We start from the raw sequence: 125,431 nt of genomic DNA, 5'->3' as shown, positions 1-125,431 counted from the left end.
CCACATATTGACGCTCATAACAACGGACTCACCACACATTGACGCTCATATCAACGGACTCACCACATATTGACGCTCAGATCAACGGACTCTCCACACTAAGATGCTCAGATCAACGGACTCACCACACATTGACGCTCAGATCAACGGACTCACCACACATAGACGCTCAGATCAACGGACTCACCACACATTGACGCTCAGATCAACGGACTCTCCACACATTGACGCTCATATCAACGGACTCTCCACACAAAGATGCTCAGATCAACGGACTCACCACACATTGACGCTCATATCAACGGACTCACCACACATTGACGCTCATATCAACGGACTCTCCACACAAAGATGCTCAGATCAACGGACTCACCACACATTGACGCTCATATCAACGGACTCACCACACATTGACGCTCATATCAACGGACTCACCACACAAAGATGCTCAGATCAACGGACTCATCACACAAAGATGCTCAGATCAACGGACTCACCACACATTGACGCTCATATCAACGGACTCACCACACATTGACGCTCATATCAACGGACTCTCCACACATTGGCGCTCATATCAACGGACTCACCACACATTGACGCTCATATCAACGGACTCACCACACATTGACGCTCATAACAACGGACTCACCACACATTGACGCTCATATCAACGGACTCACCACACATTGACGCTCTTATCAACGGACTCACCACACGAACACGCGCAGATCAACGGACTCACCACATATTGACGCTCAGATCAACGGACTCACGCCAAAATAAGGTTCAGATCAATTCATTTCAACAAAGGCACTCAGATCAACGGAATTCACAAAACATAAGCAGTAATGTTCTTTGATATCGACATAATAAGCGTGAGTGAATGTTGTTTTAAGCCACAGTCCTCAATATAGTCACAGCCTGACCACACGAACCCAGTTTAAATCTTACAAGCATGGGTGATGGGGGACGTAGTATGATCCAGGGCCTGTATTACATCGTCTTGATTGGACAAACAAGTGTTTGATAGCATGAGCCCCGCTTCACGTCGTCGGGGTCCAAAGACACAATGAGCCGAGTTACCCACTGTTAGCACCACCTCGTTACTTTAGACGTTTATTTACGTCAAACATGGAACACAGGGGGTGTTTCTGCCTGAACTCCCCGAGGGAAGATTATGAGAGATCACTGCTGAAGTTTGGTGGATTCAAAGACAATTGAGGAACACGCTTACACTCGAGAGGACAAACGATTATAAAAGTAAATTACTTGATGTTGTAATCTAATCTGGAGACAAAGGGGATGAGCCAAGGGAAACACCCATAAATTATCATCACAAGAGACCTACATAATACCAAAACTCAAAATGCCTGAGAGATATATTGTGCCCATAAGAGAGGCATTCGCCATCATTCTAACCACAAGACGCGTCTAGCCCACGTAGTCTACACCTCAACAATATAATCGTCGTGGAGCTGCAAACACTCATGCGTTCAAACGTAGTTAATTGTATCATGAGACGCGTCAAGTTTACGTCGAATACATATAACATCATTAATTATATGAATTGTACGGTACCGGTTCTTTTATTGCTGGGCCGCTTACATCTTCACTTTGTCCCAGAGCTCAACACAACCCTCTGAAGTAGATTAGATCATTCTTGACTCCATCATGAGATTGCCGGGAGCGTGAAGGTCACTGGACTAAAACGTCGATAGTCACCGTGTAGAGACTTATCGCCTTGTACCTGGATCCGCTAATGAGTGGTTCGAATCCCAGATTTAACCCGATGAGGATCCTTGTTTTTTTATTACGGATACCATAATATGTGGTTTGTTTATTTGTTTATTTGTTTGTTGTTTAACGCCGCATTCAGCAATATTCCAGCTATATGATGGCGGTCTGTAAATAATCGAGCCAGGACCAAACGATCCTTTGATTGACATCATAAGTCTCGATCTACGCAAATGGGATACGATGACATACATCAGCCAAGACCACCCGATCCCGTTAGTCGCCACTTACGACAAGCATTGTCTGGACCAGAAAATCCAGTGATTGATATTATGAGCATCGATTTACGTAATTGGGATATGATGACATGCACCAACCTTGTCAGCGAGCCTGACCACCCGATCCCGTTAGTCGCCTCTTACGGCAAGCATAGTGTCCTGTTAAGACAAGCATGGGTTGCTGAATACCTATTCTAACATATATAAATGTGGCTGGAGGGACACGTTTATTGATTCGTGTATGCGAATAGTTTAATATGACCGATGCCGTGGTCTTGTGGCAGAGTGTCCGCCCGGAGAGCGGAAGGTCTGGGGTTCGATCAACGGCCGCGTCATACCAAACGAGGTGAAAAGATGGTACTTGTTGTTACCCTCGGGATTAAGGGGATAAAAGAAGGACTAGTCGGCTGATCAGTATACCGTGTCTGAGTGGGTTATACATGTTAAACTGCGGCATTGTATCTCAGTGGGTTGGCCCTATAAATCGGCATCATTCCGGACTAGTACAAGCAGCAACACACACAAACACGCGCGCGCGCGCACGCACGCACGCACGCACGCACGCACGCACGCACACACACACGTGCATGCACGTTGCTATTTTAGTGCAATAATCGTTGACGCGATGTTCAACCCCATTTCACCTTACCTCACCGAATATTGAATATACTTGTCTATTAGTCTCTGGTATACTGATATTTATAAGTATGGAACATCACTTGACTGCACATCATACACGTGTCAACTATGTCCCTTAATGCGGGTGCATTGTTTAAGAGATAGAGGTCTGATTTAGTTTCGACCTTCACCAAACATATATTCATGACAGCCCTCCTGGAAATGTCTGCATATTATGTGAAATTCGCTCCTTGTCTCAATAAACATACGAAATAAAGCGTACAATTCGCTGGTGACAGAATACAGATAATTAATCGTCAAATATTCCGTATTCCAGAGTTAAGAAACAACGATAACGGTTAATTGCTGCCAAAAGAAGGATGCAAGACGCATCTTGCATTGGAACCTTCAAAGACGATTGGAAGAAGAGGCTCTTTGGAACCTTGACATTCTCGCTGCCCTTTGCTGTGTTATGGCTGAAGAGTTGCTACGAATACCTTGATACTGTACTAGATCTACTAGATCTATACGTACTATAGTACTTGGAATGAACGTTTCATTCGACGCGACCCATAATACCAATGTGTTCAAAAGCAGTCCAATGACGTCCATGAATACTGACGTTGACCTTCTTGTGACGAAGAAAAGGGGTTTGCAACATTTATCTATCTGATGCATTTAATGGCGTTTGTTTTCGGATTCGTTGCCTTGTATTAGACTGCGTTCGATCGTACTGGGTTGATTTGGATTGCGTTTGCATGATTTTAACTTGCGTTCGATTGCTTTGTATTGTGTCGGATTGCGTTAGAAGGCATTGGATTGTATTGCGTTAGAATGCATTGGATTGTATTGCGTTAGAATGCATTGGATTATATTGCGTTAGAATGCATTGGATTATATTGCGTCAGAATGCAATGGATTGCGTTTGTTTGGGTTGGATATATCGAGTATTGTTGCAGTTGCCTTCACTGGCTTGTGTTGATTATTTTGTATTACGTTTGATTGAACTGTATTGAGTTTGATTGCGTTAGACTGCATGTAATTGCGTTTGATTACATGAGAGTTGCGCTTGATAGCATTTGTTGGATTTGGATTGCGTTTCATTGTATTAGATTGAGATTTATTACATTTCATCGCATTGGATTGTATGTTTTTTGGTCTGATTTACAATATGTTGGCTGTTGACATTAAAAATATCACCAAAAGTCCAGGGATGGAAATGTTGGTATAAAAACGTCTTTGTCCTGAAAGCGGATCCTGGCTGTAAAAGCACCAGCTTGACACAACGGTATTCAACGTAAACAGTACAAACACCAAATATATATATAAAGTCGTCTTGACACTGATAGCCATTGGACATTGTCTTGACCTTCCGACGCTCCTTGTGATCACTGTCATAGTCTGGCTTATCAAAGCCAAGCAGGCCAGACACCACTATGGCCGGGGGAAGCCGCTCCTTACAGCGTTAGGGGGTGTAAACGTCCATTCTGTAGTATCTCCATGGTTGTTATGAGCTAATATATCACCTGCGCGCGATAACAATGATCTATAGCATGTACCGTCGGCATGTAACTGGAGTGAGGACGCGAAGCTCTACATAAAATGTCCCATGAAAACACAATTTGCTGAAACGCAACTAAACCTACACGACTGGACTGTGAAATCTGCGTCAACTAAACAGGTCGAGGAAGCTGGATAAAAACAATAACAAATCAATACAAAACAGGAATTATTCTTGTCTACTGGTGATAGCGAAATCGATTGCTTTTATATTTCGCCAATTCCATTGTGCCGCCCATTTTAATTCGATTTCCAAGAGATAGTTGTCAGTGGAATAAGAAACAGTGTGCTTCCGATTGTCGCTAACCCAGTTACCCTCTAAGTGAAATTGGACTCGTCCAAGGGAGGCGGATTGCCTCCACAAACATCGCAGAGAGACGGGTTATGCCTTCGGTATGGGGAGGCGAGCTTTTGTGATCTTGGTATGCCTGGTGGTACTGATTCGGTCACAAGGTAGGTGTATATATATATATTTACACAGCAGCACATTTACACCGACAACACGTGGCTCCTTATCGATCTGAGGTAACGAAGAGAGTTTTTCGTGTAATGTAAATATGCTATATACTGTTTCGTCCATGTGCTTTGTGAAGTTATTTCTGTGAGAAATACAACACGAACTGCCCCTTATATAACGTGTCGTAGGCAGCAGTAAGCAATTACTATTTTATCAAATTAAGCTCGGTGTGAACATTGCTGCACAATGTGTAGAGAATGCACACACGCACGCACGCACGCACACACACACACACACACACACACACACACACACACACACACACACACACACACACACACACACACACACGCACACACACACGAAGGTGACCTTTCATATATGTAGGATGGCACTCGTATTTAATATTACCAATAACACGGATTAAAATCATTTAAATTATCAATATTAATATTCAAATATAATTTCTCATATGCATATGCATTTTTCATATGCTTTGTTGTAGGTCTTAACGCTTGGTTTCTATCTGGCATGGAATAGGTTATGGCAACGATATGAGGTCATATACTTCAAGCAAAGGTTAAATCTGTATGTCAGCCAATCCCAGATAGATATAATATGGTTGTGTATTGCATTCCTAAGGTACATCGTAATTATTCCTGTGTGTTGATTTTTAGGCACGTACAGCAGATATACACGTAAATCGCTACGATGAAAACCATATGTTATGAATTATTCTCAACTAAATTATTTTTTTCTTTCCTTATTGCCGTATTTTTAATTATGCGCCTTTATAGGTGCCAACGTAAAAATTCCACATTTTCAAATGATGGTTCTGATAAGCACTTAATGAAACATTGAACAGTGTTTAAATTTCAACGGATTGAAATTGTACAGTTTTACAGTTCGCTGTGATGTACAGCTGGTGATCGCTGACGCCTGGTATTACGCTGACAGTAAATATGTTTAAACTGAGCTGGAAACGATGTGTTATGATAACATAATGTCAGAGGAGAGTTGTTAATTCGAGATGCAACAAGTCAGTGCTGCGACAGCACTTGAAGGTTATTCGGTAGAATATGAAATTAGTGAGTTAAAATTACACCGTGTCTGCAGTACTGCAGCCATATCGTGTGTAGAATGTGGAAGTACTTGACCCAGGGCAACATCTCAGTGGAGAGGGTTGTAAATATGGAAGCTTCATACGGAAACAAACAGTGCGCCCTGTAAATGAACGGTTTTGGTGAAGCATATCGAAATATCGTTTTAATTTCGTATGCAAAAGGCGAGATGCCGGTTATTCCCGACCGTTATGTATTATGTGAAATCAACAGGATTAGCGTTTTTTATTTGTTTGTTGTGTAACGCCGCACGCAACAATATTCCAGCTACATGATGGCGGTCTGTAAATAATCGAGTCTGAACTAGACAATCCAGTGTTTGACACCATGAGCATCGGTGGACACAGCTGGGATACGATGACATGCAAGACGTCAGCGAGTCTGACCACACGATTCCGTTAGCCGCCTCGTACGAAAAGAATAGGTTGCTGAAAACCTATACTGACCTGGATCTTCTCGGGGTGGCAGGATTGGCGTGTGTTTGTGACGGGTGCCACCGATGAGGAAGGATATGTTCACCTTTTCGCGAACACCTGGTATTATCACTATTTGATAGTGATTCTTAAACACATGCTCATGATACAGTCGTAATCTTACAATCGACTCTGTTTTTTGCAGAGATTTCTATTGGATATGCAAAAGGTTTTGTGGCATTAATTATTTGGATTAAGGTATATCATGTATGAAGTAGTTTCATTATACCTGGGGTCAGCAGACTGAGTCTTCGGATAAACTGTCCAGACTTCACGCAGTTTAACTACACGTGATTTGGGGTGACTTAAGTTTCATGGTACAATAAATTCGAATTTGATCAAACATTGGTTATTTCATCTGATTTCGGATAGATACTGGTACATACCGGCATACCTGTCAGATGTTTAGAGCGCATGGCGCAGAGGTTGACCTACCTGTACTTTTCGTGGGAATCGACTGGAGTGGAGTGTGTGAAAACAACGTTGATAACTGCACATTCTATAGGCCACTGGTCTGCCAGGCCCGGTTATGATTATTATTCAGACCGCCGTGACATAGCTAGAATATCACTCACTCACTCACTCACTCACTCACTCACTCATCCAAGTTAAGATATTTCTCATGCATCAAATGATGATTTGAAGGTAATAAACTAAGCGCGTTGGTATTTCTCATCACCTGAAGATGATAGACGGAACTTAATATCAGACTGATGTCCATATATGGGAAACAAATATACATCTGCAATAGAAATGCCAGGCATCAGAAATAATTTGAATAATGGTTTTGAAGATTGAGGTGGCACTATGTATGTAACGACACCATGTTTCTGAGGTTGATTATGATGTATAAAACACCATCCATGATCGATCACATGTTCGCCTCCAGTGCTTGGATGCAGCATTGTCTGGGGGCTTTTTCAAAAGCTATATTGACAGTGTCTGTACAGGATACGAAGGTCAGTGTGCAGCTGATATGTGTGCAGTACACACCTCGAATGATGTGGTGTTTAGGGGAGCATCTGCCGGTCAGGACATTTTTGCCAATCAGTCATTATACCACCACACAAAACATACTCTCAGGAAATCTCGTTATTCCGTGACAAATAAAAGGGCTTATTTACGTCAAATGTAAATATTTATAAATGTCCTTAATATCATGTTGCTATAACAACAAAGATGCCCAAAGATATGTTTGAAATCATGCATGGAAGGTGCGAACGTTAATGTATGAACAATGAACCTGCAAATATACACCTGAGGTATTTATTTACACTTACATTTAGAGCGACATACAGCTATATATACACTTCTATGTAGTTACTGATTTGCATTTGGATCTTTGAGAATATAGGTTTATATGTTTTGTATCTGTACAGAGGGAATGCGCCAGAGATGGTGTGAGAAATGGAAGAGATTTGTTGAAGGTGGCAGAGGTATTGATTCAAAGAGGTTGCGATGGAGAGAAAAAGGGAAAACTCTTGGCAAGAGTTGGAGAGGGAGAACGAGAGAGTGACTAAGAGGAAGAGAGAGGAATAGTCATTGTGTGTGTTAGAGAGAGAGAGAGGAGAGGGAGGGAGGGGAGAGGCAGGGAAGAGAGATGGATAGAATGAGAGAAAGAAAGTAAGAGAGGGAGTGTGGGGAGAGAGACGGAGAGAGACGGAGAGAGACGGAGAGGGAAGGAGGGGAGAGACAGAGTGAAGATCGATAGATAGAGAGAAAGAAAAAGAGAAAGAGAGAGGGAGTGTGGGGAGAGAGACGAGAGAGGAGAGGGAAGGAGGGGAGAGACAGAATGAAGATAGAGAGAGAGAAAGAGAGAGGGTGTGTGGAGAAAGAGGGAGAGAGAGATGGGAGAGGGAAGGAGGGGAGAGACAGTGAAGATAGATAGATAGAGAGAGCGAAAGAGAGAAAGAGAGGGATGGGGCGGGGAGAGAGACGGAGAGAGAGAGGAGATGGAAGGAGGGGAGAGACAGAGTGAAGGTAGATAGAGGGAAAAAGAGAGAAAGGGAGAGGGGGAGTGGGGAGAGAGACGGAGAGAGAGACGGAAGGGAGAGACAGAGTGAAGGTAGATAGAGAGAGAAAATGAGAGAGGGGAGTGGGGAGAGAGACAGAGAGAGGGGAAGAGGAGAGGGAAGAAGGGGGTACACAGAAAGTGAGGATAGATAGACAGATAGAGGGAAAGAGAGTGAAACAGAGAGAGGGGAGTGAGAAGAGAGACAGAGAAAGATATATCATAATAATACACCTCGTTGCCCGAACCAGTCATCAGTGAAATAAATCACCGAAGCTTGAAATTTTATTGTCTTAAGTTAAACAAACCATATTACGTCGAGACTGCGTGTATCTATCTTGGAGACAAGCAATCCATCATGTGAGCATGTGATCAATATCTAAATACACATTGCCAAGGGTTACATAAGCTTTACAATTCATGTCAGTTTTATTCAACGCTGGTAGTATTTACCGTTGAAGAGGGCCAGTGATACACATGAGGGTCGGTCGCACACAGACGACTGCAGGCGACAGATATTGCCTGCTCTGCTGGCTGAATGCATAGGGAATAGGCAGTTGCAATGAAGGATTACATCGCTTCTTAGACGCATTATTTCCATCCTTGGTAAACATCCTTTGATGTAGAATCGTCCATCCTGATCGATCATACAAATGACGTTACTTTACAAATAAATTTAATTCAAATTCAATCTGATATGTCCTCATCTTTAATCTGGTGGCATTTAACCATGACGTCATCTGCAGTGACATTTCAAGCACGAGTGTCATTCGTGTCGACATCGCCCAGGCAATTATGGTCTGATGATTATTATCATGCTAAACGATGCCACACTCAACTCTAAGGGTTCCATATAAATATTATGGCTTTCATCACATGATTGTGAAGTCATGTCGTTTCATCTTAAGTCACGTGGCTCAAATGCATTCAATGTCTCTCCCTTTGTCTCTTGGAACCTCAGTGATATTTATTTCTAAGCTTACAGTGGGAGCCAATGTATTGCAATAACGGAGCTGTCTCGTGCGACATTTCAGATTTGCCTGGGCCAATTTTCTCTTCATGTTTCCATTCGTCCCTGAAGATTGTAGAATTCATTTTGTTTTCGTTGCGAGGCGATTAATATGCATAATTGCTGCACTAAGTCCCACTGCAATAAAGAGAATGAAGAAAAACTAGATATTTCAGATGTATCTTGAACAGCTATCTTACTGAAATTCTTAATGCCCATTCATCACAGTTCATCCACCACAATTATGAGATACCATATTTGTGAGGACATTAAATTGACTTGATCAATTTTGTCTGTATGTCATTAGATCTCAACAGCTCCCTGGGGATTGTTTTGAGTTGATCATACGGATGCTGCTTTTAAATCAGCATGTTTGTTTTTTGCTTGAGTTTCAGATTGTGTTGATTAACACAAACGGTAACATGGCATCTTTGTTACAAGTTTCATTTAAGTTAACTGTAGAATTATACCTTTTGTTTTGAAAGCATGACTAATTTGATTCTGTTATTTCTCAGAGGGTACAATGTGTGAAGCCCATTTCTGGTGTCCCTGACTTGATATTGCTGGAATATTGCTAAAAGCGGCGTAAACTACTCACTATTTCCAAAAGGTAGCTAATCTGGCGTGTTTGGGCGTGTGGTTTTCTTGGGCGTGTTTTGGAGTGTGGGTTACTTGGGCACTTGGCGTTTTTTTCTCCAATGAGCTATTCACTACAAGATGACAACGTGTAAATGTGTCCACTCTCACAACTACCAATAGTTGGCCTTAGACACTGCAGTTCGCGTCCAAACTACCCTTACTCCCTATACTGACTCACTACAAGATGACAACGTGTAAATGTGTCCACTCTCACAACTACCAATAGTTGGCCTTAGACACTGCAGTTCGACTCCAAACTACCCTTTCTCCCTATACAGACTCACTACAAGATGACAACGTGTAAATGTGTCCACTCTCACAACTACCAATAGTTGGCCTTAGACACTGCAGTCTCGTGCGACATTTCAGATTTGCCTGGGCCAATTTTCTCTTCATGTTTCCATTCGTCCCTGAAGATTGTAGAATTCATTTTGTTTTCGTTGCGAGGCGATTAATATGCATAATTGCTGCACTAAGTCCCACTGCAATAAAGAGAATGAAGAAAAACTAGATATTTCAGATGTATCTTGAACAGCTATCTTACTGAAATTCTTAATGCCCATTCATCACAGTTCATCCACCACAATTATGAGATACCATATTTGTGAGGACATTAAATTGACTTGATCAATTTTGTCTGTATGTCATTAGATCTCAACAGCTCCCTGGGGATTGTTTTGAGTTGATCATACGGATGCTGCTTTTAAATCAGCATGTTTGTTTTTTGCTTGAGTTTCAGATTGTGTTGATTAACACAAACGGTAACATGGCATCTTTGTTACAAGTTTCATTTAAGTTAACTGTAGAATTATACCTTTTGTTTTGAAAGCATGACTAATTTGATTCTGTTATTTCTCAGAGGGTACAATGTGTGAAGCCCATTTCTGGTGTCCCTGACTTGATATTGCTGGAATATTGCTAAAAGCGGCGTAAACTACTCACTATTTCCAAAAGGTAGCTAATCTGGCGTGTTTGGGCGTGTGGTTTTCTTGGGCGTGTTTTGGAGTGTGGGTTACTTGGGCACTTGGCGTTTTTTTCTCCAATGAGCTATTCACTACAAGATGACAACGTGTAAATGTGTCCACTCTCACAACTACCAATAGTTGGCCTTAGACACTGCAGTTCGCGTCCAAACTACCCTTACTCCCTATACTGACTCACTACAAGATGACAACGTGTAAATGTGTCCACTCTCACAACTACCAATAGTTGGCCTTAGACACTGCAGTTCGACTCCAAACTACCCTTTCTCCCTATACAGACTCACTACAAGATGACAACGTGTAAATGTGTCCACTCTCACAACTACCAATAGTTGGCCTTAGACACTGCAGTTCGACTCCAAACTACCCTTTCTCCCTATACTGACTCACTACAAGATTACTACCTTTACTGGGCCACCACGCATTATAACGAATCACCACGCCCCTTTACTAATCCTCTACGCACTCACTATACCGAGTCACCACACCCTTTACTCAACCTCGACGCTCTGTACCGACCATCCCGCTACACACAATAGTGACTCCCATACAGGCCTAATACACTCCAAACCGACTCACTTATCTTGAAATAGAGCCACTAAACCTAATACGAATCAAATACTGCTACGCGACATACTACTCCTTGTACAGACACACTGTCTCAGACAGCCAGAAAGTACACCTTACTGACCCATGACACGCTGTGCTGACCAACGTCACCTTATATGAACTCACTACGTTCTATTTTGACCTCTGACCCGCAATACCCTACACTGATCCCCGACGCCAAATACGGACTCATCCCTTTTTATACTGCCCCCCCCCCCCCCCCCCGTGGCATAAAAAATGCCCTGCCCTGACTCACCATGCCATATACAGACATTCTACGCTCCATATCTATTTACTGCACTTCATACTGACCCACTGGCCCGACCCACAACGTCTTATGTTAAATTAAGCATCTTTCTTAAACGATCGATTTGATACTCAGTTAACGATCGAATGTGTACGTTTTGACATTCATCAGTTATGAAGACATTGGTTCATGCGCAAATGCACCATGAAGTGTTTCGCGCATCGCGGAGTTTGATCGCGTGAGCCAGCGTCTTCATCAGTCGACGGCCGCCACCGAGTACGTTCTCGGTCATTATATAGACAGTACAGAGACAGCACCAAAACTGAAAAAAACGCTAAAAGACAGCATTTCATGGTGCTTAGCGAGGACATGGAACGAAACAGGGGATGGTTGGATATCACTTGCAGTTATCTGCCCTTGACGTTATCCTTAGAGTTACGTCGATTGGGTTATCGCTGGCCGACAAGAAAACTTGTAAATTTGAGTTATGGTCACAGCTTTTGGAGAGGTTCTATATTGATGCACCAACCAAGACAACGTAGATGGAGGAAATAGGTTAAATTTGGACTCAATTAAAATGGATTAAATTGAAGGAGGAGGCCGAACGTCCTGGGATTTCACTGAAGAGTCATCCTCTGATTGTGAAAAACTATTGTGACCATAATGCTTCTTTGGTATGACCACTGATATATGTCTTCAGCAACCCACGCTTGTCGTAACAGGCGACTAACGGGATCGGGTGGTCAGGCTCGCTGACTTGGTTGATGCACGTTATCGTATCCCAATTGCGTGGATCGATGCTTATGATGTCAATCACTGTATTGTCTGGTCCAATCTTGATTATTTACAGACCACCGTCATATAGCTGAATTATTGTTGAGTGCGGCGTTAAACAACAAACAAATAATCAATCAATCTCTTTCCTTAAATTCTGCAACATTCATTACACGTCACGCCAGTATTCTTAATCCCACCATCAAAGCAGGAAAGCATTAATTCAAGCCATGTACCCCTGTTCACTCCAGGACTGCTATTGCTCTCTTCTTACTACGTCATATGCTGTTGCGTAAATTGTAGTCAAACAAGAAAAAAAGAACATATTTATCCGATGTTATGAGGGTTCTACTGACAGCGGTTTGTTATACCGTTTCAATTTGAAGTTTTCAAAGTATCTCGTGATATGGCTTCATGTCCTCATTCTGAAATGAACGTCAGTTGCTTTGCTGCTTGCTAACATTCCTGAAGAGCAGTCACTTGTAGCTTCCAAACGTTCTGATACCATAGATGTAGACTTAAATGGCGTTGTCCACAAACAGTTGTAGAAATATTTCAACTGGAAATATGTAGAAAGGATAACGGATTATTTCCCATCGACAGGAAGATTGCATAAGTTTCGTCGAGGACTTTGAGGTGTCCCCATTGACATCTCTGTTATAATAAAAAGGTAGGGTGATGTGAAATAGGGTTTAACGTCACGTCTAAGATTAATGCAATTATATAGGGACGTGCATGCAAGTGTGTGTGTGTGTGTGTGTGTGTGTGTGTGTGTGTGTGTGTGTGTGTGTGTGTGTGGTTGCTAGGACTAATCCCGATTTCATAGTGCTAGTCCACTGAGATGCCATGCCGCAGTTCAACATGAATACCGTACTCAGACACAGTATACCGACTCCAGTCCTTGTTTTAACCCCTTAATACCGAGCGAATGTTGCGATGATACAACAAGGTGTCCGCGAAATGAGTGACCAAGATTTGGGATAAGTTTGCAGGAAATATTATGACGTCGGAGACTGCAGACTTTACACAGACACTTGTGTAACAACGTGTGTAACACTCCGGCAGAAATGAGAAGGGCACACAACAGAGATGAGGGCAAGAGCTGATAGTGTCACGGGAGGAACTGTAATATTGCAGGGTTAATATTTACTTGATTCTTATATTGGATTGGATTTGGGCACAAGTGAATAAAGTACGCGCTCTGGTTGGTTCAGCGTTAATGGCTCGAATCCTTAGTTTGAAATCCAGACAGATAAAACACTATGAATATTTATAACAGTCTCAGCCAAATCCCTGTTGCTGATTTTTCTATTGCTTTCAAAAGTTGGGGCGAATTTTAAGAAATTAGTGTTACAATTCACAAAGGACAGAGCAGAATGAGAATATCTTCTTGGCCACGAACCTGCCCAATTTATATAAAACAACTTCTGATTATGTTTGTTTGTTTGTTGTTTAACGCCTCAATATTCCAGCTATATGACGGTAGTCTGTAAACAATCGAGTCTGGGTCAGACAATCCAGTGATTGACATCATGAGCATCGGTGGACGCAATTGGGATACGATGACATGTATGCCTGACCACCTGATCCGTTAGTCGCCTCTTACGACAAGCATAGTCACCTTTCACGGCACGCATGGGTATGAACTGTATCAGATGTGTTTACATGAATCATAATTTCACATTTGTTTGACACTTGAATGTTTCTCAATTAAAACAAAGAACATTTGTGCCAAAGGGGCCATTTGAGAACAGCCTTCGTATGAGATCTGGTACAAATACTGCACGTAATTGTTTTAACTCCACGTCTTCTGACCACTCATAACCTTGATGGAGTAAGAACTAGAGTAAAAATGTAAAACATCAATGCTCGATAATAACATGCCTCGATTTTCAGATTCCATTGGGCCTAAAAGGCAAGTAGCGGTAAAAATTTATGATTGGATCTCTGAAATACATTAATGACACCAGGTGCTCGTGATACCGGTTTGTCACAGAACCGCTTGATATCTTGTGTGCTCTCATGGGAAAAGTACATCAATATATGACCGTTAATCTGTACTTCATGATGCCATATCCTATTTTAAGGGTTCACAACGTTTCTGCTTTCAACCTTTGAAGCGAAGATGCGATCGATCGCGATCGATTTAATTAAAGTTGGGGCCAAATATATACTGTAAATTTGGAGATTCGTGCGAGGAGGAATCTACGGCGAGAACTGTGAGTGACACCCACTCAAAATAGTTTTTCATGACGCCTTATTAACACACCAAAAGGTTAGTTTATTTTTTGCAAAAACGAAATCGGTATTATTCAGTGAAAATAACTAATCATTAATAGTGCTGCAGGCTACAGATTGCTTTTAGAGGAAAACCATTAACACGGGTGTGTATGTATTCACGTCCTCTATTATACAGGTAGGACAGAGCCATTTCCCTTGATATATCAAACGCAAACTATTGACAATGTACGTTTTCAGTTTCAGTTTGTTTATGTTGCAACAATGACTTCACGCAACAGTATTATCAACGGTATGTTTCAATCCGGCATTACATATAGAACGATTACATGACAAAAGCTATGCAAAGACAACGCGACCTTACCTGCAGTTAGAAAGCTACAGAATCTGCTTGGCACGGACTCTTTGAAATAAATTTCCAAACCAAGATATCTGTATGTGGAGCTCGATTTCAAGAGCTTCTAAATAAATTAAAAGCGACATAAACAATTCCATAATCAAAAGAAATCTTTCATAGAAGCAGAGTCCATTGTACTATTGTAACTATATCATAAGCATATGTTCATGAATCACTATAAAAATGTAATGATGTCCGCGTTAAAGATGAGCGTATCCTGCCAAACCGGGGGCACCCGACACAAACACATGCAAAGGCGAGTCAATTGTTGCGAATGTTGCGAACAAACATGCAAATATATGACACAAGTTCAAATAGGGAATTGAATCGGACACAATTTTGTCACTGATAACAGAAAATGTTGACGTTCTGGTTAAGAGGTTCGATGTTATTCAAACACTATCATATGTATAAATACATAACTTCACCTTTTGTAAAGCAAACACTACGACTGTAAATTCTGATTTAAAAAAGAAATAATAAGCCAAAGCCTCTCGTGAAACACGGTCGGGGTTGATGGGTAGATTTATGTCAAGACAATTGCGACAAATCCAATTAATCCATCGCTGTGAGTTAAGCTTGTCACACAAACACGATTATGTGGTTTAATTCCCTTGTCTGCCCTGCCATCGAGGGCACACAGACACGCCATGGCCACATTCATCACGTCGGGAGAACAAGATAATGGTTCACATGCAGTATTTATGCCCAGAGTGACCATTTTTTATGCAGCATACATTATGACGCTAGTCTGTTTTGATTGAAAGGTCAGCGTTGAACGTTTAAATGGCAACAGTAAGTGTTCGTTGACGTTAAATACACTAATGCTAGAAGATAAAGTACATATCAAAAGGGCACTTTGCCCCGTAAACATTTATTTCAAATTATTTTCTTAATAATGATTGCGTTGAAATCAATTCTTATTTATTTGGACAAATGTTACGCCTTCAGTTGGAACGGACAAGCTAGTCTATGGTGTTATTTTACGCGCATATTAAGATCTATGCATAAAGATTCAGAGACTGTATGACAAGTGGGATGACGTCAACTTTACATTAGTCAACTTTCCCTTCTTGTCGAGCACTATACCAGCAGCTCCAGCCTTTGGTGTTTACATTTCACAACTTCTGCTATGCAATCGAGCATGCTCTTTCTACCACAATTTCAATGAGCGTCATACAACTCCTGCTCAGAAGTTGACTGATCAAGATTACAACATTCAAGGCCTCAGTAAAGCTTTCAAAAGGTTTAATGGTACACATGTGAGGACATTTCAAAATTTGACGCATCAGAGACAAAAATGATTTTCGATACAATTCCCAATGTTAACTTGTACCATATGTTCCCGTGTTTTTTCAGGCGAACAATTGACTTGCCTTTGCGTGTGTTTGTGACGGGTGCCACTGGTGTTGCAGGATACGTTCACCTTTTCGCGAACACCTGGTATCATGACTATTTGATAGTGATTGATAAGCACATGCTCGTGATATAGTCGGAATTGTACAGTCGACTCTGCTTTATGCAGTGATTGCTATTGGATGTGGAAAGGGTTTGGTCGCCTTATTTTATTCGGCTCATATCCTTCCGTCGCTATGTAAGACTTACAGATCAACATGAATATACCTGTGGGTGACAGCAGCGGTCACATGAAATAAACAATGTACAAGTGCAAGGTTATTGTAAATACTGAGCGAAGCAATTTGCGCCTGGTAGTCGTGGTAGATTTGTAGAAAACAGATCACCAACAGATTTGGTCACAGGGCTGACACTTTGTCAACCCGATCTACTTAAAACCCCTGAACACTCACACACACACACGCACGCACGCACGCACGCACGCACGCACGCACGCACTCCTTGACCCGCATATCTTTTTTGCCGTCTTCAACATTGAGGAAGTATTTGCAACTGTCATCTATTTGAAGATCTCTGCTCATAGCAGCTGGCCTTGCATCCCCCACAGCGTGACGTTGGTATAGTTTTGAATATCGGAGACATGATTTGGAATACCTGTGACGATTTGATCAGTTTGAGCCTTGTGAGGTATATACTAAATTTTAATTATATTACGAATTCTGAATCCTTTCAAATTTACATAGTAAACTGTAAGACAAAAATAAAAACCCACTTGACAATTGGCTTCACCAAAATATTACAAACATTATCAAAACGTTACTAGGTTGACCTGTTGTGAGATACATGCATGATGCATGTCATATGGGCTAGGATACCCACATCAAATACATCACCATCGAATAACCATTTCTTGTTTGTTTCTTCTTAGTCACCATCAAACATGGGTGAATACTGTCCTATGTCCAGCAGTTTGTTTTACAAACATAACTATTATTTTTTCTCATCTATATAACTCTGAACACATGACAGTACATTTCAATGTAGGAAGTATATGAATGATATGTTTTACAAACATAACTATTATTTTTTCTCAGCTATATAACTGAACACATGACAGTACATTTCAATGTAGGAAGTATATGAATGATATGTTTTACAAACATAACTATTATTTTTTTCTCAGGTATATAACTCTGAACACGTGACAGTACATTTCAATGTAGGAAGTATATGAATGATATGTTTATCAAATATTGAACATACATATGCCATAACAACCTCAACAACATCTAAATAAAATTTCTTTAATTTTTAAACATTTGGAAATGTTCAGTGACCTACTTGTTCGCTTGGCTGAGCCCCCTTGTAATGAGATGGGCATCATTGTGTTGGTGATTGGACTCTGTCAGCCGAGTCGCGGATCGGCGCTTGTGCACTTCCACCAGTTCATTCCATGAATGTTTTTTTTCTGCTTGACAGCTTTTGTCCTTGCTGTTATGAGAGTTTACGAGTAACAAGGGTGAAATAATCCAAAGCAAAAAATACCATCCCCATTAACGATGGCATTAAATATTTACCACCTCCGTGTCCCTAGGGTCGTGGCTGAATGTTATCAAATTACGACTGTATCCGTTTGTTTGTTAAACTTTTGTTGACAGAATCCTGAATTACTTAAGCCACCTGCTGTTTAAAAGTCAAGACTAAAAGTAAATATGCCATTACATACCCCTATCCCCTACCACCACCCCCCTCCATCCCCAAATTCTCTCCCCTATCTTTAACCTTGTAGGTTTGGTGTGGGCGCAAAAGCAATTGAAGGTCTAATCCTTCTTAATCAGCATATCGACATCGGGTAGAGTGATTTAATGATTCAGATCATATGTGAAACAAGCTGCTTGTCAAATTATGCCGAATTAGTAATCCGTCTGTCATATGCTATTACAAAACGATTATATAACTCGCTGGCGATTGTCGTATTATTCTGAAAAATACAGACCCAATCGTTATATGATTGATGCACAAATATTGAAAAAATCTAAAATGAGCAAATGAATCTCTTTCGGGATAATATTATGGATATGATGGAATATAATATTCGATTTGATTAGATTGGTTGGTTATTCTGTTCATTTTGTGAACAGATCAAATATATGTGAAAAAATTACATAATAAACTGCCGGTCACAAGAAAGTATACACTTTATAATTGGATTTGTCCGAAACATTTCAAACGGTATCAACACTATCCAGAATGATAACAGTCGCGGAAACACTGCAACATAAACGCCCAAAACACAAATGTGTACCATACCAAATACATCACCATCAAATAATCATTATTTGTTTGTTTCATTTTTAGTCGCCATCAAACATGGGTGTATACTTTCTTCTGCCTGGCATACAATTCCAGATCATTGTATGCAAGCTGTACTAGATAAACATAATAAAGTATATACATTTACGACATATAATATTCAATGTATTCAAATTCGCATGTTAACCGGATCCTGATATGATCAAGCGACGCAACTCTTCTTATAAGACTGGTCGCCCGATTACTTTTTCAAAATATAATACAAGAATATGAGAAAGTAGAAGCTAATGCCAATACTCCTCTTACAAACGTTTGTAATGGACTTGTCATGCATGCGTGAGTGTCAGTCAGTTTTCACACACACACTGTCAATTTTACCATAATACCATAAAACATTGTGAAAGCTTTGCACAGAAATAACTAAAAACCCGTAGCATGTACGTTACCATAGAATATAGCACATAAAACTCCATATTATAACTTGGTCGTGGGCAACGAACAATGCGTACTTTAAGATGGTACTTATCTTCATAAGTTTATACCTATTTTATGAGTCGTAAACTTCTCCAGACTTATAGTATCAGCATAGTGACTGGCCACACCACGAGATAAACCTCATCAAGTGCTATGTCTACATGTCCCTAAGCCAGGCTAGCTTTATTGCTTCAAATGGCGAGTTTGTATGTTTACCCTACATATACACGTGTTGATATATTAAAAGATAAAGCTAGAACGACAGTTCACGTTGAAATCGTAAATAACCCTCAGGATTTGTTTAACATTCTGTTGTCCTTGGTTTTCTAGTGTGTCTTCACGAACACCTGGTATCATTACTATATGATAGTGATTCCTTAACACATGCTCATGATATAATCGGAATCGTACAATCGACTATGCTTTATGCAGAGATTTCTGTTGGATATGGTTTGGCCGCTTTATTTCCCCTTGATATGCATGATGTGGTGTTTATTATGTGCCTGTCCTAATGTATATATGTTCTACTACTGCCAATATGCATGATGTGGTGTTTATTATGTGCCTGTCCTAATGTATATATGTTCTACTACTGCCAATATGCATGTTGTGGTGTTTATTATGTGCCTGTCCTAATGTATATATGTTCTACTACTGCCAATATGTATGTTGTGGTGCTTATTACGTGGCTGTCCTAATGTATATATGTTCTACTACTGCCAATATGCATGTTGTGGTGTTTATTACGTGGCTGTCCTAATGTATATATGTTCTACTACTGCCAATATGTATGTAGTGGTGTTTATTACGTGGCTGTCCTAATGTATATATGTTCTACTACTGCCAATATGTATGTTATGGTGTTTATTACGTGGCTGTCCTTAAGTATATATGTTCTACTACTGCCAATATGTATGTTGTGGTGTTTATTACGTGGCTGTCCTTATGTATATGTGCTCTAGTGCTGCCAATATGTATGTTGTGGCTGTATACAACAAGTATGTACACAACAGAGCTTCCGGGAATGTGACAGGAGCAGAACACACCTACCCTTTTCATGGACACCCGGTGTCATCACTGAGATTAATTTATCTGTTCATATAATTTACATCACTTTTTTGCCTTATGGAATCTGTTTCGGAAGATAATCAGAACTGGTTATTCTCTGGGGTTGACGTTATATATTTGTGTTGAATATTATCTCAAAATTATAATATAATTCGGTTGTCCGCTTTGCCACAGTGTTCTCCCACTGATTAGCACGCACGCACGCACGCACGCACGCACGCACGCACGCACGCGCGCGAAGGTGACCTTTCATTTATGTAGGATGGCACTCGTATTTAATATTACCAATAACACGGATTAAAATCATTTAAATTATTTTTATTAATATTCAAATATAATTTCTCATATGCATATGCATTTTTCATATGCTTTGTTGTAGGTCTTAACGCTTGGTTTCTACCTGGCATGGAATAGGTTATGACTACGATATGAGGTCATATACTTCAAGCAAAGGTTAAATCAGTATGTCAGCCAATCCCAGATAGATATAATATGGTTGTGTATTGCATTCCTAAGGTACATCGTAATTATTCCTGCGTGTTGATTTTTAGGCACGTACAGCAGATATACACGGCGTCACGGATCACGGATCACGCCAATACAACCCACGTGAATAGATATGTATCGTAACACATCACTACAACATAACACAAATGAATAAATATATATGACATATCCTTATCGTCTACGTAACACATCATGCCAACATAACACAAATGAATAGATATGTATGATAGATCCTTATCGACCACGTCACACATCACGCTAATACAACCCCAACTGAATAGATATCTAACTATCATATCTCCTTGTCGGCCACGTAACACACCTCGCCAACATAACATAAATGAATAGATATGTATGATAGATCCTTATCGACTACGTCACACATCACGCTAATACAACCCCAACTGAATAGATATCTGACTATCATATCTCCTTGTCGGCCACGTAACACACCTCGGCAACATAACATAAATGAATAGATATGTATGATAGATCCTTATCGACTACGTCACACATCACGCTAATACAACCCCAACTGAATAGATATCTGACTATCATATCTCCTTGTCGGCCACGTAACACACCTCGCCAACATAACATAGATAAAAAGATATGTATGATAGATCCTTATCGACTACGTCACACATCACGCTAATACAACCCCAACTTATAGATATCTGACTATCATATCTCCTTGTCGGCCACCGGTAGCCAGCTAACGTTTGAGTTCACGTATATATAGTGGTGACCTTATCATGTAGATGTATAAATTTGATCAATGTGCGTTTAGATTTCTTTTCTGAAGTATACCACGTAATTCCCTTGTGGATTAAAGGGGAACTTTGCCAGGTGCCTATCTCCAGTCTAGGTCTAGACGTGGTATAATGATTGCTGTGCGAACAAATGAGACAATGCCCCAACGCAACTAAGGTAATCACTATCAATGTAATAACGTGATTAGGGAAGTCAATAATTGCTAGACTTATACACATCATAGAAATTGATAGAGTCAGCAGCTCCGTTGGGTTTGAAGGACTATAATCAAACGTGCTCGTTCTGCCATTTGGTTCCATGCCAATCCCTTTATAACCACTGTCGGTGCTGTCCGAGTTGCGTCCTTAAGGTTTTCCAGAAGTCAATGGTCGTGGGTGTGAATCCAGGAATCGCGTGCATGATTAAACACTTCAAATGGACAAAGTCCATTATAAACATTTGTGAAGGGATCACGTGGATTAGCTACTACGTTCTCGTATCCTGGTATCCTGTTTTGTTTATCTATCTAATAGTTTTTTCTCATCAAGATGGCTATACTTAGATGAGAAAATATAGCCACGCAGTATTGATACCAAGCATCAAATGAGGACTGTGGAAATAACAGATGAAGGATATTTGACAGAGCAGAGTTGCGTCGCTTAAGCATGTCAGGATCCGGTTAACGCGAGTTCGAATTATAGATGCTCCGTTCTGAAGATCCTAGTTTGTCAGCACCATACCCGAGTTATGTTATAGCTAGCCAGTGGTAAACGCCTACGATCTGTATCACGCCGGGCCTTCCTCCCACTTGAAGGTGACATATTGTGATATAACCGAACTACTGTTCAAAGCGATGTTGACCCCAACTCACTCACTTTAACCCCTGTCCTATAACCACAATGTTATGACACGTCGCACAGGAATTCGACATATGTACATACAAGCGTCCTCTGACATGACTATAACCACAATGTTATGACACGTCGCACAGGAATTCGACATATGTACATACAAGCGTCCTCTGACATGACTATAACCACAATGTTATGACACGTCGCACAGGAATTCGACATATGTACATACAAGCGTCCTCTGACATGACTATAACCACAATGTTATGACACGTCGCACAGGAATTCGACATATGTATATACAAGCGTCCTCTGACATGACTATAACCACAATGTTATGACACGTCGCACAGGAATTCGACATATGTACATACAAGCGTCCTCTGACATGACGATACACATCCCAGCAGGAGTTAGCAATTTCATTCAGGATGAAATCCAACCTTTATTATTCAAATGGAGCAAATAACGACATCACTGAAATACACATAGCGACGACAGTCAACATCAGGTCGTGTGTATATATATATATATATCCCACGTAATTACAGTAAAGTGCTGAAATAGAGCATTCTACCGGTGTCTGTTTCATCTCTGGTATTGTCTATTGCCATCAATCATTTACATGTCTGTCTCACATAACAGCTGACACAGCGATATGGCTAAACAATCCCTCTTAAATATTTGATGTTGTGGGCATCTACAAGAATCCTATGGGTTTTCAGTGATGTGATTTGTATAGCAATAATGTAGGTCACAGAATAATGCGTTTTAATCAGTCGGGTGAAATTTTGATGTGGGATATGTTTTGCAACAAAGGGTAGATTAGTATAGATTTTATAATGAAATATGAAGAGCCGTGTCAATACGGCATCTGAGTACGGCTTCAAAGTAAATGTACTTACATTGTCAGTGAATCAAAATGTATGACTAGTGTAGTCTGAAAAAGTCCTTGTGTCTATTTTGTCGTATTTTTAGTCGCCTCTATTATTTTCTTTTAATATGACACACGGTGTTTAAAAGGGGGCGGTGGGGGTAGTCTAGCGGTTTAAGCTTTCGCTCGTCACGTCGAAGACCCGGGTTCGATTCTCCACATGGGTACAATGTGTGAAGTCCTTTTCTGGTGTCACCTGCCGTGATATTGCTGGAATATTGCTACCAGCGGCGTAAAACTCACTCACTCACTTAGGGTTTAGAACCTTGAGATATGACATCATTTTCAATTATAAGCGTGTTTCTGTGCTCAAACAAATTATAGTGTTGATAGCTGAAATCATATTTCATTGAAATGATAAATCTTTGTGATTTGTTTTTTTCACCAACTAGTCTTGATTTCATAATATTCATATACTATCTACTACTACTCTGCAAAAGTCTTGAAGGTGAAATCAACTGTACCATCGCTATCAACATTTTAACCCATTTTGTGGAGATTCAATTTGCCATATCTATCATTATATAGCGATTAACCTTACCATCTTTACCGTTATATCATGCACACTATAGGTTCCATGTGATTATATAACACGTACAATGGAAACTTACTGTACCATCTTTATCGTTATTAATAAGATGCACGTGGTATATTTCACGATAAAACATTGTTCTATTATGATATCATTTCTGGAGACTCGAACATGCACTCGCAACTTGATGACGTCGTAAAGTGGACGACGTTATTTTTTAGGGAGATGTCTAGTGTGTTGTGCCCCGTAGATGTAGCTGGGCAAGGTAGATAAACGCAATGGCCGAACGATCGCATCCAAAAGTCACAGAGATATGACAGTCGGTATTTGGGGAAAAGGTGCAGATAATCGACCTGAGAATATGCGGGAAATACTCACCTGTGCATAAAATCGATTTGGCCGACATTGCCGACGTCGGATTTTATTGAGGGAGTCATCATATTAAAATGATACGATATACAACGATCATTACTCGTTCATTACTTAAATAACATGTACAATGGAAATTCATGGTACCATCTTTATAATCTCACGTCTATCATTATAATATGATACAGCCAATAGAGAGCCTCTGTTCAATCCCTTTCACCTTATAATACAGACAATAGATATCCTCTGTCCCACCCTGTTGATGCTTGTGAAATGGGGTTTAACGTCGTAAAAGATTATTGCACTTATATACTGTTTAACATGAATACCCATCTCAGACATGAATAATACTGACTCCGAGCCGACCAGTCCTTGTTTTAACCCCTTAATACCGAGCGCCATGCAGAATGACAAGTACCATCCGTTAACGTCTTTTGGTATCCCTGTCCCCTTCTATCAGACAATATGAATTTAGTGTTCCATCCCTATGATATATAAACAAAAACCCTTTCCATATTCACTAAAAATCTCGATTGTACGATTCTGAATATATCATGAGCATGTGTTTATGAATCACTATCAAATAGTCATGATACCAGGTGTCCGCGAAAAGGTGAGCCTATCCTGCCACAACGGTGGCACCCGTCACAAACACATGCAGAGGCAAGTCAGTTGTTTATCTAAAAAAAAACCACGAAACATACGGTACAATAGAGAATTGCATCGAACATCATTTTGGTCGCTGATGCGTCAAATTTGGAAATGTCACCCACGTGTATGACATAAAACCTTTTTTGAAAGTTTTACTGGGGCCTTGAATGTTGTAACCTTGATCTAACATCTTCTGAGCAAGAGTCGTATGACGCTCTTTGAAATCTTAGTGGAAAGAGCATGTTCGTTTATATCTCAAACGTTGTGAAATTTAGACACCAAGGGCTGGAGCTGCTGGAATATTGCTCGCCATGAAGGGAAAGTTGACTAATGGTAAGTTGAAGCAATCCCTCTTGTCATACAGTCTTGTGGGGAGTGTTTTGTCATTCAGAACCTTTATACATACATCTAAATACGAAACAGACGAAGCGGTCTCACGTGTCTCGTTTATTTCTAGTTCAGGTAGGCAAATCAGTGGAAGGGAATTGGCAATTCGATTGTTATTGAACAATATTAGATCAGCAATAAACCTGAAGCTTAAGTTAAACTACTTGGCCAAATTACTTTGTTTTGTCTTTGCCAATCCGCGCATAAATTCTGATTCATATGCAGAAAGAAGCAGATCAGCAAGAAGAGGAGCGCAGAGAACAGGGATCTATGTACATTCCTATCAGTGTACAACACAACATATATGTGTATGTCTCTATAATCTGTTCCACTTCTATCTTTGCATAACGAGCCTAGGAACAACATTGATAGGTCTCAGTAACACATCGTGGCAGAAAAATGAAGCATGTTAACCGATGATTACTAAAGTGATATTGATCCGGGGTGAGAGCACTTGCAGCTATTACGATTGATATGGGTAATCAAAGCATCACAGCATGGTCGCGTTAGTCGATGGCCAATCTTTGTTCCCATGGGAAAGGAAGGAAATAAAGCATTGTCTGTCATAAAGATCTTTACTTTGCATTTATCTTGAGCTGTAGAATGACCGATAGGAAGCATATATCGAACGTCAGATTAACGAGCATAATTGGATTATAATCCAAAGAAAGCAAACAAGAAAATACTGTTTATCCACTTACAAAAAGCACAATTAATGAATAATATCCAAATTAAAATCCTATCTTATTTTGGTTAAAAAGTTTCACGCCCCTTTTTACATTAAATAAAAGCGAAAACCCCTTTCCATAGTCAAAACAACTGTCTGTCAAAAACAGAGTCGACTGTACGATTCCGACTACATGATCAGCATGTGTATAGGAATCATTATCATACAGTGATGACACCACGTGTTCGTGGAAAGGTGAGCGTATCCTGCCCTACATGTGGCACGCGTCACAAACACATGCAAAGGCAAGTCAATGGTTCACCTGCAAAGATGAGGGGAACGTACGGTACAAGTCAAAGTAGGGAACTTCATCGGACATATTCTGTCCCTGACGGGTCAAATTTGGAAATGTCTTTAACGTTATTTAACATATTTACGAAATGAGGAAATCACAGCCACTCCCACCTTCTGAGAAAGTAGTCCGTCCTTGACATATTTTTCTGAATGTCCTAAACAATAATTCCCCAATATGGCTTATTTGCCATTGATGTTATCTTCTTTGCTACCAAAATACAAGTGACAGTGGTTCTGTTGTATAATCAATACATAACGAAGCTTCCATTGTGTTCTGTAATGAGGATGAGTGTTCCAATACAGCTGACAACTGTCTGTGTTTGCGAGTACAGAACAGTAAACACTGCCGTACTTCTTCATGTGGATTTAGTTTAATCATGTTAGCATGCTGTGCTCGATCTGTCATTGTTGTTTGCACGTGTTGGAGTCTCCGATCACAGCTATATACTTTATTGTTGCAACTGAAGAGCTATACACATGGCACGCGCCTGTTCGTGAAGGATTATGTTTCAACGCCGACGGGACCATTCATCACTGGCACGCCGATGTACTCTGAATATGCGTTAGAACATACGTAATCAGTACACATGTGCATGGTTTAAGCTGGTTGTCATCACCTAAGCCCCCAATATCTTGTATTAAGAGCATGTACCGTGTTCAAAAACGACTTAGAGGAAACTTGCAGAGTCGAAATCAATCCAGCAACAACTGAAATATTTGTAAAACTAACAAAGTAGACACAATTTATGGAAAACAACTTCTTTGATACTGTAAAGCCGACGTTTCGGCATATATCCTTATACCGTTGTCAAGCAAGACTGAATGAGGAACATTGAACAGGATATATATCGTAGGTGGAGGATTAACAGTAACAACAATTGCATACATGAGTGGGGTAACATGAGTAATTAATGACAGAAGGATAATACTGTCACAATATGATGGACAGAGAACGCATAGGTGGACGCCAATGGGACATGAAGCCAATTAAACAGGATAAGTTTGCATAGGTGTGGTGATGATGCTTAATGAGTTCATAGTAGGCGGATTGGATGAAGAAGCCTTGATCTCTGTTGATTGATGGCCTGTGGCGGCGAATGTGGACTGCTTCTGTTAGTTTTCTTTCAGTGAAGTCATGGAGGGTGTTGGAGAGGATTTAGACGTTGTCCCAGTTGATGTTGTGATTAGGACCGTTGCTGATATGATGTCTGATTTGATGGTTGAGGTTTTGTGCTCTTTGATTCGGATGTTGATCGGGCGGGATGTGTCACCTAAGATTGTCCACAGTTGCAGTCAATTTCAGTTCCTTGTAAATCCGATGTCAATAGACGCTATTCATAATGTTTGAGTAAATTCCGTACTAAAGATAAGAAGCAATACATCTATCGGTGTAACATGAAGTGTATCGTACTCCAGACGCTTATTTAGAATGTACATTTGATCATATTTGCCATAATGTTTGTAGTTTTGGGCTCAGCACAATAAATTAAATTTCTCTTAAATCTGATCGCATATCTAGCTCACAAAGAGACAACAAAAACCTCTTGTATCAGTGAAGGCAATATTGATGTATTTTATTCTCTCACTGCGCCTATGATATTAAGTCCTAATGTTAATCTGATATTTAACTATTACAGTACGCTAGAATAAGGCTAGGAAGGATTTTATTCATGGATAAAGATGCACCCGAGAAAATGGTAATTTTTGTATGACGACTTACTTTATTAAATTCTCGTTAAAATTTATACAATTATTATTGTCTACTTGTTTTATCGTTGACGACCGCAGAGTACAACTGCCTTTCAGAAATTTGCCAGACTAAGTCGCCACCCTTAAATTACAGGGTGAACAATTTCCGGAATTTCCGGAATTCCCAGAGTGACTTTCAAACACAACGGTTGTAACAATTAGGACAAACATGTTTCAAGAACGCATCGTTTCATAATTGTAATTCTTTAATTCATAATCCCGTCCCTGTATTATATATACGAACATGCATAATCAGTGACATTTAATGCTATTTGGAGACAGCATCGTGGGACAGCAATGTCACAACAATACCTATACTCTCGAATCATTAACCGAAACACGACGGAAAAAGAAGATTCCCAGAGGATTACAGTGTTAACAACGCGGAGATTCCGGGTCAGAATAGGCCGTCAATATCTCTTGCTATTGTAAGTGTTTACTTATTAATAAGATCGGGTGGTAACCGTTGATCGGTGCTCATGCTATAAACCACCATTCTGCCTTGTCAAAACTCCATATAGCTTGATAAACAGCGACGAAATAGAACACTTAAGCACTCATATATGTCCCAATAACAATAACCTTGTGAAAAATCCCACATTTAATGACGACAATTACCTCGGCTACAGCGAAAAAACTAATAATGCGAACGTCGTTAGATGTTTATGTTGTCAATCATTCGATGTTAATGGCAAGCCGTGTTAAGAATTTAAACCATGCATGTTATAACATTCTAAAAGTGCCTCCCTTAACAAACTTGAAGCCACGTTAATTGATGGAGCCGTAGCGAATAGAAATTAAAATCGTTAATTGAGGCTCTTGAAAGCCCATCTTAGACTGAGAGGTGTAGGTGTCTATAAATAGCTGCGTGTTGTCTGCCCCATGCTGTTTAGCGGGAGGTTAGTGACTGTCGGGCCCGCACACACATTCAACAGGAACTGCAGACAAATTCTGTAATAGCCATAATTACACTGTCCCAGCCAGACACGGTCTGCTTAAGTTATTGCCTGTACAGAATTGGCTTGACATTTCAACGATATATTGATGTGATACGCAATGTTCCGTAAGGCGTCAGAGGTAGTGAATGATTACTTCGTGTCCACAGTCAAAGACCAAGGTGCTATATGAAGAAATCATATATATATCGTTTCATTTAAAATTTTTGAACATTGAAGACCTTGAGTCCCGCCCGACAAAAGGCAATCACATTTCTATACGTCAACACGGGTCTATGATAACTGATGTGCAAGCCTCTCACTGGTGGGTGGTTCCCTCGCTTCTATACCTTAACACGGTCTATGATAACTGATGTGCAAGCCTCTCACTGGTGGGTGGTTCCCTCGCTTCCATACCTTAACACGGTCTATGATAACTGTTGTGCAAGCCTCTCACTGATGGGTGGTTCCCTCGCTTCTATACCTTAACACGGTCTATGATAACTGTTGTACAAGCCTCTCACTGATGGGTGGTTCCCTCGCTTCTATACCTTAACACGGTCTATGATAACTGATGTGCAAGCCTCTCACTGGTGGGTGGTTCCCTCGCTTCTATACCTTAACACGGTCTATGATAACTGATGTACAAGCCTCTCACTGGTGGGTGGTTCCCTCGCTTTTATACCTTAACACGGTCTATGATAACTGATGTGCAAGCCTCTCACTGGTGGGTGGTTCCCTCGCTTCTATACCTTAACGTTGGTCTATGATAACTGATGTGCAAGCCTCTCACTGGTGGGTGGTTCCCTCGCTTCTCTACCTTAACACGGTCTATGATAACTGATGTGCAAGCCTCTCACTGGTGGGTGGTTCCCTCGCTTCTATACCTTAACGTTGGTCTATGATAACTGATGTGCAAGCCTCTCACTGGTGGGTGGTTCCCTCTCTTTTATACCTTAACACGGTCTATGATAACTGTTGTGCAAGCCTCTCACTGGTGGGTGGTTCCCTCGTTTCTATACCTTAACACGGTCTATGATAACTGATGTGCAAGCCTCTCACTGGTGGGTGGTTCCCCCGCTTCTCTACCTTAACACGGTCTATGATAACTGATGTGCAAGCCTCTCACTGGTGGGTGGTTCCCTCGCTTCTATACCTTAACACGGCTCTATGATAACTGTTGTGCAAGCCTCTCACTGGTGGGTGGTTCCCTCGCTTCTATACCTTAACACGGTCTATGATAACTGATGTGCAAGCCTCTCACTGGTGGGTGGTTTCTTCGCTTCCATATCTTAACACCTTAACCGCTGACTAGGTTGATGTCATGTCATCGTATCCAAATTGCGCGGAGCTATGCTCATGATGTCAATCACTGGATTGTCTGGTTCAGACTCGATTATTTACAAACCGCCGCTATATAGCTGGAACATTGCTGAGTGCGGCGTTAAACAACAAACAAACAAAACAATTTTTTTGATAACTGTTGTTCAAGCCTCACACTTGTCGGTGGTTCCCCCTCTCCTATACCTCAACACGGGCCTATGAAAACTGTTGTTCAAGGTTCCCTCTCTTCTATGCTTCAACACGGGCCATGATAACTGTATTGCAACCCCCGCCCTGATGGGGAACTTCTATACGGACACAACAATGTCCTAAAACCTGATGTAGTCACACTGTGTGCGATAATATATGAGCGAAAATATAGAGCTCTGGTAAACTGAAGAGTGAATGATGTCTTACGCTGCAGCTAACATAAACCAGCTCCATCACGACGCACTGTAAATAATCTATTCTGGGCCAAGCAATCCTGTGATTAATAGTGTGAGCAACGATTAGTCGATGCCACCTAGGCATAATGACACACAACCGGCCAGGTAATGCATTGTAACCACCATGCTAGTCTAGATCTGCTCCTACCAGACTCACGGGGCCCTCGGGTCGAGGGCAGATTGTGTTATGATGGCAGTAATAATGTTGAACTGCAGTGAACTGCACTACGCTGACATTAAACATATGTATGATTAATACTCTCTCCTTACATTGTATGTACGCTATGGTCCTCACCTTTTTGTCTATATATATATATATATATTCATTATTATTTCCTTTATAAATCAGGGGCGGTCGGGTAGCCTAGTGGTTAAAGTGTTCGCTCGTCACGCCGAAGACGCGGGTTCGATTCCCGACATGGGTACAATATGTGAAGCCCATTTCTTGTGTCCCCCGCCGTGATATTGCAGGAATATTGCTAAAAGCGGCGTAAAATCATACTCACTCACTCACTTAATAACCAGTCGTCTAGGCGCAGTTATTCTATGAACCGAGTTGCGTTCCTTAGGCGCGCCAGAAACTTATGAGCTATGGTTCGACCTGATTGTATGTCTGGGTTTGTCAGCACCTTACCATTCTCCAGGGCTCTACCAAAGTGATAACCTCAAAGACTTGCATTACTTCTGGGTGTCCTCCTACATCTAGTTGCCATGTAGTGATATTACTGAAATACTTATCAAAGCGGCATTAGGGCAAACTCACTCGCACACGCTGAACACTTAAATCCCAGAGTTGAAAAGGATTGAGTACGCATGGAGATGATTTCTCTCGAACCAGCTGACCCGGAATAGATTTAGGATTAAGATGCCAGTTCACTGTAGGAGTACTAGCGTGCATTCCTAACGGTACTATCTCAATTAGCAGAACTATTTCAGCTGTTAGGTCACCTTTGAAAATCATTAGCCTGAAAGGAACATTAGTGTGCCAAGAATGAAATTAGCTTACTAACAAGCCTCCATAGGCCATTGGTGCACTTCTTTAAAGGTGGAGTATTTCCTGTGTGGCGTAACATAACTCCAATTTGACTCGCTCAATACCCGATCGTCCCTCTACCCTTACATTAAACGAAATAAAAAACTGGAGTTTATCTGTCGAAAAGACATTACCAGAAAGAGACTTGCCGTTTATATCTGAACATTTGGAGGTACTTCGATTCTTTCACAAGGAGTACTAGCGAATCAGTCGCAGCACTCACGTCGGTCTGGACCAAGGGACAAGTACATCTCGAGAGAAATCAGGCATCGGAACTGGACTTTAACTGTGTCTCAGGGACGGTGTCTTCATGAAGCTTGCTCTGGAAATATCAATCTATTGATTTGAGATCAAGAAATACGATTCACTTCTCCCCTAAAAATCATTGACGCTTGAATGTCTGGTCTCAGCTCGTTATTTCCCCAGCTGAAGAGATTAGTCTTGCCCAATTGTCCGTAATGCTTTTTGCAGTGATGGAAAATGTGGACTGACTTGATAAACGGATGTCTATTTGTCACCAGGTTTGCGTGATTCCGTCCGTCTGGGAATAACCTACAGCGTTATAACCGGCGGGAGACATACTGCGACAGAGTTAGTTGTAATGTTATCTAATTCACAGGACAGATGTGGAGTGTGTACAGCCGGAACATGTATGTTTGACACACGTGGAGGCAGAGGTGGTGAAGTAAAATTAAAGTTAACAAAAACCCATGATAGCCCCCCCCACCTCCACCTTTCAATATATACATACGCATGTACGCGCATGCACGCGCATACTCAAACACACGCGCCCGCCCGCCCGCCCGCACACGCCGGGCATATGAAAATCTAGTCTTGAATACTGTATATATAGAATACAAACATTCCTAGAATGACCAGTTGTGAGATTTTCTTTGATATGATGCATATCACGTCGCCAGTGACACCCTTATTAGATTTATCACCATCATTTTGTTTATTTCATGTTTAGCCACCATCAAACACGGGTGTACACTTTCTTACTCTGGTTATTTGATAATGGTGTATTTGATACGGGTATCATAGGTTTGTTTTGGATCTACAATTTGCAGGGGGCACGGGTGGCCCAGTCGTCTAAGGCGGCGCGATTCGCTGTGCAGAGTAGCGTCCCTTGGGCACGCCAGAAACCTATGATTGTGGGTTCGAATCCCGGTTCGCCCCGATTATGTTTCTAGGTTTGTCAGCACCATACCCGTGCTCGTGGGTTTCACCGAAGTGGTAAACGTCTGAGACCTGCATCACTTCGGGCTTTCCTCCCACAATAAGCTGACACACCGCGATATAACTAGAATATTGTTAAAAGCGGCGTTAAACCCAACTCACTCACTCACTCTAAAGTTTGCAGTGTTTCGGGGACCGTTTTCAACCTATAGATAGTAACGATTTTAATCTTTTGGGCAGATCCAATATTCAGGTGTTACTTGCTTTTGCCCGGCAATGTAATTAGATTTCGTGAGAGCAATCCTAACGTTTTGAGCCGAGTCAAATTAGACCGAAGAAGTCAAAATTTGTATCTTTACTGATTCGATGAAGCTTTACCCCTAAAAAATCATGTAGCTTGTGACAGGCAATCTTCGGAGACACCAGGGAATCCTTCCACACACCCAGAGTTCATTATTTGACAAGGGAGGGTGCAATCAATGCCCACGGGTCGCCACTGCATATTTCATGCCAGTTGATTCCCTCAACTGAAATATGTTCGCGACTGTAATTGGTTTAATGTCGATCTTCTTTAAGACGTATGGATCTTGCGCTTCTCTGCGAGGGGATATGTACAGTTGGAACGTCTGGAAGGGGTGTGAATGGTGAGATGGTTGAACTGTAATTTGCACCGACTAATGATGATTGATTCGGCAGATCTTTTGAATATATACGTGTGATTTTTAACACGTCACTTTTCACATGTAATGGTAACGTTAAGGGATGTACCTGTCACGTGAAGGTTATTCAAATGGTAAAGCATTCTATTTGTGAATGGATTGGCATGTTTTAAATTAAAGTGCAATTGAGACGCCTTTCACAACATATCGCAACTAATCTTCTACGATTAGAACAGTTTATTCCTTGTATTACCTTTGCATACAGTCACACTCACATGGACATACAGACACACTCACATGGACATACATACACATTCACATGAACACACAGACACACTCACATGGACACACACACTCACATGCACCAGTGGGATTGAGGTGTTGGACATGCCTCAATGAATGTTGTATATTGGAAGGACAATGCTGAGTTCAAAATACAGAACTATTTAAAAACAGGGAACCAAGCGCATCCATATACTTGTATATCTACATGCAAACACACTCACATGGACATACAGACATTCACATGGACATACAGACACACTCACATGGACATACGGACACACTCACATGGACATACAGACACACTCACATGGACATACATACACTCACATGGACAAACAGACACACTCTCATTGACATACAGACACTTACATGGACATACGGACACACTCACATGGACATGCAGACACACTCACATGGACATACAGTCACACTCACATGGACAGACAGACACACTCTCATTGACATACATACACTCACATGGACATACAGTCACACTCACATGGACATACAGACACACTCACATGGACATACAGTCACACTCACATGGACATACAGACACTCACATGGACATACAGTCACACTCACATGGACATACATACACACTAACATGGACATACACACTAACATGGACATACATACACACTAACATGGACATACAGACACACTCACATGGACATACGGACACACTCACATGGACATACAAACACACTCACATGGACATACATACACACTAACATGGACATACAGACACTCACATGGACATACATACACACTCACATGGACATACATACACACTAACATGGACATACAGACACTCACATGGACATACATACACACTAACATGGACATACAGACACACTCACATGGACATACGGACACACTCACATGGACATACATACACACTTACATGGACATACAGACACTCACATGGACGGACAGACACACTCTCATTGACATACAGACACTCACATGGACATACATACACACTAACATGGACATACATACACACTCACATGGACATACAGACACTCACATGGACATACAGACACACTAACATGGACATACAGACACTCACATGGACATACAGACACACTAACATGGACATACAGACACACTCACATGGACATACGGACACACTCACATGGACATACAGACACACTCACATGGACATACAGACACACTAACATGGACATACATACACACTAACATGGACATACAGACACTCACATGGACATACAGACACACTCACATGGACATACAGACACACTCACATGGACATATGGACACACTCACATGGACATACATACACACTTACATGGACATACAGACACTCACATGGACAGACAGACACACTCTCATTGACAAACAGACACTCACATGGACATACATACACACTAACATGGACATACATACACACTAACATGGACATACGGACACACTCACATGGACATACATACACACTTACATGAACATACAGACACACTCACATGGACATACATACACACTAACATGGACATACATACACACTAACATGGACATACAGACACACTCACATGGACATACGGACACACTCACATGGACATACATACACACTTACATGGACATACAGACACTCTAATGGACATACAGACACACTCTCATTGACATACAGACACTCACATGGACATACATACACACTAACATGGACATACAGACACACTTACATGGACATACATACACACTCACATGGACATACAGACACTCACATGGACATACAGACACACTCACATGGACAGACAGACACACTCTCATTGACATACAGACACTCACATGGACATACATACACACTAACATGGACATACATACACACTCTCATTGACAAACAGACACTCACATGGACATACATACACTCACATGGACATACAGACACTCACATGGACAGACAGACACACTCACATGGACATACGGACACACTCACATGGACATACATACACACTCACATGAACATACAGACACTCACATGGACAGACAGACACACTCTCATTGACATACAGACACTCACATGGACATACAGTCACACTCACATGGACATACAGACACACTTACATGGACATACATACACACTTACATGGACATACATACACACTAACATGAATATTCAGACACACTCACATGGACATACAGACACACTCACATGGTCCAACAGACACACTAACATGGACATACAGACATTCTCTCACATGAGCATACAGGCACACTCACATGGACATACGGACACTTACATTGACATATAGACGTTCACATGGACATACAAATACTCACATGGACATACAGACACACTCACATGGACATACAGACACTCACATGGACATACAGACACACTCACATGGACATACGAATACTCACATGGACATAAGACTCAATGTATACAACACATTTCATGTTGCACAAAATTATACATACACTTTGCATAAATTTACAATACATGTCTTTCTTATTCGTCGCTGCAAGGATTGGACAGGCCCATCAACGTTGCTGTCTGCCAAATTGCCAGTCTTAAGGATACTGATTCTTTATTTCGTTCTCATTAAAAGAGTCCACACAAAATAAAACCGAGTAACGCTGTTCACTCAAATGACAGGTGATCCAGGACAGCATCAGTGTGATAGCACCCGATGTCAGTACAGACATCCCGCAGAAACAGTTAACGACACTCATTTTGTCTCAAGGAATCAAGACATTGTCTGTACAGCAAGTACAATATATAATGTCAACGACAGAAACTAATGTCTTGATAATCTGCCGAAACAGATTCAATTGGGGGTAAAAGGCAAAGTAGGGTGAAAATTATATGAATGGATCACTGTTAATCAGTGTTCACGAAATGGGAAGCATTTCCTATGTTTCCCGCCCACACGGTGGCATACTCTTCTCACACAGCTTGCATAAAAACTTAGAAAACGTCCGAAACAGATTCAATTAAAAGGAAAAGTAGGGTGATAATTATATGAATGGATCACTGTTAATCAGTGTTCTCGAAACTGGTAAGCATTTCCTGCCCACGCGGTGGCATACTCTTCTCCCACAGCTTGCATAAAAACTTAGAAAACGTCCGAAACAGATTCAATTAAAAGGAAAAGTAGGGTGAAAACTATATGAATGGATCACTGTTAATCAGTGTTCTCGAAACTGGTAAGCATTTCCTGCCCACGCGGTGGCATACTCTTCTCCCACAGCTTGCATAAAAACTTAGAAAACGTCCGAAACAGATTCAATTAAAAGGAAAAGTAGGGTGAAAATTATATGAATGGATCACTGTTAATCAGTGTTCTCGAAACTGGTAAGCATTTCCTGCCCACGCGGTGGCATACTCTTCTCACACAGCTTGCATAAAAACTTAGAAAACGTCCGAAACAGATTCAATTAAAAGGAAAAGTAGGGTGAACATTATATGAATGGATCACTGTTAATCAGTGTTCTCGAAACTGGTAAGCATTTCCTGCCCACGCGGTGGCATACTCTTCTCCCACAGCTTGCATAAAAACTTAGAAAACGTCTGAAACAGATTCAATTAAAAGGAAAAGTAGGGTGAAAACTATATGAATGGATCACTGTTAATCAGTGTTCTCGAAACTGGTAAGCATTTCCTGCCCACGCGGTGGCATACTCTTCTCCCACAGCTTGCATAAAAACTTAGAAAACGTCCGAAACAGATTCAATTAAAAGGAAAAGTAGGGTGAAAATTATATGAATGGATCACTGTTAATCAGTGTTCTCGAAACTGGTAAGCATTTCCTGCCCACGCGGTGGCATACTCTTCTCACACAGCTTGCATAAAAACTTAGAAAACATCCGAAACAGATTCAATTAAAAGGAAAAGTAGGGTGAAAATTATATGAATGGATCACTGTTAATCAGTGTTCTCGAAACTGGTAAGCATTTCCTGCCCACGCGGTGGCATACTCTTCTCACACAGCTTGCATAAAAACTTAGAAAACGTCCGAAAAAGATTCAATTAAAAGGAAAAGTAGGGTGAAAATTATATGAATGGATCACTGTTAATCAGTGTTCTCGAAACTGGTAAGCATTTCCTGCCCACGCGGTGGCATACTCTTCTCCCACAGCTTGCAAAACACGTCCGAAGTCAAACTTTATTCCAGGAATCCACGTCATGAAAAGCGTCCACATTTAGCCCTAAATTGAAACAACGCATTCATATCTTTATGTCCATATACGCTGCCAGTAACCCAATAAGGCCATCAGCCATGACACACGTGGAGTAATTACTGTCCATGGTAGGTGCCTGTGTGCCACGTTCACAGTGTATGTCAGAAACATGTATGTCATTAGTGACATATGCTAGGTCAAAGAAGTCCATAACAGGTACATTCAGCTGTCAATTAACCGCATCTCTGTACGTGATGAAGCTACAAGCCTTGTCATGGTCGCATCGAGCACCGAAGGAGTGTACCAGACAAACTGTCTGTTGTCACAGTAATCGGTATTTCGCCGGATCGTTATTTTTGTGGCTCTATACCACAAATAAATTTGTTCTATTATTGCCATATAAAATATTTGAAATGCCATATCTCTGATATTTAGGCACATAGGCACACAAAGACTGGTCGGCTCGGAGTCAGTATACTGTGTCTGAGTGGGGTATTCACGTTAAACTGCGGCATGGTATCTGAGTGTGCTAGTACTATCAATCGGTATCAGTCCAGACTAGTACACACACACACACACACACACACACACACACACACACACACACACACACACACACACACACACACACACACACACACACACACACACACACACACACACACACACACACACACACACACACACACACACACACTGAGATACAATGCCGCAGTTTAACATGAACACCCAACTCAGACACAGTATACTGAATCCGAGCCGACCAGTCCTTGTAATAGCCCCTTGGTGCCGTCCGTTAGGCAGGGTAACAACAAGTACCATCTTTAAACGTATTTTGGTATGACGCGGCCGGTGACCGTTCCCCGACCAAGGAGACTGTCGATGATGCTTTTGTGGTTTGCTGGTGTGTATCAGTGTGAATCAGCATCACTATCCCGTTATAATGCCATTTAGGAAAATGGGCTATTTGGCTTATGGGTTATATATAACATATCAACATATCAGATATATTGACTCACCCGACGTCGACTTAATCAAATGATGAAAAGTAAATATAGATACTCCCAGGATTTTTGAACTTATTTAGACTTAATAAATCAAAGTTATCAGAATTCAAGATGGGAGGTCAGAAAGTTCCGAGGCCGTGACAAGGCCGTGACAAGACCATGACATAGGACATATGTATTTCCAGACCGTGTCGATCAGTTACGTTCGATGTAACGACATGCTTGACTAGACACCCGTTACCGAGCTTACCAGTGTGGAAGGTGCTCTTGAAATACTTAAGAATTGACTTTCACTTCGTGTGGCTCCGACGTTCATACAGTTTGGCCCATACTCCAGTGAACTCACACAAAGTGACAGTCAATTCTTATAATTTTGTATCACAATTTCTTACCTTAAAGGTAAATTTTATTTGGTACGTGTGACTTCATGTTTCCACTGACAGCCATACAACAACCAGTTATATTGCGGGATAAAATAGTTCCTCAAAAAGAGAGGTGACATGAGCGTATGGATGCACAACTTGCTCTTCAGAAACATCTTACGCAACACATGTATTCAAATAAGATCACCATTAGATGAGAAAGGTCTGTTAAGGACTACCTCAGTAAGTCAGTCACAAGGACAGCGCCTCGTAATACATTTACATTAAGTACAAGTTTTCAAAATGGCCGACAAGATAAACGTGACGGGAGATATTTCGGGAGTTGCTAATGAACCCATGGCGGCTACATGTTTTAGTCATTATTGATCAATTGGCCCGATCATTGAACTGTGATTAAAGATGTGTCAAATAGACACTAAGGTAGACGCATAGACTGCTGTCGACAGTCACTGCCAGACTAGACACGGATCGAGTCGATACTACCATAGTTTGGATGTGCATTTCTTCGTTTGTTCACTAGGATGGGTCGTAAAGGGGATATTCGTGAACGATCGTGTAGTCAAACTCTGACGTTTCTCAATGTATACTAAAACGGCGAATTCAAGATAAAAGAGTCTAAATGATCAGAATGAACGCTTCTGTATGTATTCGTGCTAGGGTATTCCCAGGGGTTTCCTCAGGAATGTGGAAGTAGTCCGTCAGTGTTTACGTCATTTCAAGAACACGGTCTCGTGAAAAACGTATGAACGTCAAATTGTGTCGTTCATACACTTATGAACGTCACTTTTGCGGTCAGGTGACTGACCTCTCGTCCAATTGAAAAGCCGTATAACGTGTAAACTTCAAACTAAAAAATATATTGCATTTTGGTCTGCATAAATATAATTGAATTAATGTTGGTAATTATAGATGATGATGTTATGAAATTATTTACAAAATGACAGTTAGGGGTCACTGTGCGTCCCTCGCTTTCAATATAGACTGCACCAATTTCATACTTTACTATGGAGCTGTTCAGGGGATCACTTAATGTGCTATTTGTTGAAATAATAGTATAGTTATAAATAATAAATAGTATTTTAACTGATTTTAAATATGTTGCGCACATGGATAAAATGCTCGTCCTTTAAGTCTGTCCTAATTTACATACGTTAGTGTGCTAGGGTTTGAACAAAATGGGTGAAAGCTCGCACAATAACGTACTTCCCTCTTTTTCGAAAAGGCAGCGACATACATATTACAGTGCTGTGAAGGAATAGTTTGATGAACACTGTGGTGCCACTCTGATTCACTTCCGTCGGAAAATGGGAAATTCAAAAAAAAAATCACATTTTGTTTGATTTTATCGCTGTTTTGACGAATTGACTTTTTGTCTATGGTTCTAGACTTTTGACTCAGCAATCGTATCAATAATATTTCATCAACACAGCGATCTATCAGTAAACTGGTTCTATATACATCACAGATTATGCATAAAACTAACCAGACATACTTAAGAAAAAATGGGTATATCAGTTACATAAGTACAGTAAACAATGTTTATAACGAACACGCTTATAACGAACTGACCGATATCACGAACTTATTTTTAGTCCCGGTCATTTGTTGTATATATGCTGTACATATGCTTATAACGAACTATGGTTATTACAAACTACAATTATGGTCCCTTCGTTCGTTATAAACGTAGTTCACTGTAGCTGCATGATGCCCCAGCAGGAAGTACGTCATCATCCCAGTGGGTTGTTGTTTAACAAAATAGACATACATTAAAAAGCAACATATTTTGCAAAGTTTAAATATTTTGGTTGATGATATTTTTTTTAATTAGGTTGACTTCTGTGACATTATGAGGGAAAATACGGTCTCAGAATATATCGCCCCAATTTCGTAAAGAGCTCCCGAGTCGTGACTGTTTGAGTAATCGGGAAAATATTTCATCATACATGTACAGTAAACTACGGTTATAACGAACTCAAAGGGACAACTTATTTTAGTTCGTAATAACCGTAGTTCGTAATAAGCATATATACAGCGCATATACAACAAATGGGCGGGACCAAAATATACAGTTCGTTATATCCGCCAGTTCGTTATAAGCGTGTTCGTTATAACCGTAGTTTACTGTACTTATTATGAATGTGTAACCACCATTTCCCACCAGTGATGCGCGTCGTTAATGTGGAACATTGTCGTCACTCTAACAACCATGCGACATTCGTTTGTTGAAGATAGTTGATAATTATCAGGAGAACGGTGCCGTGCATGTAACAAAAAATATTTTTTTATGGTTGAAAGTTTATCGTTCATGATGGCAAATGGTCGAAAACGTTTACAATAAACCACACGTATTTACTCAACTCGACGTTGTGTTTAGTCTGGTAGAGACTCTTGCACATTAGCGAATCGTCCTTCTAGACGCAAAACATAAATCTCGTGATAATTTATTACAACAGCGGCCAGCATAATTACATTTTTAGTGTTACATCACGTGCACAGTTACATTTATTTGGATGTGTTATGACTGCATTGCATTCATTGTAAAAAAGTCTTTATCGAGGAGACGAAACATTCACATGTCAACTGCACATTACAAGACACGAACCAGCCTTATAATGTCAACTCTCGGCGTACACGTCCGGAGTTCGAACAAAACCTATACAATTTAAGGTTTCATAATGAATGATCTGAACATATTATTGGTACTGGGGCTTTTAAACTATGTTTACGTCCCAGGAATCAAGTGCGATAGCGTTGTTAAAATATTTTTAAGGATTGTAGATTAGAAGTACTCAGCTACAAGAATAAGAACATTGGGGATGTCTCGGGTTTCGGAATATAAGTCGACATGGCGTTGTGAAAACCTTGTTAAACGTCAGTGCATGATTTGTTAGTTTTAGGATAATTGTACGAGAGGGCATTGTCCGTCATCTCTGTTCTCTGTGACCACACGTGGATCTACATTAGTTTCTACATCTTTGTATATTTGTTCGTGTACATGTGTGTCTATGTGTGTGTGTGTGTGTGTGTGTGTGTGTGTGTGTGTGTGTGTGTGTGTGTGTATGTATGTGTGTGTGTGTGTGTGTGTGTGTGTGTGTGTGTGTGTGTGTGTGTGCACATGTGTGTCTATGTGTGTGTGTGTACATGTGTCCGCTTCTGTGTCTACGTGTACATCTGTGTCTATGTGTGTGTGTGCACGTGTGTCTATGTTTGTGTACATGTGTTTACATTTGTGTCTATATGTAAATATGTGTCTATATATGTGTCAATGTGTCTATAAGTGTGTCTACATCTTTGTATATTTGTTCGTGTACATGTGTGTCTATGTGTGTGTGTGTGTGTGTGTGTCTATATGTGTGTGTACATGTGTGTCTATGTGTGTGTACATGTGTCCGCTTCTGTGTCTACGTGTACATCTGTGTCTATGTGTGTGTGTGTGTGTGTGTTTGCACGTGTGTCTATGTTTGTGTACATGTGTGTACATTTGTGTCTATATGTAAATATATGTCTATATATGTGTCAATGTGTCTATAAGTGTGTCTACATCTATGTCGACATCTGTGACATTTTTTGTCTTCATCCTGGCATATTTGTGTTTTACACGTGTGTTCACTCATGCGTCAATATCTGTGCCTAAAGGTTCGCCTGTATCGCCGTTCCATGACCGTGGAAAGTTTTCGCTGTTATACATACATATTATAGAACAGAAGTGAATATCTTCAAACTTATTGATAAGGCTTATAGTATAAACTCCTACTAACTGCTCCCCATCATGTACACGTGTCGATATTATAGTAAGTGTATCTACATAGTGTGTGCGCCATGGAGACAGACAGAAAAAGCAAACGTATTATAATCAGCATCCCGACATCAAGTGTGAAGGAGATCGATCATAATTTCGATTAGGTCCTAAGTGAACACATTACACATCTACCTTGTTCACGCGCCATGGACAATATTAAACGTACACAAAGAAGAGGCGGTATACATATTTGTTCAAGCACAAAACAATGAAGAATAACCCAAATATTACCTCAAAGCAATGGTCGGCTTTATACACTCTTCAAAAAAAGAGAAACGCACAGGTAGATTTTTAGTAAATTGATTGTACCTGATAAAGTCGATACATTTAATTTAATAACATAGATGCAACTATGAAATTTTGGAGCTCGATAGTTACATGTTGTCGTTCTCCAAGGGCATTGGAAACTGTTCATTGTCACGTCACTTAAGGCCACATGGTTGCGCTGAACTCAGTATCTCGTGTGACTGTCCCTGCAACAATCACGGATCTGCATCTCCTCGGCACTGACTGGAAACGTGTACGAATTCTGTCCTGCGGAATTCTGCGCCATTCTGCTTGCAACGCTTTGGCCAGTTGTGGGAGTGTCTGTGGTGTGTTCTGGCGTTGACGTACACGTCGATCGAGTTCATCCCAAAGGTGTTCGATTGAGTTTAGATCTGGAGATCTCGACGGCCAGGGCAATTAGATGTTGGTATTATGAAGGTAGTCTACCGTGACACGAGCTGTGTGCGGTGGAGCGTTGTCCTGTTCAAACAGCTCCCTCTGGCGGTCAATGATTTGAAGAAGATGAGGTTGAAGAATTTGATTCATGTGATCATTTGCTGTCAAATTTCCCTGAACCACAACCAAGTCTCGTGGTGTAGGATATGGCCCCGGCACCACGACACTACCGCCACAGAATTTGTCGAATTCACGTTCACAATGTAGGGCAAAACGCTCATTTCGACGACGATAAACACGCCGTCTTCCATCTCGCCGGTGAAGAAGAAATCGTGATTCATCGCTAAAGCAGACTCGTCTCCAGTTTCCCAAATTCCAAAGCTGTAAGGTATGGCACCAACGCAAGCGTCGCTGTCGATGGATCTGTTGCAAAACAGGGACGAATAGCTGCGTTTTGACGCACCGTTTGTCGAGTATCAGGCCACCAACATTTTTCAATGACATATATCCAATTTATATACCGGATGTTTGTGTAGTCAGGTTCATTGAACTTCATACGACCTGTGCGTTTCTTTTTCTGAAGAGTGTAGCTTCACTGTCGTAGTTAGTTACATCAGTGAAAGTGTCATAGTGTTTGTTCCGTACAAAGATCTGGGCAGACACGAGCTCTATTTCCTTCACCCAGCATTGGCTAATCCGAACACAAAAGTGACATTTCGAATCTAATTAATATGCATGCATTGGTGATAGACCTGTCGGTGAACTAGCAGTTGGCAGCTTTCGTTTAGCTTTGAAATCTTGTCGTTTGTTCCAGTGGGACTGTTATGATGTTGAATGTCAACCGTATGAGAGCGCAATATGAGGATGAGGATAAGTCTATATGTAACAGTAATTAGATACTCTCACACTGATACCTTATGTAAGATTATAATTTCACCCTTTGTGGCTAACGGGAACTGGAGAACACGACCACCGTGTATTTGGAGAAAACGGCCATCGAATAAGAGAAAACGACCCTCGTGTATGTGGAGAAAAAACGGCCATCGCGTAAGAGAAAACGGCCCTCGTTTATGTGGAGAAAACGGCCACCGTGTATGTGGAGAAAACGGCCACCGTATATTTGGGGAAAACGGCCATTGCATAAGAGAAAACGGCCACCGTGTATTTGGGGAAAATGGCCGTTGCATAAGAGAAAACGGCCACCGTGTATTTAGTAAAAACGGCCATTGTATAAGAGATAACGGCCATGGTGTATTTGGGGAAAACGGCCATTGCATAAGAGAAAACGGCCATGGTGTATTTGGGGAAAACGGCCATTGCATAAGAGAAAACGGCCATGGTGTATTTGGGGAAAACGGCCATTGCATAAAGGAAAATGGCCACCGTGAATGGTGAAAACGGCCATTGCATAAGAGAAAACGGCCAATACACGGGGTATAGCGAATGGAGAAGACGGCCTCTTTGTTTATAATGTTTTGATAGTGGAGTCCAATCGTGGTGGTCGTTTTCATGATCGCTAACCCTTTTGGCCGTTTTCTCTTATGCAGTGGCTGTTTTTAACGTTGGTCAGAAAGGATCTTCCCTAACATACCAGAACTAATATGTAAGGACTGTCATAACAGCTATAAGAAAGATCTTTATTACACAAGACATAGTCATTGAACGCAGAAAGAAAAGTCACTCAAACTTTGCACATTGCACCAGTAACGCATGCCAGCCACGGTGCCATATTCTGGTTCCTGGCATGTTCAAGTATGTCACAACCACATGGTTCACTGATCGGGTACAACGAAGGAAAGTGCCTCCAAAAGTGTACATGACAGAAAATGAAATATTACACGCAATAGGCATGAATGAGGATGGCGAATCACAGGATGCGGGTGGGGAGAGGAAGGCTTGGGAAGACTACTCCCAGGAAGGATCGATATCTAGGTACCATTGCGTTGCTAAACAGAATCTGATTCATTTTGGCACTGGAACTGAGGGACAACTTTCAAGCTGCCACAGGAATCCGACTTTCGACGTCAACGATACGAAACAGGTTGAAAACCGCGGATCTGAAATCAAGACGTCCTTCAAGAGGAATGCGTCTGACTGTGGCACACAGGCGCCTCACACAACAGTGGATACAGCAGATTGGAAGTCTTCAATAGCGTCATTGGAGATACACCATGTTTTCTGATGAATCGAGGTTACGTTGCGTTACAGCTGGGGGACAACGTGTTTGGAGACGATGTGGAGGGAGGTACAATACGTCAGCAGTTCAAGAGCACGATAGGTACAATGGTGGCAGGATCATGGTCTCGGCTGGCACCACAGAAGACAACAGGGCGGATCTGATGATCGTGCAAGGAAACATGACCGGTCACCATTATGTGGACCAAATGCTACGCCCAGTGGTCAGCCCATTTGCCCAGCGCCTAGGTCAGAACTTTGAGTTCCAGGACGACAACACGCGTCCTCAAAGAGGTTGTGTTGCAGTTGCCTATATGAGGCAGTAAGGAGCAATGACATTGTCCTGACCAGCCAAATCTAGAAATGTCACCGATTGAACACAATTGGGATGTACTAGGCCGAAGGATTTGCAAATGACTTCAGCGTGCCCAGAATTGGCAACAGCATGGGCAGGCCTCACAAGAAAGGTGGCGAAGGACACCAAGGGAGACAATCCGGCCTTTGATATCCAATATGACCAGAAGATGCCGTGCCTACATCGATGCCCCCGAGGCATGGAACAGATTGACTTTACTTTGAAGTTTGAATTCATTCCACAACTTCTTTTCTTTACGTATCATTAATAATTAAATTGTGTGTGTCTGTGTGTGTGTGTGTGTGTTGGGTGTGTGTGTGTGGGGTGGGGGTGGGGGATGGGGTGTGTGTGTGTGGGGGGGGGGGGGGGGGGGGGGGGGGCCTTAAATATTGTTCCAAGTACGTTATATTACAAAAGTACAGCTATTTCTGATGTAACTATTCTCTCATCGTACATTATTAATATATGCGCCGCTTCTACAAGTGCGACCTTATTTTACTGTGTTCAATCCGATTCCAAACAAGGCAATTTTGTATGCATTTAGTTAAGATAATGAATCAGGACCAGAATGACGTTTATCGTTAATGATAATGAGGTCTAAACTCATTCACAAGTCAAATGGCTTGAATCCCATTGATTGGGGCTCATTATACTTTTTGATTGAAAATCTACAGAGTGACATGTACAAAAAAATATATCGAATAAAAAAATATACACCATGTTCATACCTTTTCAACAGTTAACACTAGGTCATATATATTTCACGTGAAATATTAGTTTTAATTGACTTTTATACATATTTTGTCTGTATGTATTAGGTGGTATTTTCTGTGCTGACCACACCTCCTTAAATAAGTAAGGTTTAATAGTCTAAGCTGTCTGGCCTAATCGTTGAACTCATGCCCAAACTGTTTCATGTACAAAAAAGCGTAGTGTCCATTGGAATGAATTTGGTATTAAGTGTATGTGCGTTTTTCCTTTCCCTGCTCTAAAACTCTCTGTAAATATAACTAATGATACAAATTGAAGTAAGAGTGAGTGAGTGAGTGAGTTATTATTTAACGTCACATGGGCAATATTTCAGCCATATCGTGACGAGAAGTTACTGAAGTAAGAGGAAATGCAACCTACATATATATGGAAACAAGCTGATCCTAATATTTTATTCCACTTAAATGTAACAACAACGTTATATGTCTGGAGGAACGGAACATTGACAAGTTTAACCGATAAATGTATTTAATATATTTCGCTCATGGCATAACAAATAGTGTAACAATGTTACGTTCTAGACGTACATGCTCATGATGTAGTTGGAATCGTAACTTATGAATATAGAAAGGGTTTTGTCACTTTCAATTTCAACTAATTTCATATAATTTGCATGCATGACAAAATAAAATTAAAAGTGATCTTTGAAACTTTACTCAAAGAAACCCCGAAACTCCGAAGTGTAATCGACAGCTGGCATTTTATTAACCACTCGCAGAAGGGCAGGCGACCATGCAGATATAATTACCCAGTAGCCCAAACGATAGTTCACCAACCTTTATATACATGGCATACAAAGAACTGTCCGGCGTTTGGCAATATGTCTTGTTTTCCTTGATACTCTTGCATATGGTCACCAATATCACCTCTGTATTATATGCTTATAATGACGTTGAGATTCTTTTACTTCAAAACCCGCGTTAACATGTGAACGTTTGTCATATGGACCGCGGATAACATGTTAATTTCCTAGCATAAATAAATTTGGGAAATACCTTTTCTTCGTGGCGTGGTGTATGTATGTATACACGTTTGTCTACATATGTGACTCTAGTTTGTTTCCCATATGTGTGTCTATATGTCTTTCTACATCTGTGCCTATGTGTTGGTCTATACATATGTCTACATATGTGACTCTAGTTCGTGTCCCATATGTGTGTCTATATGTCTTTCTACATCTGTGCCTATGTGTTGGTCTATACATGTGTCTACATATGTGACTCTAGTTTGTATCCCATATGTGTGTCTATATGTCTTTCTACATCTGTGCCTATGTGTTGGTCTATACATGTGTCTACATATGTGACTCTAGTTTGTGTCCCATATGTGTGTCTATATGTCTTTCTACATCTGTGCCTATGTGTTGGTCTATACGTGTGTCTACATATGTGACTCTAGTTTGTTTCCCATATGTGTGTCTATATGTCTTTCTACAGCTGTGCCTATGTGTTAGTCTATACATGTGTCTACATATGTGACTCTAGTTTGTGTCCCATATGTGTGTCTACGTGTATTTCTACATCTGTGCCTATGTGTTGGTCTATACATGTGTCTACATATGTGACTCTAGTTTGTGTCCCATATGTGTGTCTATATGTCTTTCTACATCTGTGCCTATGTGTTGGTCTATACGTGTGTCTACATATGTGACTCTAGTTTGTTTCCCATATGTGTGTCTATATGTCTTTCTACATCTGTGCCTATGTGTTAGTCTATACATGTGTCTACATATGTGACTCTAGTTTGTGTCCCATATGTGTGTCTACGTGTATTTCTACATCTGTGCCTATGTGTTGGTCTATACAAATGTCTACATATGTGACTCTAGTTCGTGTCCCATATGTGTGTCTATATGTCTTTCTACATCTGTGCCTACGTGTTGGCCTATACATATGTCTACATATGTGATTCTAGTTTTTTTCCCATATGTGTGTCTACGTGTATTTTTACATCTGTGCCTACGTGTTGGTCTATACATATGTCTACATATGTGATTCTAGTTTTTTTCCCATATGTGTGTATACGTGTATTTCTACATCTGTGCCTATGTGTTGGTCTATACATGTGTCTACATATGTGACTCTAGTTTGTTTCCCATATGTGTGTCTATATGTCTTTCTACATCTGTGCCTATGTGTTGGTCTATACGTGTGTCTACATATGTGACTCTAGTTTGTTTCCCATATGTGTGTCTATATGTCTTTCTACATCTGTGCCTATGTGTTGGTCTATACGTGTGTCTACATATGTGACTCTAGTTTGTTTCCCATATGTGTGTCTATATGTCTTTCTACATCTGTGCCTATGTGTTAGTCTATACGTGTGTCTACATATGGTCCTATGTGTGTGTCTACACGTGCCTTCTTTATGTGTCTGCATGTGTACTGTTAACGGCAATGTACGATAATACATTCTTATAGATTTCAGTTATTGATCGAACGGATAGTATCCTTCCAGAACAAATACTATTTCTTACAATATTTGTTTGGTTTGCTTTAATAAGCACAAGCAGGAATGTTGTTAAATAAATACCAGGAAGCATCGTTCTCTATTAACAAATTAGTTGCAGGAGAGCTTAATCTCCGTAACACAGATGGCAGAAGAAGCACTATATTTTACAACGGTTTTCATTTTGTTTATTTAATACTCACATGCAAAGGCTTTATCACATCAACACAAAATGCAGCTTACATGTTTTACACACAAATCAAGCGAGTTTGAAGTTTGATAAGGATTCTTCCAGTTCATCGTGTACATAGATCTAACCACTCCGAAGCCGGGTCATTAAGGATCCCCCACTCACACCTGTGAGGCGAGGATGGCGTCAGAGTTTAAACCTGTGATGTCAGTGCTTTCAGATTGCGGCAGCAATTAGCTGTCAGTGTATCTAGGACTCCGTGTGCAACACACTCATCTCCACAGCAGCTGATAACCTCTTGCGTGTATACACTATCTAGACAGGGGAGATTAGAGAGTCGCATTGCAGTAAGGACAGGTTTCCTCTCGAGGAACCTTCCGTACCATTTGGAGTACATTCTGGTACTTAATGCTTGTCGTAAAAGAATCGACATAACTGAGGATCGGTTGGTCAGATTGACCAACCTGGCTGATGGCCTGTCATCGTAAACCAAATATAAGCAATCTACAGTTGGTTTACCAAGCAATCGTGTGAATTCCCAAAAAGTGAGTGAGTGAATTGGGTTTAACTCCGCTTTTACATTATTCTAGTCATATCACGGCGTGTCAGCTTAATTTGGGAGGAAAGCCCGAAGTGATGTAGGTCCTAGACGTTTACCACTTCGGTGAAACCCACGGGCACGGGTATGGTGTTGACAGACCTAGAAACATAATCGGGGCGAACCGGGATTCAAACCCACAATCATAGGTTTCTGGCGTGCCCAAGGGACACAACTCTGCACAGCGAATGGCGGCGCCTTAGACAACTGGGCCACCCGTGCCCCCGAATTCCCCAATAGCTCTTGCTTGTCACAAGAGCCGATTATAATGAGGATTGGGTGGTCAAGTTCTGTGACTTGAATGGCTGTCATCTTATTCCGATGGCGTTGACGTTGCTGACGTTGTCAATCACTGGCGTGCCTGGTCCAGAATCGATTATATGGCGTGTTCTTATTTCGCTTACATCGCATTTCGCATTTTATTTCTGTGAAGAATTGTTTTTTAGTTGTAAACCCCTTTGTAGTAAATGGGAATGTCCACAAATAGTCTTGTAGGAGGTGAGAAGGGATTAAATAGTTTAATCTCTCCTGCTCAAAAAGACAGATGGTGAAGGTATAAGTTTGTTGGAGTTTTACAAGTTTTATGAACAAAAACAACAAAAGCCTTAAAGGCTTTCTGTACGATGCCGACTATATAAAGAGCATGTGCTTATGTATCACTATCACATAGTAATGATACCATGTGTCGCGATGGCGTTAATACTCTCTAACTTAATCCATTAGACAAATACCAACTTGGTTCGAAGACAGATCCAACTTCTTTCTCTACAACAATGTACGACAGGGTGACGTGGAAGTTCTGGAACCTTGAAACAGCGACGTAATACGTACTTCTTCTGGCGACAGTGTGACGACAACACTTCCCGAGCGATTAATTAAATGAGAAATGTCAGTATTTTTACAATTCTTTCAACTATTGTTTACGACATAAGCGCCAACATGAAGTGTAGGGTGGTACAGGACTCCAGGCTGGCTAGAGATGTAAACATGAGAATAAAAGATGAGTTCGTCGACTGGGGAACCAGCGGCTCATTATCCCCATGAGACGTATAACCAAACCCAAGGGCTTTTTCTTCTGATTTTTAACCGGCAGACGAAGCTGATACAAGATAATGAGTAAAAACGAGTACAGTTCGCCTCAGTTCGTACCGTGTCATTTTAGTTTAATAAATAAATTTATCGGGAACAAACAGTTTCTCCTCTCAATTACGAGCTCGCATCTACGGTATATTTCGAACAAATTCAAGTTTTCCATTTTTGAAAGATTCAGATGCAATTGGGCTGTATAAGTTTAGGTTCATTTAAAAAAAGAATAAATTATATTTCATTCCACACATCAAATGATATTTCTACAGAATATACAATAATTTGTTCATCATGAGTACATCATGATATTGTCGGGAGCATGCAGGTCACTGGACTAAAACGTCGCTAGTCACCGTGTAGATACTTGTCGCCTTGTACCTGGTGGATCCGTTAAGTGGTTCGAATCCCAGATGTACACCGATGAGGATCCTTGTTTTTTTTATTGCGGATACCATAACATGTGGTTTGTTTGTTTGTTGTTGTAACGCCCCACTCAGCAATATTCCAGCAATATGATGGCAGTCTGTAAATAATCGAGCCTGGACCAGACAATCCAGGGATGGACATCATGAGCATCAATCTACGCAAATAGGATAAGATGACATGCATCAACTAAGTCAGCAAGCCTGGCCACCCGATTCCGTTAGTCACCTCTTACGACAAGCATAGGTTGCTGAAGAATATGCCATAAATGTTACATAGACGTGGCTGCGTACATATAGATAGTACCCGTGAAGATCTGGGGTAGATGAGGTCTTCAGCAACCCATGCTTGCCGTAAATGGCGACAAATCTTGTCGTTAGAGGCGACTTACAGGATCGGGTGGTCAGGCTTGCTGACTTGGTTGATGCATGTCATGGTATCCCAAATGCGTGGATCGATGCTCATGATGTCAATAACTAGATTGTCTGGTCCAGACTCGATAATTTACAGACCGCCGACATATAGCTGGAATATTGCTGAGTGCGGCGTTAAACAACAAACAAACATACACATAGAGGGGGATTTACAGATGTTTTAGGTGTACTACTACTTGTACACATTGTATGCATTGTATGAGGTGTCTGAATAGCTGTCTCACAAAATATTCCCCTTTGTTCAACAGTAGTTTAATCACTGACTTCAAACATTATCGTATTCAATTTTGCAAATTTAGAAGTCAAATTTGTAAAGACTGATATTTGCATACACAAGAGGGTTAGAAGCTTTTATAACATAACAATCAATTCACGAGGCGCGAATGCTCCAAATACGTACACCAAAATGTCGATTCTATAACAGACAAGAACAGTATAATACAGTTAACGAGAAATTCAGGTTTAGAAGTGGATCTCAGACTCCACATCGGAGAAGCGAGGCGATCTATACCATCGGCTTTAAACTTGGAATTACGCATTTTGCCTGAGGGTTGATTCAGAGAGATATAAGATTTCATTAGGTTGTCACGTCGGACATTGATGCAGCAATCAGGTGATTCCCCCTCCCCCTCTGCCTGTCCTCCGGGCTTCTGGTTACAATCAGGGTCTATCGCATCAAGATCTCCACTATCCGAATTTCTGGGTTCAAATTAGGCAAGTTCGCTTGGGGCCGGGCCATTCCCATTTCGAGGCGAACTAACGACATGAGGAAATTTAGTTTGTATTTCATTTTCTGGCACTAAATGTGATAAACTGTCTGAGCAGAGAGACCGTGGTTCACCATCATTCTTAGCCGAGGGGGAAATTGGGCTTAGGCATGAAATGGCGTTCTTTTGCACGAACGCAGACAAATTATAGAATGAAGGAATACTTCTTGACATCCACTGTCGTCTTAAGTATCGCGGATTAAACTAAGTCTTAAGTATGGGGTAATATCAATAAAGGCAGGGTTCATTTATGGATTTCATCTTTAACGTGACATTTCCCATCCTTTTGCTTGATAAAGGTACCAGCTCATGTACAGAAACATTGCCCTGAAAGAATGAAAAAATCGAAGTAATGTCATCCCTGCCTTGAAATACCCTCAATGTCAGCGGTGTGCAATGGCTGTGTGTTTGTAATGTGTGCAGTGGCGACAACGAACTGGTGCAGGTTGATATAATGCCAGTATCTCTCCTGGGAGACCAAGGAGTCATTACTTAGTTGGAAGTCCTATATATCCACTGTCCAGTACGTCTGTACTCTAGATATGTTATAACCGGTGCCAAGTCCCGTATGGCGACTAGACTGGAAACTCTAGAAAAAGGTCTCCCTTGGTTCAGCTATCGAAATAGAGTAGACGATAGTTGTTGTGCTCCCTTGATTACACTTACAACCATGGGACCTTGTAAAAGTATGTAAAATGGCTTTCTCGCACTCTGTCACACTTCAGTATTCTTTATGGCATTCTGCAATACATTTTCAATCCGAACATTAACATCCTTCATTTAGCCATATTTTTTTCTGTGGCTAGAAACGATGTTATCATTCAAAGTGTCATTTGTTTTTCAACAGAGGAACCGAATTGTTAGTCTCTGTAAAACTAGATTTGACTCCTTTGTTAGAGAGTGGGTTTGGTTTAATGCCGATTTTAACAGTATTACAGTTATAATACGACCAGTCAGCTGGATGTGGGAGGAAATCCCAAAGAAACAGATATTAGACGTTTAATACTTTGTTGCAACCCACGTGAACGGGATTCGAACCTACGGTTTTATATTTCAGGCAAGCTTAAGTGGCAAACCGTATAACCCCCATCACGGAACAGCTGACAAAAAGCAGAACATATGACAGAATGTAGAACAGCTGACAAAAAAGCAGAACAGATGACAGACAGCAGGACAGCTGACAAAAAAGCAAAACATATGACAGAAAGCAGAATAGACGACAAAAAGGAGAATAGATGACAGAAAGCAGAACAGATGACAGAAAGCAGAACAGATGACAGAAAGCAGAATAGATGACAGAAAGCAGAATAGATGTCAAAAAACAGAACATATGACAGAACGCAGAATAGATGACAGAAAGCAGAACATATGACAGAAAGCAGAATAGACGACAAAAAGCAGAATAAATGACAGAAAGCAGGACAGATGACAGAAAGCAGAACAGTTGACAAAAAGCAGAATAGATGACAGAAAGCAGAATAGATAACAAAAAGCAGAATAGATAACAAAAAGCAGAATAGATGACAAAAAGCAGAATAGATGACAGAAAGCAGAATAGATGACAGAAAGCAGAATAGATGACAGAAAGCTGAATAGATGACAGAAAGCAGAGCAGATGACAGAAAGAAGAATAGATGACAAAAGGCAGAACATATGACAGAAAGCAGAATAGACGACAGAAAGCAGAATAGATGACATAAAGCAGACTAGATAACAAAAAGCAGAATAGATGACAGAAAGCAGAATAGATGACAGAAAGCAGAGCAGATGACAGAAAGCAGAATAGATGACAAAAGGCAGAACATATGACAGAAAGCAGAGCAGATGACAGAAAGCAGAATAGATGACAAAAGGCAGAACATATGACAGAAAGCAGAACAGATGTCTGGCAGTAGAACAGATGACAAAAAGCACGTGCACATCAGATGACAGAAAGCAGAACAGATGTCTGGCAGTAGAACAGATGACTGGACACATAAAATATGATAGCAAGCAGAACATATTACTTGATTACATGCAGTCCTGGGCTTGAGAACATTATTCTTTTATCCAACAAATAACATGTAACCAACCTTTGTTCGAATCAATATTTTTGATAAACATAAAATGAAATGACATGAGTCGACAGTGCCAGCGATGTTATTGACTAATTTACATTCTATGAATTAACCATGACATTGGGGTAGTATTCAAACGATAATCCCGTTACTCCTGTTTTCAATTCAGTTTGAAAGCTGATTTCAAACTCGACGTAAAATTGCCCCGAAATCGATTTTCTTCAACGAATCAATTATCAAGTTACAACGTATCAAACATTTCCCGATAATGTTCCCTTCAGGTGACACTTGTCGTACATCTCGGCATCTCGGGACCAGTTTAGCTGACTTCCCTTGTGCATGGACATCCCTTTCAACAAATGAACTGTCACCGACTCCTGTTTCAACAGATACAAATCTTGATTGCTTTGACATAACCGTTGGCTTCAGGACATGGCATTCTTTGAAATCCAATGACGTCTCTTCACGAATCCACAAGCACCACGGTCGTTCCATTATAAACGTCTTTATTCCAGCTCTCGTGATTTCAGTTTTGACAATCCGCTAGTTTTTACTTTGTTATTGATTTCGCTTGCTTTTCTTTGAAATTGACGTTAAGTCCTTGGATGAGTAGCTTGTCTTTGATTTGAATCAACGGCGAGGATTGATTAGACAGTTCCTGGAAGTTTATCGTATGGTATATTTGCATGACCACGGAGACTAAGAACTTTCTGTCATATTAGATGTGCATGTATATTATTGGATAAGAAATTGAAATTGTATCTTTGTTCGGGAAAGGACATTCCCAGTGTTTGTCCGCCTGGATAATGTTAATACCCCGTCTGGATAATGTTATTACCCCCTCTGTCAGGTGTTATTACTAATGGATATAAATGGAAACCATAACTAATGCTACTTGTAAGTGAGTGATTGAGTTGGGTTTAACGCCGCTTTTAACAGTATTCCAGTTATATCACGGCGTGTCAGCTTAATGTGGGAGGAACGCCCGATGTGATGCAGGTCTCCGGCGTATACCACTTCGGTGAAACCCACGAGCACGGGTATTGTGCTGACAAACCTACAAACATAATCGGGGCGAACCGGGATTCGAACCCACAATCATCGGTTTCTGGCGTGTCCAAGGGACGCAACTCTGCACAGCGAATAGCGGCGCCTTAGACGACTGGAGCCCCCCCGCCCCAATTTTAAGGTCGAACATAAAAAAACACCTCATACAAACAAACGTTCAAGGGGGATTTTATGGTGTGATCACGGAACAAATCATTTTTTCCAAACGTTACTGGGGATTGATACTTTAGTTAACTTCACACAAAATCGTGCTGCAATATAACGAAACGATAATAAATTGTACAAATAGAACGTTGCCTGAATTATGTTTTGTGCAACCCGTCAACTTAAATGTCTCCTCGAAGAACAATAAAGTCAGAAATACTATTGACAACCTTTGCTGCATTGAGGTTAATGGGATTGGGAAAACTGGACACGCATATCTTGGATATTCTGCAGTGCAAGATTGAGGCCTTTGTTCATTGCAATAGGATTAATTGAATACGCTAGCAGTTCATCTTGTATATAAACGACGTCTGGTTGACTGGTATCGCCAGCCATAACGCAGATGACAAAGAATACACTCCCGACATTGTTACACGTTACCTGTTGTGTTTTGAAGCATGTTACATGTTAATCAGTGCTTCGCTTTACACCTTAAGTTGCCACTTTAACCCATGTTAAACGTAACATGATATTCTGTTAAACATTTCCCCATGTTACACGTTGTACGCTATTATTTGTTACAGGCTACATGCTTCTCTCTGTTACACGTTTCCCTATGCTACACGTTACACGATTTTCACTGTTACAGGTTACACGTTAAATCCCTTCGCACAATACATGATGTTACACTATGTTGCATGTTACATTATGTTATACGTAAGACGTTATATACCGCACTCTGTTACACATTTCACGCTACTCTATGTTACACGTTACCTTCTTTTATACGCTACATGTTATACTCCGTTACACGTTATATACTTCACTCTATTACACGTTACACTCTGTTACAGTTACCTTCTTTTATAAGCTACACGTTACACTCCGTTGTATACAACACTGTATATACGTGTAACGTTATATACTACACTCTGTTACACGTTACACTCCGTTACACGTTATATACTACACTCTGTTACACGTTATATACTACGCTCCGTTACACGTTATATACTACACTCTGTTACACGTCACACTCTGTTACAGTTACCTTCTTTTATAAGCTACACGTTACACTCCGTTGTATACAACACTGTATATACGTGTAACGTTATATACTACACTCTGTTACACGTTACACTCCGTTACACGTTATATACTACACTCTGTTACACGTTATATACTACGCTCCGTTACACGTTATATACTACACTCTGTTACACGTCACACACTGTTACACGTTACACTCCGTTACACGTTATATACTACACTCTGTTATACGTTACAATCTGTTACACGTTACACTCCGTTACACGTTATATACTACACTCTGTTACACGTTACACTCTGTTACACGTTACACTCCATTACACGTTATATACTACACTCTGTTACACGTTACACTCTGTTACACTGTTACACGTTATATATTACACTCTGTTACACGTTACACTCTGTTACACGTTATATACAACACTCTGTTACACGTTATATATTACACTATGTTACAGGTTCCACTCTGTTACACGTTACACTCTGTTACACGTTACACTCCGTTACACGTTATATACTACACTGTTACACGTTACACTTCGTAACACGTTATATACTACTCTCTGTTACACGTTACACTCCGTTACACGTTATATACTACACTCTGTTACACGTTACACTCCGTAACACGTTATATACTACACTCTGTTACACGTTACACTCCGTTACACGTTATATACTACACTCTGTTACACGTAACACTCCGTTACACGTTACACTCCGTTACACGTTATATACTACGCTCTGTTACACGTTACGCGATACTCTCTATTACAGAACGGATGAAAAATAGCTCTTGTTCAGTTCGGTTGTATTATGTAAAGCATCATTGTGTAACGCAAAACGTCCACGCAAGAGAATAATCAATCTCCAAAGGTATCTGCCAAAAGAGATTCTATTGGGTGTAAAAGGCTAAATAGCGGTAAAAGTTATGTGAATAGATCACTGAAAAACAGTTATGACACCAGGTGTCGGCGTTTATTGATGTAAAACTCTCAATGATGTCGTCACATTTAGGGACCGACCATTTGATATTGTGGTTGGCTGGGATTTTCTATCGAGATTACATATTTTTAAGCTACAGCTAGAGACACGGGTGGCCCAGTCGTCTAAGACGCAGCCATTCGCTGTGCAGAGTAGCGTCCCTTTGACACGCCAGAAACCTATGATTGTGGGTTCGAATCCCGGTTCGACCCAATTATGTTTCTAAGTTTGTCAGCACCATACTCGTGGGTTTCACCGAAGTGGTAAACGTCGGAGACCTGCATCACTTCGGACTTTCCTCCCACATTTAGGTGACACGCCGCGATATAACTGGAATACTGTTAAAAGCGGCGTTAAACCCAACTCACTCACTCATTTAGCTACAGCTACAAAACTATATACTGTTTTACTTAATCTAACAGCCTGATTTTTTTTATCGGATCAACACCTTGCAAGAATGTGACTAATCCCCCCCTATATATATCTATATATATATAATTAAATAAGTGGAGTAGGATTGAACACGTACGAGTCTCATCAGGCCATAACTGAATAACGGACATGAAGTAGTAACATATAGTTACGTGACGTCATAACATTTAGGAGATCTATGACGTCACAATACCAAGGTGACAATGGACAAATAACTTACGCCTTTACATTTACCTTAGGCGCGTATTTATGAATGAAATGTTGCTCTTTTACACTCTGTTACACGTCACTCTGTTACACTAAACAGAGTGTAGTATGTAGTATGTAGTATGTAGTATATAGACGTCACGTAACTATATGTTACTACTTCATGTCCGTTATTCAGTTATGGCCTGATGAGACTCGTACGTGGTACGAGTTGAAAGCGCTAGCCTATTAAAACTGTGTTCAATCTTTCTCCACTTTTTTAATCATTACTATATTGTGCCTGAGAGTTAGAACATTACTGTGCTTTATATATGTATAAATAAATGACAAATATATAAAAATAAATGAAAAATAAAACAAAACCAACAAATATCGTGCCATCGTAACACATGGGAGAATGTTCACCCAGGTTACCGTAACTATATTTCCCTCACTCATGCATTGCGTATTATCCTTCCAGACACGTACCACGAGGCCCTTCTGGAGTACTTTGAGGAGGCCGAACGCCTAGAGCAGGGGTCAGGAGGGGGACCAGGATTTGAGGGGGACGCAGAGGAGGAGGCACCCCCTGGAAGGGTTATTCGGTGCTTGAAGTGTGCGGGGCCCGAGGAGAGACCCGATGCTTGTACACCCCAGGAGTTGCGCCAGAACATCAATGACTACACAGTGGAGTGTCGCGGGCACTGCATGAACATAACCGCAGGTAGGACCTCTAAATGGGATGCTGTCTCTCTTGCAATACAGTCATCCAGGTGCAATATGTGCCGTATATTAAATCAGTAAGTCTCACCGTCAAGTGTGGCAGATAAGTGTTGGTCGGTTGGTCGGTTTGTTGTTTAACGCCGCACTTAGCAATATTCCAGCTATATGACGGCAGTCTGTAAATAATCGAGTCTGGACCAGACAATCCAGTGATTGACATCATAAGCATCCATCCACGCAATTGGGATCGACGACATGCATCAACCAAGTCAGCGAGCCTGGCCACCCGATCCCGTTAGTCGCCTTTTATGGCAAGCATGGGTTGCTGAAGACCCATTCTACCCCGGATCTTCACGGGTCAGATTAGTGTTTGAGATCTTATCAGACGGGCTTTAAAACAGGCAACTCTTTTATGTCGTATTTGTTAATCAGATGCATTCCTGACGAAGATTTGAAGTGAAACTTCAACACTTAATGAGACAGAGGACGTCCTCTGGTCTGTATTAAGAGTATTAATGTTTATATATGACAGGTAAAAACCTGTAATATGTAATCTAACTGTCGAAATGAAAAAAGAAGGCAGTCAGCTATAGTGTACATTTTATTACGCTAAATGCACTTATTAACAACGGCGCCAAATTGAGACTTTCCAAATCATTCACCGTGTAGACAGTTAACACTTTTCCTTTATATTATGTAAGTTAAATATGTAGGGGTATGTCGATAAAAAAAATACGTATTTCACTCGATGTCTAACGTGCAGAGGCAATCCATAAGGGTTCCTAAGACAATGAGGTTGAAAAGCAGTATCGTCCTAATTTAGTTTAAAGTGACTAATGCCGATTTTATAGTGCTCGCTCACTGAGATACAATGCCACAGTTTAACATGAATACCCCACTCAGGCACCGTAAACTGACTCCAGTCCTTGTTTTCGCCCCTTTATGCCGTGGACCGTCTCCGTGGTCTAGTGGTGGAGCGTCCACCCGGAGAGCGGAAGGTCCGGGGTTCGAACACTGCCGCGTCATACAAAAAGAAGTTAAAAGATTATACTTGTTGCTACCCTGCCTGGCTCAGGACAGTAACGGGAACATTCCCGGGGCCACAATTCGGGATCTGATTGCATCCATTGGACGACGATGCCAGTCAGTTTTGGACTCTAATGGTGGCCATACAAGATATTGAGAACAGATGAAAATCTACAGTTCCATGGGTCCTATATGGAACCTGGGTCCATGACAATGATGAGTGCCAGTTTTGAACAATCGATAACCACCTGTTGATTATTTATATGATAAAATATACATCTAAAATCTCTTTTGCGTTTCTGGTTTTTTTTCAGAGTACATTTCGTCCTTAATAGGTTTAAGTCACACCTGCTAAGATTTGAACAAAGTAAAGGTACATGGTTCTTGAATACTTTTAACCGCCTCCGTGGTCTAATGGTAGAACGTCCGCCCGGAGAGCGGAAGGTCTGGGGTTCGATCCCCGGCCGCGTCATACCAAAAGATGGTACTTGTTGTTACCCTGTCTGGCGCTCGGCATTAAGCGCCTAAAACAAGGACTGGTCGGCTCGGAGTCAGTATACTGTGTCTGAGTGGGGTATTCATGTTGAACTGCGGCATGGTATCTCAGTGAGCTAGCACTATAAATCGGCATCAGTCCGGACTAATACAAGCACACATACACGTGCATGCACGTCGCTATATAAGTGCAATAATCTTGGACGCGACGTTAAACCCCATTTCACCTCACCTCTTGAATACTTTATTGTCTAATTAATAAATACGAAATAGACTATCATTTTGCACTTCTGTTTTATCTGTTCTTAATGAAGACAGATATATCTCCTACAATGCCTTTCCAAAAATATTGTTAGATTCTCAAATTGAAATTCAAAGTTTCATCTTTGTTATTTTATCAATCTTTGAAAATAAACATGTTAGTTATTAAACTAGCATTATTTTTCCATTACTTTTAATATGCATGTACTTCCCAAAACATTATATTCTTTGACCTATATTCTACTGTAATCGTGGATAAGACATTTCGGAAACACTTTGAAGTAGAATACTCGATATTTCAAAAGAGAGTTATATGAAATAATCGATCGAATAAATCATAACTTGCATTACTGACCTTTATCCACAAACCTCGTCGCCATACTGAGTTGTGAACATGGCCATTTTAATTCACGGCGTATCACCAGACAGCGATTATATCAAGCTGACTGGACATACAGGGAGAGATTTTTGCTATTGTGTGTGTTTGATCACGTGTTGTCGGGCTGAAAATTGGATTTGACAGTCGGTCAGACCTGATGGACATTCAGCCCGTGATTGGGCGTCACGGCGTGGCAGTAGCGCAGAACGAAAAGAAGACATCATTTCGAAGAGACTTAACTCCAGCTAAATGCGTGATTTTTTCTCCTTTGAATGATCGTGTGCCTTTGAGGTTTTTATATTGACAAAGTGAGGCTTGAAACTTAAATTAGTAGGACATATTGTCTGTAGTTTTCAACTCAGAAGACATTCACTAGAGGTGGTTTAGCTTTTTGATCGGTTGGTTTGTTTTACTTAAGCACTATCTTTAATTATACACTTTGTGAAGACATTGCTGTATAAACAGCATCTTAAATATCTTAACTATACCCATTAAAAGTATTGAAATAAACGTAAAGTGCAGCCGCAAAAAGATCATATTCCATGTTCCATGCTGCCTAGAAACAGCACGACTGCTGTATCTATTTATTTCTTATCAGTGGGACCGATGTATATGTCAACGGGACTATTACTTTAACGAAAATGCGGTAATTCATACTTTAAAATACGAAACATTCCCCGAATTCAGACATGTTAAAAAATTCAAAGCGGAAACGAGCATACATCATCAGCTATCTCGTTGATATACATGTATAAGTATATCCGATTAGAGGAAGTTGCTTGGTGCACAACTTGTCATCGCAGGAAGTGAATCACACGATATATGTGTAAATACTTTGTTTATGCGTGTGTATGTATAGCGTCAATGATTGCTACAGATATTTAGAGGCATGTCATGCTGGACCTAGGTACACGATAGTTGGAGTTCTTACCTAGATTCCTTCTGAACACTGTAAATAAAATCGGTTGGAAGGCCACAAGACACACGAACAGAAGCCAAGCGCTTGTTGCAACGAACCTGATTATGTCCCTTGATTTGTCAGCACCATACCCAAGCTCGTGGGTGACCAAGGACACGCCCACCTTTTCGCAAAACACCTGGTGTCATCACTATGTTACAGTGGTCATAACCACATTCTTGATATGGAAATATAGCTCGGGCAATTAAATGACGTCATTGAAAACCCATGTTTATATAAAGCACGCATAAATCAATTGCAAGTGATTTCGAGGCATTTGATTGGCTAAAAAGCAAATGTCCTTGCGTTAATATTTCCAATAACGGACGACTGTTTCCTGATTGGCTTATAATAGAATGGGCAGGGCTTGTGTTGAATTATTACAACTGATTTCGCATACGGAAAACTACGGTTATAACGAACTCAAAGGGACCACTAATTTTAGTTCGTCATAACCGTAGTTCGTTAGAAGGATACATACAACATATATACAGCAAGTGGTTGGGACAAAAAAATCAGTTCGTTATATCCGTCACTTCGTTATAAGCGTGTTCGTTATAAACGTAGTTAACTGGTCAAATAAGCAGTCCGTGTTGTAGACGTATTCATTAACAAGAAAAGACCTTAATAATATGTTTTGGGGTTTATGGAGATATAAGCATAAAAACAGGTGTCCATACTTTGCGAAAATCCTAATTATGCACAGGCGTTTTCTGAAACTGACTCCAGTCACTAATTACAATACCTTGGCCTAGCCCGAACGTAGACACCAAGGGTCTAGCTACTTCCACAAAATCTAAGCGCTTAGATGATCGTAACTCCCATACTTTAACATGGGCTTATAATAGCCGTAGCGCTAAGGTGGGCCAGGGTCACGGCGCTTACACATGTCTAGCATCACTTCCGGCTTTCCTTCCACATTTTCATCCGCCGTGACATAACTGAAATCATTCGTGACCAACTCGTGACCAACTCGTGTTATTCTTCGACAAGCCGAATAGCGACTCGTGGCCCTCTCGTGGCCATTTTTGGTGACTGGGTTCCGTCTAAGCACAAACGGGCATGGTTAAAAGAATTGTCAACTCGTTGCGTAATGATTCACGTATATTTCCCCATGTCATGTATATTCTAGAGGCTATTTAAACACATCGGGACTTACGGTACTTATACAGTATGATTGAACACATTTAACTGTATCTAGGGTATATATTTAGATGCAAGACATATGTAAAATCAAATTTTTTTCCTGAGGGATTTTTTGACCGCACATTCTGTTTTTATCGTTTTTTCGCACCTAACATTCATCGACCAGGGGACGAGTCAGGTTACAGAAAGGGGCGAGTGTCTTCTTGCAGGTTACGGAAAGGGGCGAGTGGTGACGAATGGACTGAAATACAATTCAAAGAGGAGTACGCCAGCTCACTCGTTAGTGCCGTGGAAATAATTATACAGGATTAATTCTTTCAACATTTGAGATGGACAATATAATCTACATTTTTTTTGTAAAATCTGAAGGATATTCCTGTTACCGAACTAATATCATGTTTCAAACATAATTATCGTAGCTCTCCATTTTAGCCAGATCGTGGGGTTAGTGTACAACAGAAAGAAGGGCGTGTACATTAGGTAGTTACCCAGCAGTTGCTGATGCGTTTTATCAACATCAGTTAACATTGTGTATATACCTTGTATGAACATGCACGTGTAAGGTAGCCAAACATTATATGCACTTAAACGAGTGAGTGAGTGAGTTGGGCTTATCGCCGCTTTTAACAGTATTCCAGTTATATCACGGCGTGTCAGCTTAATGTGGGAGGAAAGCCCGAGGTGATGCAGGTTTACCACTTCGGTGAAACCCACGAGCACGGGTATGGTACTGACAAACCTAGAAACATAATCGGGGCGAACCGGGATTCGAACCCACAATCAAAGGTGTCTGGCGTGCCCAAGGGGCGCAACTCTGCACCGCGAAACGCGGCGCCTTAGACGACTGGGCCACCCGTGCCCCCAACACTGGGTACATGAAAAATGAAAGAACAACCTAAAAAACAAAGTAATATCATCCACCTCTCTCCTCTTCGTCCCCTGTCCTCGGTCAAATTAGATTCCCAAAGGATCTGGCGGTCAGAGGATCCCAAAGGATCAGAGGCATTACCACCTGGTACTTATATACGTATCCCAATTGCGTGGATCGATGCTCACGATGTCAATCAATGAATTGTCTGATCTGGTCCAGACTCGATTATTTTCAGACCAGAATCATATAGCTGAAATATTGCGGCGTTAAACAACAAACAAACAAATTATAGAGAAATATAAGATTTGAAACTGCAAACTGTTTGATCAAAGGCATTACCACCTGGTACATATATATCCTCCTGTCCCCCCCAATGAATGATAAGCCTGTCCCATAAACTTTACGATAGCAACACATCCTCAGTATCATGTAATCCCATGTTATCTGTTGTAACGGGAACAGTTAGGCACGGATCCAAATGATACTAGTGCGCCAGCTTTGCCGTTCCTTTTCTCACGATGTCCTCTGATCAAGCGGAATTAATATGATGTGTTGCGTCAAGGTCTACCTACTATACGTATTTCAAAGAAAACGCTAAGATAATATAATTATGCGATGGTTATTGGGAATATCTATTTATACCTATTTCTAAATTGGAATCTTTATTTGTTTATCATGACGAAGCAATGACTGGTCAGAGAATGGCCGCATCGTCCGTCTCCCTTTGCTTTTAAGTGTTATTTTACACCACATCCGATAGTCTTGCTGCGTGAATATAGCTCTATTGGGAAAACATCAATGGACATCTTGAAATAAATTGTTTTGCGTCTCTGGGCCTCGCTTCCAATTTACTTTTTAGGATATTGCAAAAGGATATGTCGGAAGTGCAAAGTGTTCGTACCTTAGTGATTGATGTAGTTCTGTAACGAATCCCTCCGCGGTAACAAATCATTCACGAGTCATGAAAACATAGACCCGGAATCGTCGCCGCGGTTAAGTAAACAATGAGATGCACGTACTAAATGTTCAGTTTTATTCAAATCAAGTGAGATGGGAATTAAAAGGACTTGAATTACTTCGTGTTCAATTTGACTGACTAAATCGTATCTTAGAATGGGATTTTTCTATCGATTCTCGACTCTTGCTATTAATTAAATCCAACAAGAGCGATCACTCTCTTTTTTATATTACAGCCGTACCAGTTTAATTTGAACAGGCCATTAGTTTTATGTGTGTAGGCGCGCAGTTTTACAGGTGTTTAGTCCCAGACGGGCGTCCAAGTGCTACGGTCATCCGTCTGAGAAGATTCCACTTAAAGACTACCGAGAAATAGCTTCTACCGCGTTAGAATAACAATCCCTCCTTCCATACTATCAGCTTTGATTAATCCAGGAGCAATGGTGCAGGCATGTAAATATACCTAACATCACAAATCCTTCAACCAATAGTGTTTCCAATATATTTCCAGACGGTTTGCTATCCTTAAATTGTAACCATGGTAACCAAAGGCTACATACTGACACGTTTTCATATAACGGTAACGTTGAAGTGTCTCGGTTAAAATACCTTTTTTATTATATGGCTTCTGAGTGGTCAATTCCAGATAGGTAAATACGGTTAGGTTAATCCGATTATATGAAATAACGGCAGTTGTTGCCTTTCATCGGCCGCGTTGAGCTGAAACACATACCTGAGCTGGCGGACTGGGTTGTGAGAGCTGTTGAGAGCATTAATCTCAATCGCTGTATATGCTGTGCGATATGTTAGCGTAGAAGATATGAAGACATATGAAAAACTGTAACGTTCAGTTTCGACCTTTCATCAGCTCATTAGTTCGCATTAGGTATAAAATGCATATTTTCTTTACACGGGGATGTTGTGAGAATCAATCTTACCCTGTATCAATTATGCTGAGGTATTTTGTTTGTAAATTGTTTTTATGGAATATTGACAAAAGCTGTTTCTTACATTCCCTACATAAATCAGGTTGGTTGGTTTGTGGTTTAACTTTAACGCCGCACTCAGCATTATTCCAGCTATATGACGGCTGTCTGTAAATAATCGAATCTGGACCAGACAATCCAGTGATTAATATCATGAGCATCGATCCACGCAACTGAGACACGATGACATGCATCAACCAAGTCACCGAGCCTGACCACCCGATCCCATTAGTCGCCTCTTACGACAATCATAGTCGCCTTTTACGGCAAGCATGGGTTGCTGAAGACCTATTCTACACCGATCTTCAAGGGTCTACATAAATCAGGATTGGCTTAAGATGTAAAACTTTAAACTGTACGATATACGTTGTGCTATCGCGATCGTCCACCGTCGTGTTTGATAAATTTATAGTTCAGTCAAATGGCTGTTACTTGTGGGTATAGCACAAGCGACATAATCCTCACTGTTTATCAAGCTTCATAAAGCGGATACTGAAAGCATCGACCAGAGAGTGTGACAAGGGACCACTCTGTATGTAGGGCCTTATAAACCAAGTGTGTTTCCCCTCTTAAAAAAATGATACATGTTCTTATACACTAATAGCGACAGAAAAAACAATACTGAAATAAAAACACTATGTTTTATCGCAATACAAATCGACCAGCTATAACAAAAACAACTGCGCACACGCTCGTAATAACCAAAGGTCACCTTCAGCCTTACAAAACCTGGCAATAAACCTACATGTACTCTGGTTGTTGAAGTGTATCATGAAAGCCAACATATGTCGATGAGTCGGCTGGTGACAGACACGGGCCCTATCAGGATATCCCACCGGCTTATATAACTGTAAATGGCCGTCCACTGGCGAGCGTCACCTTTGACCCCGACGAGCCCACTTGTGCCACATGTCGTAAATCTTCTATGTGGGATATTCATAACGTCAAAGATAACAGCACATGGGGCAGTTTCATCTCTCACGGAGTAGGTCGTACGACGAAGGTTTTGGGTGTGACAAGGATAAACAAACATAAATCACAGAATGTTTATGACCATCGCGAAAATGTGCGAGAGTTTCAATTGTCGCTGTGTAACACTTGGAACGTTGCCTTTGATCTCTTTGTTTATCGCATACCGATCCCAATTGAAAAGGAATATATGAATAAGTAATGAGAGATAAAAAATATGGTTATGTTAATATTTTCACAAAAATGTAAATTGTCACGTGTTGAGAGCATGTGTTTAGATATCTATAACGGTCAGGATGGTCCTTCCCACATTAATCTTACACGTGAATAATATTTAAACCGACATTGAAACCAACTCATTCACTTACTCCGCCAGGCTAACGCGAGGGCACAAATGGCTAAGTGGTCTGAAGCTTTGTGAAGAGTTGCTCCCCTTAGCTTGGTCGTGATGTTAAACACCACATTCCCCTTAATTGTAACCCTTGGTCCATAACACCATACCCATGCTGCCAGGTTGTCAACATCTATAAAAAAGAAGATTCATTATTTAATGTCTACCTGTGACTTGTTTTTACGCACAACCCAATCTTTTTTCCCCATTTCCCATTGTGTGCGTGTGTGCGTGCGTGCGTGCGTGTATGTGTGTGATGCTGTTTGTACTAGTCCGGACAAATGCCGATTAAATAGAGCTAGCCCACTGAGATAGCATGCCGCAGTTTAACATATAGACCACTCAGACACAGTACACTGACACCGAGCCGACCAGTCCTTGATTTAGCCCCTTAATGCCGAGCGCCAGACAGGGTAACAACAAGTACCATCTTTTAACGTCTTTTGGTATGACGCGGCCGGGGATCGAACCCCGGACATTACGCTCTTCGGGCAGACGGTCCACCACTAGACCACGGAGGCGGTCTACTTCTATAGTAAAGTCATAATTATATTTTTAACTATGATGGACAATTATGGATTCTGATTTGGTGTTGTTGAAATTTGTACCTCAATAGATTATATTTCCATCTACTTACACAAGAGGATGTCACCAAGAATTCCGACCGTGTCAACAGAGGGGGTATGTGTCAGAACTTAAATGATTAACTGTTGTATCCCACATGGAACTTTAAACTGTCCCACAGTGGGCTCTAGCGAACACATGCGTCATGCAACATCCTTATGGAAATTATGCTTAAGCGGAAACTAAAATGAAAATATAGCTGCGGGCAGCGATGTCGGGCTCTATGATATCGAGAATTACTGAGTCATATGGTTTCAGCCTACTCGAATCCGCTTTATAATACAGTGCATAAGAGTATTGTATAATGTAATTAATAATTTGATATTTCACTGACTTCTTCTTTGATAGGCATTTAGAAGTTGGAGTACTAAGTGAGGATAAGAATTTATGGATGAACAACTTCTTTATTACAATTAAGAGTGACGTTTCGGTTTAGGTTCTATCACAGTTATCAAGCAAGTGATATACAGAGTGTGGTTTTGCTGCTATAGAGTGTTGTTGACAAGTATCTATACAAGTAGGAGGCAATGTTTATGCAGTAGAGTAGATATTGTTATACTGGAGTAGAGAAGCCTGTTATGTACACAACAGGGTAGTGATGACAATCGTCGGTGAAGTCAGTGACAGAAACAAAGGATGAAGCCAGTAATATAAACAACGGGATTATGGCTGATTGGGGCCTTTGATGAGTTGATGGAACGCCGGGGGGTATGAAAATCAAAATCAAATATGGCCGCAACTAATAACTATCCAATCAAATATATCAATGTTTGATATGTTGTGTACGGAGACAAATCTCAGAAAGTTTGGTAGCATTTCATGTGGTGGATTCAGAGTCGTATGCTTTTGAAGACCTGTGTACCTAAAAGACACTGTGAAAACCCTGAATCCAAAATGGCTGCCAAACCACGTGGCCAATGGCCAAAGTTAAAGAACAAAAGATGTCAAGCACCTAAAGCAGCAGGCACATGTAGAGTGTGAAAGTAATCGGAGTAGCGGTTTCAGAGCAGCGGGACAAAATACATCTCATGCCATTAGTGAGTTAGTGAGTAATCCCCAATTGGTTTGGTTGTACCGATGCCGTCTAAAGTAAGGAAACGCTTGTGAGACATCGCCTCTACGACATTGACGTGTCCCAGAACGTCCCGGGATGTCCTGAACCCATTCTACACGCCGTCCATGTTTGAATCTGCATATGGTTTGCATGTACCAACGCCTTCAAAAGTAAGGAAACGCTTGCGAGACATTGCCTCTACGACAGTGATGTGTCCCAGAACGTCCCGGGATGTTCTACACCAATTTCTGACGCCGTCCATGTTCGAAGACACTGTGAAAACCCTGAATCCAAAATGGCTGCCAAACCACGTGGCCAGTGGCCAAAGTTAAAGAACAAAAGATGTCAAGCATCTAAAGCAGCAGGCACACGTAGAGTGTGAATGTAATCGGAGTAACGGTTTCAGAGCAGCGGGACAAAATACATCTCACGCCACTAGTAAGTGAGTGAGTATGGTTTTACGCCGCTTTTAGCAATATTCCAGCAATATCACGGCGGTGAACCTGAAATTGGTTTCACACATTGTACCCATGTCAGGAATTGACAGGTTTTCGGCGTGACGAGCGAACGCTTTAACCACAAGGCTACCCGACCGCCCCTCATACCAATAAATCATTTAGTTCCAGTCAATTTGAATCCACTTTATAAATGCAGTGCACATGAGTATGTTATAGTGTAATTTATTACTTCATATGTCATCAGTCCGTTTTGACAAAATTGGCGGGAGCCAGAGCATTCTTGGGTGATCTGAACCCATTCCAGTTCTTGTTCATATTTGAATCCTCAAATGGATTCTTTGTACCAATGCCGTCAAATATAGACGCCGCTACGTAATTGACGTGTACAAGGGTGTCCCGGGGCATAGAGCCCTAATAATAAATCAAACAATTACAATAGGACAATATGATTACCATCATAATCTTGACGATCCCACTCTTCATACACACACGAAATTTGGTCGAAATCGGACCAGTAGTTTCCGAGTAACACTAGTTCGAAGGTCTGCTAATCAGAGGTCTGCTGTACGGCAGCTTGTGGCAGGGTGACAGGCCGGGTGGTAGGGGGTCAACTAGTCCGGGAGCGTAGCTCCCTTGTCCATTGAGCTACAGTCAAACGGATGAGTGTTCTGACTTGGCCAGGACCCCGGGTTTCTGTCGCATTGCATAGATAAAGTACTGACACTGTTTCCGACCTCGTCCATGTTCGAATCCCCAATTGGTTTGGTTGTACCGATGCCGTCTAAAGTAAGGAAACGCTTGTGAGACATCGCCTCTACGACATTGACGTGTCCCAGAACGTCCCGGGATGTCCTGAACCCATTCTACACGCCGTCCATGTTTGAATCTGCATATGGTTTGCATGTACCAACGCCTTCAAAAGTAAGGAAACGCTTGCGAGACATTGCCTCTACGACAGTGATGTGTCCCAGAACGTCCCGGGATGTTCTACACCAATTTCTGACGCCGTCCATGTTCGAAGACACTGTGAAAACCCTGAATCCAAAATGGCTGCCAAACCACGTGGCCAGTGGCCAAAGTTAAAGAACAAAAGATGTCAAGCATCTAAAGCAGCAGGCACACGTAGAGTGTGAATGTAATCGGAGTAACGGTTTCAGAGCAGCGGGACAAAATACATCTCACGCCACTAGTAAGTGAGTGAGTATGGTTTTACGCCGCTTTTAGCAATATTCCAGCAATATCACGGCGGTGAACCTGAAATTGGTTTCACACATTGTACCCATGTCAGGAATTGACAGGTTTTCGGCGTGACGAGCGAACGCTTTAACCACAAGGCTACCCGGCCGCCCCTCATAATACCAATAAATCATTTAGTTCCAGTCATTTGAATCCACTGTATAATGCAGTGCACATGAGTATGTTATAGTGTAATTTATTACTTCATATGTCATCAGTCCGTTTTGACAAAATTGGCGGGAGCCAGAGCATTCTTGGGTGTTCTGAACCCATTCCAGTCCTTGTTCATATTCGAATCCTCAAATGGATTCTTTGTACCAATGCCGTCAAATATAGACGCCGCTACGTAATTGACGTGTACAAGGGTGTCCCAGGGCATAGAGCCCTAATAATAAATCGAACGATTACAATAGGACAATATGAACACAATAATAATCTAGACGATCCCAATCTATATACACACACGAAATTTGGTCAAAATCGGACCAGTAGTTTCAGAGTTACAAGTGTTCAAAGGTCTGCTATTCAGAGGTCTGCTGTACGGCAGCTTGGGGCCGGGTGGCAGGCCGGGTGGCAGGCCGGGTGGCAGGGGATCAAATAGTCCGGGAGCCTAGCTCCCTTGTCCATTGAGCTACAGTCAAACGAATTAGTGTTCTGACTTCGCCAGGACCCCGGGTTTCTGTCGCATTGCTTAGATAAAGTGCTGAATCTGTTTCCGGCCTCGTCCAAGTTCGAATCCCCAATTGGTTTGGTTGTACCGACGCCGTCAAAAGTAAGGAAACGCTTGCAAGACATCGCCTCTATGATTCCACTCTACATACACACACAAAATTTGGTCAAAATCGGACCAGTAGTTTCCGAGTTACAAGTGTTTAAAGGTCTGCTATTCAGAGGTCTGTTGTACGGCAGGGTGACAGGCAGGGTGACAGGCCGGGTGGCAGGCCGGGTGTCAGGCCGGGTGGCAGGGGGTCAAATAGTCCGGGAGCGTAGCTCCCTTGTCCATTGAGCTACAGTCAAACGGATTAGTGTTCTGACTTCGCCAGGACCCCGGGTTTCTGTCGCATTGCTTAGATAAGGTGCTGAACCTGTTTCCGACCTCGTCCATGTTCGAATCCCCAATTGGTTTGGTTGTACCGATGCCGTCTAAAGTAAGGAAACGCTTGCAAGACATAGCCTCTACGACATTGACGTGCCCCAGAACGTCCCGGGATGTTCTACACCCATTTCAGACGCCGTCCATGTTCGAATCCGCATATGGTTTGCTTGTACCAACGCCGTCACATGCAAGGAACCGCTTGCGAGACATCACCACAGGTGTCCAAGTGAGTTTTGAACTCACGTTTGACTTTGACCATGTTCGAATCCTCAAATGGTTTGCTTGTAACAACGCCGTCAAATGTAAGGAACTGCTTGTGAGACATCACCACAACGAAATTGACATGTGCCTGGATGTCCCATAGTGTTTTAACCAATTTCCTACATCGACCATGTTCGAATCCTCAAATGGTTTGCTTGTACCAACGCCGTCAAAAGACAGACACCGCTTGAAGAACATTGCCGCTACGAAATTGGCGTGTGCTGGAGTGTCAGAGGGCTACTTAACTCATTTCCGACCTCGACCTTGTTTGAATCCTTATATGGTTTGCTTGTACCATCGCGTCTAATTTAAGCAGCGCTTGCGGGACATCGCCGCTACGAAATTGATGGCTCTGGGGTATACCCTTTATCTTCTAAACCCATTTCTGACTTCGACCATGTTTAAATCCTAAACTGGTTTGCTTGTACCAACTCCGTCAAATGTAGGCAGCGGTTGCGGACATTGCCGCTATGACATTCGCATGTGCCGGGTGTCAAAGGCTGTTCTAAATCTATCTACGACCTCGAATCCTCATGTTCGAATCCACAAGAGGTTTGCTTGTACCAACTCAGTCAAAAGATAGTCACCATTTGCAGGACGTCACCGTTCCAAAATTGAGCGTGCCAGAGTGAATCAGAGTGTTCTAAATCCATTTCAGACCTAGACCATGTTCGAATCCTCAAATGGTTTGTTTGTACCAACGTCGTAAAACATAGTAACTGCAGGCAGGTTGGACATGGACGCAAGAAATTGGCCTGTTCTGGGGGTGTCGGGGGGCACGGGTGGCCCAGCCGTCAAAAGTAAGCATTTGGCAATTGGGAAATAAATTAGCAAGTCAGGGAGCCTGACCACCCAATCCTGATAATCGCCTATCAAGACAAGCATGGGCTGCTGAAGACCAATTCTAACCCTCATCTTCAAGAGTAGTCTACAGTCAAAGGGAAATAATCCTACCTAGATTTTACGAGGCTTCATTCTTAGTATTTTTGAAATAAATAATCACATATTACCACCAAGCAGTGTTACTTTTAGCATGCAACCAAGAACACAAAATGAAGTACATATGTGAAACTAACTTCATGCAAACTTTCAATAGTTTCTTTAAAGAACCTTACAAGATATGATCTTTAAAGTAAAATTTCGGTGATGAAAATCAAAATCAAATTTGGCCGCAACTATCAAAGATGGCCAATGACAGCTATTAAAATAGTGATTTGTTGTGTATGGAGACAATTCTCAGAACGTTTGGAAGCATTTCATTAAGCGGATTCAGAGATCCATGCTTTTGAAGACATGTACCCCCAAAACACTGGTAAAACCTTGAATTCAATATGGCTGCCAAACCACGTGACCAATGGCCAAAGTCAAAGAACAAAAAATGGCAGGCACCAGCGGTCATATGAGGTTTTGTTTTCCGTTATGTATATTTGAATGTACGGGTACAAAAATGTAACTTATATTATATTTGGGATAACACTTTCTTAGTAAAGTACAGATTCTAGTAATTTTTGGGGGTTGAGTCCCGTCCGGGATTCGAACCCACACCTGCCATGATTAGGCACCTAATCGACAGCAACACAAAGTCAGCGATCTAACCCACTCAGCCACCGAGGCTTCCACAAAATGAAAGTCCGACAACTGGTAGTCTAGATCACGTACTTTGAGTACCCCCCCTGACAAGTGTAAATTGTGCTTTACTAAGAAAAGTGTTATCCGAAATATAACAATAGTTACATTTGACCACTTTCTAAATGACATTGGGTACAAAAATGGCGACATGCCAGGTTGTGTATTACAATATTTCACTTCAATCAATAGCCACCAGTGATAACTATGATGCCAATCAGTGGAATATCTAGTGCACATCGCCTTATATACAGACAGCTGTCATGTTTCAGCAATATTCTATGAAACTAAGAAATGTTTAAGATATGAATTGTTATGAGATATAGAATCAGTTGCGTGCATTTTTTGAAAAGAAACAAACACTGCTTAGCAGATCTTAGCACAATACATGACAATTTGACAATGGACTGATTTTGGCAGATATTTGCCATGAATATGGAAAGGCTTTGTCGCTTATTACAATCTATGAGTAGCTTTGTATATTGTGTGTGATAGAAGTTTAATGAGAATTGATAATCTTACTTTAACATTGTCACAAACAATTTACTTACTCGAGTCTTCCTAGAAAACCTGACTGTGCCGTCATCGGCAACAGTGGCATCTGTTCCCATGTTGAACGTTCCCGCCCTGGGGATATTTTTTAAGTCGTCCGACATGAGGACCCTGGAGATCCGATCTGGTGTCTCCCTGACAACCACATCAGCATCTTGATAATTTCCGTAGCGCCCATTTTTCTTTTTCGGGGAGGTGACCAGGAAGAAATGGACATTTTGTCCTTGCTGGGAATGTAACAATTACAATGACAAATTTAATTTCTTTTGATCGTAGAGTATTACGTATGAGCGATTATGTTGGGTGTAATGCCACTTTTAACAATACATATTTCAGTTATATCACGGCGTGTCAGTTCATGTGGGAGGAAAGCCCGAAGTGATGGAGATCTGAAACGTTTACCACTTCGGTGAAACCCACGGGCACGGGTATGGCGCTGACAAACCTAGAAACAGTCGGGGTGAACAGGGATTCGAACCCACAATCATAAGTTTCTGGCGTGTCCAAGGGACGCAACTCTGCATAGCGAATTGCGGCGCCTCAGACGACTTGGCCACCCGTGTCGCCCTTGAAACTTAAGAATGCTAATAGGAAAACTTATTTTCATCAGTATGTCTATATAATCAATACGTTTCAATTAATGTCAATTGTTTTAAATGATAATTGCAATTGCCTATGTTCAGTGAAACAAGTCAACTGTATAAAGAATGTAAGTGTAATTTGAATTTTGAAGTTTCAGTTGTGATTTGTCGCCGACTTGGTGTCTAATATTTATTTTGTATATTCAACAAAGAAATATGAACAGTAGGACAGTAAATACACTTATTATACGTGTAGCAAAGGTGTATTAATTTACAGATCACAACCAATACAATATTAATAAGGGTAGATAATGATAAAGGTAATTAATTTCAGAGTATTATAGGTTTTTTTCGAAGCTTGCTTTTAACATAAGAATGAGGAGCTAACATTTAGAAGAAGAAAAAGTACAATTTCCGATACAGATACTGAATAAAGATATAAAAGTGAGAGCAAGACAATTTATTGTTGAAGTTTTCAGAACATTTTATACCATTTCTTTTCGAATTCTCATGTGGTTGTAGATGTTGACAAAGTTTTATTTATTGATTTGGCATCTACGTGACATGTGTCTCTACAACCAGATCACTGCAGATTTAAACATTAATAAAACCATGGGGGAAAGCAATACAGAGACCGTATTCATTTTATGCAGTTGTTATACAGTATATTAATGTATGCATTATATTATTTGTATGTACTTGTGTAGCTTTTCGCTCAAAGACAAAAACACATAGAAAGATATTACTATTATCTTGACTAGGGCTATGTTCTCAAAATAAGCCCATCGACATGAGCAAGTAATATTCAGGTGATTGATAAATTTGCTCGAGTTGATCTAAAATGAATGGTATAGTTGTCCCGGACCATGCATTACATAATCCGAATCTGCAAAGTCCGAGGTGCACGTGCAAAAAGCTCGGGGAACATATTTCACGTGCATCACACAGGGACAACTCAGTGTTCTCACAGTAAAGCAAAGAGTTTCTGAATAGCTTTCAAAGTTCTTTTAACAAAACAATGGTTTTTTTAAAGAAGTTTAGGTTCTGTAAATGCTGGACATGATTTAAATTGGTTAGAAAACTGGGACTTGCTTAGACCTTCGGATCTGTTGTCTATTCCTTAAAATGGCGAATTTTGACGATTAGATACCAGATCCTCGTGTTATCTATGCTTAGCCAACTCGCATCATGACAATAACATAACGCAAAGAAGAGAATCGTGAAAACGATAGCTTATATACACGCCTAATTGCACGAATAAGCATTATGCAACTTTTATTGTCATGAAATATATTAAGTACTATATAATGAAAACACCCAACTTCAATGTATTAAATATAATACCCAGTGCCCCTTTTGGAGATAGGTATATTTGGTAAAATACACAGCATGCCCAATTGTCGAATACGATCTTGTCCATGCCCATCTTCTTGAGGCAAGCGTGTATAATAGCCTATATTCTACCCTTGCCATAGACTAACATCTAGTCTCTGAAATGAACATATCGTACAGAAAAAAACAGTTGTTCAGTTATCTTAATAAAAATATAATAAAAAGGAGCCCAGTGACTCTTCGTTTTCAGATACTGCAGTGATCTAGACTTGCCAAACAGACTTGCATGGGCTGTATTTGATATATATTTGTATCAGGGTCTGTAAGACAGACTACCCTTGCCACATCAAGCCCACTTATTTTTGGTCCGATCGCGTATATCACGAGTTTGAAAATTTGAAAAAGAAAACGCGATATCCCATCAGGTGACTGTTCTTATTTCTTAAAACGCCTCCGTGATCTAATGGTAGAGCGTCCGCCCGGAGAGCGGAAGGTCCGGGGTTCGGAAAAGATGGTACTTGTTGTTACCCTGTCTGGCGCTCGGCATTAAGGGGCAAAAACAAGGACTGGTCGGCTCGGAGTCGGTATACTGTGTCTGAGTGGGATATTCATGTTAAACTGCGGCATGGCATCTCAGTGTGCTAGCACTATAAATGGGCATCAGTCCGGACTAGTACAAGCAGCAACACACACATACATACACGTGCATGCACGTCGCTTTATAAGTGCAATAATCTTGGACGCGACGTTAAACCCCATTTCACCTCACCACAAGGGGGGTTGCCTCCCACATTAAGCTGACACGCCGCGGGGGGGGGGGGGGGGGGGGGGGGGGGGGAAAGAGGCATTATACACATGTAGGGGGTTCGAACCCAGGCCTTCTGCATGATGCTTTAGGCACTAGGCTACCCCCGAGCCCCTAATGCGTTTTATGTAGTATCTGGACGATATATGACATGGTGCAATTATTCGTTAATCGTTACAATTGACAATACTTTTACTTATGCCCGTTTGAGCTTCGATTTGTATTTTAGGAGTTATCGGTTTGTAGGCAACACTTTCGTCTATGTCATTTCTTTTGAAAACCGTAGACTTTTCGTAATGTGTAAAAGTCTCTTGTAAACATTTTGACCATTGTTCCCTAAGCAAACATGTTTTAGAAGTTTCATTAGCTATTTATTTTATCACCTCACCACAAGGGTTGCCTCCCACATTAAGCTGACACGCCGCGATATAACTGGAATGCTGCTAAAAGCGGCGTTAAACCCAACTCACTTTAACCACAAGGAAACCCAACCGCCCCGTCTAATCGTTGAAATGGTTACGTTGAGGCCAAGACGAAGACGAATAATTTCAACCATTAGACACTGAGGTCCCCGTTTTCTAACCAATTTAAACCATGTCCAACATTTGTAGTACTTAAATTTCTTTTAAAAAAACCCATTGTTTTGTTAAAAGAACTATGAAAGACTGTGCTTTTCTGTGAGAACACCGAGTTGTCCCTGTGTGATGCACGTGAAATATGTTCCCCGAGCTTAATGCACGTGAATTTTGGACTTTACCGACCCGGATTATAAAATGCAAGAATGGGAATGTTATGTGCGAAAATACAACAAACCAATAAGAATGCGCGTATGATTTCAAATACTTAAAAAATAATTTCCGACTTTACTTATGTTTTGCATCGAAAAATATATACCCTAGATACGGTATTCAAACAGTATGATTGAAGACATTTTACTTTAAGTCCGGATGTGTTTTATTTATTATGGTATTACGCCGCTTTTGGTAATATTTTCGTGTGTGTGGGGGGGTGGGGGGGGTGGGGGGGGGTGGGGGGAGAGTTGGGGGGGTGGGGAGAGTTGGGGGGGGAAGAGTTGGGGGGGGGGGGGGGGGGGGGGGTTAGACTTTTCGTAATGTGTAAAAGTCTCTTGTAAACATTTTGACCATTGTTCCCTAAGCAAACATGTTTTAGAAGTTTCATTAGCTATTTATTTTATCCTTTTGAATCCGGTTGGGCCACATGATTCAATAACGGATACGTTACAGTTGATACGAGTCAAAACAGCGTCTGCATAACGTGTTTAATGTATCAAAGCTTGTCATTCTTCAAAGTTAATTTTCTCCAAAAATATATTATTTTTATCCGAAGCGTCTGCAATAATATTGTCAATTAATGGCTATATTCGTAGAATATGGCAAAATGTAGTGACTGGGTCGGAAGATGTTTGAGATTTTTATGGATTTGAATTTTTTTTGTCGTAAGAGAGTCGTGACCACGTTTCTAACTGCCAAGGGACGTAATTACATTTACGCTTCATGTTGAGGCTCCCATGAATATGAATAGGGTGACGCGTGATTTACTGTAACAAACTGGGTGATATCACAATCGTTTTCGTATTCTCTTTGAACCATCATGCTAAAATAATTCAACTATTCGAATTCCATGTTAGCGAAAAACCATACCTTCTGAGGCGTCGTCTGAAGAGCTGTTTCCATAATTATTACATGAAGGAAAGTGATGCTATTAGATTGTGTCAAGCGTAATGTTAACAAATGCAGCCAATGAAATGTTTTTTCTAAAAGGTCAACCAATGAAATGTCTTCTGAAAAGTCAGCCAATGAAATGATTTCTTTTCTCACCGCCCGGTCTTCTAAACGGGTATGAGGAATGGATCGGGAGAGATGATTTTGTGGTATACTTCATTTTATGTCTTTAGGTTGCTACAATGTATAGATCATAAATTGACACGCATGAACTGTGTCATATTATTGCTTTACAAAAGACTTCATATCGGTTTTCTGATACGAATGCAAAATTGTGGAAAAGAAGTTAATTATGACATTGTGGTTATATCGATACCTAAAAAGGAATGAGGGCGAAGAGGTAGCCTAGTGGTTAAAGCGTTCACTCGTCACTTTGAAGGCCCGGGTTGATACTCCACTTGGGTACAATGTGTGAAACCCATTCTGGTGTCACCCGCCATGATATTGCTGGAATATTTCTGAAAGGGGTTTAAAACAATACTCACTCATTGTTAGGAGTGGACATGTAACATTAGTAATTGAACCCTCGTTGACATTTTAAAGCTTTATTTCTGTATCTATAGTCAAAGTGGTGAAATTTGTTTGTGGGTCTGTTGAACTTCTTTTTATCACCATGAAGATCCAGATTAGAATTTAGTAACCTATCATTCTTGTATAATGCCGCACTCCCGCCATAAGACGGCTATCTGTAAATGATCAAATCTGGTACATGCAAACCAGTGAATGACATCATGAGCATCCATCTACGCCATTGGGATACGATAAAAAACCAATTAACCAGTCAGCGAGCCTGACCACCAGATTCCGGAAGGGTTGTCAGACTCACTGCCTTGTTTTATATATATGTTATGGCGTCACAACTGCATTGTTCGCAGTTCATGACAATCACATAATTGAATGGTCAATACAGGAATGTTTGCAGACTCCTCCCATATAGCTTGAATATTGCTAGATGCGGCGTTTAACAACAAAGAAACAACTTGGGTAAAGATGGACGCGAGAATAGAACCTGTATTGTAGGTTGCGGACAAAGCGTAGTAAATAGCTATTAATTAAACCAGGGCTCCTTTGTCTTTCACCGTGCTCTGATTGTTAGTTAAATACCACTTAGGAGTGATGGAACTTCTTTTTTCCTTATCATTTATCTTGACGATAGAACAATTTAATGAAAAACGTGTTTTGCCAGCAGGATTTGCACCGAAGTTTAGCGAATGCAGTCTTCTGCTACGGCGACAAAGGAGAAATTATATCAAATTACCAATTAAATTTTTACTTACATCAGGAATAATTGTTTATCCGTGTATGATCTGTGAAATGTGTGTTTTATGCAGTTGTTATACAGTATATTACTATATGCATTATATTATTTGTATGTACTTGTGTAGCTTTTCGCTCAAAGACAAAAACACATAGAAAGATATTACTATTATCTTGACTAGGGCTATGTTCTCAAAATAAGCCCATCGACATGAGCAAGTAATATTCAGGTGATTGATAAATTTGCTCGAGTTGATCTAAAATGAATGGTATAGTTGTCCCGGACCATGCATTACATAATCCGAATCTGCAAAGTCCGAGGTGCACGTGCAAAAAGCTCGGGGAACATATTTCACGTGCATCACACAGGGACAACTCAGTGTTCTCACAGTAAAGCAAAGAGTTTCTGAATAGCTTTCAAAGTTCTTTTAACAAAACAATGTTTTTTTAAAGAAGTTTAGGTACTGTAAATGCTGGACATGGTTTAAATTGGTTAGAAAACTGGGACTTGCTTAGACCTTCGGATCTGTTGTCTATTCCTTAAAATGGCGAATTTTGACGATTAGATACCAGATCCTCGTGTTATCTATGCTTAGCCAACTCGCATCATGACAATAACATAACGCAAAGAAGAGAATCGTGAAAACGATAGCTTATACACATGCCTAATTGCACGAATAAGCATTATGCAACTTTTATTGTCATGAAATATATTAAGTACTATATAATGAAAACATCCAACTTCAAAATTTAATACCCAGTGCCCCTTTTAAAGATAGGTATATTTGGTAAAATACACAGCATGCCCAATTGTCGAAACCGGAAACCCAAATACGATCTTGTCCATGCCCATCTTCTTGAGGCAAGCGTGTTTAATAGCCTATATCAAAGCCTTGTTTCTACCCTTGCCACATCAAGCCCACTTATTTTTGGTCCGATCGCGTTTATGACGAGTTTGAAAATTTGAAAATGAAAACGCGATATCCCATCAGATGACTGTTCTTATTTCTTAAACCGCCTCCGTGGTCTAATGGTAGAGCGTCCGCCCGGAGAGCGGAAGGTCCGGGGTTCGGAAAAGATGGTACTTATTGTTACCCTGTCTGGCGCTCGGCATTAAGGGACAAAAACAAGGACTGGTCGGCTCGGAGTCGGTATACTGTGTCTGAGTGGGAATTCATGTTAAACTGCGGCATGGCATCTCAGTGTGCTAGCACTATAAATGGGCATCAGTCCGGACTAGTACAAGCAGCAACACACACATACACGTGCATGCACGTCGCTCTATAAGTGCAATAATCTTGGACGCGACGTTAAACCCCATTTCACCTCACCTCATATGCCATTAGTCCGTTTTGACAAAATTGGCGGGAGCCAGAGCTTTCTTGGTTGTTCTCTACCCATTCCAGTCCTTGCTCATATTCGAATCTTCAAATGGATTCTTTATACCAATGCCGTCAAATAAAGACGCCGCTACGTAATTGACGTGTACAAGGGTGTCTCAGGGCATAGAGCCCTAATAATAAATCGAAAGATTACAATAGGACAATATGATTACAATAATTATCTAGACGATCCCACTCTACATACACACACAAAATCTGGTCGAAATCGGACTAGTAGTTTCCGAGTTACAAGTGTTCAAAGGTCTGCTATTCAGAGGTCTGCTGTACGGCAGCTTGTGGCCGGGTGGCAGGCCGGGTGGCAGGGGGTCAAATAGTCCGGGAGCGTAGCTCCCTTGTCCATTGAGCTACAGTCAAACGGATTAGTGTTCTGACTTGGCCAGGACCCCGGGTTTCTGTCGAATTGCATAGATAAAGTGCTGAACCTGTTTCCGACCTCGTCCATGTTCGAATCCCCAATTGGTTTGGTTGTACCGATGCCGTCCAAAGTAAGGAAACGCTTGCAAGACATAGCCTCTACGACATTGACGTGTCCCAGAACGTCCCGGGATGTTCTACACCCATTTCAGACGCCGTCCATGTTCGAATCCGCAAATGGTTTTCTTTGTTGTTCTCTACCCATTCCAGTCCTTGCTCATATTCGAATCTTCAAATGGATTCTTTATACCAATGCCGTCAAATAAAGACGCCGCTACGTAATTGACGTGTACAAGGGTGTCTCAGGGCATAGAGCCCTAATAATAAATCGAAAGATTACAATAGGACAATATGATTACAATAATTATCTAGACGATCCCACTCTACATACACACACAAAATCTGGTCGAAATCGGACTAGTAGTTTCCGAGTTACAAGTGTTTAAAGGTCTGCTATTCAGAGGTCTGTTGTACGGAAGCTTGTAGCAGGGTGACAGGCAGGGTGGCAGGCCGGGTGGCAGGGGGTCAAATAGTCCGGGAGCGTAGCTCCCTTGTCCATTGAGCTACAGTCAAACGGATTAGTGTTCTGACTTGGCCAGGACCCCGGGTTTCTGTCGAATTGCATAGATAAAGTGCTGAACCTGTTTCCGACCTCGTCCATGTTCGAATCCCCAATTGGTTTGGTTGTACCGATGCCGCCCAAAGTAAGGAAACGCTTGCAAGACATCGCCTCTACGATCCCACTCTACATACACACACAAAAGTTGGTCAAATTCGGACTAGTAGTTTCCGAGTTACAAGTGTTTAAAGGTCTGCTATTCAGAGGTCTGTTGTACGGCAGCTTGTGGCAGGGTGACAGGTCGGGTGACAGGCCGGGTGGCAGGCCGGGTGGCCGGCCGGGTGGCAGGGGGTCAAATAGTCCGGGAGCGTAGCTCCCTTGTCCATTGAGCTACAGTCAAACGGATTAGTGTTCTGACTTGGCCAGGACCCCGGGTTTCTGTCGAATTGCATAGATAAAGTGCTGAACCTGTTTCCGACCTCGTCCATGTTCGAATCCCCAATTGGTTTGGTTGTACCGATGCCGTCCAAAGTAAGGAAACGCTTGCAAGACATAGCCTCTACGACATTGACGTGTCCCAGAACGTCCCGGGATGTTCTACACCCATTTCAGACGCCGTCCATGTTCGAATCCGCAAATGGTTTTCTTGGTTGTTCTCTACCCATTCCAGTCCTTGCTCATATTCGAATCTTCAAATGGATTCTTTATACCAATGCCGTCAAATAAAGACGCCGCTACGTAATTAACGTGTACAAGGGTGTCTCAGGGCATAGAGCCCTAATAATAAATCGAAAGATTACAATAGGACAATATGATTACAATAATTATCTAGACGATCCCACTCTACATACACACACAAAATCTGGTCGAAATCGGACTAATAGTTTCCGAGTTACAAGTGTTTAAAGGTCTGCTATTCAGAGGTCTGTTGTACGGCAGCTTGTGGCCGGGTGGCAGGCCGGGTGGCAGGGGGTCAAATAGTCCGGGAGCGTAGCTCCCTTGTCCATTGAGCTACAGTCAAACGGATTAGTGTTCTGACTTGGCCAGGACCCCGGGTTTCTGTCGAATTGCATAGATAAAGTGCTGAACCTGTTTCCGACCTCGTCCATCTTCGAATCCCCAATTGGTTTGGTTGTACCGATGCCGTCCAAAGTAAGGAAACGCTTGCAAGACATAGCCTCTACGACATTGACGTGTCCCAGAACGTCCCGGGATGTTCTACACCCATTTCAGACGCCGTCCATGTTCGAATCCGCAAATGGTTTGCTTGTACCAACGCCGTCACATGCAAGGAACCGCTTGCGAGACATCACCACATGTGTCCCAGTGAGTTTTTAACTCACGATTGACTTTGACCATGTTCGAATCCTCAAATGGTTTGCTTGTAACAACGCCGTCAAATGTAAGGAACTGCTTGTGAGACATCACCACAACGAAATTGACATGTGCCTGGGTGTCCCATAGTGTTTTAACCAATTTCCTACATCGATCATGTTCGAATTCTCAAATGGTTTGCTTGTACCAACGCCGTCAAAAGACAGACACCGCTTGCAGAACATTGCCGCTACGAAATTGGCGTGTGCCGGAGTGTCAGAGGGCTACTTAACTCATTTCCTACCTCGACCATGTTTGAATCCTTATATGGTTTGCTTGTACCAACGCGTCTTATTTAAGCAGCGCTTGCGGGACATCGCCGCTACGAAATTGATGGCTCTGGGGTATACCCTTTATCTTCTAAACCCATTTCTGACTTCGACCATGTTTTAATCCTAAACTGGTTTGCTTGTACCAACTCCGTCAAATGTAGGCAGCGGTTGCGGACATTGCCGCTATGACATTCGAATGTGCCGTGTGTCAAAGGCTGTTCTAAACCTATCTACGACCTCGAATCCTCATGTTCGAATCCACAAAGGGTTTGCTTGTACCAACTCAGTCAAAAGATAGTCACCGTTTGCAGGATGTCACCGCTCCGAAATTGAGCGTGCCAGAGTGAATCAGAGTGTTTTAAATCCATTTCAGACCTAGACCATGTTCGAATCCTCAAATGGTTTGTTTGTACCAACGTCGTAAAACATAGTAACTGCCGCAAGAAATTGGCCTGTTCTGGGGGTGTCGGGGGGCACGGGTGGCCCAGCCGTCAAAAGTAAGCATTTGGCAATTGGGAAATAAATTAGCAAGTCAGGGAGCCTGACCACCCAATCCTGATAATCGCCTATCAAGACAAGCATGGGCTGCTGAAGACCAATTCTAACCCTCATCTTCAAGAGTAGTCTACAGTCAAAGGGAAATAATTCTACCTAGATTTTACGAGGCTTCATTCTTAGTATGTTTGAAATAAATAATCACATATTACCACCAAGCAGTGTTACTTTTAGCATGCAACCAAGAACACAAAATGAAGTACATATGTGAAACTAACTTCATGCAAACTTTCAATAGTTTCTTTAAAGAACCTTACAAGATATGATCTTTAAAGTAAAATTTCGATGATGAAAATCAAAATCAAATTTGGCCGCAACTATCAAAGATGGCCAATGACAGCTATTAAAATATTGATTTGTTGTGTATGGAGACAATTCTCAGAAAGTTTGGAAGCATTTGATTAAGCGGATTCAGAGTTCCATGCTTTTGAAGACATGTACCCCCAAAACACTGGGAAAACCTTGAATTCAATATGGCTGCCAAACCACGTGACCAATGGCCAAAGTCAAAGAACAAAAAATGGCAGGCACCTAAAGCAGCAGACACATGCCAATTTTGAAAGTAATCGGACAAGCGGTTTGGGAGCAATAGGCCAACATAAATGTTTAAAAAAATCTTGTTTTTTGGTTATCTGCCCTTGGTCTTTGGGCCTACGGCATTGGGTTTTTTGTGGTATCTGCTTTACGACATTGGGAATCTTGGTGCCAATTTTGAAGAGATTCTGAGCTGTAGTTCTTGAGTTACGATTGGAACAAAAAACGCCGGAATAATAATAATAATAATAATAATAAAGAATAATAATAATAATAATAATAATAATAATAATAAATCGAACGATTACAATAGGTCTCTTGCCTTTCAGGCATAGAGCCCTAATTATGGAAACTCAAGGGTGAAGGAGTGAGTGAGTGAGTGAGTGAGTTGGGGTTAACGTCGCTTTTAACAGTATTCCAGTTATATCGTGGCGTGTCAGCTTAATGTGGGAGGAAAGCCCGAAGTGATGCAGGTCTCCGACGTTTACCACTTCGGTGAAACCCACGAGCACGGGTATGGTGCTGACAAACCTAGAAACATAATCGGGGCGAACCGGGATTCGAACCCACAATCATAGGTTTCTGGCGTGCCCAAGGGACGCAACTCTGCACCGCGAATCGCGGCGCCTTAGACGACTGGGCCACCCGTGCCCCCCATGGGTGAAGGAATAGTCTGCCCGGTAAGGCAGGTTTAGCTTGAATCCTATCCGCAAGCAGCGACACAGGGTTCCAATCCGCAGCTTATCAGGTCAAACTGGGATCGTCGGGGTCGGTTCGAGTCTTGAACCGTTGACTTGAATCAAATGTTCCCATATTTGTTCGGGTGAACAATTGACTTTCCTTTGCATGTGTTTTTGACGGTGCCATCGATGGGGCAGGATCGCGAATACCTGGTATCATCACCTCGTGGTTAAAGCGTTCGCTCGTCACGCTGAAGATCCGGGTTCGATTCCCGACATGGGTACAATGTGTGAAGCCCATTTCTGGTGTCCCCCGCCGTGATATTGCTGGAATATTGCTAAAAGCGGCGTAAAACCGTACTCACTCACTCACTCTACTGGATATGGAAAAGGTTTTGTCGCTTTTTTTACTAAAACGTCTATCCTGTTACAAATGACTTATTCTCTTGCCTGCGAACGCCTGTAGGTGACAGCAGTGGGTGTAGCTTTTACTGGCTATTATACAGCAGAAAGGTGTAACTACCGTCACTCTACAACTCCGACCTGGTTGACCTGTCCTCTACAACCGTAAATGCTAGAAGCCAGGACCCCCTAAAAATGTTCTCTTTTAGGTTTGCTCAAATATCAATTCGAAATCAGGTCTGGTTTAATTGAAAACATACAGTGAATCATCTGTATCTTGGATACAAGGCTTTTGTAAAGTGAATTATCTGTATCTTGGATACAAGGCTATTGTAAAGTGAATCATCTGTATCTAGGATACAAGGCTTTTGTAAAGTGAATCATCTGTATCTTGGATACAAGGCTTTTGTAAAGGGAATTATCTGTATCTTGGATATAAGGCTTTTGTAAAGTGAATTATCTGTATCTTGGATACAAGGCTTTTGTAAAGTGAATTATCTGTATCTTGGATGCACGGCTTTTGTAAAGTGAATCATCTGTATCTTGGATACAAGGCTATTGTAAAGTGAATTACCTGTATCTAGGATACAAGGTTTTTGTAAAGTTAATTATCTGTATCTTGGATACAAGGCTTTGTAAAGTGAATTATCTGTATCTTGGATACAAGGCTTTTGTAAAGTGAATTATCTGTATATTTGATACACGGCTTTTGTAAAGTGAATCATCTGTATCTTGGATACAAGGCTATTGTAAAGTGAATCATCTGTATCTAGGATACAAGGCTTTTGTTAAGTGAATCATCTGTATCTTGGATACAAGGCTTTTGTAAAGTGAATTATCTGTATCTTGGATTCAAGGTTTTTGTAAAGTGAATTATCAGTATCTAGGATATTAGGCTTTTGCACAGTGAATCATCTGTATCTTAGATACAAGGCTTTTGTACAGTGAATCATCTCTAACTTGGATACAAGGCTTTTGTACAGTGAATCATCGCTACCTAGGATAAAAGGCTTTTGCACAGTGAATCATCGCTACCTAGGATGTAAGATTTTTGCACAGTTAATCATTGCTACCTAGGATACAAGGCTTTTGTAAAGTGAATTATCTGTATCTTGAATACAAGGCTTTTGTAAAGTGAATTATTTGTATCTTGGATACAAGGCTTTTGTAAAGTGAATCATCTGTATCTAGGATATTAGGCTTTTGCACAGTGAATCCTATGTACCTAGGATACAAGATCTCTAACTTGGATACAAGGCTTTTGTACAGTGAATCATCGCTACCTAGGATATAAGGCTTTTGCACAGTGAATCATCGCTACCTAGGATAAAAGGCTTTTGTAAAGTGAATTATCTCTACCTTGGATACAAGGCTTTTGTAAAGTGAATTATCTCTACCTTGGATAAAGGCTTTTGCACAGTGAATCATCGCTACCTAGGATAAAAGGCTTTTGTAAAGTGAATCATCGCTACCTTTGATACAAGGCTTTTGCAAAGTGAATTATCTCTACCTTGGATAAAGGCTTTTGTACAGTGAATCATCGTTACCGGGGATGTAAGACTTTTGCACTGTGAATCATCGCTACCTTGGATACAAGGCTTTTTGCACAGTGAATCATCGGTACCTTTGATACAAGGCTTTTGTACAGTGAATCATCGCTACCTTGGATATAAGGCATTTGTACAGTGAGTCACCCTTCCCGGTATAAAATAGGTATTTGTGCAAAGGTTCACTTGTTCCCGCAGAGACCAGATAAAATAACGGTTAGTTGTTATGCCCTGAAGAAATCGGTAGTTGTGCCACGTCTTACAACGCCAAGTGCATCTCTTATATGTATGTAATGATTCACCTAGCCATGTGGTGATGACGTACACATGTGTCAAGTTAGATGCTGTGCACAATAATGACAGACATGCGTACAAGAGTCGTGAAAGCTTGTGTCGATAAGGCTCGATGAGGTGGCATGCTATAGGTATGCTGGACAACATAGGAACCTTACCACTTGTGATAAATGAAAAGAAGTGAAACATCCTACTTTACTTGGGATATCCCGCACCTATTATTCATGTTAAAATCAATTTAGGAGTTCTGTGGTATATATTCTTACTCCGTTTCAATAGTTTTACCATATCGGTAAAAGTTGAGCTGGAGCCATTATCGCCGCTGACACATCAAACGAAACCATCCCAGCTTCAATGCCTGTTTCCCTTCAATCTGATGTCAATGCATCCGAAATTAAAACGCCAGATCGTAGACTTGCTCTTATCAAAATCAGCCGAGCGCAATGATCAGAGATATTCATACAAAGAACTTCACGAAGTCCACCAGCTGCATAACAGCACCGCCGGCAGTCTATGGGGCGAAATGTAAGTCTTATTGTAGAAATGAAACCTGTCACAGAAGGTGCAGAGGATGAGACGAGATCATAGACACAGATTGATGGAGAATAGTCAAAAGTAATTACCTATCCCCAAATTGGTAAAACCGCCCGTCGGGGCATACGCTGATATACCTCAGTGGTGTTCAGCATTGATCAATACATGTTCATTCTGTTACCTGGGTAACCCTCGTTGCCTTGACAACATACTGGATACAATATCTATAACCATAGGCTGTACCGTTTTTATCTTATTCCCGAAAAAATGGTGTTTTTTTGTGTTTAGTATGTGCGTAACGCCTCACTAGGCAATATTCATGTTGTATGATAGAGGCCCGTTAACAATCGCGTCTGGACCAGACAATCCAGTGATTGGTAAGGGGAACGTCAGGGAACGATGACACGAAATCAACCAAGTCCGCGCGTCCCCCGCCCGATCCATAGGTCTCCTCTCACGACAAGCACGCGTTGCTGTGGATTCCTGAAAAAATACATCGGAACCGTTTTGATATAAAGTCAAATGTCAACTCTTCTGTGCATATGCCATAATAATATCCTACGAATCAGTCCATGTCATGTGAATAGTTAGTGAGTTTTTCAAGAAGATCATTTAACGCCTAGTGCTTATGTTTCTATCTCATATCATTGTATCAAAGTCAGTATGTTTTTATAAAATTAGATGTGAAGCCCATTTCTGGCGTCGCCGTGATATTGCTGGAATATTGCTAAATGCGGCGTAAAACCATACTCACTCACTCACATTATAAAATTAGATGACAAGAATTTGGTGTGTCAATCTGTCTGTCTGTAGGGTTACCTTAGCTTTCTGGCTGTGACGGAAGTAGGTATAAGAATTCTGGGTACATGTCAAGCTCCTTCCCAGTGCCAGCTTCGTTACACTCGGTAACATCGTGTGGGCGCGGCCATTACAGGAATCTTGAAATTTGCCCTCTAACCCCAAATGTAGTAACGTTTATGCTTTTGTTTATGTCTTTGGGAATGCCGTCATAGCTATTCTTGAAAAGGTTTATGACTGACCATATTTCCCTGATGAATTTACCTTTTTGTTTGTTTGATTGATTGGTTCGAGATTGCTGACGACCGGAAAATCATCCACATTCCCCCTTACATTCTTACCATACCAATTACATGATAGTTTAAATAGAAATTCAAATTGACAAAAACAATTTTTTTTGTTAGGGTAAGTGTATTCGGCGTCACGGCTGTCATCGGTTGTTTGTAACCATATTGGTCAGTCGGTTGCGAGTTCAACTCCAAGCATGGTTGTAGCCACCTATCACAGAGGGGAGCTTTGACTGGTGGCAGCGATAGTAGAGCTCCGCGAACGGGCAATCGCTGTGAGGAGCTTGGGTCCCCATGAGAGTTAATCATCTGATTATCAGATGCGGCACAAGCAGGATCTTGTACCCACACATAGTCAGAACCGTTCAAGTTCAGGAAATTGTCATTGAAGAGTTCAGATGACTTTTGAAACGATGTCAGCATGTTTCACAAAGCTGAAGGCACATAATTTCGTACAGGGTCGTGGTTGAATGCAGGAACTTCAGAACAACTAAATGTATGTAATCCAATTTGCAAGAGGGGGCACGGTTGGCCCAGTCGTCCAAGGCGCCCAGTTCGCTGCGCAGAGTTGCGTCCCATGGGCACGCCAGAAACCTATGATTGTGGATTCGAATCCCGGTTCGCCCCGATTATTTTGCTAGGTTTGTCAGCACCATACCCGTGCTCGTGGGTTTCACCGAAGAGGTAAACGTCTGAGACATGCATCGGGCTTTCCTCCCACATCAAGCTGTCACACCATGATACTGTTAAAAGCGGCGTTAAACCCAACTCACTCACTCATTCACTCACCCAAGTTGCAAGATGAAGATGTTCTAAAAATGTCTGCAACGCATATACACTTTTGTTGGATCAAGGATATTGCATATCTTAACAATTTAAAGTGAACCTTTTCAAGTCGAATCTTCATTCTATTTTATATTTATTAGTGCGTACGTACAAGTACGTGAACAAAATGTCCTCGAAGTCAACATGACTTTGTCAGTGATATCTAGAGAACAATAATCAGCGGTTATGATGAACAGAATTGTACTTACGATGCCTTGCAACCTCCACTAACCAGATCAATATCTGTTTACTATGTACATTTTGTTCATAAGCAATTGTCAACAATAAGACTTTTGACGTGATTAAATTCCTGTCACTTTCTGTGAATGGTTTGACGAAACATCTGAAATGTAGTATAATATGATCAAGCAATCGCATTAGTGGCGAGAAAACTAACATGGGAATCTGCTGAATAAACTAAACGTCTCTGTAGGAGTATTTGGTCCAAGAAAATCTGAAGCTAGCGAAAATCACATCTTCTCCAACGCAACTGCTGCAGGATTTGTATAGAGCCAAAGCAAAAAAATAACAGTCTCCGAACGACTGACCGACCAGAGACGTATTGCAAGTAATGTGTTTTGCAGGAGATCAATGTCAGCCCTATAAACTCAATTATATGTTTTATCTCAAGAGGATCCCGTCATCCATCGGCGTTGGGTTTTTTACGAGGGACGTCTGCTGCGAACGTTATTTTAAATGTCTGCTTTGAAGGAACACGAGCCAAGTGCACGAAAGTGGACAAATGTTTGCAATTGTAATTGCGAGTAAATCCTTTTGAGGAAGGGCATATTTTGTGGAAATGACCAACCCTTGTGAATTAATACTTTTCGCGAACATCTGGCGTCACTGATTGTCAGTGATCCATTTATATAATTGTCACCGCTATTTTGCCTTTCACGCCGAATGGAATCTGTTTCGGCAGTTATTCTCTGGTGTTGCCCTCCATTGCCCTTTCTGTGCTTGTACCATCTCATTTGGACCAGTGAAGGTCCAGATTAAAATCTTCAACACCATGTTTGTCGTGACTGACGGTCGGGTGGTCAGGCTCGGTGACTTGGTTGATGCACGTCATCCCAATTTCGCAGATCGATCGATGCCTATGATGTCAATCACTGGATAGTCTGTTCCAGGCTCGATTATTTACAGACCGCCGTCATGTAGCTGGAATATATTGATTAGTTCGGAGTTAAACAACAAACAAAACAAATAAGCAAACCATCTGATTTCTGTTCATTTTTCTCCCCGAACAATCCGACTGTCCCCGCCAACTGAGACATTCCCCCGAATACAAAAACTGTTCTTTCTCCTATTTGTCGGTAGATCCGTTTCTTCAATCTGCTCTCATCAGAAAATAACACACGTTGCCAGTTATGACAAAACCAACGTTGAACATAGCGTGCCCAACGTAAACACCAAAACCGATGTTGCCTCGTCAACGTTATTCCTCTGAATCGTCGATAGACCTTGGTGCTTTGCTCTCGACGTCGACGCGTATGGTGTAACGGCTGATGACACGTCCAAGCGCAGTCACAGCAGATGAGGAATATGTGACGTAGGTGCAAGGTATGGAGACAGCCGTCCTCAACGGCGGATCCCCAATGTCCTTGCCTGGCTGCCGTTCCGCCGGTCATCCCGTAACACTGCATCAACTTGGTGATCGTCTCTCAATTTTAACGTTCCGTCCAACAATGCTATCATTTTTCTGTCTTTCCATGAACGTATTATATTCGGTACAGCTATATGAAATGGGGGTTTAACGTCGCATTCAAGATTATTGCACTGATACAGTGTGTGTGTGTGTGTGCGTGCGTCCGTGCGTCCGTGCGTGCGCGCGCGCGCGTGTGTGCGTGTCCTCCTGTACTAGCCGGAACTATAGTGCTAGCCAGCTGAGATACCATGCCGCAGTTTAACATGAATACCCCACTCTCCGAGCCGACCATACCCTGTATTAGCCCCTTAATGCGAAGCGCAAGGCAAGGTAACAACAAGTACCATCTTTTGACCTCTTTTAGTATGATGAAGCAGGGGTTCGAACCCCGTACCTTCCGTTCTCAGGGCGGACGCTCTACCACATGACCACTGAGGCGCCACTTTCTTTCTCTTTCTGACGCCAGTTTAGTTTCATCGACCCTGAATGATCCATCATGTAGTATCTTCCTCCAACATTTCCCAGACGAGCAGATCCAGCCAAATGTAACCAAGGCTTGTTATCTTCCTGGATCTCTCTGTTTATTCTTACGACACAACTTGAAGCTTGTCTACTTGTCTTTAGGTCCCTTCATTAATTTAGAATAAACAACTTAGCGTTGAATTCCCGCACGCGCTGCTTGAGGGGTTTGCATGATGTACGTTACAGTACAGATGGAACTCTTTAAGCAGCGCGAGGACGAATATCATTACGTGTTGACAGGATGGTACTTATGGTACATTATCTAACGTCATTTGTGATTGTATACATATCGCCAAAAGCAGTTTGATGCAGAGATGCAAGGGTCACGGGACGACTCTAGTGGATACTGAAGTGGCGTCTGGGCATTAGGTATTTTTCTTCCATATGGCCTCAGTGTAGATTTTGTGACGTCGTGATCATGTATGATATTACATACACGCGATTAGGCAGACAGATCGTTTTACATGGCACTCGACACGCACATTAGCACACTCGACACGCACACAGACACGCACACAGGCACACTCGACACGCACACTCGACACGAACACAGACACGCACACTGGTACATTCGACGCACACAGGCACTCTCGACACACGCACAGGCACACTCGACACGCACACTCGAAACGCACACAGACACGCACACTGGTACATTCGACGCACACAGGCACTCTCGACACAAGCACAGGCACTCTCGACACGCACACTCGAAACGCACACAGGCACATTCGACGCGCAAACAGACCCTCTCGACACGCACATTAGCACACTTGACACGCACACAGGCACACTCGACACGCACACAGGCACTCTCGACACGCGCACAGGCACACTCGACACGCACATTAGCACACTTTACACGCACACAGGCACACTCGACACGCACACAGGCACTCTCGACGCGCACACAGACACTCTCGACACGCACATTAGCACACTCGACACGCACACAGGCACACTCGACACGCACACAGGCACTCTCTCGACACGCACATTAGCACTCTCGACACGCGCACAGACACTCTCGACACGCACATTAGCACACTCGACACGCACACAGACACTCTCGACACGCACATTAGCACACTCGACACGCACACAGACACACTCGACACGCACATTAGCACACTCGACACGCACACAGACACTCTCGACACGCACATTAGCACTCTCGACACGCACACAGACACACTCGACACGCACATTAGCACACTCGACACGCACACAGACACTCTCGACACGCACATTAGCACTCTCGACACGCACACAGACACACTCGACACGCACATTAGCACACTCGACACGCACACAGACACTCTCGACACGCACATTAGCACTCTCGACACGCACACAGACACACTCGACACGCACATTAGCACACTCGACACGCACAAAGACACTCTCGACATGCACATTAGCACTCTCGACACGCACACAGACACTCTCGACACGCACATTAGCACACTCGACACGCACACAGACGCTCTCGACACGCACATTAGCACTCTCGACACGCACACAGACACTCTCGACACGCACATTAGCACACTCGACACGCACACAGACACTCTCGACACGCACATTAGCACTCTCGACACGCGCACAGGCACACTCGACACGCACACAGACACGCACACTGGCACATTCGACGCACACAGGCACTCTCGACACGCGCACAGGCACACTCGACACGCACACTCGAATCGCACACAGGCACATTCGACGCGCACACAGACACTCTCGACACGCACATTAGCACACTTGACACGCACACAGGCACACTCGACACGCACACAGGCACACTCGACACTTGCACAGGCACACTCGACACGCGCACACTTGACACGCACACAGGCACACTCGACACGCACACAGGCACACTCGACACACGCACAGGCACACTCGACACGCACGCAGTAAAACTCGAAATGTGTACAGGTACACTCGACACGCACACAGGCACACTCGACACGCACACAGGCATACTAAACCGGCACGCAGTAAAACTCGAAATGTGCACGCTCGACACGCACACAGGCACATTCGACCCTCGCACAGGCACTCTCGACGCGCACACAGTCACACTCAACACGATACACACGACACGTGCACAGGCCTAAACACGACTCACGCACAAACCTACACACGACTCACGCAAAGGTGCTCATTCGTTATCCAACTGTCAGATATGTTAACAAGGGTGACAAATGAGAACAGACTGACGAGGCGGAAACGCCTTATCCTCTCATCGATTATTAACGCTTGTCTAATTGGCTAGTAATAATTTCTATTTGAACGACGTCTTTTCAAAATGTTGATGGGACGCTTCTTGACATCAAATCAATACCGATGATTATTGTAGCATTACCATTCGACGGAGTCACAAAGACATCAATATGACAGGGTAGCAGATGACTGAACTGAATGCTGACCTGAAAGGAAATGATATTGTGATATTGTGAGTGCAGACAACTCTCGGAATATCAATAAGGAGTATCATTGGTGACGTCATAACGTAAATGGAGGTGGATAACGGCATGACGAAACGTGAGGGTACTATACGCTACCAGTCGCGGAGTGGAGGTATTGGCCTTCATTAATACCTGGCTGACACTCTTCGGGCACTTCTCGTATGATGAAAGACGAAGGGGTCACTCGTCGCCGGGACCCGTGAAGACCCGGGGTAGAATAGATCTTCAGCAACTCATTCTTGATGTAAAAGGCGTCTTGCTTGTCGTGAGAGGCGACTAACGGGATCGGGCGGTCAGGCTCGCTGACTTGGTTGATGCATGTCATCGTATCCCAACTGCGTTGATCGATGCTCATGATATCAATCACTGGATTGTCTGGTCCATACTCGATTATTTACAGACCGCCGTCAAATAGCGGGAATATTGCTGAATACGGCGTTAAACAACAAACAAACAATAAGGCAGTGGGGTAGCTAAATGGTTAATGTGTTCGCGCGTCACCCCGACGGCACTGGTTTGATTCCAAACATGTGTACATTGTGTGATACCCATGTGTGTTGTCCATCGCCGTCATATTGCTGGAATACTGTAAAAAGCGGCATGAATCAATATTCACCCTTTCTCCCACGATCGCTGACGACCGACAAAGTATTACATCAATCCGTCTTGGTAACTTTTGACAAATTACATGTGGAAGGATCGCCAGTGCGAGGATGTTATTAGCCAATGCTGGGATGTTACCTTGGAATATATTGAAAAAAATAATCTGCTCTCGAAAATGCTGGAACAAAATAACTAAAAACCACAAACAAATCGTTCTCTGGAACTGGATGTTCTGACAAAAGATGTGCCGTTGTTGAGGTGGTGAGGTGAAATTGGGTCGCGTCCAAGATTATTGCACTTATAAAGCGCGCGCGTGCGTGCGTGCGTGCTTGCGTGCGTGCGTGCGTGCGTGCGTGTGTGTGGCTGCTTGTATACACACAGTCCGGACTGATGCCGATTTATAGTGCTAGCCCACTGAGATACCATGCCGCAGTTTAACATGAATACCCCACTCAGACACAGTTTACTGACTCCGAGCCGACCAGTCCTTGTTTTAGCCGAGCGCCAGACAGGGCAACAACAAGTACCATCTTTTAACGTCTTTTTGGTATGACGCGGCAGGGGATCGAACCCCGGACCTTCCGCTCTCCGGGCGGACGTTCTCACAAGACCACGGAGGCGGTCTGCCGTTGTTGAAGAAAAAAATTTCGCCCCTCATTTTTAGAAAGAAAAAAAAATGCGTTGAAGCGTGGAATATCATGTTTTCAATAATAGCATGATAACATGATCCTGATCAGGGATACATCCTTAGTTCGGCACATGTCAACCTCTGCGTATCACAGCCCTCCCTCTGGGCCCGATACTGTTCCTTCCTTCCAGACATTTGATTACATAGGATGGAATCTCGTCTCCAGCTGATTGTTGCTTCTTAATAATACACGTATCAGTCAGGCACGGTTTCTCTGGCAACCAGCTAGAAGAATCTAGTGCAACCCGCCGGTCTCGTTATCAAGTCAAAACCTGGGGAGAGCGGATGTTTACTTATGAAGGGGTTAGTTCAGTGTATTTAATATGAAAACACATGCTGTATATTTATTTTACATGTGGCCTGCTAGGCTAAGTTTTCATTTTTACAGGATATATCAACATTTCATATTTTTAATAACTCAGCTGAAAATGAAAGTATTTCTTGGTTCAAAGTTCTCAAGAACAGGTTGAAATACTTGCGTCATTGCGCCATTGTTGGCGCTGTGCTGATACAAGTGAGGCTTATATATAAAGGATATTATATAAATGTTCATGAGTGCTCCGGTATTTCCCGAGCGAATGCGAGCAAAATACCGGAATTTAGGCACGAGCTACATAAGCATAGTATGACATGAACACGAAAATAATGTTCTATTAATGGACCCGTGAAGATCCGGGGTAGAATAGGCCTTCAGCAACCCATGCTTGTCGTAAAAGGCGACTAACAGGGTCGGGTGGTCAGGCTCGCTGACTTGGTTGATGCATGTCATCGTATCCAAATTGCGCGGATCGATGCTCATGATATTAATCACTGGATTGTCTTGTCCAGACTCGATTATTTACAGACCGCCGTCATATAGCTGGAATATTGCTGAGTGCGGCGTAAAACAACAAACGAACCAACTATTACCGAAGAATATGTCGACATACAGAGAGTATAAGGAAGGCAAGTCGCACCAGCAGCGGAACCACAATTTGACGAATGACGTCAACAACCTTCAGCTATGACGTCGTTTCTAGTGTGACGTCATTCAAATCTAACGTCACAATAAGATTCGAATGACGTCAACATTGCCGCCCGGATGACGGAAACAATTCACTGTTGTCTCCTGACGTCATATGACTCTGGGGCACATGATTTTTATGAACCCCGATATGTTTGTGATCGTAGGTTATATAATAAGATTATTACTGACAAATGTGATATGATTACAATAACTAAGAAATCCCCCACAATAAATCGTATATAGTATATTAGTTAGTCTTCAGATAGGACGATATTCAGTTCTTTTCTGAGAATGAAAAATTATATGTATTTCACATATGAAATAACTGTAAAATAAGACCTCTTTGAATGGTATGCGCATGTAATCAGCACGTGACAGCTCTTTTAGAGTATGTAGGATCAACACATCCGTTGTCAGTATTTCACCTTAATGTGTTCGAAAAGCTCCAGCCCAATTTCATCACATTGAAACCTACGAGCACGGGTATGGCGCTGACAAGAATAATAAATAGACAACGCATTTTAAAAAGTGGTCAAATGTCAAATTTGGGATTACACTTTCTCAGTAAAATACAATTTCTAGTACTTTTCTTAAGTGGAGTCCCATCCAGGATTCGAACCCAAACTCTTAGGGTAATCGCCAGCTGAGACCGAACCCACTCAGCCATGGAAGGCTAACCTACAGCTGGTAATCTAGATCACGTTCTTTGTGTACCCCTCTGATAAGTGTAAAGTGGCACTTTCCCATTGTTGTGGAAGCTTCGGTGGCCGAGTGGGTGTGGTCTAAGTGCAGGCGATTAGGTGCCTCATCCGGGATGTATATATATTATTTCTGTTAAGTACAGAATAAGTCTTTAAAATTGGCTGTCATGTTAATTGTTATAGGTACTATATGCGACGGGATTTGGCGTAACGCGGTCGACAGTGACATCACATAACATCACTGAGTGCTTTTGTCCGAGGTATTCATCCGTGACCAACTCGTGTTATTCCGGGACAAACCGAACAGCGACTCGTGCCCCTCTCATGGCCGTTTTTGCGACAATTGTCAACTCGTTGCGTAATGGTTCACCCAAGTTCCCCATATATTATGAAAAAATTATATATTTCAGATGCAAGTTAAAGCACATCGGGAGATGCGGAATTATACAGTATGATTGAACACATTTAGCTGTGTCTTGGGTATATTTTTAGATGCAAGATGTAAAATCAAAAATTATTTCTGAGGGATTCTTTGACGAAGAACTTGAAATCATACGCGCATTCTGATTGGTTTGTCGTATTTTCGCACATAACACTCATCGATAGGGTGACGAGTCTTCTTGCAGGTTACGGAAAGGGGCGAGTGGTGACGAATGCGAGGTATTGTGTAGGTAGCGGAATAAGACGAGAGGACCCGAGTGTGTTATGCAGGTAGCGGAATAAGCCGAGTGGACCCGAGAGTGTTACGCAGGTAGCGGAATAAGCCGAGATGACCCGAGTGTGTTATGCAGGTAGCGGAATAAGCCGAGAGGACCCGAGTGTATTATGTAGATAGTCCGCTAATGTGGGTCTGAGTGTATCGGAATTTACATGCAGCCACGATGCAGTCATATCATCCAGTTACAGGATTCAATCAGAGAGAGGTTACATTTATACCATATATGTATACAGTCAACTCCTTATTGGTTTCCAAGGCCATATTAACAGCATTAGAGTACATAAGTAAACATTCCAAACATAAGCAATTTATTATATTTTCTGATTCTCTTTCTTGTCTTCAGGCAATTAAAAATCAGTCTTGTAAACATCCACTTTTAATTGACATTATTGAATTATTAAGTGTTCTTGCTACTGGCCAGTGCGACATCGTTTTTTGTTGGTTACCCAGCCATGTTGGTATTGTTGGGAACACAATGGCCGATACTGCTGCAAAAGCAGCTCTCAACAAATCTGTGACACCACTTCTTTTACCTTATAGTGATTATAAACCTGTCATTGGATCTTACATCAGAGATCTAATGTAGAAGAAGTGGGACGCCCAAGTAGAAAATAAATTACATGAAATTAAACCCACTATTGGTTATACCTACTTGGGTTGTCAGTCCAGATTTGAGGAGGTCATACTACGACGATGTCGTATTGGCCATAGCAGGTATACAAATGAATTTTTATTGAAAGGTGAGGATCCTCCATTTTGTATCCCTTGTGATGAAAGAATCACTGTCAAGCATGTCCTGCTTGACTGTATTGATTTTTCCATCACAAGGGATAAATATTTCAAAGTGTCCTCTATAAAGGATCTTTTTAATCAAATCAGTGCTCATTTAATCATCGGTTTTTTAAAAGAAATAGAATTAATCGATAAATTTTGATAATAATTTGTATAGTATAAAGTAAATGAATTTTAATTTGGTGAAAATGAAATCATAACTTAGATTGTTGGTGGCTGTATCTTCACAGGGGGTTGAAGTATCGTAAAACAATTGTCCCCCTGGGAAGGTACGTAAGTCCAGTATCATTCAACGTATCATTTCCTTTCTCTGTGCTTTTAATCGTAGTATTTTTGTTGATTTTAACTCTTTGGCTAATCTGTCTGATAATCGCCAGTGGCCAGAGGGATGGTGTAAATCCTGCTGGGGTACCATGTAGGTAGCAGAAGTACCGTAAGTCCCCATGGTCCCTAGTATGGTGGCCTAACTTTGGTTGCTGGCGACCTACAGCCCGTTTTTATATTGTATCGTTTGTATTGTATCTGATTATTTTATTGCTCTAAAACTAGTTTTAAATTTATAATCTGTGATATATTGCTGGTTGTTGTACTGTCCTTCGATGACAGCTTTTAATATATAATCTAAATGCCTAACTTGTTCAACCTAGTTCACATCGCTATATGGCTGAAATATTGCCGATGCGATGTAAAATTTAACTCACTCACTCACCTTATTGGTTTCGTGTTCAATTTGAAACTGCAATAAACATTTTCCATATTGAGATGCGGCGATAATTGTAGGATAAGGTGTACAGATTGTCAGTAAAACCATGGTTGCCTGCTAAATAGTTCAGGTGTGAGGTGGAATGGGGTCTTCTTGTACTAGTCCAGGCTAATGTCGATTTATAGTGCTAGCCCGCTGAGATACCATGCCGCAGTTTAACATGAATACCCCACTCAGACACAGCATACTTACTCCGAGCCGACCAGCCCTTATTTTAGCCCTTTAATGCCGAGCGCCAGACAGGGTAACAACAAGTACCATATTTTAACGTTTTTTGATATGACGCGGCCGGGGATCGAACCCCGGACCTTCCACTCTCCGGGTGGACACTCGACCACTAGACCACGGAGGCGGTACAGACAAATCAATGTGTGCAACTAAGCCAACCATCGAACTAGGTACTCGAGATAAGATGAAATATGTATTGCAATAGCTTTCAGTCGTAGGGAGACGTTTTTCAATGGTTTCAATGCAAATTGAGTGGCAGGTGCTACAGGTAGAGCAGGACATGCTTACACTATCTGCGAACACCTGGTGTCATCACTGGTGTCAATCAGTGAATCGTTCATATAGTTTCTACCGCTATTCTGCCTTTTGCGCCCAATGGAATCTGTTTGGGTGGAGAATCGTGACTGATTCTGACGTTATATATTTTATTGTAAGCGTTATATAATACACGTCTGTTCAAAGAGGCAATAAACCCAACTCGCTCACACATAAAGTATGCCACAACATAAACTACAGTAAAGTACGGTTATAACGAACTCAAAGGGACTACTAATTTTAGTTCGTTATAACCGTAGTTCGTTATAAGCATATATACAGCATAACTACAGCAAATAGTCTGGACCAAAAAAGTAAGTTCGTTATATCCGTCAGTTCGTTATAAGCGAGTTCGTTATAACCGTACTTTACTGTTATTGTACATATTCTCTTTCCTTTTTTCGCAGGCTCGGTTGTAGCATACGACTGCGCTAATGACGGCCATGGCAGGGCGGACAAGTGTATTGAAAGAGTCGACACTAGAATATGCGTCTGCTCCAAGAATCTGTGTAATGCGCCGGAAGGGCTGAACGCGGATGAAGAGGACTATTTCGAAACCAAGACACTACCACCACCATACATAAAAGAAATAGTTCCACAAAAATCCCATGAAAACTCCTGCTCTCATGTATTTGTTTCGTTTCATCTTTTAGCATCCTCAGCATTGGTTACACTGTTCGCACATTCTATGTTTTTATCTGCTCCTTGTAACGTAGTGGTCTGAGTGGTTATTGAATTGGTAGCATGTTAACACACCAAGGGTAATACCTTGTGTCCAATGAATGCTTTAGGATGCTCACTATTCATATCAACTGTTTCTGTATGCTGAGACTGTAATAGAATAACAACAGTGTATATTCTCTTATATATCAGCGGCCATAATGTTCAGTGGGTGTAAATATAGAAATAATCATTGAAGGTCGGGAAATATTAGACTACGAATCAAGCATATGATGCTATTTTCACATATTACATAAAAACAGTAGGTAAATATACTCTCATTTCCCATGGAGTGAGTGAGTGTGGTTTTACGCCGCTTTCAGCAATGTTAGAGTCATATCACAGCGGGAAAACCATAAAATAGGCTTCACTGTGTACCCATGTGGGGAATCGAACCCGGGTCTTCGGCGTGACGAGCGAACGCTTTAACCACAGGGTTACCCTACTGCCCAAGGAACCACTGATTAGTATTCCGTTTAAAAAAACCCACCTGCCTCCCATCCCACCCAGTGATATTAGTCCATAGACTTGAATGATGTTTCTCCCACGCAGTTTTTCTCATTACGCAGAAAACGCAATCCTTCTTCTTAGCAATCATGGCGACAAATACAGGAAGGATAACTCTTCTGTTTAAGACTAACAATCGTATATTCATAATGATATGAAAACCGGACTTTAAACATTAGTGATCTCCCAGAAATAAAATCTTGCACACGGCTTGCTATAAAAAAAACCCCGCACGATGATATTTTTTTCTATGTATTTCATGGCCTACAATCCACTATGACAGTCTTAGTGTTTTGTGAAAAAAACGATGCATGTCATCGTCTCGAGATTGCGTATATTGAGGCTCGTGATATAATTAGTCAGACTCCATTATTTACAGACCGCCGTCATACAGCTTGAATATTGTTGAGTGCGGCGTTAAACAACAAACCAAAGCAAAACTTGAAGTTCTGTATTTACGAAACATTGTAACGTACTGTAGACTATAGTTTGTTTTTTGTTGTTTAACGCCGCACTCAGCAATATTCTAGCTATATAATGGCGGTTTGTAAATAATCTTGGCCAGACAATCCAGTGATCCACGCAATTGGAATACGATGACATGCATTAACCAAGTCAGCGAGTCTGACCACCCGATCCCGTCAGTTGCCTGTGGGGCAAGCATGGGTTGCTGAAGACCTATTCTAACTCTAATTGTATGATAAGAATTACAATTGTTATCATTCTTACATTTTCAGCATACGAGGAAACAGTATAACATGTTTGTATATAGCGCATTTTCTACACGGTGCCATGTGTTAGCCCTCAGACTATAAGACGCTAGTGCTGGGTGCTTCATTTATAAGTTGCTAGTCAAGGATAACGGCAGGTGCTTGCTCCAGTACTCGCGGTACATGCGTACGCGTTCACCCATCATATTAAACGTAGTTGGGCACATTTCTTTTCGATTTTATGGTTTACGGGTCGTTACCAACCACTCAGCTTGGACAGCACGAAAAACACGGATAAGGATAAACAGTAAATTTCTTAAAGGAAGGCATCGAGCGACAGCCGAAGGCTAGAAGACGTAGAGTAACACGTGACTTAAAGTAACGGTGGAATTCCCTGCACATGATACCACTGTTTTAACTTCCAGTTCGGACATATGCAACCCACACGCCAAAAATGCCACGATCGTGTGAACCTGATTGGAACGAATGCTCGATAAGTACCTTTCATTCTACGATTCGTACGACCCAGAGCTTATACTTTTCATTTGATCCCTTAACAGTTGGTATCAGTTGCTCTGTCGGGTTTTCTCTCTCTTATTTTTCGAATGTTAGAACCAAATAATAATAGGGAATTAATTTGAATTAATGAGATATATTTGTTTCGTTAAATCGGTCGACCCGTAAACCTTAATTTTGAAAAGGTGTGGCCTTACATGTGAGATCCGTCCTTGTGACCTGTACTACTCACTGAACGAAGGTGTACTTGAACCGCACACATACGTAAGACATCATGTTAACAGTATTAGGTAAGGTCTACTATCAACAAGCTAAACGACATTGCTGGAAGTAAACAGGGAACAGGTTCAACGGGCATACGATGAAGGCATCCTCTACAAACGTGTTCTGTCAACACATCCGAGAAACACATCAAGAGACTTTTAAGACATGACACGTTTGTGGATTACAACGTCTTTATTGCCTGTTGCAAGTTTTAAGGGATACTAGCCCCGTACCATTCACCTGATGAAGGGTAAATTTGGCACTAGCTCTGAAACACTGTTACAAACAATGAAGAAATTGATGTCCACAAATTTGTCAATTATTATATTCTTAAGTGTGAATGACTTGAGTTTTCCGAAGTTGAGAAAAGTGATATGTTTATTGCAGTGAACATAACTCTTGATATTTCACTACTGTGAAAATAACACTTTGACGGATCTAGTGTCATGCAAGAGTCACCTCCCCTCAAATTGTCTCCCCTTATGGTGGGTGTCTAGCCCGTACACAAACTGTTGACTTCCTTTTTAAGTTAGTTCCAGATTGACAAGGCAAAATAATGACAGATGGCCATTAATGGAGTTAATATAGTTTCATGCTGTTTGTTATTCTCTTGAAAATGTTTCGTTATAAACTGTAAATTTCTCATTTAATTCGTCAATCCAGACGTTCGTTTCGCAAACGGTCATTTTTGTTACTTGGCCAGCGTTTATTCTTTCGCTTCAAACAGCGATTTGGTAGTTTTCAAGTATATTCTTTTGTTAAAGTTGATTTTGTATATAATCATATCTATATTATGAATTTTCGTGCCCTTTAATACGTTTTGTTACTTAATAAGATTTTGCAAACACGAAACTACTTTTTAGTCGCAAATACAAGGGGTGGTGAACCGTCCCTGTGTGTCAGGTAGGGAGAATTTACGTTTCAAGGTATACATTTTAAATGAAATAATCAAATTTCCGGTAGACTACTACACAAAAAGTATACAATGAATAGGATATTCCATGTCTGGTGAACCACGTTTCTCCCATCTCATGACCGGGGAATAGGAGACATTTTCCCTCTTGGCTACGCCACTGTGTAAATATCGCCTTTCCCCCCGTCCTCTCTGTCTTCATGTTCATTCAACATCTACGTGTCTATCTTAGTCTTAATAAGAGGCCAGATGATTGTATTTTAAAGGAATTTCCGGAATATCGAGGTTTGGCTGTATATGAGTTTTATTGTTTACTCTTCAGTCCGAGACAGGAATAACGTTCAAGGATACCTTCTTAATCACATGTATATTTGTCATACCCTTGTCAAAAGATTCATTCCTGGCATAAATCAACATTTCGTTTTAACTGCAACTGTTTTGTTTCCATGTCATAGTGCCCTTATTCCAAGTAGTATGTACCGAAAATCTGTTACTATGACAACGTATGTCAATGAATACCAGACTGCAACAAGTACTGTGTTATTGAAACGTACGCTGAAGATTAGTAGCATGCGACAAGTGCTAAGGATTGTTTTTGACATGCATAAAAACACACTCTCATTACAATGAGATATTTTACTCCGGTCCTACATAGACACCACTCCGCGTTAAGATCTGAGATCATCTCCATTGAAGTACCCTTAACGATTATTGACCAATCAGAATGAAGGATGCATGGGTTCTTCAACCAATCAGCCAATCAGATGCAGCTTTATAAAATCGATTTGGCTTCATTTCTTTACCACCGCCATTCGGAAAATTCGATTTTAACAGAAGAAAACCCACACAGGACAAATATATACTTTGGATGGTTCTCCCTTGTGAGTGTGACCGCCTCCGTGGTCTAGTGGTAGAGCGTCCGCCCGCACAGCGGAAGGTCCGGGATTCGGTCCCCGGCCGCGTCATACCAAAAGACGTAAAAAGTTGATACTTGTTGTTACCCTGTCTGGCGCTTGGCATTAAGGGGCTAAAACAAGGATTGGTCGGCTCGGAGTCAGTATACAGTGTCTGAGTGGGGTATTCATGTTAAACTGGGCTGGCACTATAAATCGGCATCAGTCCGGACTAGTACAAGCGGCCACACACACAGGCGTTCATGCACGTCGCTCTATAAGTGCAATAATCTTGGACGCAACGTTAAACCCCATTTCACCTCACCTCACCTTTGTGGGTGTACATGACACGAAACAAGGAAACGACACATACGATGTTTACAGAGTCCACAATATAATACCTTTGCCTCCATAACATCCACGAGCTCCAATGGACGTATCCTCAGATTTCCAAGCAGAGATGCATCGTGTCAGGGTATGTTTATTGACGTCTGATAAACAAGTTTACATCGTCGGTGTAACATATTTTACGTGCGCTTCAATATCTTTCTGTCGGAACATTAGTGCTCTGAGAACGCTTCCTAAATGTCATTGTCTCGTAAATATTTTGTCGTTAAATTGAACGTGAACACAAAATCTTCTGTAATAATGAAATGATTTTGTCATTAAATGGCCAGTTTTATTTATGTGACCAATGCCTTTGATGTATATAATTCTCTCTTTAGAAATAAACAACCAAGTTGTACCAGCATCTAAAGAACACTATTAAAGTTTATTATTTATTTTGTGTGTTTTGGTTATAATTAACATACAGTGGTCATCTGCAGTCATTAGTAGCAGAATAGTAGTAATTCTGTATTAATTGAAAACACCCCAGTACTGTCAAAGTAAAAACATCAGTACCGTTTTAGTCGTTAGAGGCGACTAACGGGATGGGGTGGTAAGTCTCGCTGACTTGGTTGGTGCAGTCATCGTGTCCCAATTGCGTGAATCGATGCTCATGTAATCAATCACTGGATTGTCTGGTCCAGACTCGTCTATTTACAGACAGCCGTCATATAGCTGGAATATTGCAGAGTGCAGCGTGAAACAATAAACAAACAAAACAAACAAACAAGTACTGTCACTGTAGTAACAGACATGCTTATATTAATTTGGCACATTAGGGGTTTGATCAGTGGATCCTAACAATAGCCACAAACAGAACCACGGCTGTGCCATGAAGGGACAACGCACTAAAAAGCATTTATAAGTAATATATCTCCATGATGTTCTTGTTTTTATGAACAAGTATGTTTGGAGGGGAAAACATGTTCAAACTTATACAAAATCGTGAACTTTTCCCTAGCCGCCTGTTACAGCCTTTCAGCACCCAAATCGGCTTCCCGTTTTATGTTCTAAACATTACATTCCTCTGCCACATACAATTATGGATAAGGGGTCATGTGGCACTCTGTCTCCCAGCTGGGGACTGTAGACAAATCTCAGGTCCAAGGCAGCATAACATAATGAAATCTCCTAAATACACAATACTTTCTTCCTTTGTTGGCTTGAGTAAATGTATCACTGTAACAAGTGTTCATATTAAAACAATTGAAATATAACAGAACAGATCTCACTTCTAAATTATGTCTATGTATTATTTACATTATGGTGTATGATGACAAACGATAAAAACAGTTTCTTCAGCAAAATCACTGGCATATAAACAAATGTGTATGAAAAGGAAATTGTGACCCGCCTCAGAGTTAGCAGGCAACATGTGATTGCATTGGTACATATATATATATATGGCTATAGGGGCATGATCTCATGTCAGGTCAAAATCAGGGCCAAATATCACAATAAGTAAAAAATCATACAAATAAGTTTAGAAGCTGAATACAAACTACTTGTGTGCCATATTGCAGTTCACTAGTGGTGAATATGTGTTATTGCTGCATATTGTATATATGGTTGCTAAGGAACATCAGAGGACAACAGATCTATGGGCTACAAATTTGATAATAATGAAACTGCATAATAAGAATATATCCAGTCAAAGTACATATCCTAATCAAATTACTTATATACATTAATCACGAAATAATGTTCCTTGTAACCATGTCAGTTTATAGAATAGTTACATACACTATATACACAATAACAAAAAATGTATTAACAAAACATAAGCAAATACACATGTCATTGAACAGAAGTCAGTGGGTGAATATGTTTTTATCACAATACACAATCTCACAACCGGTTCAAACGTTTTCCAGGAAACAAGAAATACTTCTCAGTTAATCCCAAACATCCACATGGAATACGCCTCTTCTAGCTTCTGTTGAAACTGCATTTAGTCTAATTCACATATACTAAAACCTGGGGTGCCGTACAAATGACCACGCTTTAGTTTTCGACAGAAGCGTTTCCACAACTCATCCACAAAGTCATATGATTTGCACTTTAGGACCTTTCTCTGATACTCCTTTGTGGGATTTTTTGTAGACCTTCTTGTCCTTATAGAGGAATATGGTCGGTTGACATGCTCGTTCCAGTCCAAAATAGCAATTCCTGTTTTAATTGTGTACATTGAGTTCTGAAAGTGGACACATTTATCAACATATGCCAGGATGGTGTTGTGGAAACATTCAATACCCCAGTAGACCCCAGTTTTTACGCCTGAGAGTTTATTCGATAACTCAGGGTGCCATTTTTGACCTAGGGTTTTCTTGGTACCTGATGTTATTTTCTTCATGGTACTGCCCACTTCCTTTGATGCATGCCAGGTATCATAGGAGTCTATGACACCTGCATGGTCATCTGCAACAAACTTGCTGACGGATGCATTTCTGTCATGGGCATGTCATGGGCATGGATGTTAACTTTTACATTCTTTGATTCGAGATCTTCATATATTGCCCTGGGCCCATATACTTCATGTTTCTGGGGGCATATTTCCTGTTCTTTAGTTACATGCTTGTAACTGACTACCTTGTGTGTCTTTGGACCTATGGCTATCACATCTCAGTGGTAGCTGTTTCGACAACAGCCATGTTGTGCATCAGTCATTATATTGACTTTTTTTTCACCATTAATGATAACTGGAGCAGGAGCCGGAGTAGGTCCAGGATCTGCTGACAAGGTGAAATTCGAGGCCACATCTTGTGTGCTGACAATTTCTTCCTTGAAGCTGAAAACACAAAGCTTCATTCCTTATTCAAGAATCTTTATTGAAAGTGTTCAGGTACTATGAAAACCAATATTACATTAGTAGGTATAAATTACAGGCTTTTACAATTAATAACATGCAATGACCCATACTTGTTTGTTTGTTGTTAAAGGCTGCACTCAGCCATATACCAGCTATACGACGGCAGTCTGTAAATAATCGAGTCTGGACCAGACAATCCAGTGATTGATATCATGAGCATCGATCCACACAATTGGGATACAATGACATGTATCAACCAAGCCAGCGAGTCTGACCATCCGATCCCGTTAGTCGCCTCTTACGACAAGCATGGGTTGCTAAAGACCATTTCTTACCAGGATCATCACAGGTCTAATGTCCGACACCGGCTACTCTTCATGAAAATGTGTAATTGATTGTAAAAAGTCTAGCGTGTCCAGCATAATAAATTCAACCAATGTATTATTACAAGCATAGTTTTCCAAGTATAGTTTCCTACAGCTACAAGCGTCCGCCCGGAGAGCGGAAGGTCCGGGGTTCAATCCCCGGCCGCGTCATACCAAAGGCGTTTAAAGATGGTACTTGTTGTTACCCTGTCTGGCGCTCTGCATTAAGGGGCTCAAACAAGGACTGGTCGGCTCGGAGTCAGTATACTGTGTCTGAGTGGGGTTTTCATGTTAAACTGCGGCATGGTATCTCAGTGAGCTAGCACTATAAATCGGCATCAGTCCGGACTAGTACAAGCAGCCACACAAACACACACATGTACATGCACGTCGCTATATAAGTGCAACAATCTTGGACGCGACGTTAAACCCCATTTCACCTCACCTCACCTACAGCACTATTTTGATAACATTCCTCAAATTAGTTGCACATGCCAAAATTATTAAATATATCATGCAGATTATAATTTGAAAATAAGACAAACAAGACAAACCTGACTCAACTTTTTATAGGAGGTGGACATTCACTTGACATTTTGGATGAGAAAATGGTCGGTATAGTCCCCTTCTTTAGCCTGCGGATGCCAGTCAAGAATATATGATAATCGTCTGGTCTGAAGTGTTTGCCACAAACATGTGTTGCATTAGTAATCTAAAACAAAACAAAATTGTACACAGATATGATTTTGTCAATACATTGATCAACTACATGCTCAGCATGCTCAGAGAGGGGGCATATCAACAATCATCACAGCTTGCTTACATATTGTCAGGGGGGACACGGCTGGCCCAGTTGTCTTAGGCGCCGTGATGCGCTGTGCAGAGTTGGGTCCCTTGGGCACATTAGAAACCTATAATTGTGGGTTCGAATTCTGGTTCGGCCCAATTATGTTTCTAGGTTTGTCAGCACCATACCCGTGCTCGTGGGTTTCTAAGACCTGCATCACTTGGGGCTTTCCTCCCACATTCAGCTGACACGCTGTGATATGACTGGAATACTGTTAAAAGCGATGTATAAAACAACTCACTTGCTTACTGTCAGAATTGATCAGGAAATTGCTGATACCAAGGGAGATAACTGCAAGTGGTTTCAAAATTGACCCTTCATTAACATGTATTATCACTAATGACTGGTCATATTTTAGACACTTAGTTGAACAAAGCCGGATCAGACTGGTACATTGATCATGTTGATTGAACAGATATGTTAAACAACAAATGGAATATAAAAAGTCACTTCCAGTAAACTGTTAATCTCATTCTACATTAACAAAATAATGAACATCAACTGTAGTTTGGGGAATACCATCAATTGAATTATCTGTCATAATATATATATGCAAATATCATGAATATAGAATTAATTTCCATCTTATTTTAAAAATCCTGCTTTCAGTTAGATTCTACATTAATTTAAATGTTGCTATGCACAATAAAAATAAAATCTGACATGTTGAAATGGGAAGAATTTTTATTGATTATTTATAAAAAATAATTTCCAGGACCAACACTTTTTTTCATCGATGTAGAACTATTCAGTGATTTTTCGAGCTTAAAGTCCTATTATACACCAAAGTAAAATGAATCGTGGGGAATACACTAGATTAAAAAAGGGAAACAATATGGCTTAGCGATAATGTAAGACAATATGTAGGGGCGTGGCAGTCATGTTGGAAAGGTGTTCCTGGGCGGTTTGTCTGGAGAGTTATCTCCAGCAGAGGAATATTATATGGACTATGCGGAAAGAGGATTATGCTTGTCTGTGAAATTTGGGTATTAGCAGTTCACCTACAGTCCGTTTGATTCCATCTGAGAACGATGAATTGCTCACTAACTCAAAATCTAATAATTGCAACAAAACCAAAATGTGCACAGCGACATGAATCAGAAACCTGCAACAGTGACTCCGATTGACCACCCAAAACGGCTTTTGAGATGACCCCCATATACGATGCACATGCTTGTTCATTACCTGGCTGTTTCATGAGCGACTGGTCCTCCCTGGTATGGGATGGCGAAAAATGTCAACAATATGATGATAGTTTGTTGAACAATTTTTTTATTCGGGTGTCAAAAATTATGAGACAAACCATCAGAGTTGGTCTGTCCAATTCATGTCGCTGTGCACATTTTGGTTTTGTTGCAATTATTAGATTTTGAGTTAGTGAGCAATTCATCAGTCTCAGATGGAATCAAACAGACTGTAATTAGCTATGAATAAATGTTTGGTGAGTGTCCAGGTACTACGCTATAGAACACGCAGAATACATATGCAAATGTAATGAAACATAACTCATTAGAAAAAAACCAAACCATATATGAGACTTAGAGTTAAACGTCCTGATTGTAACTGTCCCTACAGAGATTTCAACTTTATTAAAAAAGTGTGTTTAGAAATATATTTTAAAGCTTCATAAACAAATAAAATCATTGATCGAAAACTGAACAGTACATCACCTTTCACTAAATAGTTGGTGGCAAACCGTTCAGTGTGTAACTAAAAATACATTTTTTCTTATACCAGATATCAGTTCACTGTTTAAAAATTACAATCATCAAAAGTGCATCATTGGATCAGAGTAGCAAGTGCATATCGTCGTTGGTTGTTGATCACAGGTTTGATTTTTCTTACAATTTTACATGTGGCTTCGTGACCAATAGTCTATATGCTAACATACCTTGAATCTAACAATCCCTTATCACGACGGATGTTGACAGTCAACTGTTTCCGAACCTCTTCATCTTTAGGAGTATTGTGGAAGGGCAGCGTTTTATCTTTACGGCTATTGCTCTTGCAGAGCGGTACAGTACATAATACTTGCATACCGAGCCACGTTGTTTTGGTACCTTTTAGCGGGTCGCGAGAGAAGGCCTGGTAGTAAAAAGCAATAACTGCTCCCTTCTAACAGCTGATTGGTCTCTTATTTGTGACGTCATTCCCTGTATATAAAGCCTTTGCCACATCCGGAGGAATCATTTCTGTCTTGACACTCAAACTGGGTAGAAAATGTCACGTCCTACAGATCCCAATTTGACAGCAGGTATAAATCTCATTATTCTCTGAAACTATAGATGTGAGTCTCGTTGTCGACCTACTATTAATCATTGTACATTCCGCCGTCGAGTTACATAACATTTATTTCAAACGAAGGGAAGTAACTCTTGCGAACTTCGCAAAACTTCCGAAGCCGCTGGAGTGGTTACTCCGCTTTATAGCGTACTGCAGTTCGAGTTTCATAATTTCACCCGTGAAGGGCTCACTGACTTGTTTGATGCATGTCATCGTATCCCAATTGCGTGGATCGATGCTAATTATATCAATCACTGGATTGTCTGGTCCAGGCTCGATTAATGACAGCCCACGGTAAGGATAGGATTTATGGATATTATCAATATAAGATCCATAAATCCTATCCATTCTTAGTACTCCAACTTCTTAATGCCAATCAAACAAACAAAAACCTTTTCAAAAAAGGATCATAATTGACAACATCGATTGATTTATATGATGCTTAGATCCTTTTACTGTTATCGACCGCCTCCGTGGTCCTGTGGTAGAGCGTCCGCCCAGAGAGCGGAAGGTCCGGGGTTCGATCCCCAGCCGCGTCATACCAAAAGATGGTACTTGTTGTTACCCTGTCTGGCGCTCGGCATTAAGGGGCTAAAACAAGGACTGGTCGGCTCGGAGTCAGTATGCTGTGTCTGAGTGGGGTATTCATGTTAAACTGCAGCATAGTATCTCAGTGAGCTAGCACTATAAATCGGCATCAGTCCGGACTAGTACAAGCAGCCACACAAACACATACTCGTACATGCACGTCGCTATATAAGTGCAATAATCTTGGACGCGACGTTAAACCCAATTTCACCTCACCTCACCTTTTACTGTTATCAAGCAAGAGTGAAGTAAGTGTGCTGTCTTGCTTCTCCGTTGTTAGGCAACGGGATAAGTATCTATATACGTCAGATTATAATAGAATAAAGAAGTTGTCATCATTAAGAAATATGTTGTCTTTACTGCCACTTACCAACTTATAAAAATGCCAGTCAGACATTTGTACATTTATAGGCTTATCTGTATCCTATTGACTATATATAGACTAATATATCATACAATACTTGTCTCAGCTCTCAAACTGAAAAACAAAATTCCTGATGCTGTTTTCATATAGCTTGCTAGACTGCCTTGCTTAGTGGCTATTACGAGTTACGTCCCTCCTATTGATCAATCAGATTCCACCTCTTATATCACTTGCATTTGCTTCAAACAAAATGGTGGCACCCATTCAAGAGGATCCAATTGATGGTCAAGATCTATATTGTAATAAAACTGTTCTTTCTTTCCGTACTTGTTTAGAAACATGAAATATTTTGTAAATATCTGTTTGCATGATTTGCACTCGGCGTCAACAGATATTTTCTAAATCCTTTTATGTTTTTAATCAAGCTGCTCACATGATTTCATGCACTTTGCGGTGTGAGATAAGTTTTATCACAATACAGATCTTGATTATTGATCAGATCATCTTGACTGGGCGTCGCCATTTGTTTGAAGCCAATGCAATTGATACATGAGGTGGAATCTGATTGGTCAATAGAAGAGGCATAGAAGGGACACTCGTAATAACCACTAGTAGCACTACGATCGAGCCCAGACATTCCAGTCTAGTTTGGCAAGGGTGGAAACTGGACTTCGATAGTCAGGAAGATGTTAACGCCCTTGCCTCAGGAAGATGGAAAAATAAGGTTTACACTAGTCCTCTGGACTGCTCTTAAAAGGACAAATTTGTAAGGCTGCCATCCCAAACTAAGATGTGTATCTGTACTCTTCTTCTGTTGCTGCAAGTGTCTCTGGTGGAGAGTAGCACTCGTCCGGGGGGTGTCAAGCTGGTCAGTGCTCGTCATGCCAACAAGACATCCGACCCCATGGACCTTGTGGAGCTGGCTATGCAGGTGCAGAAGGTTGGTGCATCTATTCCTGACTCTGCCCACGTTAAATGTACACTCAAACCACATCCCCCCTAACATTATTAAAACTACCGTATTTTACGCAATAAGCACCCATATAAATGTAACTGTTTCTCATTTATGTTATTTGATGTTACAATTGTTACAGACAGTTATTTCTTGTCGAATAAATGTTTTTTTATCTCTAATGGCAGATTCTTGATTTCAGGCAGATGAGTTTACCCGAGCTAACGCTGGGAGCAAGTTGACGGTTATAGCTGATCAAATACGGTATCTACAAGAACAGGCGAGAAAGGTATGCTGACATATACCCTGTGATTCTGTGAAGATTATGTTCCTCATGTGTGTGTGTGGGGGGTGGGGGGGGTCGGGTAGCCTAGTGGTTTAAGCGTTCGCTCATCACGCCGAAGACCCGGGTTCGATTTCCGACATGGGTACAATGTGTGAAGTCTATTTCTTGTGTCCCCCGCCGTGATATTGCTGGAATATTGCTAAAAGCGGCGTAAAACCATACTCACTCACTCCTCATGTGGAACCTTACAAATCATCCCTTGGACATGCTTTATGATGGTGGGTTCGAATCCTGTTTTGCCCGATTATGTTTCTACTGTGCGCATGGGTTTCACCAAAGTTGTACACGTCTGACACCTGCCTCACTTTGGGCTTTCCTCCCACATTAAGCTGGCACACAAGGATATAACTGAAATATTTTTCCAATGTGGCTTTGATCTCAACTCACTCACTCGCCTTACAAAAGCCCCCTTCATACCTATTGTAATTATTTTTATTCACATATGGATAAAAAAACATAAAAACCAGGGTTTTACCTCCAAGAATTATTTTTGAAGGTCAATGCAGGTAATATCAGGGTCCTGTAAAAGACCGAAATGGTGTAGTCAGAGCTCAAGATAAGCTGCGTATCTGCGTAAAATACGCATCAGAAATGCAGAAATATGCAGTAAAATAAAATCCAAGCATATCAAATACGCAACAAACATTACAGATATCAAAATATTGTGAAGTAACCCTGCGTATTCAATTTGCAACTCAGCAACTTATTTTGAAATTATAAACAGGCATTCCGTCAACCTTGCCAAACTCCTGGATGACAGTTACATCATGATCATTTGCCATCACACTTCCTTGTGGAAGTATTGTGGTATTTTTTAGTCCTATAAAGCTCTCGAACCCACACGACACCAGTTTGCAGGGACTAGATTAATAGTGTTTTTAAATATTTAACTTAGATACCCACATGTGGAAAAACTAGTGGGTAACAGAAATTTGAATACCCAGATAGAATTACTGATACCCAATGATTTAAAAATGCATGGGTAAAATACCCACAACACCAAAAGCTTATCTGGAGCTCTGCGTAGTGTACTGTACATTTTTGAAAATTACTTTAGAGCCTGGAACGAATCAGTGATCATGTGGACAGTGGTCAAGATAGATTGATGAAAGAACAGACTCCAATAATTGCTCTTGTTGCTCTGTAGGTACAATCAAAAATATTGTGAGTCCTAAAGGACGCAGTGTATTCTTTTTGTGGGTCCATTCTCCACATTTGTGCATCACATCTTGTTTATAGGCTGTTGTCAATGATTCCATAGATTCTGATCAACAACCCACTCCAAAGACTGGACTCAAACTCATTGCACTTCACTCAATATATTTGGTGACACCAGCAATTTCACGTTTTACTTAGTCATGGAAGAATTGAGATAAACATACCGTTTTCAATATAGAGCGAGGTTTCTTTTAGATTTAAGCACACTAAATTAGACATTTGAAACCTCATGCTACGTGTTCAGTTCCAAATTCAATGTAGTAGAGGTTAGATCTTCGGGTAACCTTGCTCTTCACTGAAAACACAGTATGTTTATATCATAATTTCTTCATTTCGTTCAAAAATAGCTGTAACATGCATCATGCAAAATAATCCTGGTAAACATGTGTTTTCATCATGATCATCTAGTTTTGAAAGGTAAATTTAGAAAAACAGTAATCAAGACAATTTATCTGACTTAGTCAATGGTCATTTATAATTTCAAGTATGTTCTTTCTATAGGGCCAAAGTAATAACATTTTAGGACTTGAAACATTATCCCAGAATTAGATAAGCCACATTATGACTCAAGAATGTGTAGTAATTGGAGTTATCTCCCTTTGTCTTCTTAACTTCTTAGCGCAATTCCACTGTGTGATACCTTTGTCACCCTCCTGGTATGGCTGCCACCAGTCTGCAAGCGGCCATTACAAGAGACATGCAAAACTTTCCCAGATACCCCAAATGTAGTGATATTTGTATTTTTGGGTATGTCTTTAGGAGTGAATTGGGAAAAGGTGTATGACAGATTTAATATTTCCCCGATGAAATTGCATTTGTTTGTTTGGTTAAATCATATTGGTTTGAGATTGCAGACTATGGAAAAACAAGCAACTTCCCCCTTGCATTCTCGCTAAACTAATAACGTGATAGTTGATACGAAATAGAAAGAAACAAAACAATTTAGCCGGGCCAAGAGCATCGGGGTCACGATAGTCATCACTTGTAAACAACGGTCATTTGGTTGCGGGTTCAGCAGAATGCACTGTTAGGAGCTTGTGTTAACTTGCTCCAATCCTCCAAGCCTACGAGACATGATGCAGTGAAGAGAGAACATTATGACCCTCCCCTAATGCTAGTCATATTTTTGGATGACCCACTCCATGTCCTTGTACATTTGGGGGCACGGACGGCCCAGTCGTCTAAGGCACCGCAATTTGCTGTGTAGAGTTGATTCCCTTGGGCACGCCAGAAACCTATGATTGTGGCTTCGAATCCCGGTTTGCCCCGATTATGTTTCTAGGTTTGTCAGCACCATACCCGTGCTCGTGGGTTTCACCGAAGTGGTAAACGTCTGAGACCTGCATCACTTCGGGCTTTCCTCCATTAAGCTCATGGCCGCGATATAACTGGAATACTGTTAAAAGCGGCGTTAAACCCAACTCACTCACTCACTCACCTTGTACATTGTTTTCATGAACGTCGCCGAAAAGAAAAAACACAAAACCAGTCTATATTTTATTAGATAAACACCATGGTCAAACGATCACATCCAAAAGTGGACCCCTCATGGTTAATTCTACTTGCAGTGTTTTATTGAATGATAAATAACCCCCACTCATGGTGTATGTCTGAAATATTATGTCCATTTTAACATTTTAACATAACGCTCCCTAAATATGTGTATGATTTTTATGACCCTCCCTCAGAGACTCACCCTCAGTAATAAATGGCCGGTCCCTTAGTGAATCAAGGCAAACAAACCATGGTACATAGTATCACAGTATTAGTTCATCACATTTTGTGCTGTGTTGATCAGTGTTGAGATGCCATGTTTTCAGGTGTTGGAAGAGGCCAAGAGGAATGCCCTCCTTCATCACGTAGCCTGTAACTTTGTGAAGAAGCCAGGCAACACATATTACCTGTTCGAGAGAGACTCGGGGCAGAAGTACTTCTCCATATTGTCACCGCAGGTAGGAATCTGTTGTAACCATGGCAACACATATTGCTGTATGAGAGAGTCTGGGCAGTACTTCTCCATACTGTCACATACCTTATGATAACCATAGCAACATAAGTTTTGTTATTGATATCACAGATGGCTCCTGCATATATTTAAGCAAGGGTAACCTGACACCCAGGATAATAGTGGACTGAGATGCTTGTAAATTACTGTTTTTTATTGTTCAGAGAAAAACATTACTCCCAGAGCAATTTGGCTCATCATGTTCGCAGAAAATTAATTTTACTTTTTAAGTTATCTCGGTTTTGAACAACTATTCACATAAATATCATTGTGTGCTTATGTCTGAAAAAGATGTATGGTTTTGGTTTGTTTGGTGTTTTACGCCGCACTATTCCAGCTATATGACAGCGGTCTGTAATCCAGACATCCAGTGATTAATATCATGAGCATCGATCCACGCATTTGGGATACCATGACATGCATCAACCAAGTCAGCGAGCCTGACCACCCGATCCCGTTAGTCGCTCTTACGACAAGCATAGTTGCCTTTTAGGGCAAGCATGGGTTGCTGAAGGCCTATTCTACCCCCGATCTTCAGGAGGAAAATGTATGGTTTACGTGACCTACCATCTACCTGACTAGAACATTTGTGCTTTTCCATCCAAAGTCAAGTTATGTTAATTCACTAGAAAACCTTATCTCCCTTGCTCAGTCTGTTAATGTCATGGTTCGATACTCATCATTGCCGAAGGGTTACGTGGGTATGGAGGGACCCGTGAAGACCCGGGGTAGTTTTGATCTTCAGCAACCCATGATTGCCGTAAGAGGCGACTAACGAGTTTGGGTGGTCAGGCTCACTAGTGGATGATGTCATCAATTTCAATTGTGTGGATTGATGCTCATAATGTCAATCACTGGATTGTCTGGTTGAGACTCCATTATTTACAGACCATTGCAATATAGCTGGAATATTGCTGAGTGCGGCGTTAAACAAAAAACAATCATCATACAAACAAAATGTTCGGTGGGTGTAAAACATGAATAATGTCAACAAGCTTCAGTAGGTCTGAGTATGTTGACAATGTGATTAACAGTTAAAGAACATGTATACTTGGGATAACACTTTCTTAGCAAAGTATTGTTTCTAGTACTTGTTAAGGTTGAGTCCCATCCGGGGAAGTGCAAGATTAGAGGTGAAAGGTTGCCTGAATGCTACCAGTGGTTTAGCCCATGCACGTGCAATACATGACAAGTGACAGTCAATATGGGGAATAATATGGTTCATTCCAGATTCAACTGAACTGCAAACCTGGAAATTGAAAATGGGAAGTTTATTATCCAACCAGTATCCAACCGTATACATTTTCTGTTTTCAAGTAAATGGGTGGAGGGGTGACCCTTTTATAATGATGCTGAGTATATGTTTTCTATTTCAAGGAATGGGGTTGGAGAGGGGGTGACCCTTTAATAATGATTCTGAGTATACATTTTTTATTTCAAGGAATTGGGGAGGGGGTGACCCTTTAATAATGACGCTGAGTATATGTTTTCTATTTTCAGGGAATGGGGGTGGGGGAGTGACCCTTTAATAATGAGGCTGAGTATACGTTTTAGATTTCAAGGAATGGGGGGGGGGTTGACCCTTTAATAATGATGCTGAGTATACATTTTCGATTTCAAGGAATGGGGGGAGGGGGTGACCCTTAAATAATGATGCTGAGTATACGTTTTTGATTTCAAGGAATGGGGAGCATCATGTCCACATGAGTTCCTGGGAGGATTCCGTCTGGAGTATGACCAGTCCTGGACACCGCTAGATGATGTTGAGCGGCGGGGAGAAGAGATTGCGTTGATAGACAAAATATTGAATGCACAACAGGCCATTACTGACAGTGCCACGCCAAACTTCAGCGGCTTGACAACTCAACCAAAGCCCAGCACAGAGGCCAAGATAACTGACATGTCGTAGAAGGAGGACTAGGCCATCACAACAAGCAGCTACAGATGCCTCACATCAGCCATGTAACCAGATTATTTCCGTGACTCTGTGATATAGGATGGTTCAACTGAACATTTTATAGAGCATATTGAAGCAGAGGATTTAAACATGTTAAACGAAGAAGAAGAAATGGTTTAATTGAAACAATAGTGAATGAATCTTCATATTGATGTGTCCAAACTGTTTGAGTTTCTAACCCTCAAATTGTCTCTACAGTAGATGTTTGTATTTATTTTGTGGATTATAAGTTGAACTCGCCCGATGGAAGGATATTCTACAAGACTTGGTCTGCTTAGAAGTGGCTTTTGATGCTTACTGCTATGTTTGTTTATTTCGTGATGCTTCACATGGAACTAAATATGCAGGCGGCCAGCTTCACATAGAAGTGAATATGCAGGTGGTCAGCTTCACATAGAACTTAATATGCAGGTGGTCAGCGTCACATGGAAGTGAATATGCAGGTGGTCAGCTTCACATAGAACTTAATATGCAGGTTGTCAGCTTCACATAGAACTTAATATGCAGGTGGTCAGCTTCACATGGAAGTGAATATGCAGGTGGTCAGCTTCACATAGAACTTAATATGCAGGTGGTCAGCGTCACATGGAAGTGAATATGCAGGTGGTCAGCTTCACATAGAACTAAATATGCAGGTTGTCAGCTTCACATAGAACTTAATATGCAGGTGGTCAGCGTCACATGGAAGTGAATATGCAGGTGGTCAGCTTCACATAGAACTAAATATGCAGGTTGTCAGCTTCACATAGAACTTAATATGCAGGTTGTCAGCTTCACATAGAACTAAATATGCAGGTGGTCAGCTTCACATGGAAGTGAATATGCAGGTGGTCAGCTTCACATAGAACTTAATATGCAGGTGGTCAGCTTCACATAGAACTAAATATGCAGGTGGTCAGCTTCACATGGAAGTGAATATGCAGGTGGTCAGCTTCACATAGAACTTAATATGCAGGTGGTCAGCTTCACATAGAAGTGAATATGCAGGTGGTCAGCTTCACATAGAAGTGAATATGCAGGCGGCCAGCTTCACATAGAAGTGAATATGCAGGTGGTTACTGAAGCCTGTTCAGGTTCAAGTGACATATGTTGCAGGAATATGGGGTCATTTTGGGGGGTGGGCAATGGGACTAAAGTACTTGAGTAAGTTAACAGTTTGACACATTCAACAAAGAAAACTTCAGTTCCCATCAAGTATGGAACATTGTTGTATTTACTGTTGGTAATGTTTAGATGTTGACATGTTTTGCAGGAGAAAACAGCTGGTGTATTTTGAGGTCTCTCCTGCTGTGGCCTGGGTGATTTGTGTGTCTCAGGAACATCTGTTGATTTGTATATAAGAATCTGTATATTTCTCATTGGTACACGGTGGCGAAGTCACCGTTATTATCACCTCCGACGTAAGAAATGGGGAACATTACGTATAAAATTCTTTACCCAATACACAGAAAAACCCAACCAGTCTTCTGGTAACGTTTCTCAATCATGCTTCTGTCCTGCTGTGAGCTAAAAGTTTGTTTTTCATTCATTTGTAGCCTTACTAATCTAAAATAAAAAATTAATGATATTTTATTTTGACCACCTACATTGAATTTTAGGCCAAATTTTAAATAAACCAACTTATTACAAATTTTAGACCCAGAATAGAAAATATTATCTGTTAGGAATTATTATACGGGTGTATCAGGCAATGGCAATGTGATTTTGTTGAGGGATTTCATCATGCCTATAGCATTGTTTGCTGTTTTTATGCTGTACCCCCGGAATGGAACTCGTGTAGGTATTAACACTTTCAGTATCATTTATTTTAAAGATGTTGATATAGAATGCAAACGGCCGGGCCCCCTTGAATTGAGTATGCTGGTTTGCATTTATTTTGTTCCAGAGTCTTGATATACAGATACATGATCTACAGGAATTGTGTCGGATAATATCACATTTCATTTTCATATGAATATATTCATAGTGGTTATAGCCATGCGTATAATATCCAGACAATGTCAAGTTCTTGTGAATATGTCATGGATCTAGATTTGTTGACATTCTTAAACTTATTATGTTATGTATATACGAGTAAATAAACCGTTTATTTTATTTTAGTGGAGTCATGATGATGTTGTTAATTATCTGTTCCATTAAAGGGGCGCTGATCTAAAGCAATTCCCCGGGACTGGTTGTTGCCTTTGTTATTGTATTTTTTCCCATGAGTACCCGGATGATATAGTAGAAATCTAGACTAGTTCGCAACCTGTGCTGCGCCATTTGTAAGCGCATTTGTCACTTTTGGTGACAGTATAAGAGTGTATGGTCACATTGATCAACAAAAGGAAATACAGTTTGGGAAATAATAAGGATATGTAGGTGGGTATCTTTGTGGGTAGCATCGGTAATGGTGACGACGAAGTTTTGATAAGTCCCTTGCTTGGTAAATGTACGATTTTCGTTTACAGTATTTTGACTAGCAACAAAAAGTAAATATTTCATCTGAGCATTGATTATTTTATCTTTTGTAACTTTTATCAGTGTCTACAATTATCCAGCACATTACATCTCCATTATATGATGATAAAAATAGCCTTGAGGTTAAAGCGTTTGCTCGTCATGCCGAAGGCCGTGTTCGATTCCACACATGGGTACGATGTGTGAAGCCCATTTCTAGCGTCCTCCGGAGTGGAATAGTGCTAAAAGCGGCGTAAAAACATACTAACTCACCCACTCGTGTACGTATTGAGCCGGATTCGAATGGACTCCCTCTTGTCACTTTGCACTCTAGTTTACACGAGATTGCTGCACTCAACACTTAAACACTGTCCGTCCTGATTTAGCTCCAATATTGACGACAGTCGCGCATAACAATGAACTCGCTCACTTCAACTGTAAATATATGTATTACGTAACTGCCTTAAACAATTCAAATATACTCCACAACAAAAGTTCCTGTGACACCAATAGTTTAGTGTATTTACAAACAAGTGAAGTTTGGTTTTCAATATTGTAGTACATGTATGGAATCAAGTCACCAAAACGCAACTGCTACAGAAAAGCATGCATTCCATGCAAAAGTTGACTTTTATGCAAGCCCCATGCATTTCACTACCCAAGAATTGGTATAAAAAAATGTGCGTTAACGGGATTCCATATGTATTGTTTAGCATCGTGCTGACAACAACGACTCAGAAAAACAACAAAATTACGCAATTATTCAACATTACGAAATGCCACGCCTGTCCGAAAATGAGTGCCTGCGAGCCATTGGTATGCTTGAAGCAGCAGCGACTCAACGTGATGTTGCAAGACAATTTAACGTCCACGGAAACACCATTATGGCAACGTTGGCAACAGACGAATGCAGTCAGAGACCATCATCGGAGTGGCAGGCCACGCGTAACCATAAATCGACCAGACAACTGGATTCGAACAACACACCTACGAAATCGATTCCAGCCGGCAACAGTGACTGCAAGAAGCATCCCAGGCCTTCGACGAATATCGTACGTCGCCGCCTCAGATTTGCAGGGATTGTCGCCAGAAGACCCACCAGACGTCCCATTTTGACAGGAAACCACCGTCAAGCACGTCTACAGTGGTGCAGAAAGCGTCTACGCTGGACGTCCATGCAGTGGGGACACATTCTATTCACTGACGAGTCTCGTTTTCACCTCAGCCACAGCGATGGACGGATTCGAGTGTACCGACGTCGAGGTGAACGTTACGTCAATCATTGTGTCATGGAAGAAGATCGGTTCGGGGGCGGCAGCGTTATGATATGGGGTGAGATTACAGCAAGACAGAGGACCCGTTTTATAGTGGTAGAGGGAAATCTCAATGGACAGCGCTACCGCGACGAGATCATCGGCCCTGTTGTTCTACCGTTTTTTCGTCGTCATGGCCCAGGCATTACCTTTCAACATGACAACGCCCGGCCTCATTGCTCGACTTGGTCAGGATTCTCTTCAACAAAACAACGTGAATGTCATCCCCTGGCCGGCTCGCTCACCTGATCTCTCACCAATCGAGCACATGTGGGATGAGATGGATCGGCGCCTTCGACGTCAACCACGTGTTCCACAGAACTTCGAAACATGGCATGTTCATGTTTGTTTTTTATGAAATCACGCATTCTCTGAAGTCAGTATGGCAAATTAAACCATTTGAACACTTACATCAGTCTTTTATCTGTTGCAAACCGAAATTGTTTCAGATTTGGTAAAAAACATAACTTTGCATTAAATCTTATTCAATGTCACAGGAACTTTTGTTGTTCAGTATACGAATAAAATGTCCAAATGTGTCGGTGTCAAATCAAGTTTGTTTGTTTGTTGTTTAACGCCGCACTCAGCAATATTCCAACTATATGACGGCGGTCTGTAAAATAATCGAGTCTGAACCAGACAATTCAGTGATTGACATCATGAGCATCTATCCACGCAATTGGGATCGATGACATGTATCAACCAAGTCAGCGAGGCTGACCACCCGATCCCGTTCGTCACCTTTTACGACAAGCATAGTCGCCTTTTACGGCAAGCATGGGTTGCTGAAGACCTATTCTACCCCGGAATCTTCACGGGTCGACAAATCATGATAATGTTGATACAATGTAATTACTTGTGTGGGGCACCGTGTACATCAAAGTGATAATTATCGCGAGATACAATTTGTAGCATCATTTTGACAGAGCGTATTCTACTATATTTTGACATGACGTGTAATATACAATTGAATTATTCGTCACGGACGATGTTACTACCGCCACAGCTAGGTAGGCACTGGGACTTGTGTTGCCATGTACAGTAAACTACGGTTATGACGAACTCAAAGGAACCACTAAGTTTTGTTCGTTATATCCGTCGTTCGCAAACGCATTTCAACCGTCAGACATCTTTTTTCAAGTTTTGTGACATCATGTTACTCGAT

At 41.3% G+C, this 125,431-nt stretch overlaps 2 protein-coding genes and 1 long non-coding RNA gene across 6 annotated transcripts; 2 read left to right on the top strand and 1 right to left on the bottom strand.

Annotated features, from left to right (window-relative positions):
* Nucleotides 1-4,123: 4,123 nt before the first annotated feature.
* On the top strand, nucleotides 4,124-105,927 carry LOC124119406. The gene is made up of 3 exons (XM_046481897.2): nucleotides 4,124-4,646; nucleotides 59,630-59,872; nucleotides 102,278-105,927. The coding sequence occupies exons 1-3, from the start codon at nucleotides 4,589-4,591 to the stop codon at nucleotides 102,592-102,594; spliced, it is 618 nt and encodes a 205-aa protein (XP_046337853.1). The 5' UTR covers nucleotides 4,124-4,588; the 3' UTR covers nucleotides 102,595-105,927.
* A 2,081-nt stretch (nucleotides 105,928-108,008) lies between these two features.
* Nucleotides 108,009-112,958, bottom strand: LOC124119414. Of its 2 annotated transcripts, none has more exons than XR_007222563.1 (3): nucleotides 112,693-112,958; nucleotides 110,509-110,666; nucleotides 108,009-109,568 (listed from the first exon to the last, which is right to left on the bottom strand). It is a non-coding gene; the product is annotated as an uncharacterized LOC124119414 (long non-coding RNA). The 2 variants fall into 2 exon arrangements; XR_006858641.2 differs by lacking the exon at nucleotides 112,693-112,958 and adding an exon at nucleotides 112,647-112,674.
* LOC124119413 (uncharacterized protein C1orf50 homolog) lies at nucleotides 112,946-122,690 on the top strand. Of its 3 annotated transcripts, none has more exons than XR_007222562.1 (6): nucleotides 112,946-113,055; nucleotides 114,861-114,976; nucleotides 115,191-115,277; nucleotides 118,373-118,504; nucleotides 120,239-120,957; nucleotides 121,566-122,690. XR_007222562.1 is itself a non-coding variant. In XM_046481905.2 (5 exons), exons 1-5 carry the CDS (start codon nucleotides 113,022-113,024, stop codon nucleotides 120,464-120,466), a joined length of 597 nt encoding a protein of 198 aa, XP_046337861.1. In that variant the 5' UTR covers nucleotides 112,946-113,021; the 3' UTR covers nucleotides 120,467-122,690. The 3 variants fall into 3 exon arrangements, 1 of the variants encoding a protein (XP_046337861.1); XR_006858640.2 differs by having other exon boundaries at nucleotides 120,239-121,501; XM_046481905.2 differs by having other exon boundaries at nucleotides 120,239-122,690.
* The last annotated feature ends 2,741 nt before the right edge of the window (nucleotides 122,691-125,431 follow it).

This window comes from Haliotis rufescens, unplaced genomic scaffold (genome assembly GCF_023055435.1).
Source record: "Haliotis rufescens isolate VD_foot unplaced genomic scaffold, xgHalRufe1.0.p SCAF_21, whole genome shotgun sequence".
In the NCBI taxonomy this organism is placed as follows: Eukaryota; Metazoa; Mollusca; class Gastropoda; order Lepetellida; family Haliotidae; genus Haliotis; species Haliotis rufescens.
This window is presented reverse-complemented; position numbering and strand designations above follow the sequence as displayed.

Excerpts from the sequence above, each read along its gene's own strand:
- LOC124119406 (XM_046481897.2), top strand. The coding sequence starts at position 4,589 with ATGGGGAGGCGAGCTTTTGTGATCTTGGTATGCCTGGTGGTACTGATT. Across the intron at positions 4,647-59,629 it reads GGTACTGATTCGGTCACAAG|ACACGTACCACGAGGCCCTT; the intron begins GTAGGTGTATAT and ends TTATCCTTCCAG. Across the intron at positions 59,873-102,277 it reads CTGCATGAACATAACCGCAG|GCTCGGTTGTAGCATACGAC; the intron begins GTAGGACCTCTA and ends CTTTTTTCGCAG.
- LOC124119413 (XM_046481905.2), top strand. The coding sequence starts at position 113,022 with ATGTCACGTCCTACAGATCCCAATTTGACAGCAG. Across the intron at positions 113,056-114,860 it reads AGATCCCAATTTGACAGCAG|TGTCTCTGGTGGAGAGTAGC; the intron begins GTATAAATCTCA and ends TGTTGCTGCAAG. Across the intron at positions 115,278-118,372 it reads TACAAGAACAGGCGAGAAAG|GTGTTGGAAGAGGCCAAGAG; the intron begins GTATGCTGACAT and ends CCATGTTTTCAG.